Source organism: Seriola dumerili, unplaced genomic scaffold, assembly GCF_002260705.1.
Source record: "Seriola dumerili isolate Sdu_G_001 unplaced genomic scaffold, Sdu_1.0 BDQW01000550.1, whole genome shotgun sequence".
NCBI lineage: Eukaryota > Metazoa > Chordata > Actinopteri > Carangiformes > Carangidae > Seriola > Seriola dumerili.
Genome location: NW_019174805.1, coordinates 1,263,519 through 1,376,206, shown reverse-complemented (window position 1 = coordinate 1,376,206; position 112,688 = coordinate 1,263,519). Strand labels below are relative to the sequence as shown.

The 112,688-nt window shown below is 42.4% G+C and overlaps 7 protein-coding genes across 9 annotated transcripts in view; all 7 read right to left on the bottom strand.

The window, feature by feature from the left end:
- Positions 1–3,242: 3,242 nt before the first annotated feature.
- Positions 3,243–36,433, bottom strand: glg1 (golgi glycoprotein 1). 2 transcript variants are annotated; one of them, XM_022764556.1, is made up of 27 exons: positions 36,071–36,433; positions 24,361–24,390; positions 23,337–23,423; positions 22,815–23,030; positions 20,733–20,936; positions 20,546–20,617; positions 19,764–19,950; positions 18,647–18,861; positions 18,137–18,258; positions 17,750–17,851; positions 17,318–17,471; positions 14,555–14,779; positions 13,705–13,767; positions 12,986–13,099; positions 12,739–12,827; positions 11,402–11,519; positions 10,834–10,926; positions 10,141–10,278; positions 9,890–10,013; positions 9,651–9,793; positions 9,439–9,540; positions 8,716–8,823; positions 8,321–8,441; positions 7,928–8,034; positions 6,898–7,061; positions 5,114–5,257; positions 3,243–3,698 (listed from the first exon to the last, which is right to left on the bottom strand). In XM_022764556.1, the coding sequence occupies exons 1-26, from the start codon at positions 36,401–36,403 to the stop codon at positions 5,134–5,136; spliced, it is 3,555 nt and encodes a 1,184-aa protein (XP_022620277.1). In that variant the 5' UTR covers positions 36,404–36,433; the 3' UTR covers positions 3,243–3,698; positions 5,114–5,133. The 2 variants fall into 2 exon arrangements, with proteins under 2 accessions (XP_022620277.1, XP_022620278.1); XM_022764557.1 differs by having other exon boundaries at positions 3,243–3,532.
- A 3,604-nt stretch (positions 36,434–40,037) lies between these two features.
- Positions 40,038–48,357, bottom strand: rfwd3 (ring finger and WD repeat domain 3). The gene is made up of 13 exons (XM_022764585.1): positions 48,173–48,357; positions 46,413–46,708; positions 45,109–45,383; positions 44,937–44,992; positions 44,468–44,665; positions 44,297–44,388; positions 43,827–43,941; positions 43,006–43,261; positions 42,070–42,220; positions 41,787–41,963; positions 41,460–41,674; positions 41,157–41,371; positions 40,038–40,303 (listed from the first exon to the last, which is right to left on the bottom strand). The coding sequence occupies exons 2-13, from the start codon at positions 46,706–46,708 to the stop codon at positions 40,160–40,162; spliced, it is 2,190 nt and encodes a 729-aa protein (XP_022620306.1). The 5' UTR covers positions 48,173–48,357; the 3' UTR covers positions 40,038–40,159.
- A 1,341-nt stretch (positions 48,358–49,698) lies between these two features.
- On the bottom strand, positions 49,699–57,416 carry mlkl (mixed lineage kinase domain like pseudokinase). The gene is made up of 11 exons (XM_022764568.1): positions 57,295–57,416; positions 54,668–55,121; positions 54,474–54,551; positions 54,022–54,190; positions 53,767–53,867; positions 53,537–53,672; positions 53,106–53,190; positions 52,851–52,990; positions 51,915–51,964; positions 50,808–50,957; positions 49,699–50,645 (listed from the first exon to the last, which is right to left on the bottom strand). Exons 2-11 carry the CDS (start codon positions 55,113–55,115, stop codon positions 50,596–50,598), a joined length of 1,407 nt encoding a protein of 468 aa, XP_022620289.1. The 5' UTR covers positions 55,116–55,121; positions 57,295–57,416; the 3' UTR covers positions 49,699–50,595.
- An 8,729-nt stretch (positions 57,417–66,145) lies between these two features.
- LOC111235986 (transmembrane emp24 domain-containing protein 6-like) lies at positions 66,146–68,477 on the bottom strand. The gene is made up of 4 exons (XM_022764565.1): positions 68,220–68,477; positions 67,080–67,206; positions 66,846–67,000; positions 66,146–66,367 (listed from the first exon to the last, which is right to left on the bottom strand). The coding sequence occupies exons 1-4, from the start codon at positions 68,421–68,423 to the stop codon at positions 66,146–66,148; spliced, it is 708 nt and encodes a 235-aa protein (XP_022620286.1). The 5' UTR covers positions 68,424–68,477.
- A 5,000-nt stretch (positions 68,478–73,477) lies between these two features.
- Positions 73,478–76,444, bottom strand: LOC111235985 (transmembrane emp24 domain-containing protein 6-like). The gene is made up of 4 exons (XM_022764564.1): positions 76,211–76,444; positions 75,291–75,417; positions 74,613–74,788; positions 73,478–73,949 (listed from the first exon to the last, which is right to left on the bottom strand). The coding sequence occupies exons 1-4, from the start codon at positions 76,421–76,423 to the stop codon at positions 73,716–73,718; spliced, it is 750 nt and encodes a 249-aa protein (XP_022620285.1). The 5' UTR covers positions 76,424–76,444; the 3' UTR covers positions 73,478–73,715.
- A 2,501-nt stretch (positions 76,445–78,945) lies between these two features.
- On the bottom strand, positions 78,946–106,705 carry ankrd27 (ankyrin repeat domain 27). 2 transcript variants are annotated; one of them, XM_022764512.1, is made up of 28 exons: positions 106,624–106,705; positions 98,919–99,041; positions 96,005–96,115; positions 94,149–94,457; positions 93,677–93,736; positions 92,937–92,990; positions 92,352–92,417; positions 91,339–91,415; positions 90,636–90,757; positions 89,594–89,672; positions 88,391–88,523; positions 88,199–88,291; positions 87,987–88,108; positions 87,075–87,157; positions 86,853–86,968; positions 85,667–85,759; positions 85,178–85,375; positions 84,796–84,855; positions 84,460–84,576; positions 84,224–84,268; positions 84,015–84,131; positions 83,311–83,505; positions 81,666–81,785; positions 81,404–81,577; positions 81,168–81,261; positions 80,996–81,074; positions 80,832–80,895; positions 78,946–80,295 (listed from the first exon to the last, which is right to left on the bottom strand). In XM_022764512.1, exons 2-28 carry the CDS (start codon positions 99,018–99,020, stop codon positions 79,702–79,704), a joined length of 3,477 nt encoding a protein of 1,158 aa, XP_022620233.1. In that variant the 5' UTR covers positions 99,021–99,041; positions 106,624–106,705; the 3' UTR covers positions 78,946–79,701. The 2 variants fall into 2 exon arrangements, with proteins under 2 accessions (XP_022620233.1, XP_022620234.1); XM_022764513.1 differs by lacking the exon at positions 106,624–106,705 and adding an exon at positions 105,345–105,385.
- A 3,544-nt stretch (positions 106,706–110,249) lies between these two features.
- Positions 110,250–112,688, bottom strand: part of LOC111235941 (zinc finger protein RFP-like) — an 8,730-nt gene continuing 6,291 nt past the window's right edge. The window contains exon 2 of the mRNA XM_022764517.1: positions 110,250–111,848. Coding sequence (XP_022620238.1) covers positions 110,250–111,839 — 1,590 coding nt within the window. The 5' untranslated portion in view covers positions 111,840–111,848. The remainder of the gene's footprint in view (positions 111,849–112,688) is intronic.

Sequence of the window (112,688 nt, the reverse complement as noted above, 5' to 3'; positions counted from 1 at the left end):
GAGGTGACAGAAGAGTTTTACACTTTCTTTTTTTTTTATTAAATCGTTGACGTATTTCAGTCTGGACCAAAGTGGTGAACTGACCGACACGCACTTCTAACACGGCTGACACGTTAGCTGTGTCCTAATCCAGGGGCTGCATCCTTCGGGAAAGACCGAACTGAACTGAGACGGTCTGGCCTTTGGGGGGATTTGCAGTTTGCGTCCCCAGCTGTGCCGCCTTTACTGTTGCATCACAAAGCGCCGCTTCTGTCGCCTAGCAACAACATTGACAACATGTTTTTTTTTTGTTCGTTTTTTTACAAAAACATGAGGTTTTAAGGCCCTTGTTTGTTTGTTTGTTTGTTTGTTTGTTTTTAAGCTGAGTTCCCTCGGCTTCTTTCATCATGAAATCTTTCACTATCGTACAGAAATCCACTGCAATCACCTAAGAAAAAAAATTGATGTATTTCCTCATAACTTCAACTTCAGTAACTTGTAATTGCTAAAATCATGTTCATTTTCTTTCTTTGGAGAATCTCAGTGAAGCGACTCTTCTTGTTTTTAAGTGCATGTCATGGACGCTGGAACTTCAGCACTATTTTCTGCAGAGGTCACAGTGCACAGACTTTTCTGCTGACTACAAACATTTTTGAAACCTTAAAAGATTCAAAAGAGATGTATTCTGGGTGGAAGATAAATCAGGGTGTGGGTTTGTTCTTGCATTATCTTCACATTTGTGTCTCGGAGCGAAGCATTTTTCATTTGCTCAAATCAAGCAAAAGATCACCTCAAAACAACTGCCTTGCTTTTTTCTTTTTTTACCTATATTTGTTTACATTCTCAGCACCATTAAAAGAAGTTGACTTCTCTATTAGCAGCTCCTGATTGCAGTGTGTCATGGATGTCATTGATGATTCTGAATGAAGTTCTAACGAGTGTCTTTTTTAAAATCACGTTGAATCTAAAGAAAAACAAATGTTTAAGTGATCTGAACGTAAACATAATGTGGCACAAACTGGGACTGTGTACGAGTCAGTGTATTTTTATTTTATTTCCAGGTGAACTGAATCTGTTTCTGTACTTTGTCCTTTCTCTGATTCTACATGTAAAAATGACTCAATTCAACATAGAATAAACATGTTTACCCCGACGCTGTGTCTCCTGCGGGTTTAATGTCTGTTCTGAGTCGTGTTACAGGCTGTAAATCATCCTGGAAGATTTTGTTTTTTTATGTTTTTGAGACGTTTAACTTGTAAACTGTTGTGTTCAGTAGCAGCTGCGAGGTCGACATGTTTTGGTCTGAAGAATTTAACACGGGTCTGTCAGACGACCTGAAGCCTCCACGGACCAGACAGAGCACACACATGAAAACAGACAACACACACGCAGACATACTGTCGTATGTATGTTAACACTGTATGTCTATAGACAGACAGACAGACAGACAGGCAGACAGACACACACACACGGCTGCATAAAGACCACACACTGGTGTCAGAGGATTTATAAATTATAGATAAATCAGAAATGTTAGCATACAGCGTTAGCGTCCATATCACATAAGAATGAATGAGCACCTAAGGGTGCAGAGCCAGATAGCAAACTGAAACCTCTGGCCCAACATATACCTGAGTCCTTGGCCCAAGTCTGGCCAGTGTACTTCCACATCTGGGCAGATCTGTTATTGACTGACAGCCTGGAATTGGTCCAGATGTGGAAGTAGCATCTTTCACTCATGCTGTATATGGGCCAGATTTGGGCCGTGGAACTGGGCGTTCACTGGGCCAGAAGAAAACAAGCATGTGATTCAACTATAGGCTGGATTTAATTTGCCATCTAATTACCTTTAGAGGCGAGAATATCACATAATGAACCAAAAAAAAAGAAGACTAATTAAAAAACAATAACTGTTGTGGGCTGAAATGTAAAATACTTGAATGTAAATTATAGTTTAACTTGTCCTTTAATTTATTCAGAGGAAACATTTCACTGTCACAATGAAACTTGACTGATTCATGTTTCCATGGTTATAGTTATCATCATATTTCAGTTCAGTGTAGTTTCTGTTCAATTCAAGACAAGAAACTTTGTTCGTCCACAGGGAGCAATTTAAAGTTTCTATAATGTATGTGCAGATAAAGATGAACCTACAACAGTATTATTGTAATTGTCTGTATGTTTTACTGCTGCTGACAAGTTTTCACTTGAGACTAAAACAAACAATAGTTCAGGCTGAATGCCATCTTGTTTTTTAGGATTTGGTTTTCGTGTCTTTAAATACTCCTGCACAATAACACGTCGCAAAAGCACATTTTAATTAAATCCCCAGTCCCTTAAAGGAGCTAAATGTAAGTTTTGCCACTGCTACATACCTAACGTTAGCATTAGCGGCTATTTACTTACCAGTCTAGAAGAAACATTGTGAGTTCAGCATCAAACTTCATTCCTTTACTCACCAACAGCTGTAAAGAAAAAGGAAGCTGGAAAGAAACATGTCGACTTGAATGTTAACTCGTTTTTCCTCTATTTCTATCACTTTCTTCTACTGAAGTTAGCATGCTAATCAGCTAGCCTGTCTCACTGTTTAAATTTAACGGCACACATGGAGAATTATGGTTTATTACGACAACAGGAGTTTTTATGTTTTCGTGTTTTCCATGTTCATACGGTCAAGGTCAGTGTTCCCTCGCAAAACACTTTTCAGCCTTAATTCAAGACTTTGCACAGCAGTTTCACACAAACGGTTATTTTTATTTTTATTTATGATTCTGGATAAACTGGGATGTAACCGGAAAGTAGTCTGAGTGGCGGAGGGATACAACCATGAAGCTGTTTTTCTAGTTCCTATCATTTTGGCTATTGTTCTGTTCATAGTCGGTTTCTCATAATGCCAATGTATTTAATAGATGTTGAGATCCAGACCGTCTCATTTCGCTTTGGTCCTCTCGGTCTACGAAGGGCCACGCCACCGTCCTCCGACGGACGCGTCCCTTGAATACGGACACAGCATCACCCTTTGTTTAAAAGGAAAAAGGCTCAGTTAACAGCTGGTCACTGTAGCTTTTAAAATCAAACAAGAGGAAATTGTTGGAGCCTATTTTCAGCAGTGGATTGATCCACACTTGGCACTCTGGTGATTATTGCTGGCAACACACACACACACACACACACACACACACACACACACACACATATAAATGGAATATCACCAGGCTTGTGCTTTAATGATGGTTGTGAAATAAGCAGAGCTAACAGTGGAGTAGAAACCTTGCAGACTTTATTATTATTAACAAACTGTCCAATTTTCATCTGTACAGAACAACAAAAAGAAACCGAAAGGAAAAGTGGACAGAGAAAAAAAAAAAAAAAAAAATCTGATGATCACAAACTCCATGGATTCAGACACAAAACATTGTTTACAAAAAGATCTTTTATCATCACAAACTTAAAATCAAAAAAACGTTCTAGTCGTCATCGCGTCGGACAACGAGAACTGCGAGGAACCGACCGGAGATCACACAGCGTCCTGCAGACGCTCACGGTGCGAAATCTGTGGGCAACACACACAAACAGACACGTCATCCATCACACTCTCAACACACACTCTCTCAAACACACACACACACACACACGCGCTCCTCTGCTGGGTGCTGCAGGAGGGGATTCTGGGATGTTCTGTACAGCGGTATCCCTCGGCGGGACGGTGAGTAGGCACGCTTTGATAAAAACCGACGTCAGGTAGGAGGGAGAAAAAGAAAGAAAGAAAGAAAGAAGCAAAAGGCAGTTCAACAAATCAGAACGTCTCATTTTTCAAGCAGGGAGGGCAGCGCTCACCACACCAAGCTTCAACAATTAGAAAAGAGAAACAAACAGTACAGGCTAACTGCATGGTACATAAGTTTACAGCATGTCATCACTCGGTATATTACACAGCATGTACACGTGTTCGGCTCGAGCCGGGAGAGGAGGGATTCTCCGTCAGTGTTTTTCCACAGTCGGCGAAGTCGCTCAGCCGCACGAAGGGCCAAACGGCTCGGCGACACCGTGACTCTGACGTGCGATAAAAAACCCAAACCTCGACCGCCATCTTCCTCTGGCACTTCCTGTTTCGCCGTCCTGCCTGCGAGGGACGTGAGGGACGTAAGGGACGAGCGTTTTAGTAAAAAGGTACGGTGCCCCCCCCCCCCCCCCGAGAGCTCGACGCACCGCAACTCAAACAAAACATTCAGTCCTACAACAAAGTGTTTCCAGCGGACACAAGCGTGGGGGAGTAACATGAAGGTGCAACCCCAACCACAGCGGCGCGGGTTCGAGTCCCACCTGTGGCCGTTTGCTCCCCATCATCCTCCCTCTCTCTCTCTCTCCCTCCCTCTCTCTCTTTAACGGAATTAAGGCAAAAAATAACTTAAAAAGAAGTCGTGATGAACCTGCTGGGACACACTCGCATGGATGTAATATAATTAATGCAGGTGCTTATTGTTCAACGCTTTTAACTTCAAAAGTCACACTCAGGCACTGAACACGTCCCAGCCTGGTCCATCACTTTTTGGTGTCCCCTGGAAACACTTCCTGTGTCGTGTGTTGTCAAACTGATGAAGATTTTGTTTTTGTTTTTTCTGAGTTTTGACTTTGCGGTGCGTTTGTGTTTTCTTCGGTTGCGGTGCGTTGAGCTCTCAGGGCCACCGTAGAAATGTCCTCCATTCATGTTCATGTATTTCCTTCTGGCTGGATGACTATGAAAAAAAAACTTGTGCTTCAGCGAGGGATATGAAACGAAATATTTGACCGCTGCTCCTGGACTTTGTAAACACTCGAGGGTTTGGGCACTTTAATAAAATGCATATTAGACCGTGGTTGTGGTTCATCTGCTTCGCTTTTTCAGGCGGTCTCAGTCCGGTCCTTCAGTCCACATCAGAGTCCACCTGAAAACCTTCACAGCGGCCCCGAGACAGAGAGAGGCGTGAAAACACTCACAACACGACGATATGTTTGTTACAGCTGAATGAAAGTGTGTCCTGAACTTCCTGTTTGTTCCTCACATCCACATCACCGCTCAGCTTTCATCAACATGAAATCACCACAGTTCCATCATTAATCAACAGTCGTTAATGATTCTGGACGCTCTGCCTACCAAAAGAGGCGTTCACTGCCCTACATGAGAAAATCAGCCGGCCGCTGGTGCAGGTAGATCCCCGGAGGACTCTGAGCCTTCGCCGCCTGCTTCCTCCCCCCTCCCTCCCTCCTCCCCCCTGCAGGAAGGAGGGGCGCTCGCTCGCTGGAGAAAAGGCAACCAGAGAACATTCAAATCATAACAAAAAAAAAAAAAAAAAAAAAAAAAAAAAAAAACTTGTCCCATTAGTAAACAAATAAATAAGGCTATGACAAAACAATATATATATATTTATAGATATAAAAAAAGAAAGAAAAATGTGCAATGATTCCAGTATCATCTTTACACAAAAATGTTCACATCTCTATAATAATCTAAACTCTTTTTTTAATTTCTTTATTCTGTTTTTTTTTCCTGCATCGCTCTCAGCTTTACCGTACCAACCAGCGTGATACCGACAGCCACTCTGCAAGTTCATGACGGGGGGAGGAAGAAGAAGAAGAAGAAGAAGAAGAAACAAAAAAGAAAAAGAGATATTAAAGCCAGTTTGCCCAGTTAGTCTGCTCCACCCAGTTCAGGTTGAGACTGGGATCAATACTGATCGTGTGGCATTGATGGTGCGACGTCAAGCTAACGTTTCAAAATTGGCTAAACTGGGAGCAGCAGGTGGACGTGGTGCGTTTATGGCACGAGATAGGCTGGGGGGAAAAAAAAGAAAAAAAAAAAGAAGAAGAATAGTTTAAAAAAATAAATAAAAAAACGAAAGGAGAGTTGAGGTTGCCAGGTCTGCCGACTCAAATATAAAAAGTAAAACTAACCACAAATAATTCCCGTCGCAGGAAAAGCTCTGAGCGAACCAGCTGGGAGTGTTTGTGTCCCCCTCCCCTCCTCCTTTCTTTCATCACCTGTGGCTCGGTGGAGAGCTGGCTGGTTGGCACCGCCCGCCTGGCAGTCCCATGGCGATATAATCTAACTAACACACATCAGGCCCCCCCCCCCCAAAAAAGAAGAAGATATATCCACAGCCAAAAATCCCCCAAAAACCCTTTAAGCAGGAGGACAAACTAGAAGAATATGGTGGTAGAAAGACAGTTTCTCTCTCTCTCTCACACACACACACGCACGCACACACGCACACACACGCACGCACACACACACACACACGCACGCACACACGCGCGCACACACACACACACGCACTGTAGTCATTAAAATACTGGAGTCATTAAGCTGCTCTATACATGAGCATTTCCCCATCCCACTTTCTACACATTTACACTTTCATTTCATTCACCTCCCTCACCTCTAAATGACCTTTGACCCCTGTATCCTTACAAACCCCACTACCCCCCCCCACCCAACTGACCCCCAACCACAGCAAAGGGGGGAGGAAATAAAAAAAGCGCAAGAGTAATACTGCATCTACATCGGAGGAGCCGGCGCTCTGCATCGAGGGAAGAGAAGAAGAATCAGAAGGAAAATAATCAAAAGAAGCAACGGCGGTGGTGGGCGGGGCCTCCTGGAGAGTGGGCGGGGCTCATGTAGAAGCAGCACAGGTGAGTCACTGATCACGCCCACTGTCACTTGCGGGACTGAGAGTACTGTCCCTCCACCGACGTAGGAAGCGGCGAGGAGTGATTACAAATGAAACGCAGCGAGAAGAGTTGAAGCGGCAGGTGGAGTTTTTGTGGCTGTCAGGAGGGTGGGGGTAGATAATAAGGTGGTGGTGGTGGGGGGCAGGTCTCTTTCAATGGTGGTTGTTTCTCCTGTGGGCGTGTCCTGCCCCCGGAGTGGGTGTGGTCTACCTGTCTTTCAGCTCCTGAGTGACGCGTTTGGTGAATCGGCCGCAGAGGAGCCCCAGCATGAAGAGCAGCGCCACGCCTGCACCAATCACAGTCAGGATGTAGTTCTTGGACGGTGACGTCATCACCTGCATGGCCAGGTCCGAGAAACCCTCGGCGGGAGCCACCTGACAGGAAGTACGAAGAGGACAGTGTGAATGAAGCTGTGAAAAAAACTCCAAAATAAACTGATTACCTTCAGATTCTCATTATAAATATTCTCAGGTAAAAATCACCTGAAATAATGTTTTTATATAAAATCCAGTTGTTTCCTCCTGTCAACAGAACTCTACACTTCCTGATGTTTTTCACATTAAAAGCCTGACAGCGAGACTTTTAATTTGTATTAACTGCGGAAAAGGGCAAAGTAAGTTTCTCTGACTTTCAAAATAAAAAACTTTTAACCTAATTTTAACCAGATTGTTGCAGCTCTGAAACTATTTCAAAATAATGCCCATTCTAAGCAGATGTAATGTAGCTCATCAAATCAATTCAAAAAGCCAATTTAATTAAAAAAATAAAATAAAATTCAAAATAAAAGCTTCTTGTAACAAGCAGTTTGTTCAAATTTCAAATTAAATGCCAATTTAAAAACAGATTTTGCAGCTTCTTCTGTCTATTCAACCAATTTCAAAATAAAAGACCCTCAAAAATAGCAAGTAATCAATTTTAGAAATTCAGCCACTTTAACAGATTTTATACAAATGAAAGACCAATTTAAAACTGACACATTACATCATTATTACATCATCTTTTAAACCGGCAGCTCTTCTGTTAATGAATGGCTCGACTTGTTTCTCATGGTTAACAGTAGTTCTGTGAGAGCAGCGAGGTCACACTCAGTTCTCTCCACAGACACAGAAACTGAACAGCGAGCTGCTGTTTGTGTTGTTTCTGTGGCGTGAGGAGCTCAGTGCGTCTCCCGCCGTCCGTCACATCGCCACCAGCTGCGTTTTCACAGTGCGAGGAGGGTTTTCTCCGACAGCTCGTGTACCTTGGCGGCGTAGCTCCACATGTCGATGCGATCCTGAAGCCTCTTCTTGCACTCAGGCTGCAGACGAACGCGTTTGTCCTGCAGCGCCTCCATGAGACACGACATCTCTGAGGACACGGACACAACATCACACACGTTAACCTGTTATCTTGTGTTGATTCGTAGCTGCTTTGTTTCAGCTCAGATGATTTATTGAATCTTTAATACAGACGCTGAAAGCTGCTTTAACCACGTCCTGTTTACTACTTTAAATCTTTTGACAGATATGACCAGTATTTAACGTCACAGCAGCGTCACAACAAACAACCGCACAGAGGGAACAGAAACAAGCACTTTTGATGCTCATGTGTAAAGTTACAGCCGAGGTGTGTGTGCGTTTGTTTGTGGACTCACGGCGCCCCCTGCCGGGTGGGATGGCTGCACAGTGGTGTTTGATGTCCAGGGCGCAGGCTGTGTGAAGGACAGGGTCGACGAAGATGTCCGCCTTGCTCTCCTTCAGCATGTTCAACACCTCCTGCAGGAGGAGGAAGGGAGGAGGAAAAACGAAAGAGAAGAAGAAGAAGAAGAAGAAGATGTGGAGGAGCAGAATAAAGGCAAAAGAGAAAAAAAAAAAAGGTTTGTGATTGAAAATAAAACTCCAGTCATGAACAACATTGTGTAAAATGTGTTTTTACATAAACTGTTTCGTTTTCATGTCAGCAAAAGGAATCGTGCTTTTAAATCAGCGCCTGTGCGTCGGGTTTACGTCACCCTCAGCGGTCAGTGAAGGCAGCACTGAGTGTGTTTACCTTCTTACATCCTTCCTGTTTGATCTTCAGCAGGTTGACCTTCAAACACTCCTCCACCTGCCCCGTCTGCTCCTGAGCTGCTGCCTCCTCCGGACACAGCCTGGAGATCTACACACACACACACACACACACACACACACACACACACACACACACACACACACAGTGTAAACAGGGCTGACAATATCATCGTTTCTGTGGATCGTTGCTTTCATTATCTCCCACTGACACTTTGTTAAATATCAAACTTCTCAGCAGTTACTAAGATTTCTTCTCTAAATCTCTAAAATGGACAGAGACCTTTAGACTATGAGACCTTTAAATATTTTGATTTATGCATCCATCGAGTGACACACACACACAGACTTTTTCTACTTTAAAATAAGATTTCGAGACTATTTGCAACCATTCACAGGACTGTCGATGACCTCAAAGGTGAAGAAATTAAAGATTTGTAGGAAGTTCACACATCAACATTTATTCCCCTAAATTTAGCCAAAAGATTTGAGCCAATCTCAAGCAGCAGGATTCACATAAACAATTCATAACATAAGTGCAGTGGTTTCTTCTCTTCAGCCAAATCACGTGGGCAGTTAGTAAAGACGAATTTAATGTCATTTAATGTGTAGTACTAAATGAAAACTTCTTTTTCTTTAAAACTTATGATCCACAGTTTGTTTTCAGTGTGTGTGTGTGTGTGTAAGAAAGCAGAAGTGTGTGAACCTCCTGTGTGCAGTGGATCTGCAGCTGAGGGTCCAGCCTGTAGTCCAGCGCCGACTCCTGCAGGATGACCCGGATCTGATCCTCGCAGTCTGAGGACAAACGCTGCCACGACACACAAACACACGCATGAGTATTTCTATGTTCTAAACAATGACGTGAAGAACCAACTGCACGTCAGTGTGACTCGTTCATTTCACAGTCGAGACTCTGACCTGGTCGGCGTATTTGAGTTTGAGGCAGGAGATGACCTGACCCTCCAGCTCGCTGTCCGCCGTCGCCTTGTTCAGGATGGGCTGACAGAACTTTGGGATGTCGGCTTTACAGGCTTTCCTCAGCACCGGGTTCAGCCTGTAGTCTGGAGACACACACACACACACACACACACAGTCAGTCAGCAGTCGTACTCGTGGTCCTGACGATGTTAGGAGACCAGGAGTGTGCGGTTGTGTACCGGTGTTCTGAGTGATCTGTCTCTTCGTGATCATCTGTTTGCACTTGGGATCCATCAGCTCGCTGTTCTTGTTCTGCTTCAGACACTGAAGCGTGTTCTTCCCCTCCGACTCCGTGCAGAACCGCTGGAAACAGAAACAGCTGTCACACACAGGTCCTTCATAAAAACAAACATACACTCATGTGCATGTAGTGAACTGGAAACTGAACGTTCTGCACTTTCCCCAAACGCCTCCTGATCATGTGACCTACCCTGATCATGTGCTTGCAGACTCTCATCAGCTGGTAGTCCAGCTCAGGATCAACCATCTCCACCTCCTGCAGCTTGAAGATCCGCTGGTGGCAGCGTGAAGTCAGCTGACGCTTGTTCTCCTTCAGACACTCGATGACCTGCGGAGAGGCAGACGGACAGATGTGGTCGCTGGTGAATCACTTGAAATCTACGTGACACGAAACTAAAATCTGTCAAAAGAGGAAGAAGTGAAGACGTTCTCGCAGAGTTTGACAAACCTGTGTGTTGTGGTATTATACAGCTGTGCCTCGTTCCACCTCGGGGGGAGGTATCTCAAAAACTAATGTTTTTCCCTCTACTACTACTGGTCATTAGAGGAACTGCAGCTTTTGGTACTTGTCATTTTTCAGCCTTGGAGGTTGATGCTTGGCTTAAAAAAAAAAAAAAAAAACCTGCCACCTGCTGGACGTTGTGTCCTCCACCGTTTCAGGTCTTCACTGCAACAACTTGAGTTTCTTGAACTGACTGGAAAATGTTTCTGAGCATTTAAATCTGTTGAACTGAGAACAATTCATCTACAGCTAATTCTTAAAATGCAATTATCAAACTTTATTTTAGACATAATCTGCAGTTTCTCCTGTGCTGAGGTCTGAACTCGCATAAAAGAGTGTGTGTGTGTGTGTGTGTGTGTGTCTGCAGGTGTAGCCGCTGACCTGTGCGTTGCCGTAGGCGACGTTCTGACACAGTCTGGTGATGTCCTGCTTACAGGAGTCGTACAGCTCCGGCTCCAGACGGATGTCCTCCGACTGCAGAGGATTCAGAGAGGATTTAGTGGATTTACAGAAAACACAAGACACAAAGAAAACAGAGAAACTTTTAATCTGTGCAGGCGAGAGAAAAGAAAGTCAGAGCGGCTTAAGGAAACATCTGAGCATCTCCAGAGATGAGCAGCCGGATAAAGACGGTCAGAACAAGAGCTCAGAAACTCACTCCAAGATCTCTACTGAGGTTTTTTTTTTTTTTTTTACAAAATGTTTAACTGGGAAAGTTAAATCCACTAAACTTCTCCAAATCTGCCTGATGTAAGAATATACAACACAACCCCAGCTGTGTATCTGGTCATATGGTTTGTTGTGTTTGTGAAAGTGTCTGTCAGAGCGTTTGAACAGCCGTGGGTTGTCGAGTCCAGTGTCGTCTGACGTTTACTGTGGTTGGACTTCCTGTCTCTGTGCTGCTCTGTGGAAACCTCGCATCAGGTGAAAACCGTGCCGGTGAACGTACCATCTCCACCTCCTCCACCCGCAGCTGTTTACGACATTTGACGGACACTCGCTGCTCCTTGGCCTCCTGCAGCGTGTCGTTCCTCACCGTGGTGCTGAGGCAGATCACCACGTCCACCCTGAGCGACAGGAAGACACGAGGTCATTCAGCCGGTCTGAAATACGTCTTCAACAACGTGTCAACGCTGCTTTTAATCAGTTGTGACTTTGACAGATTAGAATAACAACACTTACATTCATACAGGTTTTAAACTGATCACAGATCGATGTGTTTTCTCACATTCAACAAGCCAGATTTTATTTTATTTTTTTCAAACTTTAAAACGTTCTCTTCCACACATTGTAATTTTCCTCAGCGTTTTTCTTTCCCACTGGATGGAAAAAGGCTGTTGGCAGCAAACATTATAATTCAGCCACCACTCTTCCTCTGACACGCTGAGATCTGAAAACCTCAGGAGGAGAAGTTCTGGAAAACAGATCTGACCAAAAACACCTGAAAGTTTATTTTTGACCTTTGGGGAAAAAAAAAAGAAAAGAATCTAGATTCACTCAGCAGCTGTTTGGATAAAGGTCAGTTTGAGCTCGGCTTGTTTTGTTCCACTGGTGATTTTTAGGGTTCTAACTCCCACTGTTTCTGCTCCGGTTCATTATTATTAATTATTATTATTATTATTAGTCTTGTGCTGCGGCTTAAATTGCCGTGAGCTGCCCAAGAAGTATGAGCCCAATCGGCCACATGGTGGCAGTGTAATCAAGGCTCCAAAATGCCTCTCACACCATTAGTGACTCCAAATGTGACACTTTTCCAGCTGAAAAAGCCTCTTTAACATTAAAAGTCAGTGTAAATTTTTTTTTCTTTTCTTTGCATGATACAAAAACAGTAAAATGAATAGAACTTCTTGAATTTTTGACCAAGATTGGTGAAAAAACATGGCCGCCATCAACCACAATATCTTCACAGAAGGCGGGGCTTAGCCAATATTGAGCAATAACTCATCAACCATTCGTTCAATCATCATAAAACTTGGCAGATATCTTCAGGTCGTGATAGGGAAAGCATTTTGAGCCTGACGCACAGGGGGCGCCACAAATACCAAAAATGTGTGCCTCCAAATCCGGTTGACAGAAATTCACCAAATCTGCACTATAATTAAGAGTGAAAAAGTTCGACAGCCCGTCTCCGCCACACTGCGAGTCCCAATGACTTTACATTTAACTCACCTAAAAGGCGATTTACTTTACTAAAGTTTCTGTGAAGAGGTTAGAACCTGCGAACTGGTGGTTGCAGCTTTAATTATCTGGTATTTGTGTTTGTATCTGCGACGTTGTGCGTCTTACTTCTTCTTGATGTTGGGACACAGTTTGAGGACGTCTTCCTTGCAGGCCGTCTTGAACTTGTAGGAGAAACGGAAATCTTTGATCTGAATCTGCGCACAGACAGACAAACAGACTGTTAGATTTGTTTGTGTCAACAGCGATAAGCAGCAGAAGATGTTTTCTGTTGCAACTGAAGCCCGACACAAATGTTTTCTTCTCCTGTCGAACTAAAACAAACACAGCAACACATTTTCTTCGGGCTGCTCACCAGCTGGAAGTGCGTCACTCCCACCGCACACTTCTCGTTCATCTCCTTCTGGTGTTTGTTCTGGACCAAACACTCCATCAGATCACCGGTGTCGATCTGATTATCAGCCACCTCCTGACAGAGAGAGAGACAAACAACAGGCTGGATTTAAACGTTCTGAATCCCTTTCTCAGTTTCACAAACCAAACATGAATGTCTGAATTAACTAATGTAATAAAGCTGATCTGCTCACTGATTCGTAACATTGAGCTCAGACGTCTGTTACAGCCAGAGATGATAATTTAACAGCCACCACAGTATAAACAATATTATGAGACACTGTGTCCAACAGTTGTGTTTATGTAAGTAACAAATATGTTAATGTACAATGTGATTCTGATTGGTTGACTTTTTTTCTAAGTGATCCAATAAAAATAAAGCAGATTTCAGGTAAAAACACTCAGAGAAACCAAATCCTGCAAGGTTTGGATGGTGGGTCCAGGTGGGCGGGGCTTGGTGACTGCTTTGTTGTGACATCACAAAGTTCCAGAAGTCCTGACGGCTGGTTTTAAGGCTCAGTTTCTGAATACAGGCTGTGTGCATTTCTCTGTGGACTGAGGCTTTGATACTTTCACAGTATTAATATAGAAGCTAGACCTGATCTATAATCACACTACACATGGACACAGACCTTTACACTGGATGGAGCTTTAAGTGGTTCAGGTTCAGCGCAGACTTACGTGGCAGTGGGTCTGGATGACGGGTTCACAGGCTCTCATCAGCAGCGCCTCGATCTGAATATCCTGAGGACAGAACGAACGAGTGACGGAGCCGTTAACACGGAGCACACAGTGAGATCATCAGCTGTGGTTAATGAAGTCACAGAAGTCAGATTCAGTTAGAGCAGGTTCCCAACATGAGGGACGGCACCTTTAAGTGGTCCCCAGATAAATCTGAAGGGTCACAACACCATTAGAGAGATAATAGAATCTCATTTCTTTCTCCTTTAAATGAATCAAAGTGAAAAGCCAGTTCACAAGTCAACAATGTTATGAACCGCTGAGTTTATTCTGGTTATTTTACACTTTTGACATCTTGATGCTTCTATAAAGAAACATGCTGATCTGAACTGATCAATGAATTCCACAAAAGACAATCCTCCAATCTCTAAATGATTCTCTGAGACGATCTCATCCAAAACAAGTCGTGGTGAGTCTTTACCCGTTTAGTGAGCTGTAAACATTATGTACTATATTTACAGTACACTGTTTTTTGCAGTTAGTTTACATGCAATCAACAAACTTAACTGTTTTTTACCAACAGAAAATGATGAAATATTTCTGCCATGAGATGTCAGTCAAAGTGGGGCTTTAAAATGTGTCTGATGATGTCACTTTTCCCTCCATCAACACACTCAACAATCAGGTGCTTCTCAGGTTTAACACTGTAAACATCACACTCCACACACAAACCTGCTCAGATTTAAAGTGTGGTGTGAGTTTGAGACCCGACAGGACTGTTGTGTTATTGTTTCTTTAGCTGATGAACCAGAGTATTATGGGATGCAGCAGCAGCAGCTGCAGTCGTTACCTCTGACTCCAGTTCGGTCAGGTTTCCCACCACGTCCCTGCAGTCCGACACCAGATCCTCCAGGTGGTCCTGCAGACACTCCAGCTCCTGTCCGGCCTCCGTCTTCTCGCTGCACCACTTCCCCAGGTCGGTCATGCAGCGTCTCTGCAGCTCGGGGTCCAGCTTCACGTCCAGCGCCCTCTGGTGGAGGATCCTCTGCACTTCCACCTTACAGTCCCTGGAGAGCTGCAGGAGGACAGTCACGATGTCCAGTTACAGAAAGACCTTTTACCGTCCACAGAGGCCTTAAACTGACACTCCACTCTATGGTTTTAGCATCTGCGTCCTTTGTAACTTTATTTAGACGGTCGCAAAGTCACATTGTGTCCAGAGGAGCTCCAACATGACAGAGGCCGGGCCACAGCAGAGAGGAACTGATCCTAACATCTGTGCTACATCTGTCGTCATAGAAACTTGGTGAAGTTGTGACTACTCGCAGGGTTAGCTTGTGAACTGCTGTAGCTGGCAAGCTAACATGCCAGCTAACTAGGAACATGCTAGCACTAGTCAATACTGCACACCACTTCAGTTAAGGTCATTGAAGTTAGCAAGTTAGTTAGCACTAGTTATTTTCATTATTGATCCATCAGCAGATTCAGTTCTTGATTAATAACTTTGTCTTTGAAATTTGCAAAAATAGAAAGTGTCTGCTGTAATTTCCCAAAGCTGAAGATGATGATACAGATGATTTATACAACCATCACATGACTGAGAGGATTAGTCGATTATCAAAATAAGTGATTCATTTTCTGTTGAACGACTTATTGATTAATCAACTAATTGTTAAAGGCCTAGTTAAGACAAGTAAAGTAGGTAAACAGTTAATTGAAAAGACTTCAGGTGAAGTGATTAGTCGATTAGTTGATCAATGGAAAATCAATCAGCAACTATTTCGGCAACTGTCATTTTTTAAGCAAAAAAGCCAAAAATGACAGATTCAAGTTTCTCATGTGTGAAAATATTTTTTTTGTCTTCTTTGATCATAAATTGCATCATTTCTTTTTTACAGGATAAACGATTATTTGAGAAAATAATCAGCAGATGAATTGATAATGAAAACAGTGCTCTGCTGCAGCCCTTGAATAATAAACTAAATAAACGCAGATAGCTCGTTGTCTGGCTCCACGCTCCCTCCGCTCCGTTCAGACAGTTTGATCAGTAGCATGATTTCATGTGTCAAAGTTAAAGTTAAAGAAGATTTGCTCAGATTTAAAACTGATCTCACTGGTTTAGTTGATTCGGTTAAACAAAAAAAAAAAATCAGCTGATTTCACTGCGTTTTAAACTCCGCTGTGACGAGGCCTCGACACAGAAGCTGGACGACAAAGAAGGATCACACTGTTCCTCTAATCAACACTGATCTAATTCATTTCAACCAACAGGAAGTCGAGCTGACTGCTGTTCCTCATGAAGGAGGAAACTACGACCTTCGGATGGAGAGTGATTGATACTAAAACATTACATTTGGGTGGAGGATCAGTCTAAGGACGTGCTAGCACGTGGAACACTGCTGATTATTGAGAGTGTAATTTGCTGCAGTTGATTAATCAGCGTAACCACAAAGATTCTCCAGAACTGGAGCTTTGAGTTGATTCTTCACTTCACTTCACTTCCTCATGCAGCAGATACCAGATAAAAAAAATTAACACAATCACTTCCCCCTACAAAACCACCAGTCACCCTGACAGGCGAGTTTCCTGTGATTATCATCGGTTCAGCGACACGACGTACTCACAGTGGCGCCGGGGTTTTCTGCCTCAGACGCTCCAGCGTGGAGCTATGAAAATATTCTCGGGTCAGTGAGAAAGTTCACACAAACCTCCTGTGTATTTACCATTTGTTTTTTATTTTCCTCTGCTGTAATAAATGTGTATTTATATTTTTAAAAAACAAACTTCCAGGGAGTGCAAAAGCTCAAAAAGCCTCAACTTTAGTTCAAAAACAAACAGCAGCGAGATGAAAGTTCAAATTCCAGGCCTCATTTTTCACTCACTCCTACTGGTATCTGATTTTTTTTGTGTTCAGTTATGTTTTATTTATCTCCGTAGCTGACATCAGTGGTGATTCAATGGCCTTTTGTTTATTGTGCTCACAGTATTAAAAGGTCCCATATTTTACACTTCTCCTGTTTTATTTTGAAGGGTTGATCCGTAAGATATATTTGTGGTTTTAAGAACCAAACACCATCTCAGTGTAGTTTTACATCTCCTCTCTCAGGCTTCTCTCTGGAGCTCTAGTAACAACAGGTCAGTGAGCCAATCAGAAGAGAGGAGGCTCTGAGCCTCTCTTCTGATTGGCTCACTGTTTTCTGAGTGATCCAATAAAAATAAAGCAGATTTCAGGTAAAAACACTCAGAGAAACCAAATCCTGCAAGGTTTGGATGGTGGGTCCAGGTGGGCGGGGCTTGTTGACTGCTTTGTTGTGACATCACAAAGTTCCAGAAGTCCTGACGGCTGGTTTTAAGGCTCAGTTTCTGAATACAGGCTGTGTGCATTTCTCTGTGGACTGAGGCTTTGATACTTTCACAGTATTAATATAGAAGCTAGACCTGATCTATAATCACACTACACATGGACAGAGACCTTTACACTGGAGGAGCTTTAAATACATTTACAGGTGAAGAATTCAACAGATTTTCAGACCAACATCTACATTTGGTGGAGAATGGTTCAGGATGACTGTTACGGCAGCAGATATCACAACTTTAATCTGCAGAGACTCACCCTGCGTCCCTGCTCCACAGAGCGGTATGCGTGGCGGTACAGGCAGGAGAAAATGGCGCCGGGCGGCATCATCTCGTTGGTCTCGTTCCAGCCGTGAGTGTGACAGAGCCGGGCTGCATCACCCTGACATTTCTTATACAGGATGGGATCCAACCTGGGCAGCGACACAGGGGACGATGGACTGATTAACAGGCTGGATGGTTCACGTCCAGAACATCGTGCATCAGTCATCACAGTCATGGTGTTTTATATCAATAACTAAACTGACCACACTTAATAATACATCTGCAGTACGGGCTATGCCTTCCCTCCATGAATTAAATACAGTAAAAACAAATAAAAGCATCATGAAGAAACTGAAAACGGATTCAGAAAGTTTAGTTTAACTTGACTGTGAATCAGTCTGTGTGTTGACGGGTGAACACGACTCACTTCCAGTCCCTGGCGATGAAGTACTGCAGCTCCAGCAGCCTGTGCTCACAGTCCTCCACCATCTTCTCGGTGTACAGATGCTCCATCAGACACGACAGGATCCTGCAGGAAGCAGCAACACAAACACACTCACGTCTAACAGACGCTACGCAGCAAATTCACAGGAGAACGCGTTTTATTCTCTCTGTCCAAACGTCTCTGTCAACGCAACAACATGAACACGTCACAAAAACAGACTTTAACTCTGGACCTTATTTATAATTACAGGAACTTCTTCCGAGCCGGTTTATCATGTTGTCCAGAGTCGAATTCCAGATTTAGTAAAAATAAAGAGTATTAGAATAAAACAGACGATGAAAAGTCTCTGAGGACGTGGCGAGGACTCACATGGGGTCTCCGTTCCGGATGTGTTTGCAGGCGGTCTGGATGACGGACTCGCACGCCTCGTTCAGCGCGCGGTCGATGCGGTAGTCGGCTCCGGGGTCAGCTTCCTGGATCAGAGTCTGGAGCTGAGGACAGAAGAAGAACAAATACATCAAAAAATAGAAAAAAAAATCTCTAGGGGTTGCTGAAAGGCATTGTGGGAAATGTAGGAAGGTATTTAGTGTGGGAGAATTTGAAGAGGCAGGTTATCACATCTGAGCGTCAAGAACCAGGAAGTGGTTTTGGAATTTATAACATTTGGAAACTTGTTCAGTAAAATGTTTTTCTACTTCCTGAAAACAACTTTTCAGTAAAGGAGACTCGACTTGCTCAACTTAACGCACCAGCAGTTTCTCCTGAGCTTGAAAAACAAATAAAAGCAGAAGTGAATCAGCAGAATCTCACCACCGCTGATGACACTAAATAACGGCCCCCTCCACCTCCAGGTTAGAGTTAACATTAACGCCGACTCACCGCCCTCTGACAGTTGGGATCGATTGATCCCATGTCCCCTCGGCCCACCCTCATCAGGCAGTGCAGCGTCCGTCCTTTGCGGTGCAGCCCGGAGCAGTGACCCTCGATCTCGCTGCGGCAGTGCAGCACGATCTCAGGACTCAGAGAAAAATCCTCCATCAGCATCCGCCTGTAGTCCATCATCTCACCCTGACACTCGCCGCTGACCACACGACCTGAAGACACGTACAAGCGTGCTCAACAAACAGTATTTTATCTAATATAGATTATAGAAGTTGACAGAGTTAATCATGGTTTTTAGATATAATATCAAAGGTTTTTATTGAGTAATTAAAAAAATTTAAAGCTGAGCAGGAAGTTCTGGCCTCATTCAAAAATGATGCATAAGGAATTGTTTGGTGCAAATGAGGGTTTATAGTATTTATTCATAATATCAAATTAAAAACTTTATTTTTTATATTCTTAAAAACGCTTCATATGAAGATATATTGCTTCCAAAATCTCTATTAAAAAAGGTCCCACATAGTATAAACGTAGATAAAAACCAGCCGTCAGGACTTCTGGAACTTTGTGATGTCACAACAAAGCAGTCACCAAGCCCCGCCCACCTGGATCCAAACCTTGCAGGATTTGGTTTCTACCTGAAATCTGCTACATTTTTATTGGATCACTCAGAAAACAGTCAGCCAATCAGAAGAGAGGCTCAGAGCCTCCTCTCTTCTGATTGGCTCACCGACCTGTTGTTACTAGAGCTGCAGAGAGAAGCCTGAGAGAGGAGATGTGAAACTACACTGAGATGATTTTTGCTTCTTAAAACCACAAATACATCTTCTTATGGATCAACACAATATAAAACACTGGAGAAGAGCAAATATGGAGCTTTGAATGGTTTAATTTTCTCTCTTTTCTGTCATGACACAGGAACATTACTGCTGTAACCTCATTTCCTCTTCTCACTTAGACTAGAGTCAGAGTGACAGACAGTCGATGAATCAGGAGTGAAAACAGACCGGTGACTGATGGGTAATTCAGTTTAACATCGGCCTCGGACTGTCAGACAAACAGCTGAGGACTGAATTAGCGGTCGGGCCTGAGAGTGACGGACGGGCTCGCTCACCTCGATGCACAGCAGACTCCAGACACAGCAGCAGGTAGGACAGGCGAGCTTCTCGGGCTCGGGGCATGTTGGTGTCCACGCTGCAGCGGTACTTCCTCAGGTCGGACTTGCAGGCTTTGGCCAGCGAGTAGCTCACCTTGTAGTCCTGAGCGATCAGCTTCTGCCTGGTGGTCAGCGCCTCGCGGCACTGAGGACACACAGCGTCACCACGGAGTTAGAGACCGTCAGATTCTATTGTTCACTGTGAGGCGTCGGGCCGCAGAACAAATTTAACCTTAAACTTTTACAAGTTACAGTAAATATGGTCACAATCTCCTCTTCCTGAGTTACAGCACTGAGGTGAAACTGACCTTTGACGTTTTAGATATAAAATGTCATCACTTAATTTTATCCTTATAGACAGTCGAGTGAAACTGTGTCATAATTAGTGAATGAATTTGTGAGTTATGGCCAAAAGGGTTAGCCTTGACCTTCGACCTTTGACCACCAAATTCTAATCAGTTCATCCTTGAGTCCAGGTGAATGTTTGTGCCAAACGTGAAGAAAATCCCTCAAAGCGTTACTGAGATATTGTGTCCATGAGAATGGGACGACCTGCAAACAATATGGCTCTGACTGTCGCCGGCACCGAGGCATAAAAACTACTAATACCACAACTTATAGAAACTATTTATATAAAAACTATTTGTATCAGGACAATAAGTTTTCAAAACCTTTCATCTGGAGATGCAATTCTCCAAACACACTTGAGAAGAAGTGATTCGTCTTTAAACAGCACTCACCCTCTCTGACATCGCCTCCTCAAACTTGTGATTGAAGAGACATTTGTAAACTCGTCCCTCCCCGGCCAGAGTCTGAAAAATCAGAACACACTTCTGTTACCAACATTTCATTTGCTGAATTACTTCAGATCAAACCATCACTATCAGACTTCTCTTGGTGGATACGAGCACGAAACCAGATCCTCACATTCTCACAGAAGCGCTCGCGGTCCTCGCGGCAGGCGAAGTAGAGGTAGCGGTCCAGGTGGAAGTCGTCAGAGGAGAGCTCGGCGACCCTCATGATGGCCTTCTTGCAGTCGTCCTTGATGGCGTGCGCCCCCGGCTGCTCCTCGGCCTCCCGCACCAAACCTTTCTCCAGACAGGCGATGACCTCGCCCTGAGAGTGGACGTCCTGCGCAGAGGACCACAGGTACAGGTGAGTCTCGAACAGCGAGTGAGGGGCAGGATTTATTTTAGGACTACAGCTTCTTCTGTTCATGTAACCCAGTTTATTTCTGACTCATTTTCCATTTCACAAAAACGGGACAGTTCATCAGTGGCAGACGGGTCGAGATCGGACATGCTTCAACAGTTTGCATGGACGCACAAAAGTGACATCTTTTCATTTAACATCCAAAACACTGATCAAAAAAAAAAATCTTTAAAAACACAGACGTTAAACATTAAATCGACAGTTATTTTGATAATCATCTTTCAAGAGAAAAAGTCCAAACAGTTCAAGGCTCCAGCTTCGTAAACGTAAAGACTTGCTGCTGTACTTTGTCTCATGTGACTGAACTAAATGTCTCACTCGTCTCGCAAACGGTGATTAGCTGCAGACCGAACAAACGCAAACTCCTCACCGCTCTCCAAATGTACTGACTGTGTAGATTAAAGTCTCACTAATGCCAGTAATAGTGAAATTACCCTCGCTCTGTGTTGTGTTGTGTCTGTCAGTGGGAGGAGGCGGCAGGTCGGAGCCTGTGTTGACTCTATATATGAACTCAGTCGGTCTAATCTCCGGCACACAGAAATGAGCCGCCGTGACAAATTCCTGATAATGAAACCAACTCCGCCCCTCCCCCGCCTGACGAATAAATAATTTGCTCTGAGTTCTAATTGTGCCGTCGTGATACCCCATAATAACCGCGTGTCTAACGGGCTTATGAGGTTCAGCCCGGCTCAGCACACGGGAGGGAGGATATGGATTCGCTCTCCTCGCCGACAACCCGCCGTCAAAAACTTCTCCCCTCTCACTCGAGCCGAGTCGAACTTCGAAAGCAGCGATCGAGGTTCAGGCGATGAAAATATCGCGACCACATTCGAGCAGCAGACGACGTCTCGACCAACGGATCTGCATCCTGATAGCGTCCTACTAGACTCCCACATCTGCATCCACAACTGTCAACGCACATGTATCATTGTTTACAACACGACAGATTAGAGCAGGAGCACCTGATGAAGGGAGGACACTGCAGGAGGTGCACTTCCAGGAGTCACTTCCTGTATCGGCGTCATGTGCCACGCCCCTTTAGGAGACCAGCGGCAGGTCTGAGTCTGTTCACTCCGACGGGGTGAACAGGGGTGTTTTTTTTTTTTTTATAAACGATGACGGAAAAATTTGGCGGCCGTCCGTCATTTTGACAGATACAGGTGAATGACTGAAGCTATGCAGGTGAAGCCGCGGCCTTGCTACAGAACAGCAGCTGTTAATGCTGTTTTAAAACTGAGCGTTTCTTTGCTTAATAACACAATTATTGATAATATTATTATGACTGTTTTTGGAGGGAAGCCGAGGATATTCCTGAACTGATATGATCTTGTGCTGGGTCGATCAGATATCAAGCTGGCAGGTAAAAACAAGAGGGGGAAAAAAAAAAACATCAACCACAAATGTATATCTACTGTATCTGGTGTTGTGAGACAGGAAGTGTAGCTACACCCTTTCATACCGCAGGCGCCGCCTGTGGTGACTCATCTTTGTTATAGAGCATCTTTGGTCTGACATCATGACGCATTTCCTGCAGCTTTTTTCACGTCTCCAGAAAATCATGAACCACTCAACACTTCACCCGCTCATCGCAAAAATATTATGGTGATAATTCTTTATTTCACCAAATAAAAACTCTCGAAAAGATCACATGATCTATTAGAAACTATTTTTTTCTCACTCAAATATTGGAAATGAATCATAAGCAGGATTCAGTAGGAGCTATAATAGATTTAACAGGATGTAATTAAACCTCACGGCACTCCACCGTTATTAATGAGTGTGAATGCGACGACTCACCTTCTCTCCCGTGCTGATGCTGCCGCAGCGCAGGGTGTTGATGTCGTCGCGGCACTTGTCCATGAAGCCGCAGATCAGCCGGTAGTCGCTGAAGACGATGGTGGTCATCTTGGTGATGTACTGGTTGCACTGGTAGTCGCTGATGTTGCTGCGGTGATCCACCAGGCAGGACACCAGGTAGCCCTTCCCCAGCTCCTCCGCCGCACATTCTTTAATCTGCGCGAGGAGCGAAGGCAGCGTCACGACTCGATACGACAGAGGTTTCATTTCAATCGTTTTTTTGTTTGTTTGTTTTGTTTTCTAGGAAAGATTTCATTTCTAAATCTTGTTTTGTGCTGAGAGGAATCCAATCATTCCTACTGCAGCAGCTGTAGCGACAACAGATCAGGAAAACACGGACGATTCTTTGACTCAAATCCAAACACTAACAAACCAGTCTGAAAACACTCTGAGCAGCTGGTTTCATGTTTCTTTTTCACTTCCTGGAAGCTGAAATGAAAAGATCTGGGGTCAGTAACCGACCTCGGAGATGGTCGTCTTGCAGACCTCCACGGCTACGGACTCAAACTTCGGGTCGGTGGTCAGGTTCAGCTTGTAGTTCCACAGCAGCTGGAGGAGAGGATACATGAAACATCTGGATTACACAGATTTACTCCCAACTATCTGATAACTGTAATAACCTCAGTCCTGATGCTACGAGTGTCTCTCTGCGTTAGTGAGACTGAGATCAGGAAGATTTCATACCGTCAAAGATCCTAAATTATTTTAGTTTCCTATTTCTACTGTGGACCTCTTCTTCTTCTTCAGTTGATTAAAATAAAAAACCCTTATTACATATTCTCTGATTCAATATGATAAAAGAATAAAACATGACAAGATCCCAGGGCAGTGAAAACCTTTATAAAAACTGTACAACTTTTGTAAATCTATTTTCATACTTCTTCTATTCGCCCTTATTTTTATTGTACTAGTTCATTTTTTTTATTCTAAAGCACGTTGAGCATCTCGTCCAGTTTCTGGAAAATCATCCGTTCCTTCAGTTCACTTCTGCACAAACTGACTAAAGGTGAAAACTGAGCTACATTTGGTTGAAAAGCGGAGGTTTATATTTATATTCTTTTATACATCTTGGTTCCATAACTACCATCTCTACAGCATTTCAATGACACTGACACAAAGTTGTTTAAATGGTGTTAAAACAACAGCAGCATCTAAAACTTTTGCTCTTTTCAGCCGAATTTAATCTTGAGATACAGAGAGCTCAGGAGAAAGATCAGCTGGGATTGTTTTGCCAAACTACTCTGAAAACTGAAATTGATACGGATGAAATCATGCCTTGTGGCTGAAAGCTCGAGAAAAAAGCTAGTAAGTGGACCTTGAATTGGAATCGTTTTACGATAAAAACGATTTAACCTGCAGTTCATCAAGTGGCTAATCCTCAGGAACCACACTGAACATACACCACATGGATTTATATATTATAGGATGACATGATGCATGCTGGGAAGTTGTGTTTCTGGGTGTGACACCAGGTGGAAATACTTACGTGGTTGCATTCGGCGGCAATCTCAGTTTCCTGAAAGAGAAAGAAAGGAAAGGAGCAGTTAGAGATCTCTTGTGGTTTCCAGAGCTCCGTGTCTTCGAGGTTCGGCAACATGAGGTTGAATATGGCCACACGGCCCACAATCCATTGCGAGCTTGTCTGCGGTGTGATGGTGCGTTCAGGTGGTGGTCGTCGAGTTTTTAAACCTCCCTCTACCATGTCATGTGAGGAGGGGGTGCGGCCCGCTGGAGGACGCACCTTCACCAATGCAGCTTCTGGAGTTATTCTGATGCAGCCTCACGCTGACCTGAGGTGACCTGAGGTGACCTGTCTGACGTTCTGCCCCCCCCCTCCCTCCTCTAACCAGAGAAACACCCAAATCACTGCTGTACTCCCGGTGGAGGACGGACTGTGTGTCTTTGAAATAACAGCTCTGCAGATGGCTCAGGAGTTTCTGACCGTTCACCACATGGCAGCCACAGCATGAGCCGGGAATAGGCTCTGTGTGTGTTTGACTAAGTGTGTGTGTGTGTGTGTGTGTGTGTATGTGTGTGTGTGTGTGTGTGTGTGTGTGTGTGTCCTATTTACAGTTTATTTTACGCACAAGTGTCACAGTGCTCCTCACACAGACAGTAAACGCAGCGTGATGAGGCGCTGGTCGTACTGAGGAAGAGGAGGGAACAGACAGATGTTATAAACAGCACTGAGCTGACTCAGTGGTGAACGGGGTGAAAGATAAATAAATACATGTGACCCGGACTGACCCGTGACAGCTGACCCACCCACCACCCGAGCAGCAGAGCAGCCTCTATGCTACTTCACTGGCTGACTCCTGCTTTTTGCTTCCTACAGTTTGGTTTAGAAACACTCGACTTTACTATTTGAATTTATAAGAAACAGAACAAGACAGAGTCCAGCTCAGGTGTCACATTTTACCTGCAAGAATCACAGTTTCCAACATCATCATCATCTCCTTCACAGATTTTAACAAAGAACAGCTCAAGTCCTCATCATGGTTTACCCATAAAATCCAAAATAAAAAATCCTGACCGCGACCTCAGCCAGAGTCCGGTCCGATCCAGGACCGTTTCAGCCGACTGCACCAGAGCTCAGAGTAACACACGCCACGGCCGGTGAAAGTCTGATGCTTTCAAGTTCAATTTCACGTCTTCTAACTCTAATTGAGATTCATCTTTTTTTTAAGATTTAAAACAGACTTTATTTCTATATTCTCAATTAGTTCCAGGATATTCTGAGCGGTTTCACTATGACGGGGCTTAATTAACTATAAAACTCATTTGTAAAATTAGCTCACAATCAGTGCCTCCCCTTTTAAAATAAAGCCTCTGATGGCCGTTAGTATAATGGGCGATGTGGCTAAAGTCATTGGTCACACTATCGATGTAGATGCACATGTTCTATCATTTTATTGGAGGAAACTTTTACAGATAAAACACATTTGTACAGCAGTTTTTGACTAATACAGTAAATAAATGACTGAAAAATAAATCAATATTAATGTATGTGTGGCGTTTAGGGGACATTTTTAATTGGGAGTGTCTACTGATATTCTGCACGAGAGGCGTTTAGGGGACATTCGTAAATAGTGGTACCTAAATACCTAAAGTCTGCATGTGAGGCATTCAGGGAATAGCTATAAAATGTAGCATCTACCCATTGCCAACATGTGAGGCGTTTAGGGGACATCTGCAAATTGTAGCGTCTGCCAATCGTCACTAGCTTTTCTAACATGTAAAACGAAGCTGATTCTATATTTAGGTTTGTGCCACTGGGAGTTTTTGTTTGTTTGTTTCCATATTTACTGCCTCGATGTTTGTGCAGGCTCACGTCTGTAAAGTCAACATCACAGTCGGTGAGTCAGTGTCAGCAACGAGTGTGGAAGGAAGGAAAAATAAAGAGGAGACAATTTTCTTTTATTCTTTTGTGTTTCTGGAGCGACCCCCCCCCCCCAGGGAAAACCCCACCTCTGCACATGCTCAGTCCACCTCTGGACTGAACGGCCAAACATCACATCACACTGTTTGCAGACCACAAATGTGACTCATGTGGGCGTTTATCCAGCTCAGCCAGGGGATCTGAAGGTTTCAGAGAAGCCACAACTTCTCATCTATTCAATGCTACCTTTATTTTAAAAACCAGAATGATGTAACGACGATGACATGAGCCTGTTTCTGACCACACAGCTCAACGCAAAATACAAAATGCAACGTTATCCGGGGTCAATCAAGTCAAAGTCCGTCTCACTGACCAGCTGTTACGGCTGTAATCTAACACAACGGGAGGAAATAAGACCAACACAGCTGACACACCCATTCACATACTGCAGTCAGACTGAAATACTCAGCCTCCTTTTGTTTGCAGGAGTTCCAGCTCCACAGAGTCAACGTGGAAAAAAGAAAAAAAAATCTCTCAAAATCTCTCTCTCTCATTTAATAGCTGCAGCTATATTAAACTTAATCAGCTCTCCTCAGTTCGTCTTGGGAAAAGCAGCGTGAGGCCGAGATGTGATAGGAAGCGAGTGAGAGAGAAAGTGACACATGAGGAAACAGAGAGAGGAGAGAGAGAGTCCAGAGGGAAGACAGCCATTTCCAACACCTCTGAGTCCCGGAGCAGAGAGCGAGGTGTTAAGATTTAAAACAGCCTTCATCTTCATCAGTGCGTGTTGACAGAAATAATCAAGTCACCGAGTCCAAAGCTGTAGGAAACCTCCAGAAGTAAATGTTATTTGACATGAAATTATTTGGAGGAGCTGATACGTTTTAAGAAGTGATTTAAAAAGATGTGGAGCCTCAGATCCTCGGGCTGGGAGCTCCAGAGCTGAGGGGCCTCATCTTTAGGCTCGAGCCGGGACTGGGGGGGTTAAAGAAACCGACCTTCGTTTGAATAATCCGATATCGATTAATAAAATCCTGAGTTTGTTACTCCTGTCTGTTACAGTCTTTTCTCTGGTCACGTGACGTCAGAGACAAAAACGCGGCTCCATTGAAGTCAGACGTACGGATGCATTTTGGATTTAAAAATATGAAGACAGTGAAGAGCTCGTCAAAAGCAAATTCACGTGTGCGATGTGCAAGAAGAAGCCGAGAAGAAGAAGAAGAAGAAATAGCTGTGTACGGTAGCCGGTGCACCAGGTTTGTGTTACTTATCCGTCATTTCCTACCTATTGTTCTTATAGAGAAAGTGCTTTTTAATAAAGCACCAGGTTAGAGGAACAATGCACAGCCTTAGCATCTGAGAATCTCATTCATATCCAAGATAAGATGGAAGTGAATCAATTTGGAATCGAATCAGGACCTTGTGAATCGGAATTGAACCGATTCGTCGAACACCCGACCCTATAGGGAAGCATTTCTAAAACTGTCCGGTAACCAGTGAGGAGAGGCTGAAACAGGCGACGGGACAAGAAGAAAACGGAAACATGGATGACCTTCTCGATATCAGGCCGAGATATTTACCCTTGGGTAACGGGCGCGCTGCTCGGTGCGTAGCGAGCCAGACACATGCCGTTTTACAGAGATAATAACCAGCACTGCTGTCATCCTCCCTCGCCATGACTCCCTTCTCCTTTTCAGGAGCTATGCTGCGTGAGTTTTACGACATTGTTTCTTGAATAACGATAAGCTCAGGGTCGCACAATCCAATGCAACAAGTTCTCATCATTCCCATCATGCCTCACAGATGAGCAGCTCCAGCAGCAGCAGAGAGCAGAGACACGGACAGTCAGCAGATCGTCTCCTGCTGCCAAAGCACTCCGATCAACACTGAGGGTTACAGCGAGCGAGACACGCCACATTTTCAATCAGCCACTTATTGATTGATCACGGGCGACTGGAGGCAGCACCATCAGCAAACACAAACCGTTTCACCTCTTTCTTTGATTCGGGTGCGTCAGCTGACTCTCTACACACGCCGTCCACCCAGAAAACTGCTTTGTGTGCTTTTTTTTTTTTCTTCTCTCCTTCCTACCAAACAGCCGGATAGGGCAGCGTTCAGGTCAGGTGTGCGACAGATGTGCACGCTTTCCCCGCCACCGACGACACACAGGAAAGACCGAGAGGAGCTTGTGACGCCAACGTTTCATCAAACTGTGAAATCAAACAGAAGGAGCAGAAGAAAGCTTCAAAACAGGAAACACCAAATTAGCTGCTCACACACACACACACACACACACACACACACACACACACACACACACACACACACACACACACACACACACACACACACACACACACACAAGCCTCTTAATAAGATTACGGGTGTGTTTTTCTCAGGTTACCCACATGTACCTGTGATAACGTGATAAGCTGACCACGCTCTGTGGATTCATGGGGAGTGGCTTGTTAGACCTCAAACAAATCAACCTCTGTTCGGCATCAGCGCACAAAACAACAAAACAACAAAAGATCACGACCTTTCACGTGATTGTGGCTTCACTGTCACAGACAAATTTCCACCGTAGGAAAAAATAACATCATGTGAGTTTTGCTGAAGTTGCGGCGCACTCCCGTCATCTCGATCGTTTGGTGAACGGTGGGCGTCCCAGCTTCTTAAGTCAGTTTCAATAAAAATCAAACATGTTTAATTTTATCGAAAGTTTTGAATCTTGGCTCAGGCAGATAGTCACGTTCAATGGAGCTTTCTCCAGCACCAAACAGGAAGTAGCAAACCGAGCTGACAGTGAGCGAGGACGCGCAAGAATGTGAGTCGTTTGGTGTGAGGCCGATAATAAAGAGGGGGGGGGGCGAGGGTAACTGGACACAAGGGAAATCATTTCAAAATAAAAACAGGAAATCATAAATAAAGTCCACACAGCCTAGTAGAGTGTTGAGTTACTAACTTTAATATTATTATTAATAATAATGAGTCACGTTTTTCTTCCTGTAAATTTCCACCAGGTGCATGATGGGAAATAATCTCATATGAATCTATTCTTGCAGATAGTGACCCTGTAAGATCCCTGGTCTTATCCCCTGGTACAGGATGACAGGAGCTGCAATCATATTCTCCAGACATAAGGCATGATGTTTGTTTGGTACAAGACCAGCAAAAATCACATCATCATCATCATTTCTAAATTGTTTTCAGTGAAAATAAAATGCAAAAACATTCATTCCAACTTATACAACAATAAAAAATGGTAATACTGCCAAAATAATCACATCGTGCAGCCGTAGTGAAAACTAAAAACTCTGACTCTTTAGATGTGAGAGGGTGTCAGACTCCAGTCTTTAAAAAGTCTCCTCTCCTAGTGTGTGGTCGACATTCGTCACACTGGACTGAAGAAACTCATATTTGTGACTCTCTTGAGAAACAGCTGAGCCCTCCGCCAATGACGGCGGTGTTAAAACATTCAGCGCCATAGCGGAGCTGCAGTTGGACGAGCACTTGAACAGGTTCGGATGAATGTCAACAATAACCCCGAATGAACTGTCACGCAAACACTGGATGCTCGGAGGGCACAAAAGGATGTTGCCCGGCAACCAGGGACTATTTTTCCTCTTCTTTTTGGCGCAGGACCAAAATAAATGTATCAAAACGAACTAAAAGCTTCCGTCTTTGTTCAGGATAATGCAAGACAAGCCTATAAAAGCAGCACTACACTCGTGGTGATTCAGCACCAAGAGATGCTGAAATGTCTCTATGGTTGCTTCACTATAAACACAGTGAATCTGAAAATAGTTTTTTCCGTTCCCTCCATCAGGACACAGCGATTCTGAGAGTGAAAACCTGCTCGGACACGCTCTTAAAAATCAGGTGGTTTTCCTTTAATTGCTGGTGGAAGAAGAACTCAGATCCTGCTCTCACTCTATTTCAGTGAAATTAACAGAAGTAAAATGCACTTGGTGGCCTCCACACTGTTTATCATTAGTGAAACCGGGTCATTGATGATGTGTGTTGTTTATGTGGACGCCGCTGACAACATGAGTTTATGTACTTTTGGTCTGCAGCTGTTTTTCCTGTGAGTGAACGCTGCTGTTGCAACGAAGAAGACTCTGAAGGCGACAGCAGTGACGTTTTAGACAATAGTGTTCAAGGTCCTTTCCTGTTTCAAGCTGACGACGTCCCCGTGTGCAAAGCCACGGCCTCCGAGTTGCACCGGGGTTGAACCGGGGTTGGGCTAGTTTCACAAAGACAGACTGTGGCTGCGGCTTAGATACCACAAACAATCAGACTTCAGTTAGACCGAGTCTAAATTCATCTGCTGCACAAAACAGTTTAGTTCTTGACTTTCTTAAGCCAGACTGTGGTACAATGAATTCTGGGTAAACTAAGACTTTTTTCAGTACCAAACCACAAATTATGTTTCTTTGTTGTCATTGACTCTGTGACACTCTGGGCCTTCAGTGCTGGTAAAAACAGGACTAAACAATCCCAATTGGTCACGGGATGTAACAAGCTCTCTGATTGGTTGGAGAGCTAACCAATGTCACACCAGTGACACGGACCGCCTAAATGGAAAGGCTAAATGACTAAGCTCATCGATTAGCTAACAGGAAAAGGAGAAGCAGCTGGAAATTGAAGACTGAATCCAGGAATGTATTCCCAAATGCCTTTTCAAATAGTTTTTCACAATCTATTATTTATTCATGAATTAATTAATGTATTTATAAATGGTTTATTTAATGAGAATTTTACACTGTTTTTGTAAATGCATTTTTAAAATCGTATTTATTGATGGATTAATCTTTCTTTTAAAAATTCTTTTCCCAATTCCTTTTTAATGCCTATTCAAATACGAAATTAAGGAAATGCTTTATTACTTTTCCTCCGTACATTCACATCAATGCAAACAGAAGACTGCAGGACTGTTGTATTAGACTGCTTTAGTTTTAGCTAGGTGTTCCTAATAAACTGCCAGCTGACTGTATAGTGTATGTCTGACTACCATCATTATAGAACAACAATGCATCAGATAAAGACAGTGGCGTAAACAGAACGATCTTTATATTTATTTGTAGTCAAAGTAGAAAGTCCCCAAAGATAGAGAAAAACTGTCATTTTCAACTGTATTGAAGTTCAGTAAATTAAGTTTTTAGATTTGTATCTTTGGCAGTAAAACACGACTCCTGGGTGCCAGAGAAACAGTGAGGACCAAAGCTCAGAGAGAGAGAGAGAGAGAGAGAGTGGATTTGGCCAAGAAGTACCACTGCCGCTCCCTGTGTTGCTCAACAGGTACAACAAAGCAGCTGAATATACAGCAACATGTCTATTTTTGAAAGACAATGTCCTGCAGCCTTAATGTGCTAATTGGCAATTATTTAAACTGTGTACAACAGGGAGGGCGAGGCACAAGCAGACACATGGAGGCTTCACTTATCCAAACCGGCCGGAGCCAAGTCTTCAATCTCCAGAGCCTCCTCCCTCCGGACCCTGAGGCTCTGCACCACGTACACAAAACCACAGCCACCAGCAGGACTGACGGCGGGCAGGCGGGCGGGCGGGCAGGCCGGAGACACACAAAAATGCTACGAGTCTAAAAGCAGCTACTAATCTCACCCTCGAACCAGAGAACAGAAGCAGCAGCAGCAGCAGCAGCAGCAGAGTGCCAGCTGGGCGGCTCGGGGGCCTCCACGCTGGAGGCGGTCGAGCTCCACAGCAGAGCCGCTGGTGGGCGTCACACCCAAGATCTGCCTCCACTGAGCTTCAACTGGAGTTTCATCCACTAACTACTATTGTCAACTAATAACAGCGTAGACCAACCAGTGAGCGCCGTTTTATCCATACGCTTCAAATATCAGCCAGGAAACAGCTGTTTGTGGCTGTTTGCATTAAAATGTGACATCCAGTATTTTGTCTAGAGCTACAACTAAGTATTATTTTCATTATTAATCAATCTATTGATTGTATTACCATGGTTTAGTCTATAAAATATCAGAGGATGGTGAAGGTGGCGACCACAATCCCCAGATTAGGGCTGAAAGTAACAATTATTTTCAATATTATATAATTACCAACACCTCCTTTATAATTCTCACAGTAGAATCAAGTTCCTGGTTTTGTCTGACCAACAGTCCAAAACCCAAAGACATTCATTTCACTATTTTAAGTTATTTTCATTACCCTTACTTGGTCAATTGTATTCACAATTAATGGTTAATCATTTGGTTTATAAAAAATAAGTAAAATTCAATCATTCAACAATCTCCTCAAGCACATATTCATGTTGTTACACGTTTTTTGGGGCACAAAAGCCAAAAATACTGAGTTCCCTTTAATATAAAGAGGAAGAACAGCAGCGAAGTGTCACATTCAAACCATTGAAAATTTTACCTATTGCAGCTCGATGTATATTACAAAGACAAGCAGCAAACCCTCACATGTGAAAAGTTAGAACGAGCAAATGTTCTGGCTGCTTAAAAAATAACTGAAAACAATTAACCCCTTATCAAAACAGCTGCCAGTTTTCTGTCGATTGACTAAGCAAGTAATCAGGTCATTTCTGCTCCACGTCAGATACTAGTTTCATCCAAAACTCCACAATATTCCATTTACAACAATATAAAAACTGAGAAAAGCAGCAAATCCTCACTAGAAAATTAACTAACCCTAACAATAAAACAATTAATCTATTAGCAGAATTTGTTGCTGGTTCATGTCCATGTGTAGTGTGATTATAGATCAGGTCTAGCTTCTATATTAATACTGTGAAAGTATCAAAGCCTCAGTCCACAGAGAAATGCACACAGCCTGTATTCAGAAACTGAGCCTTAAAACCAGCCGTCAGGACTTCTGGAACTTTGTGATGTCACAACAAAGCAGTCACCAAGCCCCGCCCACCTGGACCCACCATCCAAACCTTGCAGGATTTGGTTTCTCTGAGTGTTTTTACCTGAAATCTGCTATATTTTTATTGGATCACTCAGAAAACAGTCAGCCAATCAGAAGAGAGGCTCAGAGCCTCCTCTCTTCTGATTGGCTCACCGACCTGTTGTTACTAGAGCTCCAGAGAGAAGCCTGAGAGAGGAGATGTAAAACTACACTGAGATGGTTTTTGGTTCTTTAAAACCACAAATATATCTTCTTATGGATCAACACTTAAAACACAAAAAAAATAAGGAGCTTTAAACTATCAGGAGTCATTTTTTAATCATCAAGCTGTTTGTGAATTGAGTTTTTACAGACTCATTTCATAAACTGCTTCTTCTTTAAAATAAATCTTTTCTTTAGCAGCTGTTGTCCTGCATTTTCTATACAAGGACACTGACACACACACTCAGTGTTTCAGGACGACTTTCACCACCAGAGAGGACGCTGTCTTGTGATTTTGAGTAAGCAGATAATGGGCACAAACCGAGGCTTGTCTTAGCTGCTGTAAGCTCCTGTTGTAGCGTATAGAGAGCTCTCAGTCTGCTGTAGTTCTGCTGCTGACAAGCAGCTAATGAGCTTAAAGAAGCGAGTGAGCGGTCAGCTGCCACAGTCCCGGGTTGATCTCTCAGGACGCACTTGAACGGGCCTAAAAGGTCACAGAAAGCAACCAGAAGACCCGAAAATCACAAGCTCACAACACCAGCAAGTCTCTCTTTGTGAGGCTGAGTATGTGAAAGTGAGTGATGAGGAATCCCCGTCCGTTTCTTACACTATTACCTTTGGACCGAGTTGGATCAAATCACACACAAATCAAGCAGCTGCTGGGAAGCTACTCGTTGCACATCAGGAAGAAAGTTCACAGTTGCCTCCCTGATTATTGTGCGTGCGTGTGTGAACACCTCCTTCCTACACCAAACTGCCACAGCTCTTCAATTTCAGCCGGGTTAAATTTAGTTAAGAAATGAGTGGCGCAGGTGCTAAACTACTGCTAAAGTAAACTGGCATTAATCAATTAGTTGATCAAAAGCATTGTGTGCAAAAATGTCAAACATTTTTCGAATTTCCATTGTGACAATTTGCCACTTTATCCAGTCTGACATGTAGTAACCTGAATGTATTTGGGTTTTTTGGTTTATTATGTTCATTTTTCAATGTTTTACAGAGCAAATAACTAATCAATGATCCTGAAAAATAATCAGCAGATTAATCGATGATGAAAATAATTGTTAGTTGAGACCCTATGTTTCATAGTAGCTAATTTACAAAAACAAAATTGCCACATCCTGCTGGTTACGACTTGATTTGCTGCTTTTCTTTGTTTTATTTCGTTGAAATATCTTGATTATCCTCAGCTTTTAGACAGCTGGTCAGACAAAATGAGACATTTGAAGACATCACATCACGCTCTCTGAAACTGTGGACATTTCTCATTTTTTGTGACAATAAATTGACTAAATTATTAGTTGGTAAGTGAAAGTAATTGTTAGTTGCAGCCTTACACTGACTGCTGCTTCTGCAACCAAATAACACCTGAATTTAATCACTGTTTCATTAACTGCATCTTCATTAATTTAAGTTGTTTACATCTTTGTAATTCAAGTAAGGCTTAGGCAGTCAGCATATTGATTTACACAAGGTTTGGTATTGGAAAAAATCCAGACACATTACTGGCACTGGTGCCAACAAAAGGGAGGAGTTGTATCTTTATCTTTTTCTGGCAATATGTTGCCTAAACATGTCAGGGCAACATTCACTAACCCACAACCACAGGTACTACTACACTCACTGCACTACCAGACCTGGTGCTGCCTCGGGCCACTGACATTATTCCCATGGGAAAAAAAAGGAGACTCTGCAGACAAAATGGGTTTAAACTGCTGTCTGCCTCATGTTAACGTTAGCTACACAACAACTTCTACACCAGCCACAACCCACCAGCCATCAGTAACTAGTTCTGTTAACTAGCTATAATCAGTGACAAGTCATTGCAGTTTATTCCTGTGTAACGTTATGTTATCATCTTAAATGAAACGGTGTAATTACTGGGATTACACACAAAGCCAAGCATCAACCAGCAAAGGGCTCGGTAACGGTTATCTGGGCTAACATCTCGGTCAGGCTAAGATTGCTAGCCGAGTAACGGCTAATAGTTAGCTGCCTTCAGGTTAACTAGCCTGGTTAACAGAGTTAACCGGTTACTTGTATGTCTAAAACGTCTTCTGTTGAATCGTTGCACTGGTCTGTCACGCCTGCAGGTTGGCGATTTGTGTGGCCAGTTTTACATTTAGCCGCTAGCTTGTCCAGATGCGCGTCGCTTTATGAGCGTCTGCGAACTGCCCTGTTCATTTACCACTTTCTTGCGTTATAACGCACAGTGAAAAAACTGACAACAACCCGAGCAAAATTTAGAGTTAATCTACAACAGCTATGTATTCTGGTGAATTCGGCTTACAAGTGTTTTGTAGGGAAGGCTTTATTTCAGTGTGAGCCAGTTGTTTTTCTGTTGATCAATGCTACGCTGCTTCAAATCGCTGCACTTAAGCGAGACGTTAAAGACAAGAAATATGAGGCGACGCGATTCAAAAACTTACAAGTCGTAAAGAAGGAAAGCGCCATTTGTAGCATTAGATTATGCCGAACTGAAGAGTGGACCCTGGCAACTCTTGAGTATGTGTTCAGTGTTGTTCTCCAACTAATGCCATATTGACTATGATATCATAAGTCATAAATTGCCAACTTTTTGACCGACATTTGGCGTGACGTTCTCTCAATACCAGGGCTAGCGACTGGCTAACGCTGGCAGCTAACGTTAGCGGATTCGTTCAGCAGTCACACCCTGCTTCTTTCTCTGCAACAACAAGAGCCCGTCCCTCCAACTTACCTCTTTCTTGTCCTGGAGACACTCCAACACCGCCAAGTTATTGTTCCAGGAATGTTTGGGGCAAAGCCGGGTCAGGTCCTCCCTGCACACCGCCTCCTCTGCCAACTTCCAGCCGGCAGAGCGCCTCCGAGGAAGCGAGGCCCCAGCGCCCAGGTTCCTCTCAGCGGCTCCCGGGTTCACCGCTGCCGGCCCCGGACCTCCGGCTGGGTTCGGCAGGTTATCGGCATTACCAGCAAGTCTGGCGACGGCATTGTTATCTCCTCGAAGTGGATGCACAGACGACAAGATGCACATCAAAAGCAGGGGCAGAGGAACACGTATACAGTCCGCCATCTTCACAGAGCCAGTCAGCCTGCTGCTGCATTCAGGAGCTGTCGGAAATATGGGAACTAGGAGTAAAGTTGCAGAAGGACCCCCCCCCCCCCCCCCCCCCTTTCTTTCTAGATGGCAGTGAACAGCTCATGAATAATTCACGAGTGCGTATGGGTTCATGCTCTGAGTCATCCAATCACACAACCACCATGGAAACGTGTTCTCCCGGCATTTCTTATTATTCTAAAAGCAAACAAATACATAAAAAAATACATTAACTAGTTTTTGGAAACAATGGAACTCCATGGCTCAGAGGAATAAAGTATATCAGACTCTGGATATTCATAAATTATTGATAGCAGTGTCAGATGCAAATGATGATTATTTTTATTATCAAGTATTCTGCAGATTAGGTTCTGAATTAATGTTTTACTGTATAAAATGTAAAAAAAAAAAGCTCAGAGCTCAACAAAAAACCAGAGAATATTTTGCCTTTTTGCTTGAAAAATGACTGAAACGACTCACGTCACTGATCAAAACTGTTTTGTCTAACCAACAGTACAAAAATCCTGATAGTTCAGTTTAAAATGATATAAAACAGAGAAAAGCAGAAAATCCTCACATGTGAGAAGCTAGAGTCAATGAATGTTTGACATGTACATAAGAAAATAAAAATTATTGATTTATTTTATGTTGATTAATCACTAAAGAAAAGCTCATACTATATTTATACCAGCGGTGGGGAAATGGTAGAACAAGGAAATGGTTATTTTGTTGTGGTAAAATACTTCAATGTTAACATGTGACATCCCACTGGTTTGCAGCAAAAATACATAATAAATAAACTTTTTCTATTTTAAATTGTGCTGCAAAACGTTTCCTTAAACTCATACATTTGAACAGTCAGTTTTATTTTATAGATGTGCTTCTGACCATAAATATCTGCCACTACTGGGAAAAAAAAGGTAGGAATTGACGAGCTTACCTTGAAAGCAGCATCCAGTTGGTTTGTGCATTTGATAGAAATATGTTTCTAGATTGAACCATCCCATGACGACTGATCTGTACTGAGTGTAATCAAATATCTGCTCATACACTCATTAACATTTACTTGAAAACAGAACTCATCTAAAAACAGGTCAGTTTATACAAATCCATGAGTAAAGAAGTCGTAGCACCATAGAGATTAACCATAAAATATTTATTTTTGTACACACACCAATAAAATGGAAGTGTTATTTATTCTTCTAGATGACCTTTGTTTTTTTATTTTGAATGTTTTATTGTACAAATGTATGATATACTTTTACAGTGTTTAATGATACTCAATTTAGAATTCAACTTTTTTTAAACAATTCTTATAGTTACTTTAAAATGTAAGAAAAAACTATGTATATATATGTAAATATAAAAAAGATAAAATAAAACTTTACAAAATTTCCTTATTGCCTTTAAATTAATTTCAAAATAATCTATTTATAAATGAACTATTTTTAACAACTATTATAGCTACATTAAAATGTAATACATCTCCAAGTATATGCAAAAAACTTAAAATGTTAAGAAATGTCAGTTAATGATGCTATTTCTTATATACAGTATCTTTAAATGATGAAATAATTAATTTAAAATTTATTGCATTGAAAGTTGTATGAAAGACTTTTACAGTATTTAATGATAATCAATTTAGAAACTATCTGACATTTTATAATGATTAATAATGATTAATCTGCAGACAATTTTTCTCCATTAATCAGTAATGAAAATAATTGTGAGCTGCAGCTTTGATGCTAAATTCACAAGATCTCTCACAAAAACAGTAAAAATGCGAAGGGGGTTCAAGTATCAGTCCACTCTGACAACTTTGATTAAAAATAACTAATAATTTTTATTAACTTTGACGTCGTACTCAAACAGTTGGTAGCAAATATACATATATACACAAGTTACAACAGGAAAAGTAAAAAGTTCAACAACAGCAGAGTCCTTTGGCACTTAATGTTCCGCTTCAGAGGGAGTGGAAATAAAACAAGACTGAAATCAGACAAGATGATAGAAATGAAACGAGTGTGGAGCCTCCTTCTGTTTGAGAGACGTGACCTTTTAAATCTAAACAAAATCCAACAAGCTCAGAAGGGTGGGGGGGGTGAAGTCCTGCTCGACTGTGACTCAGCTGGGATCATGTTGAAATCCGACCTCGCAAAGTCGCCTTAACTGATTTTTAAAACCAGTTCTCGAGGATCTGGAGGCGACGGATCGGTTCAGATCACAACAGGAAAACCTGAACGTCACATGACTGTTTTGAACACGAGCGATTGGTGCGAGCTTCTGGTGTTTTCAGTCAGACAGAATTTTTTTTTCCCCAAATCATAGCATCAGTTTTTATTTTCAAACCTCAGAGAATCTTAATGTTTCTCATTAACTTCCTGCTTTTTCATCTGCAAGTTTAGTTTTCATGCAAATGAACTCACACCACTGGCTGCCTGGAGAGAGAGAAATCAATTCAAAAGCTGATAGTATGAAGAGGAAAATGATCAGTGGTGATGGTCTCTTTGCTCCGTCACTTTACCTGAAGGTTTACCTGAATGGTTTTGCCTGATTTTAACCCTTTAACGAACTTGTTCTCACATCAGGACTGAACTGCTGCTCTGTAGAAATCCTGATGTTTTTTCTTTCTGTATGATATAAACATTTAATACCAGACTCTTGACACTTGCTTGATTTGTGTTTTCCATCTCAGTGAAACGTCGCAGTTTCATTACAGCTGTGAAAACAGACCAACAACCAATAACTGGATTTTCTGATACAGATCTCTTAAACCTGATCATCCAGTTGACGTTATGTGGCGAGTGGAACATTTGAGAGTGTAACGCTGAACGTCAGAGCTCTCTGGTGGACGAACTATGTAATGGAGACACTGTTTCTGATGCAGCAGTTAGAAAGATCTGTGTGGACTTGATTAAAGACAAAACATTTTGTCAAATATTTGCTGCTTCCAGCTCCTGAAATGTGACAATCTGCTCATGTTTTGTCGTTTATGATCATGAGTTAGAGACGTAAATCAGCTGAGTAACTTATAATGAAAGGAGCAGCCGGTTGCAGCCTCGACTTGATGGATTAGTCAAACAAGTTCCACGAGTCTGTTGATTCATTTCCAAACTGTACCGACGTGAAGGGACCAGCAGCTGTGGACGTGAGGAAAAAAAAACTGTACAGCCTGAAAACGACCAGCAACAAAGTGAAGTCGACATGATGTGAAGTTAAAGAGCCACGATGTGCAAACACGCACACGGGCATCTCGGTCCTTTCACTGCAGGACTGACAGTTTTCCTCCAGGAAGTTTTCACTTTAATCTAGACTGAAAACACCTGCTCTCGCCCGACAGGAAATCACCGTCTCCACCTTCGTCACTTCAGCAGGACGTCAGCCGACTGAGCGAATCAGAACCTGGTAATAATTTGACCTCAGACTCGTGTAAACCATCTCATCCTACACCTGACAGAGGCTTCGTTTTGCTTTCTGTGCAGGTCAAAGGTCACCAGTTGCGGTAATGTGGATGTTTGGTTTAAAAAAAAAAAAAAAAAAGAAGAAGAAGAAGAAACTAAAAGCTATAATGAAGGATTTGAAATGTTTCCACAGGTTGATCCCTCTGGTTTGTTTTTTTGTGTGTAAACGTACAGATAAAAGTTTAGCAGCATTTGATTTCCAGCGCAGTCGGATCCTCTCCTTGTGCTCCGACCGTGTCTGTTTTCTTCTTCTCTGGATCAAACCAGAGGCTCACTCCCACCTGTAGAGCTTCAGCATCTTCTCCGTCAGCGACGCCAGGAAGTGCTCGCCGTTCACCGAGAACGGACTGATGTCCAACACCGGCAGGTCGGCCGGGAGCTTCTGGAGCAGAGAGCCGCTGCCGGCGTCCCACACCTGAGGAAGAGGAGGAAGACAGACAAAGACAGGACAAGGAGGGAGAGAAAGAGGAGTAGAAGATGATGATGAGGAAGAGGAGACAGAGGTGGAGGAAGAGGATGTTTAGAATGTTCTTAAAATGAAAAACAGTAAAACAAACAAATAAACAAACAAAAATTAAGTAAATATAAAAAAGATTTCGGCAGCTTTGGGGAATTTAAAATGGCATAAATAAATAAACTAAAATAATCTAATTTAAATTTCATTTTTAGGAACTTTATGCTCTTTAAAATGACGATAAACAAACAGCAACAGACGACGTTGTTCATCCAAAAATGAAAAAAAAACAAAACAAAAAAAACTTCTGGTTCTTTGAATAATAAAAAATATAATATAGATATATAGATATATAAAATAAATAGAAATAAAAAAACAAATAAAAGTGAAAATAAAATAGTTTGGCATCTTTTTAAGAGCAAAATAAAACATTAAATAAAATAATTTAAATAATGATTAGGCAATTTAAAATGACAAGAAACACACAATATAAACTAAAAAAATAAAATAAAAATAAATATAAATAAAAAATAAAATAAAAGGCAACTTTATTCTCTTCAAAACACAATAAATAAACCATAAAATAAGATATAAAGGAAAGTTCTTAAAAAATGACATAATAAAATTAAATAATTTAATTTTAAGACAGTTCTGAAGCAACATTAGGTTGTTTGAATTAATCTAATTAATTTGATCTAATTCAGACACACACAGACAAACACACAGACACAAACACACAGACACAGACACACAGAGACAGACACACACACACACACACACACACACACACACACACACACACACACACACTGACCATGGTGGAGTTGGACGCCTCGTCCCCGGCACAGACCAGCGTCCCCGCTCCGTCTGGACTCCTGAAGACGGCGTTCTTGGTGAGCAGTTTGCAGGACGAGCCGGCGTTGAACGTCTGCACCGGAGCGCAGGAGCAGCTGGGCAGCTGGGCGGAGTCCTGCTGTGGCGCCCGGGTCAGAGACATCAGGACGCAGCGCAGAGACGGGTTGGAGCGACCTGCGGGGAAGAGAAGAGGACGCTTCAGACCAGCTGACCTTGTACTCGGGTGTGTGGGTCTGAGCAGCTCGGAGGGTCTGGATCTTACCCGGCCTGTACGTGACCAGACAGTGGCGGCTCTCCGTCTCCACCTGGATGTCGGTGCAGCCGGCCGTCTCCAGCGGCAGGACGTGCGGCCTGTAGTTGTCCTCGCTGACCTGCTCCCAGAAACACCCGCCCTCCAGAGACCCTGCGATCAGCCCGCCGCAGGGGAACGAGCTGGACGCCGCCCTCGGGACGTAACACAGAGACGCCACCGGACACCTGGAGACATCAGGGAGTTTCCAAAAAAGTCAATACACCTGAAAACACTGGCCTGATGTTGTAGAGTACAGGTGTGTGTGTGTGTGTGTGCGCGTGTGCGTGCATGGTGTACCTGGAGCGAAGCGGCTGCAGCTCCTGGACGTGCGTGCTGGTGTCTCTGGTGTCGTAGACGAGCACCGAGCCGTTGCTCAGGCCGGCGTAGACGTAGTTGCTGTTGTCCAAACACCAGCAGCAGCTCCACACGGGTTTACCTGCATTATAGGTCTGAACCACTGTGTTGGTCAGCAGACTGTAACACACACACACACACACACACACACACAGTCAGTCCTCCTCACTCATTCCCATCACCTGATGACAGACAGGTGTGTCACCGGCGGCTGCGGCGTGCGTACCTGGTCAGTTTGATGGTGTTGTCCAGAGCGGCGGACAGCAGCAGACTGTCGTTCTGTCTGTTGAAGGACAGACCTCGGATCTGTTTGCTGTGGATGGGGACGTAATGACTCGCCTTCATGTTCACCACACTCACCTTCTTCACCCCACAACCTGAACACAGACAGACACCTGAGTCAGAACAGAGGAGGGAAGTCTCTCTACAGGATGAGTCCAGCCGTTGTATTTTATTTCATTTGCCTTTTGAAATCTGACTGGATGCTGGAAAGAAGCCGTGAGACTAAAAATGTGGGAAAAGGTGAAATGTACGGTGGCCCTGAGAGCTCAACTCACTGCAGCTTCACAAAACACAAATTCAGAAAACATCTCCATCAGTTTGAGGTGTGATCTGTGCAGACGTCTGGCTCTGCGTCTGCAGGGTTTAGATTTATGATTAAAAAGAAATGCTTTTGGAAGGTGAAATTTGATCCGAGTTGAAATAAAATATTTGTTGCTGCTCGTTAGTTTGAGAAAATGAAGCTAAAAACAACGTCTGGCACAACAATGCACAGGCTCCCAGCCTGGTCCGTCACTTTTTGTTGTCCCCCTGGAAACACTTCTGTTGTGTTGTGAGTATCTGTGAACTGATGAAGATGTTTCCTGAATGTGTGTTTTGTCTGTTTACATGTGGTTTTATTTAAGCTGCAGCGAGTTGAGCTCTCAGGGCCACCGTAGGAAATGTCTCTCTGAGCTACCTGGATGTTTTTCAGCGCATGTTGAATTGAAACAATCGACTCGCTCAAATCGTTCTCCTGAACCCTCAGAAGCTGCTGCCTCTGGAGAAGGGACTTTTCTCTTCAGGCTCCAGCTTTCAGAAGTGGCTCTAAATACACGTTTTGGCCTGAAGGTGGTGCTAAAGGAAAACTTATGCTAATGAAGCGGAGTGAAAGAAGACTCACCGGGGACCAGTGTGGGCTGAGGGGAAGGCTGTGAGGCCAGCAGACAGCTGAGAGGCTCGCAGTACGATAACACCCTGCAGCCTCCGGCCTGAGACACCAACACCGCCTTGGCGAAGCTGTACTGAGCCGTCCTGGAGCCGTCGGCCCTCTGAGACAAACCGAGGAGGGAGGCGGACCCCGAGAAAGAGGAGGAGGACGAGGAGGAGGAGGAGGGAGCCGAGCCTCTACGAGCCTGAGCCATCAGAGCCCTCAGCTCCTGCACAACCAGGGAGAGAAGAGGAGGATTTTAAGCTCAGGACGTCCTTAAAGCTACGGAGTCCAGAACGTGTCAGGTGTTCAGCAGTTCGTTCCAATCAGTTGATTAATTAATGCATTTCAAAATAAATCCCCCGAGATGGAACATGACAAGAAGAAATGATGGTAAACTCAACGGCAGAAAGTTTTCTGCTAGTTCTTTTAAAAAGGCAATAATTTGTTCAGAATGAATAAATATTTTTAATATATTCATTATGTGTAATTGTAATCTTTTTTTTTTTAACCCTCAGTTATTGTATTTTAAATGCACGAAGTGATTACAATGTGCTTTGACAAACGAATCAGAAGCAACGATAGACGACATCACATGAAAGAAAGCTCGTAAAAATGAGTTTTAAGAGGTGATTTAAAGGAAGTCTTATAAAACATCTAAATATGTAAGAGAAAAGAGAATATTGTTCAAATCAAAATTTGAACTAATGATTTGAATAACAACTAGAAACTGAAAATAATCCAAACTCGAATCCCTGTTAAACCTCATCACAGTTAAAGGAAACCGTCGATACCTGCAGCTCTTGTTCCACTTGTCCACATTTGTTGGCGACGACCTGCAGCTTGAGTTTGTACTGAGCTGATTCCAGTTCAGCCTTCCTCCTCAGAGACTGCTCCTGCTCCAGAGACCTACACACACACACACACACACACACACACACACACACACACACACACACACACACACACACACACACACACACAGCAGGTATAAGCAGGGTATTTAAACGCGGGTAAACCTGCTGAGAAAGGCGATTGGCTCCTGAGAGGACACACTCAAGTGCAGGCACCAGCAGCGTCATCACATGCACACAGACACGGGGGAGAAAGAGTGAGCTGCTCGCCGCCGTGCTGACTGGTCAAACTGATCTGTAGCGTCTCCTCTGACTTTTCTTTCAACAGCGATAATTCCTTGTCATCTTATTCCATCACAGCAGTCGGACCTCTCCAGATCTGATGAGTTGGCAGAGGAAGCATCACTCACCTCTTTAAGCTCTCCTGCTCAGAGTTGTCCAGCGCTCTCAGCTTTGGCGCGTACAGCAGCACGATGTCTGAGCGCTTCGCTTTCTTGTTACACTAAAAGAGAAATAATGAAAACCATCAGGCTGGTACAGGGCTGATACCGCTGCCTGCTACATACAGTGACCTCACTGACCTGTGGACATTTAGCGGCCGGGCCCTGAGCTTTCAGCCAGCGCTGGATGCAGGTGAAGCCGAAGAGGTGTCCGCAGCGCAGGGCGGACAGTCTGTGTTCGCCGGCTGTCGTCCACGACTCGAAGCAGATGGTGCAGGTGTCGCCTTCGCCCTCCTCACTCTGAGACGGCTGGGTGGAGGCCGAGGCTGCCGGGACCAACTGCGGACGGAGATGACGGCGGTTAAATCCACACTGATGCTCAACGACTCAGAGCACATGCAACTACTGAAACTACAGGTTCAACATGAGGACACCTACAACTCAACAGTGAAGCAAGAGTAGAAACAAGTTCAACTGCCCTGCAACATGTTCCAGAGTTTTACCTTTACCTCATTATTAGTTCTCCACACAATTAAAAAGAGACTATTTTCCATTTAAAGCAATGAATGGAGCTGGAGCGTGGAGTGAAGTTTGAAGGTTTGAATGTTACCTGGACGCTCTGATGTTGAGCTTCTGTCCTCTCGTTGTCTGCAGCTGCACCAGAGTCTGAAGAGAGAAAACACCACAGTACAACATGAAATACACACGAGCTCAGCTGCAGCTTCATTATAAAACCTGTATTAGACGATGCCAGCAGCATTGTAAAGATCGAGTTTACTCACTGGCTGAACCGGCATCCTGTGGTTGTGTGTGATGGGTGGAGGCATTGAGGTGAGGACTGGCGGGCGGGGCGGGGTCGATGGGCAGCACAGCGGCAGATGTGCCTCCTTCGTTCCCTTCGTCCTCTGCCTCGTCTTCCTCGTCGGACTCGCTGACCTCCGTGGTGCTGCCGGACTCCGGCTCCACCACGCTCGCAGCCGGCGCTCGGAGCAGGAAGTCTGGGAAGCCTCTGGAAGGCGCAGCAGTCTGGCTGGGGTAGTGCACCCTGAGGCCCTGCCTGAAGCACCGCACACACACACACACACACACGACAAATATTATTATCATATTATAATATTATAACCATATATTACATATATTTAGCACTGACTTCATCATATCACATGTCATCACATTTCAAGTCAGCAAACAGCTGCTTGGATCAGTCTAGTGTTCCCTCTCTCTTAGCTCTGTGTTTGGTCTCCACCAGCTCCTGAGGGAAACATCTGGCTCTTTAGCTGCTAAATGCTGCAGCGTGTTCAGCAGCTGCTCTCTGACTGAGTGCGTCTGCTGTTTGCTGCTGAGCAGGTAGAGGACAGAGGCTTGTTACAGCTGTTTCTCTGAAAACAGCAGGTCAGAGTGAGGAGGAGATCGATCGTCTTGGGGAACGTGAAGTCTTTGGGAAATAAGACACCAAGCGGGAAGAAGAAAGGTGGAGAGGGATGGAAGTTTCTGTGAATGAAGGATGGTGCAATCCCAGACATGTAACTGTGGAGGAGCCTCTGCTGCCTGGACATTGCACTTAAAACCACTGCTATGCCTCCACAACGGGACTTCTCCTCCACCATATTGATCAGTATTTAATTCCACCATCAGCTGATGAGGCAGCGACATGTGACTGCAATACGATACACACCACTGTTGCTAAGCTACAGTCTCAACTTCCCGCCCCCTTTGTGACCGTCACTCTGGATTTTAACCATGTTGATCTGGACTCTACTCTCCCCACTTTGCACCAGTCTGTTAACTGCACCACACGGGAAAATAGAGCACATGACCATTTGTATGCAAATGCTAAAGATGCATTAAGTGCCACTGCCCCGCCCCCACAGTGATCTCCAACTGTACCTTCCCACACTTGACCAGTCTTCACACCTTTTGAGATACCAAAACATCCCCTGACCCCCCCTGTGGACTGTGACCACCAGCCGTTACCCAGCTCTCTGTTATCCTGCAGTCACTCTTCAAGTCTGAGGCAGGACAGGATGCCAGTACTGTGGAGAACTTCCTGCAAAACAAGCCTTCTTTGTGGATTAATTCCGGGTACCTGAGTCTCCTCCGTATGGGCGCCCCTTGAGCTGCTGATGGCGTAGCTGCAGTCCTGCCCACCGCCCTCTGACTAAATGCCCAGGTTGCGGGGAGCCTGGGAGGGGTCCGAGCCGCCGCCTGTCCTCCTTCATTGTCGCCGTCATCATCGTCCTCGTCCACCTCGGTGCTGCTGGCGGAATCTGAGATGACGAGTGGTGCGCCGGCGTCCCCGGCCCGACCTGCAGCAGCAGACTCGGGCTGCCCGCTGCCTCCTCCTCGGATCTCCATAGGGGAGTCTACCTCCATGGCCTCCATCTGTACAGTGGGAAACAACAGAGGTTAGATTGTTAGTCTCTGCTCTGACAGCACATCACATCAGCAAGGCTGTTGGTTAAATTCCCATCTTGTTCTGTAAAGGCGTGAATGGCTTTAGCCTTGCACCATCCTTCATTAGTGGCCCCTCTACCACAATATGTTCCCATTCATAACTTGAGATCCTCAGAAGCGGCTTTGCCTGCTTCCTTCCTCAAAACTTGTTATCTGAGGTGACCACACATTTGGAGGCAGGGCTTTGGATGATAAACACATTTCAGCTAGTTCTGTAACTGCCTTTAAAAACTTTATTTTTATATATGAACAAATAAATAATAATAAATAAATATTTTTTTGTGTGTTTTCATGGAGGTATTTGATTTGGCATTACTGTTTGTATGCTGCAATATTTATTCAACACCTTTATTTGCAGTATTATTAAACGTTTCTTGACATGGTGACCTGTGGCCTGTGAAATGTGGTATGTAAGTAAAGATTATTATTACAGTTTTTAACCACTGCTTGGTTGATCCTGATCTGCACAATCTGCACCACAACCAGACAGGGGGCAGACCAAAAGTCTGCTTTTGGGTTCAATGAGGTCACTATCAAATAATTCAGGTAGCACTTTAAGGTATTATGATCTATGATCACCTGAAGCTCCAGGATCCTCCACTGCAAAGCAGAGCTGGGACTAATTTAGCCCGGGTTAACTCTGTTCACTAGACAGTGAGGATGCACTTACATATACAAAGATAATTCCCAAATCCTCAACAGATAACCAGCTTGTCGCCTGCTCACAGCGCTGTTGAGTAGTATACCTTCACAGGTGTTCTCACAGTGGAGACACCCACCTGGCTGCACAAAGTTAACAGTTACACAACCGGCAAGTTATGCTAACCAGTTAGCTAATGTTGCCACGATCTGACTGAAGCGTCCAACATGTAACCTTTAAAATATATTGATCTACCTCTTATCTGTGATGCTAAATATCTCCCGGTGTGTCCCCCGGGGCCAGGTGGTGCGTTCTCCGGCTAAACACCGAACTACAGCCCGAGGTCACCGAGGCCTCCGGGCAATAAAAGCTAACAGTAGCTCTTTTTACTCAGTTCAAACTTTAGTCCTATTAATTTTTTGATATAGCTCATCAACATATACGCATTGTTACAGAAAGACATAAGGAAATAATTATATTTTTATCCTCTGCTTTTATCTCCTAGTAACCATGGGCGGTTGAGCTAAAATTAGCATTAGCATTTGAGAGGTTGTGACAGACGATTATTAGCTTATATTGAGATATCATTGAGGTGAGCACATTCATATCCGCTGCTCTTACAAACTGTCGTGTTGTTACTACAAATAAGCTTTAGAAATGAGTCAGCTCGGCTAGCTCGTTAGCGAACCGACGTGGCTGCGCTCTGCTCGGGGTGCACAGTAGCAGCAGCGCGGTCAGGAGCAAACACCGACCTGTATGGAAGGTTTAACAGTCGCTGATCCCGCTCTGAAACACCGCAGCAGGTAACAACATGGCTCCGCGGCAAAGTGACAGATCAAACCGGTCGTGCTGTGGGGGTTTTAGGGGTTACTTCCAGTTCACACGGCGGTGTTATTTAACTCGAGACCGCGGTCAGGGCTCGAATCTCCCGGCGCCAGTGCACTCTGCCCGCCCCATCCTGCAGTGACGCCACAGCCAAAGATCGTATGTTGCGAAGATGAACGACACTCTCATTGTTTCATAAACACTGCTACTACGAATACTAGGCTTCTTCTTCTTCTGATGTGATGTGATGTGATGTTTCCCCCCCCCCAAATGTTTTATTATTCAAATCATTTTCCATTTCATCTTATTACAAAATTAAACATTGAAAATGGAGGAAACAATCATAACTTCTGAAATAAGATACAAAGTAAAATATGAACAATACATGCAAATAAAATAAATACATTAGAAGGAAATAAGGATGATGAAACAAAAATAGTTAAAAAAAAAATAATTTCATAAGGACAAAAGGAGAAAACCAATCTATATACATAAGGATACCATGAAACAAAACAAAGATATTAAAGGAAAAATATTTAAGGCTTTACAGGTTTCTACAGTTTGTATTGTATTGAATCAATAGTGTCCAATTCTTATTTTGAATTGTAGTATTTGTTGTAGTATTTTCCATATAAAATAAAGAGATTCACAATAAATCGTTTTTGCCGATGTGATGTGCTGTATGTGATGCTTAATTTTTCATCACATAGTTGGCAGTTTATTAGGAACACCTAACTAAAACTAATGTAATCTAATACAACAATCCTACAATAAATCCTCCTCCATGAAGGTTATAATGTTCAGTTTATATTGAGATTCTTTTTAGAGACGTATTGATTTAGCTGTATGATCACTTTGGAGGCTGCAGTTTGTGGTGCTGTTGAATTATGCAGTGTTGCATTATACAGAGAAGTGTTTCTGTTAATTAGCCTCTCTCATTGATAATAAATGGGGTGGACAAAATAATAGAAGCAACCGTTAGAAGTATTAGGGCCGCATTGAGGAAAAAAAGAAATCGGAAATTTCTAGAATAAAGTGATGATATGATGAGAAAAAAGTCGTGATTTTGCGATAAAAGTAATATTATGTATACAGGTTAACCCTTCTGCTCCTCTGATATTTCCCCTCTAAAACACCTAACCTAAAATTACCACTTTATTCCCATAATATTATGACTTTTTTCAGGAAATTCAGGTTGTTTATTTCCTCAATGTGGTCCTAGTACTCTCTCGTAATAATAAATCATCTGCCAAAGAACAAAACCTAGCCTGCATACTCACACTAGAATTAAAAAAAATGGAAGATGTGGAAAAGGAAAACTACAGATCATGAAAAGTGATGAGATAAGTAACATCATGAGCAAAATGACCTTCATTTTCAGGGTGTAGTGAGAGGAGAAGGAGGCTGGGAACAGAAACTGGAAGAAATAAAAAGATCCACAATTCATGGCAACTTGGGTTAAAATACGAAATTTTATTGAAAATAAGAATACAACTCCCCCTCTGTGGTTTCTCTTTTCATCAGTTTGAGTGAAGAAGACTGAATTCTTATTGAAACCAGTCATGCTGCATGAAACACTGCTTTTGTTCACAGACTCAATGGTCAAAGCTAAAGGCTAAATTACATGAAACACAAGGATGGAATTTTGTAACAGCATGAAAACGTAACGTTTGTCACCACTAGGTGGAGACATTTTCAGTTTGATGCGATGGAGTTACAGCAGTCTCCAGAGCTGGTGTTAAAATCTCCTGAGAAACAGTTTGGTGCATGTGTGAGATTTATATACGGCTCATTTACAAAGACAGGATTTATAAGGTAGTGAAGGCCTGCTGTCCTGTGGTTGATAAATGCTATAAAATACAGCTGCTCTGTTGAAATCACAGCATTTTCTTGGTATATATGGCTTCTCCAAAGTTCCCTGAAATTACTACCAGCTCCAAAGGAATCCAAGTTCTAACAGGTTAAAATACATTCACTTAAAAAAACATTTTCAGTTACAGCTGTTGAAACAACACACCACAACTGTAAAAAGATGCAGGAGAAGGAATCCAGCAGCTTACACCAGAGTCACATTAAGTCTTTTAGTGCCTTGTAAACCTTTTTTTGGTGATTTATACAAAGTGATATATTGAACTATTAAACTATGAATGTTTATTAACTATTATTACCACTACTAACTATCTATATATCTATATATCTATCTATCTATCTATCTATCTATCTATCTATCTATCTATCTATCTATCTATCTATCTATCTATAGATTGGTTTTATGACTTAACAATTTTGTTTCCTCTCAACCTTCAGAAATCCTGAATACTTGTGATGAACTGGCAGAGGTTGAAGACTTTTATTGCTTCTTTAACTGTGCCACCAGGACCTGCAGTTCATCCACCAGCACTGTAGAAGAGAAAGATCACCATGATGTTAGTAGGCTATTATTATTTTAGATGATTTCTAACAGTTTTTAGAATTGGGGGTTTTACATTATGCTACTTTCAGGTCAATCAGTGAGTGAAACCTGCTGATGTGTAAATGTAAAGACAGCAGTGACTGCTTTACCTCCAGCAGAGGGTCTGTGGAAGCCGTCGTACTCCCGGCAGTCGTCGATCAGCTTGCGCAGTGCTTCAGGACAGTCAAGACAGTCGTCAGGAAACGGTTCGCAAGATCTCTCTTTGCACACTTTCTGTTCGATTTGTTCAATTGAACAAACTGGAGAAAGAGACAAGGAAACATCATCAACGCATTTAAGTGAAATGTTCTATATTAATGTTTTATTCTGCAGGATAATCCTGGGACCTTTAATGGTCGATTAGCTATAGTCAAGTTAACGTGTTAAACTGTCCTTGACTCAGCTTCTACTGTTCTGAGATCAGTTATGATAGCGCACACATTACACGCATGCGTAGACGTATGCGGAAACTAAACTTGCGCATTAAGCGTCAAGAGGAAAAATTAGCAAGTAAACGAGCAAATGACTTCAGCAATATCACGCAGCCGTGCTGATATTCAGTACGTCACAATCTCCAGTGTGATTTTGCTTTTATACAACAGTTCTACGGGCGCCATATTTAACAGTAATAAGCAACAGATTATGATTTGTTTGTTTATTTCATAATTTTTTGGCTACGCCAACAATAGTTCTGCAACTGGACTGGCACTGAACTGTTGCTAAGCAACGCTTTCCCGACCTGCACAGTGCACACTAGCTTGCTGCCTTGGCTACACATTACCTCAGGTGTGCACTTAAGCAAAGATCCTCTTAAGCATTCAGGCTTCTTTCCTTCTCTCCATCCTCTTCTGACGAGCATACATCATTTAATTCAAATGTTATTTCTGGGAATATTTTCATTTTTACAAAGTTTGTTACAATCTATGATGGATAACGACCGTTAATGTAACGCTAATTAACGGTTAATAGAGCCTTGCCTCTGCCTTGTGACTGGACAGTGTCCTTGTCAGTTAATGGTAAATATTTTTTAATAGATTGATTTTTAGATATTTTTTCCTCCATACTGCTTGTTTGATATGTTTGCTGTCAGCACATGAGAGTAATCCTGATGCTTCTTCGGACAGGAAGGAGAAAGGTGAAGATGTCCAGGCAGAGAGCGGCAGGATGGAGGAGAGAGACTTTGGCTTTATTTTGACGGCTGTTGTGCAGATACTCACATTGAAAAGGGATCTTACGAGTTACAATTTCCCACAAGACGATACCAAAGCTGAAAGACAACATTTGTAGGTGAGGTTGGTTTCTTTGCTTAATTATAAAATTCATTATTGAAGCTCTATGAATTCAACTGTCATGCAGTGGCTACACTGAGCAGCTGTCTGTATTAACACATTTACTTATAAGTCAACAATTATAAAGTGTTCTATTCATGGTTTATAAATCATGTACTAAGACATTATATAAACCATAAATAAGAATAGATTTTTTAGCTCCTTTATTCATCAGAAACCAGATACCTTCTGGAAAACAGCTGCAGAGCATCAGGACCAAAACTGATTTAGCAGCAGCAACTTATTAGTATGTGATGCAGACTTTGACCTAATTGACTTCTTAGCATTTATAACCCTTGGGAGGAAGTTATGTCCCTCTATTGATGATTTATTAACACACAGAACTGCCAACCTGATGAGTTTTTACAAAGTGAACAAAAACGATGAGCATTTATTAATATAAATTTCTTATTATCAAATAGAAATTATAAACACCAGCCAAAGGGATTTCTCACCGCAAAGCATATTGCACTGTGACATCCGGCAACTGTTAACTGTCATGGCCTTAATTGCAGAAAAATGGCAACAGCAACATTTTAAATGTGGTGATTCTCATGTTTCCTGCTTATTTTTACAGTTTAGATATTTGACATAAATGTAAGTAAAGTAAACGTTGCCTCACTTTTTCATGTGGTAAAATGTCAATAAAATGTACAATTAAAAAATAGAAACAAATCCCATCCCTAAGACTGCCGCTTAGAGAACCACTGTTATATTTTGTTATATTTAGTGTTTCATTTATACTATATAATTCACATCATTTTAAAAATCATATTCTGTAGGTGTTGTGCAGCCGTATAGATTGATCCCTGGGTGGTATCTGACCTGTATATCTCACACTTGTCGCTGTACTCGTAGTTGATGTCGTTGAGCTTCTGAGGAGATTCGTAGCACGAGGACCTGCTCTCGACAATTTTCGACCTTTTCAATGACGTCTCTGTTTTGGCCAGCTCAAAACCTCCAAGCTGTCAAATACAAACAAAAATAACACCGTATAAGACTTAATACATTGTCCTCAACCCCCTGAATACCACCATTCAATTGGCTGGAGGCAATCCCAGCATGCACTGACTTCAGTACCTTGACCCTGAAGTTCTCAGCCACCAGGAACTTGCTGCTGGTGATGCATCCATGAACCCTACTTCTTTCTCCAGTGTGATGTAGTCTGAGACAAAACAGAGATACTCATTAGTGAATAAATTATAGGCTTCATCTGTAGTTCTGGATATCATAGTAACTCTGCCATCTAGTGGCAAAAACGATTAAGTTACAGTTTATACTGATCCATCTTAAAGGTCCATATAATATATACAGGTCTAGGTTCTATATTAATACTGTGAAAGTGTTAAAGAGTTCAGTCCACAGAGAAATGCATGTCCGTTTTATTTGGCCATTGTTAGCGAGCTTTTTTAATCTCAGCTGCACCAATAAGACTTTCACTCCCTCCTCTCTGTGCTATATCATTCCTTGCACATTTAAATTTGACATATCGTTAATTAGTATAGACTGACTGGTAGAGTCCTAGTGCTGCGTCCAGACACATTTGAGCTTTCCTGGCCCAGGACAGTTCAACGTTAGAGTCCAGAACCTGTCGGAGACTTCCCAGCTCACAGTACTCCGTGACAACGAGGAACTGAGGGTTGGGTCCTACAGGCAATCACAAGGACACATTGCATTATTTATTATTGTAGCGGTGCTACGTGGCTGATATTCTGTGATTCACATCCTCACTACTACTCACCGTCTTCATCCCGGACAGAGATGCCATACATTCGCAGGATGTTGGGCGACTGAAACTGTTTCATGGTTTTAACCTCCCTCTCGAAAAAAGCACGTATCTCCCTGAAAACAGAGACATGTGACGTGTCAGTTTGAGCCTAAAGCTTCGAAAATCAGATAAAAAATCAAAACTTTATACAGGTACGACACTGGTGTTATTCTCTAATCAGGTTTTCCTGTATTTTGCTTCGTTATCGTCCTGCAGTGTCGCACAGACCTTGGGCTTTTGTTCACAGGCTCCGTGTATCTCTTGATGGCCACTTCGAATCCATGATACTTTCCCTTGTAGACCTCTGAGGTTGCTGTCTTCATGATGGGCTTTCTCTCGTACTGCAGATCGCTTTGTTTGATCATTCGGTTGTCTTCAGCCTTGCGGGGCGTATTCACTGTGAAAATACACAATTTATTGTTCAGGTGGAAAAGACAACTCCTGAATTATCTACGGACAAACTTTGTCATTGTGCAATAATTTTATCAGTTTTATATGAGTTTCCCTCAACTCAGAGTTAACTAAGGGCGTTTTCAAAACCTATATAAATACATTTATCTAAAAATACCAGTGGATTAAATGTCATTGTGATTAGTTATTGTCCTATTAGCATGCCAGCTACAACTGCTGCAGCTTGTAGTGCAATATTGATGCAGAAGCTTGTGTTTTGGTGCACTCACTTATCTCTATGAGCTTCTCCACGTCGCTTTTGATGGCGTCCAGTTTCTCTTGCTGTTCCCTCATGTTCTCCAGGAGCACTGAGGAACAGACAAAAACAACTGATGACACAAAGAGAAACAGACTCTGAATCCTAGTTGTATTTCTTCCGCTCTATGTGTGCAAATCAAAACGAGTCTAAATCGGTTTTGCTCACAGTCCTTCAGCTCTGCGTCGTCCTCTGTCCCGGCATCCTCATCGTCCTTCTTTTTGGAGACCTCTACATACACCATGTACAGCGCATTCCCATGCTCCAATTGCAGAGCTCCAGACAGCAGCTGGAAGGTCTCATTGAGGCGCTCATTGACAATGACGAACTCCTCTTTGTGGCTGCTGGATTTCAGGATGAGCTTCACCCAGTTAGAGGAGGCGTACTTATCTATGATTGTTTGTGCTGATTTCAGAACGCTGTTGAGTTCCTTGAGGGCTTTTTCTACGTCATCAGAGACTTGGACTGTCCCTCTCTGTTGGATGGACCTCACCAGCTGCTCCAGGGATTTGACTCGGCCAAAAACACGTTGGCAGCTCTTCTTATTGGCCTTCACAGTCTCAATCAGTGTGTAGATCTCTGAGACAATGGTCAGGATGGGCTCCACGTAGTCCATGATCAGCTGGAAAGACAGAGAAGAAATGAACTTAAAGCAGTGAAATGAAATAAGTCAGAGCTGATTGCAAAATAACTCCAGCGAAGGACAGTTATCTGAGCTGAAATAACCTGAATTATACTGAGCAAGTCTGACTCACCTAAGGAAGCTGAGGCTGGCTGTGGTTACTAAACTAAAGCACCAAATGTGGATTAATCCAGGCCTGAAAATAGTCCCAGACAAATAGCACTATTTCTCCCAGTTTGAGTACCTGTTTAAGTAAACTACGGAGCATTTAAAAAAGAAAAAGAAAACCATATATTTGTGATCATTTACATCTTCAGTAGGAACCAGGCTTGGAGCTGAGAGTCACCAACAGAGGAGGGAAATCAGAAATCATGGAGAGACAAATTAACACTTCGTTCCACAAAGTTAACCACGTTAACACCCGCACCGGACAGGATGAATATGTTTTAAGAAAAGGGAGGTTGGTTTCAGAGTTAAAGCATAAAATCGGTGAATATGATAAATTATTTGGAATTATGTGAGTGCACAAAAACATAGCTACAAGTGAGTTGGCAAATACACATTAATATCCTGAATGCGACACACACGCCTGGGCATGAATTTAAGTGATTTTTATTTGCACTCAGATGAACTGAGCTGATGTTATTTAAAGTTATGTGCAGAGATAATTTCCCGCGGGAGTGTTGCTCCAAATTCAATCGGGGAGGTCTGTAATGCTGAGCTAAGCCTTCAGGTCAGCAAACAGATTCATGTTTACAGCAAAACTCACAGTCCATCACCCCGAAGCTGGGAGTGTCACAGAGAGACAGGTCTCTCTGGTTCCTTAAGAACAAAACGTAAGAAAGAAAATTCACTGTTCAGCAGTTATTGAAAGTTTTCTGACGCGACAGTTTTACTGATTTACAGCAAGGAGGAATTGAGAGGTTCAGTGTTACCGTGTGCTCCCTGGTAAACACTCTGTCAGGTCTGTGGACAAATCTGGATTTGTTACTTGCCTCGCCTCTTAAAGCCTGAAGATGAAAAGCTTCTCAAGAGCTGAATTCTAATATGTGGCCTTCTGCAAATCTGCACTTTGCAGATTTGTGCCTTCGACACATGGACATCTACCTTTAGACTATACGGGACCTTTAAAACTATAGTTACTAACTACTTTTCAGAGTAAGTTGTGCACAAAATAGATGATATATGAAACTGATCTCTTATAAAATACAACACAATGTTAAAGATTAAATCAGTCTTTCCTCTTACAAAAAAGAGACAGACAGAGCCAGAGACACTTTCTTCCTATTCAGTTGTTTTTAAAAGATAAGAGGAAGTTTTTCTTCTTCCTTCCTCCATCATCCCATCATCTCTGTCAGAAACAACTTGACTAAACCAGCTCCACTGTAAAAAAAAAAATGTATTATTCACACGCATCATTTCCCTGCATAACCAGCACTTTCACTGTCACGTTAGTACATTTTTCTGATAATACTCCTGCACTTTAACCTGAGTAGGATTTTGAATGCAGGACTTTTACTCATCATTTTCATATGAATGAATGGATTAGTATTTTTAAAAAGGAGAACTTCTTCCACTGCTTGTTTTATTACAAATCCTTTGGCTTTAAAGTTGTTACAGACCAACAAGTGAATCACTGTGTTCTGAGGTGAAACAAGCTGCTCAGCGAAAGCGTGCTTGGAATACAAAGTGGTGTTCTGTAAAAACCCCGATCTATAACTCTTACACATTTCCATTTAAAGCTACACTACGTAAAGTGTGAATTGAGTTCTTGTTTGTCTGCAGATCCTGAACTTGACAGAGACTGTACAGATTTGTTCCAAAGGAAAATACTTGTACTTTTGGTCATGTGAGTGGATGAACTCCTCCCAAAACCCAGAGCTGAAGGATCTTCTCCTCAGCAGTGAAATTCATTTTGGAAACTACTTTCCTCCGTGTCGCTTTCACCAGGATTCACCCAGTGAAACTCAGACCTGAGGGGGGGACGCTGTGTGAAATGTTCCTCTCTGCTATATGAGTAGCGAACTATACGATATAACTTTGCTGTAAAGCATCAGCTGTAGAGAAATGACTTGCCGTGCTCCTAATCTAAATGCTGAATCTGCAGCGGACCAACCAGAGGACTCATGAAGAGCTATCAGCAGAGTTAATCATAAACAAAATGATAATTTACCTGTAAGTGGAAGTCAGTAAGAGCTGCCGGTCTCGACGGACGTGTATTCTGTGTGAGTGCTGAGCGAAGAAGAGAAAAAGCAGTGTAGCTGTGTAGACTTCAGCTCCTCCCTCCGCTGCTCAGACTTCCTGTTTCTGCTAGGAACTTATATTCCATCCCCCCTCTGGGTTGTTATTGCTCCTCTGTGCTGACACACCCAAGATTTATTTTACTTTTCCTTTCCACAGAAGTGTTGTAACTTACTGCACGGTGACCGGGGGTGGGGGGGTGGGGGGGCTCTAGAGGCGTCCTGACTCGCTCTTTTATTGATGATCTGTCAGGCTCGCTGGTTTCATGTGAAACTCCCAGGGTCAAGGGTGCAGTAGTGAGGGTGATAGGAAAATTGTCAAACAAACTCAGGAACACTGTCTGAAATTCACAAGAGTAGGATATTTATTCTTGCAGCAAGGGAACAAGTTACACACAAAGAGCTTGCAGTGCAAATGTTCAAAGAGTACAAGGTTCACACAGGATTTATGTACAGAGCATATGGGGGGGTGAACTCACATCGTAACTGATGTGAGTTATGCACCCGGCAGAGATAGATACATGTTTATCATAAGAAACATGTGGGCATAGCAGCTTGGAGGAACTCTGTTCCTCTCTGATATTTCCCATATGGTTTCATGTTCACTTCAGGACACATACAGTTCATTTTAGCATAACAATGTTTATCTAGTTATAAAGTATCATCATTTTTCCAACAGAGGGCAAGGCAAATTTATTTGTACAGCGGATTATCATACACAGAGATCATTCTATGTGACACAGCATATGCACAGGGACCAAACTTTCCCTGCTGTACACAACTCACTGGAAAGAAGTAACTTTGGTAACAAGATGTGAAGCCAAACAGGTAACGCTTTAGATTACAGGCTGCAGCATACATAGATTCAGTGATTCAATATTAATATTGAAGTCTAGCAACAATTTACTTTCACCTTTATGTTTCATATTTGTTTTTTTGTTTTTTTTTCCAGCAGGGCGACAAGACAGCTGTGAACAAAATCTGCTTCGTCTCAGCTGGGAAGACACTCACCTGACCTCAGTGAATTATGTGACTTTATTGAAGTGTAATTTGATAAATGGTTACAATAAACCAATAAAGATATAAACAAACTGTATTTTGTTCCAATGATCAGTAACAGTTAGATTATCTAACTGTGTAGCTGTGTAACCACAGGTCAACCTTCAGAGTTCCTGTAGGTCTACAGAGACCTGCAGACAGAGACCTGCAGACAGAGACCTGCAGACAGAGACCTGCAGGCAGAGACCTGCAGACAGAGACCTGCAGACAGAGACCTGCAGGCAGAGACCTGCAGACAGAGACCTGCAGACAGAGACCTGCAGAGACCTGCAGACAGAGACCTGCAGACAGAGACCTGCAGACAGAGACCTGCAGGCAGAGACCTGCAGGCAGAGACCTGCAGACAGAGACCTGCAGACAGAGACCTGCAGACAGAGACCTGCAGACAGAGACCTGCAGACAGAGACCTGCAGAGACCTGCAGACAGAGACCTGCAGGCAGAGACCTGCAGGCAGAGACCTGCAGACAGAGACCTGCAGAGACCTGTGAGGGTCTCTGGAGCCTAAATGAGGTTGACCCTGTTCGTGTCCGATGGGTGTGGACGTAAGGAGTCTAATTATCTTGGGTCTAAATCTGTAATGTGTCTGACCAGAGAACACGAGTGACGCCACAGCAGAGAGGGATGATAACCTATCAGCTGACCTACATTGGAGGATATAAATGAAAGTTTAGCTTTCTCCCACGTATACCTGGATTACTACTTGTACTTATTACTGCTTGCATGGTATCCACTTTACGGTAAGTTACCATTTCCTCTTGATAAATTATTTAACCTTTTAATTAGAATGAGGCTCAATGTTACGACCAATAGCAGCTTCTACCTGTCGTCTATGATTGGCAGCCAGGGAAATCTGCTAAATCCATTTCTACAGTGACATTTTTGTGCCGTTTACAGTTTGCTGTTCTTACATATTTATTGATACCTCGCAGTTTAAGAATCCCATAATGTCATATTGACTGATACTAATATCTAGCAGCTACCTGCCTCGAGAATTGTGACCAAGCTGCATATTAAAGACATTTTACCATTTTACAGTTTAAAATCAACTTCTATAGTGCCAAATCATAAACGTTATCTCAAGGCACTTTACACGGTAAGGTCAAGACCTTACGATGTTATAGAGAGAACCCCAATAGTTCCCACAATGAGCAAGCGCTTGACGTCAATGGAGGATCTGGATCCTGCTGCTCCAGAAAAGAGAGAGCGAAGAGAAGAGAAGCACGGACGAGGGGAGAGGGAAAATACAAAGTTAATGATATGAAGTATAATATAAATGCAGAGAGCGAGAGAGAGCTCAATGCATCATGGTCTAGTGGACAAACTGTGTCAAACTATGTATTAAAGACACTGTTTCTAAATTTGTCAGGGTCAAGTTCTAGTAGCTCGTACCACTGGAGAAACTGGGAAAAACCCCTAAACCTTATTTTGCCTGCATCTGGACTGGTGCACTGAAAACAAACCTTTCAGTCTGTCTGGAAAGTTGCACCAGAAGGAAGTTCACATTGCCTCATAAATTGAAAGGTTTTATCTTCAGCATGGTGGCTAGCTGTTAATCCAGTCATATTTGTAGTTTTTATTATTCCTGGCTTTATGTTGTCGCTCTTAAGTCTTCTACTCACTGCAACTTAAGAAAACACACACAAATAGACAAAATACAAACAAATTCAGAAAATATCTTCATGGATTTGACAACACACGTGCTGCAAATACTGACAACACAAAGGAAGTGTTTCCAGGGGAAACTAAAGAGTGATGCATCAGGCTGGGACGCACTTGTTCAATGCTTTGTGACTTTTTGAAGTTAAAAGCATTGAACAGCAAGTATTAACATACACTTCCTGTCGTGTTGTGAGTATTTGCAGCATGTGTGTTGAATGTGTTTTCTTAAGTGTATATTTATTAATTGAAAACAACATTATATTAGAAAAGATTTCAAAGAAGCAGAATATTAGATTTGTCTTTCCTGTTGTAGCTCTTACAGTTCGGTATGGTTCACTTAAAGCCTCAAACTCAGTTTACACGATGAGTCCAGGGGACCTTATCTCAGCTCAACACGATGCTCCGATCATATTCACCAGAACAATCAATGTAACTTGCCTCAGCCAGAATCGTAGTTGCCATTCATGCCTGATCAATATCAGTACATTTTTCGTTCTAAGCTAACCGACTTCCTGTCTCGCCAGCTGACCATGGAGGTCTTCAAATCCTTCACGGTCGTCTACAACCTGTTTGACAGGATGAAGAACAATGATCAGCAATGTCCCCACATCCTGCAGAGACTGAGAGCCCTGGAGAAACTACTGGTTTTCATCCAACATAAAATGCCGGAGCGACTCTCTGACGACATGAAGGATGCTCTGGAGAAACTCGACCAGGCCGTGTTATCGGCCACCGAGCTGATCAGAAAATTCATGGATGCACACAAGCTGCATCACGCCATGAAAGCAGGCGACTACAAACTAGAGTTCGAGAACCTGAACAAAAGTCTGACCGACACCTTTGTGACTCTGTCCGTGGCTCTGCACATCCAGCAGGAGCAGAGGATGGATGAGCAGGAGAAGAAGCTGGACGAGCAGGAGTTAAAGCTGGTGAGGCAGGAGAGGAGGATGGCTGAGCAGGAGAACAAAATGGCCGAGCAGGAAGACATACTGCAAAGAGTGGAGTCAAAAATCGCCTATGAAAGTAGAGCTTACTACTGTGTTCTGCAATGAAGACGAGCTTAGTAAATGTTTAACATCAGTCCAGACATGCCTCATTGTTTACTCATAATATGTATGTAAACATCCAAATAATACTTTTATAATAATATCCTAAAATCATCACTTGTTATGTTTCATGTGTACGTCTCAGCATATTTTACTTTTCTGGCTCTTGATAACGAGGTATGACTACTTCATAAATACTGTAATCTGCTTTACTGTTCATAATAAATTAATAAATGTTGATGTTGGTTTAATTAATAATTCTGTCAACAAAATGATTCAAAATAATCAGCTGCAATAAATATATTAATAAACGTGATTTCATAACTTTGGATTATCCAGTAAAATTTGGTCTGATATGTAAAATTGCCACTTTAAAATATGATGATTTGAATCTGAATTTTAAAGATCTATATAGTGTAAAGGTCTGTGTCCATGTGTAGTGTGATTATAGATCAGCTCTAGCTTCTATATTAATACTGTGAAAGTATCAAAGCCTCAGTCCACAGAGAAATGCACACAGCCTGTATTCAGAAACTGAGCCTTAAAACCAGCCGTCAGGACTTCTGGAACTTTGTGATGTCACAACAAAGCAGTCACCAAGCCCCGCCCACCTGGACCCACCATCCAAACCTTGCAGGATTTGGTTTCTGTGTTTGTGTTTTTAACTGAAATCTGCTATATTTTTATTGGATCACTCAGAAAACAGTCAGCCAATCAGAAGAGAGGATCAGAGCCTCCTCTCTTCTGATTGGCTCACAGACCTGTTGTTACTACAGCTGCAGAGAGAAGCCTGAGAGAGGAGATGTAAAACTACACTGAGATGGTTTTTGGTTCTTAAAACAACAAATATATCTTATGGATCAACACTTCAAATAAAACACAGAAGAAGAAGAACATATGGAGCTTTAATTTAATTCATTCCTTTTTCACACACTGGTTAGTTCATTAATGAAAACATGATGTCATCACTAGTTAACGGGTTAACAGGCGTGTCTCCTGAGAAACAACAACACAACACTAGAGAAAGTCCCGGTCCCACCTTCCTTCCGTCTTTATCCTCACACGTCACAGAAATACTTTCAAAACACTTAGTTTAGAGCCAGTTTCTCTTGTTTTAACGTAAAAACGAACTGATAAAACCTCCTACAGATGCATTTTGTTGTGAAACAGTCATGAGGCGAACAGGGGTGATGAGCTGCATGGGGGCCGTGGTGGGGGAGGTAGGGACGGAGTACATTGTAGCGGGGACATGCTGGGAGACAACGGCGGTGGAGAGAGGGAGCTGGGTCACGGCTGTAGTCGTGGTCATGGGGTTGTACATTTGCACGGGGGACATGATGGAGCGCACAGGCATGGCAGCTGCACGGACAAATACTGCAGGGTGATACACTGGTGTCGGGTGACACATAGGAGGCGTGGGGTTAGACATAGGCATGGTGAGTGGCAACGGGGCTGTAGGCGTCGGGGGATACATCGGGGCTGTAGGCGTGGGGGAATACATCGGGGCTGTAGGCGTGGGGGGAGGCATCTGGGCTGTAGGCGTCAGGGGAGGCATCTGGGCTGCAGGCGTTGGGGGATACATCTGGGCTGTAGGCGTTGGGGGATACATCTGGGCTGTAGGCGTGGGGGGAGGCATCTGGGCTGTAGGCGTGGGGGGATACATCGGGGCTGTAGGCGTGGGGGGATACATCGGGGCTGTAGGTGTGGGGGGAGGCATCGAGGCTGTGGGGCTGGTAAGAGGTCGCTCTTCATCCGGTCTCGCCACACATTCGTAGACTTTCTGCAGCATGTTCCCCTGCTCGACCTGCAGCGCTCCGAACAGGGCCTGGAAGTTATCGTTGAGTCTGTCGTTCACCCTGCTGAACTTGTCCTCGTGGTTGCTGGCCTTCAGGAAGCTCTTAAAACTCGTAGTTTGGGAGAATGTCATTATCAGCTCTTGGGCACTATGCAGAGTGACAATAAGTTCCTTCAGAGCCTGGTGCACAGGGGCCGAGATTTGGCCCGGCCCCCTTTGTTTGATGGTCAGGACCAGTGCCTCCAGGTCTTTGACCCTCTTGCCGACTCGCTGGCAGCGCTCCTTGTTGGACTTTATGTTCTCAACCCTCTTGTAGATTGCGTGGCAAAGAGTCAAGATCCATTCCACGTTGTCCATGATGAACTGTGGAGACGGAGAGGCAGTTAGCGAGGACTGAAACGTAATGAACTGAGCTGAACTTCAAAGCCGACTTAAACAGATTTAACTGATCTGAACTGAAGGGTACGGAAGCCAAGAAAGGCCGCAAACATTTCTCTTATATTTACAGGAAGATCTGAGCCGATCAGGACCCATTCAGGCAAATTTAAATGGATCGGTATCTGCTCAAATAAAGTATGTCTGAGCAGAACTTCAGTCGGGTTTTGGTCATACTCTAGACTTTTAACAGTTCTCTCCTGCTGCTGAATCGCAGCTCTGAAACAGTCGGTTTTCACAATCAAGGCTGGAACTGTATGAATCTGTGCAGCAGTTGAGTTTGTCTCTGTGTTTACGCCACGCCAAGACAAACAGCATCCAAATAAAACACCTGCGTGAAGGTTAGTGGGCGGGGCTTCTGTGAAATCTTACAGTAAACCAAACCCACACTCATGAAAACGTTCCGCATGTTTCTGATAGAGAGTCAGCGCAGGTAATTTATTCCACTGCAGTTTCATTAACCCTTTATAAACTGTTTCACTTTTACATTTCTGTCTTCCCCTAAATACGTTTATACTAATCAGAGCACATCATACTCACATCATACAACTTGTGCTGACTTCTACCAACATCGGCCTGGAACCGCTGGCTGAAATTTCTGTTAAGATTGCAGAGTCTATAGCATGAATCACGGCTGTCCACTGAAACACATGTGTTTTTAAATTTTCAGACAAGCTAAGGAATGAAAAGATGTTTCTCTCCCTCCACTTCATCTCAACGAGTAAACGCTGTCCGTGACAATTTGGTACGAAGAAGACGGAGACTTTAACGAGACCCTGTTGATTTCAGCCTGCTGAAACTTCACGTTAGCTTCACTGTTGTCGTGGGCACTGGACTGTTGTGTCAAGACAGACTTGACAAACTTTGAATCTGCCCTTTAACTATTCATTTATGATTTCAGAAAATCTTTCTCTTCTTAAGCAAAATACATTTTTGATTATCTGAAAAATGATTTTAAGATTTCATATCGGAGTTATAAAGGAGTTTGGTTGGAGATGATTTTAAAAAAGATTTACCTGTGGATGTTGACAGTCTGTGAATCCAGGAGCAGCGAGTGAGAAAAGTGACAAAAATGAAAATAAATAAGTCTTTCAGCACCAGCGTCTCTTCCCTGCTCATGCCAGGTGCTTTAATGTGAAACATCTGTGGCATGTATGATGCTTTGGCACAGACACAGCAACAGATACTCATTCACACGATGAACCTGATTTTCATGTTGAGGGCCTGTATGAGAGCTGGAGTACCCACAGGTGCCAGGTAATGTGAAGAAACCACGTGAGTCACGTGACTCAAAAGGTCATCCACTCAGGATACAGACCGAAGTGGGTCAGATGTGCCTGGACTGTGATGGAGGGTGAGGTCAAAGTCAATCTGGATATAAAAGACTTTCAGGCTCCATCAAGTGCTGCTGCTGTGGACTGAGAACCAGGTCTACACTCCACGAAACAAACACCCATGGACGGATTACGAGACATGTAAAGACCACCACCCTACACAGACTGAAAGAGACTCGAAATGAGTCTTTGTGGTTGTTTTGTGTCTCTTTGTTGTTGTTTTGTGTCTCTGTGGTTGTTTTGTGTCTCTTTGTAGTTGTTTTGTCTTCTTGTGGTTGTTTTGTGTCTCTTTGTTGTTGTTGTTTTGTGTCTTAATGTGATCGTTTTGTGTCTCTTTGTTGTAGTTTTGTCTCTTTGTTGTAGTTTTGTGTCTCTTTGTATTTGTTTTGTCTTCTTGTGGTTGTTTTGTGTCTCTATTTTGTTTTTGTTTTGTCTCTTTATAGTTGTTTTGCAGCAGCAGAAGCTCTGGACCTGGACGTTCCTGTGTTAAAAGGTGTGACAGTCAGATGCCAGAGGAAGGAGGTGTCCAATCCAGTCCTCACGCTCTCTTTCCTTAAAGGAGCTTTTTGTTCTGTTATGGCTGCGTAGCCAACACTGGCATTAAGAGCTGTTCATCACCAGTCCAATAGAAACGTTGTAAGTTCAGCATCAAACCTCATTCATTTACTCGCCAACAGCTTTTTCCACTGTTGACTCTCGAGCTGCTCAGAGGGCGTATCATAACCTCTTGGCTAAAGCTAGTGGAAAGTAAACAGCTGCTAAAGCTAACACTGGACAAGCAGCTCCTTTGAGCTGCAAAATCTCATCGTCGCTTTAATTAAACCAACTCATCTTTTATCATTAAATCAAGTTTTAAAACTTATTAAAATGAGTTCAGGTCTGGTAACTTAACCGTACCGTAAAGATAGATTGTTAGCTAATTAATATACCTCACAGTATGCAGTGTTGAAGGTGCCCTGTCCTATGGTTCTGTTTATATCCAGTGTTGAGTGTCCTCTCCATTATGAGGTCTAACAAATTTCTTACTTACATAAAGAATTTGTCTGAATTCAGTTTACATCTATTTGCAGTCTTCTTCTTCACTGCCTTTGTTGGCACATTGCTCTGTTTCTGGTGGGTCCAGGTGGGCGGGGCTTGGTGACTGCTTTGTTGTGACATCACAAAGTTCCAGAAGTCCTGACGGCTGGTTTTAAGGCTCAGTTTCTGAATACAGGCTGTGTGCATTTCTCTGTGGACTGAGGCTTTGATACTTTCACAGTATTAATATAGAAGCTGGACCTGATCTATAATCACACTACACATGGACACAGACCTTTACACTGGAGGAGACCTTTATTAAAATATTGCAGATAATGTGCAAGATCTTTTTTCTTTTCCAAATTTCTTTTCAATAAATATCCAATTAGAGAAAATAGTAAATCATGATGGAGGTCCAGACGTGTGCAGGTTCTGCTCTCAGCATCTCGGCCGACTGGCGTCCGTGTGGAAGAGTCTCTTGAGGACGCGGAGCTGCAGGTATCCTGACAGGAGGATGACGAGGCTTTGGGTCGCCGACCACCAGTTGACGTAGTTGAAGTTGGACAGGAGGAGGTGGTGATCCTTCCCTTTACTCATGCGGGCGAAGTTGTAGTGACGCCACATGTGGAAGATCTGATTCTGGAGCTTCTGTACGCTCTCCTAAACCAAACACAGCACATCGACTAGTTTAATGTTTTTTAAGGTTTAAGCGGTTACTCAAGGTTTTTGAAGAGTTTAGTTTAGTTGTTGTTTGCATCGTCACCGAACTTTTGTAAAACTGTGAAAACTTCAACCATACAGTTGGATTATAAATATTTTATCTTTATTTCTGACATGCTGCCGTAATCTAACCGTTATTTAACTTGGTTTTATATATCAGTCACAGAGGACATTTTACTGCGGGAGAACTTTTATTTTTGATATCTTAAGTAGATTTTATGCTTCTGTACTTTTACTTAAGTGAAGGATTTGTGTACTTCTTCCACCTCAGGATCTCTGAACCATTTCTGCTTTGAGGCATTTCATACAGTTAAAATGGCGACATCTGCTGGACGACTCTTGGTACTTGCTCTTTAATGGCTGTAGAGACTGTGTATGTCTTTAAATCTATATTTATTTTATTTGGAAAGACAAATACCTCAATACCAGTCAAGGTGCTGTTGAGGACTGTCTCCCCCTCCTCCGTCTCCCCCTCCGACTCCTCCAATCCTTCGTAGATGACCCCAAAGTTCAGAAAGACCCTGATTCCTCCAAACTGGTTCTTGTGGTTCCCGAGACACATCCGGTAGAAACCTGAGAGGAGGAAGCTGCAGTTACAGTGTGAACACAGTGGGACGGACGGCGGAGCCCGAAGCGTTTCTGATGATCCCACCTGTCTCCTCGGTCTGGAAATTCATTTGACCGACGGCTTCAGTGACGGACGCCATGAGGGCGCCGTTTGGTGAACTGACCGTCACAAACAGCCGGCGATTGTTGGCCATCCCCGTCACCCACTGCACCTGTGATCACAGACACACGTTAAATATAAGACGATTAAAAACACACTCACATGACAAAGTTGGTGATAATCTGTATCTGTTTCTTACTGTGGACAAAACTAAAACCAACAATGAACGTCTCCTACGTATTTTTCCGACATAGATCGACCCAGAAGTTCCCATCACCCTGGTTCCCGCCACAACAAGCTGTGAAAGTCTGAAAAGTCTAAGTCTGAACATTATTGAAAAGGACAGAAGATCAACTTAAAAACGCTACGTCATGATCGAACTGTAACTGTGGAGCTGTGTTTCTGCACTTCAAATTATCAACGATCAAATCAGGTTTAATCCATATAATGAAAACAAGGACCGGTTGCACAAAACACCTTAACTTTTCTACTTAAGTCTGACACTTAAAGTTTAATTTCTCCTTAGCTGAGGGAGCTAGTTAAGGGTGTTGCACAGAATCTCTAAAAAAGGTTCCCATAGTAATTTACAGAGGTGAAAGAGATTTTACAGCAGTAAAACGTTACTGTTTCCACGGAGACCATCGATTTACTGTGATAGGCCAACCTGTTATCACTTCTGGGAGTCGGGTCACATTAAAGAAAAGCCGTCGTGTTGACGGGAACTTCACCACGGTGAACTTTCCTGGTCGCTAAGGGCGTCTGTGACTTTAAGTTATTCTTGAAGTTTAAGTGTGAGATAAGGAGAAACCCTTAAATACTATAGTGAACATTTTAAGGAAACTTAGGAGAAAACTGTTTTGTGCAACTGTTTTTATTTTAAGGAAACTGTAACTCAGACTTAAAGGACAATCTTAACTTCAGGTGTTTTGTGCAGGTCTGATTTTTTAATTGATAACACACATTTATAAACTCCTATCTGGTAACCCAGGGAAACGCTCACATGAGTAGAAGTCAAACTGGTTCACCTTGAAAGTCAGTGAAGACGAAACACACGACTGCACAGACTCCAGCTGTGCGTTCATCTTGCATGATCACAAAACACACTTATCTTTTATCTATTCTCACCATGAACGTCAGGTAGAAGCTTCCGCTCTGGTGAGCAAAGTGCCAGAAACACTCCATCCCTGCGGCGGGAACCTCCACGGCGAAGTCATACTTGTCCGACCCCCTGAACAAACCGGCGTCGCCCTCGCCCAGGGAGGGTTCAGACTTTCTGGCCCAGACGCTCCGAGAGCTCAGAGCTACGACCAGCAGAGCGTTCAGCAGCATGAGTCCAGTCCTGGAGCCGAGGAGCTGCCGCTTCCTCCCGCTCGCTCTCAGATATCAGCCGGAGGAGAATGATTAACCACCACGACCGACTCTCCGTGACATTTGATAACATATCAGTGTAATGGGACCAAAATCATGCTTTGTATTTGGATACTGGAATTCCCGTCTCGAGGTCGTATCCCTCCGCCACTCGGACTAGTTCCAGGTCACATCCCTGTTTATCCAGAAAAATATAAAATATGAACCACGTGTGTGAAATTGTGTGAAATCTTGAGTAATGGCTAAAGGTATTTTGTGAGGTCACACTGACCTCGACCTTTGACCTTTGACCACCAAAATCTAATCAGTTCATCCCTGAGTCCAAGTGAACGCGTGTGCGTAATATGAAGAGGTTCCTTCAAGGCGTTATTGAGATATCGTGTCCACGAGAACGTGACGGACAGACAGACAACCTGGAAGCAAAATGGCCGCCGCTCTGACTGTCGGTGGCGCATATATTTGTGAGATGTTTTTAAAGATTTACATCTTCAGTAGGAACCAATGAGCTGAGCGACAGAGGAGGGAGGACAGGAAGTGCTGAGACACAGACAGATTTATTAACAAAAAGAAAATATTGTTTGATATATCCATTGTTTACATATTCTATGTATATATATATATCACCTTTCTAAATTGTTTCTTCCAGCGAATGAAAAACAGCATTTATAAGCAGAATATAAACAAGCAATTACAACTTCTCCTATGAAGAATTATATGATAATATTTCAGCTGTTTTACTATATTATCATTTATTATCTGCTTATACAGCAGACTCCAGTTCCAGCTGTTAAGGAGATTTAAGGCGGGATTTCAGGTCAGCAGGTGACAAAAGAAATGTTGTTTTACAGTATAAACCCAATTTATTGATAGAATTTCTTATGAAATAAGTGTAAGTATAAGATTACGAAAAAGCTACGTGTGAAACTACATTCGGGTTCATCACCATTAGCAACAGAAACATGAAGGTTTAAAGCCACAAAAAGAGTGAAACAGAGTCACGTAAATCAGGTCGAGATCGGCTGTATGTTTTTTCAAATACAGGTGGATACAGATGTTGCCCAGGTGTGATCTGTGGGCACAAGACCCTCACTTTTTTCATCCAGCATCATCATGACACTGTGTCGCCATGTCGGTCTCTATATTAGCTTGAAAACCTCATGTTATGGTCATTTCTCCTTTAGAGAATCAAGCTGTGTACGTCACCCGCAAAAGAAAAGAATAAAAGTTACGTGATGAAGGTTCTTGTTCACCGCACGCTCTTCTTCCATCAGTGGTACGATACCGAAGTTTATCAATCTTCTCTGCAAGAGAGTTGGTAAGCGCGTTTTCCAAATGTAAGTGGATCAAATTAGCTTTGGAGGAGGAATATGACCAGACGACGAAGGTCCAACACACGGTACCTGCTCAAATCACTGAGTGAAAAAGAAACCCTCCGAGTAATACATGTTGTCGAAAACAGCGGCGGTGGGCTGAGGCATGGGGGCCGCTGCTGGAGCCACAAAAAGTGGGGGTGGTTGAAGTAAGGTTGAAGGGCCGGCCGCCGCAGCAGAATAAGGGACAGAGGCCATGGCGCTGACCCCCTGCAGGACGTGGTAGGTGTCAATCAGACCTTCAATCGCACTGTTGAACTCACTCATGCACTTCAACTGGTTCACAATTTTGCTCGTGACGCATTTCTTGACCAGCTCGTGGGCCGCGGTCAGAGTCACGTGGAGTTTCCAGAGCGCATCGTTCACGTTTTGGGGGATCTGGCCCGGCCCTGTTTGTTTGATTCGCTGAACCAGCTCTTCCAGGGCTTTGACCCTCTCTGCGAGGCGGCGACAGCGTTTCTTATTGACCTTCGCCTCAGAAGCCATCCAGAAGATGCCCCTGCATAAGCCCAAGATGCTTCCAATGTGATCCATGACGAGCTGAGAAGGAAAACAGAGAGGAAGTTGACTTAAAGGGGCTGTTAACCTGCAGTACGGCTGCAGTGAAGAGTTGGAACAGCATATACATATAGTGCTGTGTCCAGGATATCTTGTCTGTCAAGGCCAGAGCTGATAATGAAACTACATTCAGCTGTTATATCAAACAGCCATTTAAAGCACTTTCCTAGCGGTACAGAAGTGGGCGGGGTTTCCTCAACACTTCCCAACACTGACTATCAGACGGCGCCATTTACATTCCACAGAAAAGGGCCAAGTGAGGTGAGGTGTGGTTTCTCAGAGACATTCTTTCTTTCTACCGTCCGTCTTTACTGTAAAGTTTATTATTGTCCTTTTAAAACTTATTCAAACTTCACTGCACTTTTTTTTTGAGTAAAAGAAACTATATTTTTGTGTGAGGACTTTATTAATGAAAACTAAAATTAAAAATTAAAATTATGCATCAATGCATTAACACACTGATGACATTGAAGTATAAAATTAGGTTTTATAAAGGAAGACGATGATGTATCTCCCATAACCCTTCACCCTCGAGTCCACACACGGAAGTTTTTAAACCTTTGAACAATAAACACTATTGTTCAAAGCAAAAAGCAGGATTCAAGACAAACAAGACGACACGTTCAGACGGACAGCAGCTTGGTGACAGTGCAGCGAGGCGCCGGCACACAGCACGGACACACGGAAACATGAAACAAACTCAATAAAAACAAACTATAAAGTTTGAGTCAACAGGCATCAAACTGAAAAAAACCTTAAAAGTTAAAATAATTCAACCCTCAAAAATATAATCAAGAATATTCCAGCAATATATTTGGCAAGAACAACATAAATGCTTCTAATTCTATTCCTGCTCTTCTTTAGAGAGACAGTCTTAATTCTACTACAATACCATGATAATACATGACATGATTACACAGTGTTTCTCTAAATGGTCTGAAGGTTTACCTGAAGGAGGGGGGGGATGTCGGTGTCCTGTCGGATGCAGCTGCACAGGCTGAAGAAAGAGAATCCGCTGCTGTGCTGCTTTTAGACGCCTCCACCTGTTTCCCTCCCACCTGTGGCATCTTTAATGCACCGTCACCGTCACAGCGCCTCCATCCGTTTTCAATACCTGTTTCAGCAGATCGTAGATTACTTTGGGATGTCTGGTCTTTATGAGCCTGTATGTGACAGACTGTGGTGTATGAGTAGAGTTTAAGCTCCTCCAGTGTAAAGGTCTGTGTCCATGTGTAGTGTGATTATAGATCAGCTCTAGCTTCTATATTAATACTGTGAAAGTATCAAAGAAATGATCTGAAATGATTGTTGTGGTCCATATAACCTAAAGGCGAATGCTGATCAATCGAACACTTGATTGACCGAACATTATTGGCAATAATTTGATTATTGATTCTTCTCAAATGTGAATATTTGCTGGTTCTCAACATTTTGGGGTTGTTGACTGTTTCTCAGATAAAACAAGACATTTGAATATGTTGGTCTTCAGGGAATTGTGATGGGCATTTTATACTATTAACAATCAATCAGTCAGATGTATTGACAGTGAAAATAATAATAATCTCCTCTGATTGAATAATACAACTGTTCTTGAGTGTTAATTACTTGATACATAGAAAATAAATGTGAGTAATTAAACAAAACACAACTTGAACATTTTAAGAGACTAAACTCAAGTATTGGTAATTTTCAAAACTAAAGTTAAAACTAATGAAACCCAAAAATTATACATATATAAACCCAAACTAAATAAAAGTTATAAAACAATAAAACATGGAAAAACCAGACGATTAATACTTTTATATGACGTCAAACTTCTCTTCTGTGATGGGAAAAGTACGAGAAACGTTGCAGAAACCAAAGGTTGCATTCTGCTGTCACTGCTTGGTGTTGTTGACTCTCGGAGTCACACGTGACACATCGCTGCAGATACGCAGTCGAACAAAACTATTCACTGTGCTCCAGTTTGGTCACAGATATACAGGAAAACAGATATCAGACAAACCAGTCAGGTACGTCACAGTCAGGCAGGTGTGAACGACAGACTGTAAAACATGGAGACACATTACAAGAGAACCACAGTGTTACTCCAGAGCACGTCCAATAAGTCAAAAGAAAAACAATCTTAGGGAAGTATTTCTTTACTTCTCCACTATATTGCATGTTTTAAATTGCAAATTAAGTTATATAACAACTTAATAATTAATTATTATTTTACATACAAAGCATTTGACAAGCTTTTAAAATATAATGCTTTGTTGTAGATTAAACTGTCCAATAATATATACTATTAAAGCTGATATGATTCCTTGATGATTTAAAAATTATAACGTATAATTAAATAATTTTTCATGTAAATATTTCCCAGTTCCAGCACCTTAAATGTAAGGATTTGCTGCATTTTCCTTGTAATTATTTTGATAATCTTAGTTTATTATTTCTGCTTTTGTTTGTCCAACCTACAGGAGAAGATGGTGAACATGATAAACATCAGCATTTACTTTAGGACTGCTGCTAAGAGTCGCAAACAAACTATGGACCTCAACTTTAAAACATCTTACAGTTTGTTTTTCTTTACAAAGAGCGTTGCAGTCTCACTCTGTGGAAGGACAACAGGAATATTAATAAAATATTTCGTATGGAGAGGCCAAATAAAGTGAAGCTAAAGGATGAAGCAAATCTAAGCATGGAAACAGAAATGACAATGGGAAAGGAAATAGCTTTTTAAATATCTGATGAAAGTCTGATGTCTCAATTCTATTTGTGAATTTAGTTTTAATTTGAAATATTTATCAATATTTCATTTGTAAATTATTTTTATAATTCCTGTTTTTATTGACCATTAAAACATGAAATAATTAAATACTTTATAATTTAATCTATTTATTTATAGATTAATAAATTATTTTGTAAACAAATTTATTAATGCCTATTTTTATTGTACAATAACTTATTAATTGATGAAATGCTTTATTACTATTGATATTACACAGCAAAAGCCATTGACTTCCACTATATTGTGACAATAATAATCAACATTAACTTGCTTCAGTGGTCTGAGGAAAACATCACAAACTGTTCACATGATCGTCTAATAGCAAAGTTTAATTATATCGTGTGAAGAAGTAAGAGGACACAAATACAATACCAGAAAGAAAAATGGCCACCACAGCATCACAGTGTCGTTTGAGGCTCCAGGGCCACCGTACACACACACAGATGACAGAATGATGTTTTTGGGGGGATTTAGCCGTTTGGCCGTCGGCTTCGTTCTGGTCTGTTTCTGCTGGACTAAACATCCGGACTCTGACCCGCCCTGAGTCCGTCAGCACCGAGGCCTCTCGTCCTCGGTGCCGGTCTTACTGACGAAGAGTCTTTTGAGGAAGAAGAGCTGCAGATACCCGGAGGTGACGATGAGGAGGCTGAGGGCCGTCGACCACCACGTGACGTACTGCGAGTTGGACTGAAGCAGGAAGTAGTCGGCGCTCCTCCTCATGCGGCCGAAGTTGTAGTAGCGGAACATGTGGAACACGTAGTTCTCCACTTTGTGAGTCGCGTCCTGCAGCATGGAGGACGAAGAATGACATACGTATAAATAAATAAATGAATAAATAATGTAGAAATACAAAAGAATACATAAATAAATTTGAAATGCATAAATAAATAAATAAAAATAATAATAAATGAATAAATAAATAAATTTAGAAACACATAAATAAATAAATGAAGAAATACCAATAAATATATACATTTTGAAATGCATGAATAAATAAATAATAATGATAAACGAATAAATAAATAAATGAAGAAATACAAATAAATACATAAATAAATATTTAAATGCATAAATAATACATGAATAAATAAATAAATAAATGTAAAAATAAAGAAGATTTCAAGGGTAATACTTGAAGGGAGGTGTATAATGAAATACATAAACTTAAAGCACATCATATTGTAAACACTTCTGGAAAGCTTTTAAATTCAGAAAATCTTCATTTTCACAGTTTTTATGTTTTTTGTGAATGTTTCTCCCTTTTTTCTAATAAATAAGAGTAAAAAATTAAATAATAAAATGTTTTTTAATGGAGTTTTTCCTCAGCTGAATCTAAAGGTTTGTATGTTATTGCAGATATATCTGACTAATAAATAACAAAACGTTTCATTACAGAAACAGAAAATATTAGGATTCATTGAGAAACTCTACAAGTTTATCTTTTACCTCTATGATGTTCAGTGTGTTGTTCAGGTCTTTGCTCACTTCCTCTTTCTTCTTCTTCTGCTCATCTTTGCTGGTGGCGGGGTCTTGGTAGCCGTCGTAGTAAACGCCAAAGCTGAGGGAGACCTGCATGGTGCCGAAGTGGTTGTGGAAGTTGCTGAAACACATCTGGTAGAAACCTGGAGGGACACGCGTGTGAGAGTGAGAATATACTGAGATGACACTCACTGCTGACCCCTGTGGTGAAACTGGGTCACTGCGGCAACAAATTATTATGGGGTGTGAAAAAAAAAAACAGTATTTATTGATTAAAAAAACGTAATAGAGATATTAAAGGGTAATATCACCACACAACAGGAAGTGTTTCCAGGGGACATTAAAAAGTGACGAACCTGGCAGTGCACATGGGTGTAGGCTATTATAAAACATCCACCACGTCAGGTTCATCACTTTTTTGTGTCCCCTGGAAACACTTCCTTTGTTTGCACGTGTTTTCTTAAGTTATTTTTAAAAAAGTCAAGTACAAGTGAAAGTCAAATATATAATCGGACATATTGTTAAGTCTGAAAGTTTTTTACGTCATTAAGCTCCTTTTAAATCAACAGTTTTTAGCTTTTATCTTTTTGTTTGTAAGGTTTTATTGTGACAGACAGACAGACAGACAGACAGACAGACAGACACCTGTTTCCTCAGCCTCAAAGTTGATCTGACCCGTCGCGTCGTCGACAGTCGACACCAACAGACTGCTGGGAGCGTTGACGGTGACAGACAGGTGTCTGTCATGGCCGACTCCCGTCACCCACTGCACCTACAGACAGAAAACACAACACACATGTAGAGCAGAGAGAGAGAGTTAAATACACTTTCATGTACTGGAGACTTTTAAAATGTCCAGTTTGTACGTCCGCAGCAAGGTACAGTATCTGATAGAGAAAACAGTCGGCCAATCAGAAGAGAGGAAGCTCTGAGCCTCTCTTCTGATTGGCTGACTGTTTTCTGAGTGATCCAATAAAAATAAAGCAGATTTCAGGTAAAAACACTCAGAGAAACCAAATCCTGCAAGGTTTGGATGGTGGGTCCAGGTGGGCGGGGCTTGGTGACTGCTTTGTTGTGACATCACAAAGTTCCAGAAGTCCTGACGGCTGGTTTTAAGGCTCAGTTTCTGAATACAGGCTGTGTGCATTTCTCTGTGGACTGAGGCTTTGATACTTTCACAGTATTAATATAGAAGCTAGAGCTGATCTATAATCACACTACACATGGACAGAGACCTTTAAACATGAATAATAACTTACCACATGTTAATATATATAATGTATTACATATAAAAACTGCTGAAAAAATAACTTATATGTGAAGGTAAGGGGCCTGAAAACTTATTTTCTATACGAACATGAATTTTGTCTGAACAGTTTGAATTATTTCTTATGAGAGATTTTCTGAGTGAAAGTGAGAAACACTTTGTAATGGATATTTACTGTTAAGAGTGTGATACTTTTTCTAAACGACGTTTTCAGGGGCTTTGAAATGAACAGTAAACATAGAGAAGTCTGCTGGCGCTGTAGAGAGAAACGTGTGGCGGCCTCAGCGCTTCATCTTACCATGAAGCTCAGGTAGAACCTCTCTCCGCGGTGAGCAAAGTGCCAGAAACACTCCAACCCAGAAGCAGGAAGCACCACAGAGAAGTCGTACTGGTCGGCGCCCCAGAACAGCTGCTGGTCCGTGATGCTGGGGTGGGGGTTCGTCAGGGGCCCGCCATGAACCGGACCCCAAAAAACAAGAGCAAGAAACAAGCAGAGAATCCTGGACGACATGTCTGATGAGAATGAAAGGTGTGAGGAGTGTGTGTGAGTGTGTGTGTGGAGAGATCAGAAATGATTAACTGGGAGCTGTCAGTGGGAAAACTGGGCGGCCTTCACAGGTGGAGTCAGCGCTGATAGAGAGGAATACCTGTCCACGCTTCAGAGGGACTGAAGACAGACATTACTGTGGTACTTTTTGTGTCTGTGGATCTTTAATGTGATATTTTCCTGTGCTCCTTATGTGGCACTAGACTTGTGTAGTATTTTGTAACATTTACTGCAAGATTAAAGAGCAGGAACACAGATTCTGTGGTGTATATACGTCCCCTAAACGCCTCACGGAAAGACTATCGGTAGATGCTATAATTCACAGATGTCTCCTTAACGCCTCACATGCAGACTAATGGAAGACACTACAATTTTAATGTCCCTTAAACGCCTCACATATTATCTGTAGACGCTACAGCTTACAGGTGTCCCCTGAACGCCTCACATGCAGACTTTCAGTAGTCACTATCAGTGATTTAACTTGTTACCAGAGGAATATCGTCTGATCAAATCAATGTAATTTTCTTTTAAATGCCACTGATAAAAAAGATAATTAGCCTAAATCATAATTAAAATCACAGGTTTATTGTGGGTTATTTGGGTGTGAATTAAATAAGGCACATTCACATCATCTTTTAAACATCCAAACAGGAAATAAAAACAGGTACAAAAATAATTAAAACTTGACTTCTGAGCGGGTTTGACATCGTTTCTTGAATGAGCCACAAAGACGCAGCAGACAGGAGGAGGGAGACATTAATGTGAACAGTAACACTGATGGTGACGGTTATACAGTACTGCATTCTCACTTCATTATGGTGCATTATACTCGTCTTAATAAAGTTATAGATCTACTGATGTTAAAGGACCAATCCGCTGCTTTTACATGTTTTATTTCACTCATTAACATGTTTTCAGATACATGTGTTTATAGATTAATGTACCTACATCCGTGACTGGTGTTATAGTATGTTAACTGTTTAATAACAGTCTGTTGAGGTTAATCGTGTTTGTGCGGCATTAACATGACGTTACTATCACGGCACATTTCCGCATCAAACTGGTAAAAAATTATGATATTAAATTATCACGTTCGTTTTTTTAATCTCATTTAAAGGCATAAAACCTTCAATCAGACCCTTTTAAAGGTTCATATAGTGTAAAGGTAGATGTCCATGTGTTATAAACCAGGTCTAGGTTCTATATTAATACTGTGAAAGTCAGTAGCAATGTAAAATAATTTTGAATAAATGAATTAAAAACATGCAGAACCAGCTGTTTGGTCTTTTAACTTGAACCATGTCTGAAGAAAACACATTCTAACGTTCAGGAGAAGCTGAATCTCTCTGAACACACAACACTCAACCATCAACAAGGGTCATAAATAAAATAAAATCGTCCTATTAAAACAGTAAGAGGAGTAAAATGATGTTAAACGGCAAACCAGTCAAACTGTAAATCCACTTTAAACTGTGAAATCAAGCTAACGTCGAGTTTTCAAGTCAAAACTAAACAAAACGTGTTCTTCAAATGAAGTCTGGTGCTCGGAGCTGAGCTACAGTCTAGTGGCGTAAAGTAAAACATTCGAACAGCATGTAACTAAAATCAGGTCGGTCTGCATCCCTTTTTCTTTTTGTGAGGGCTAGAAGAAGAAAGTGCTTCAAACTCAGGGGGGAGGGGGAGGAAGAGGAGGAGCTGCTGAGAAATCCTGACGTCTGTGAACGTCACCACCGACATGTGAGCTGCCAAAGTCACAATGAAACTCTAATTCAGCAGAATGTGTTAAATCAGTACGCTGAGGAAACGATCGTTAAACCCGATTCGTTTGGAAGATTTCCGGCCTGTTTGTTTTCAGATGATCCGGACAGAGTTTTCTCTCTGTGTCTCAAGTGTTTTTACATTTGTTTTGTACTAAAAGAAACAACGTGTTGTTTTTTTTTTTTACAGGAAGTAAACAAAATGAGAAAATGGGAGAAAACGACATCTGAAGATTTCCCTCTGAACTCTCAGCTGATTTGTGGGGGCTGCAACACACAGTGTGACTTTAAAGAGTCAATTCACCCAAGTTACAAACATATCTGAGGACTTTCCCCTTCCAGGTGGAGACAGTGGATGTGGTTGGAGTCTCCGTCACCTCGGTGCAGGTGGATGGACTTTACTTTGTGCTGGTTGCTGGATAACGCCAGTGATGAAAGCAAACAACAGCGACAGAGAGCCTGAGGGTCACACTGTTTAATGTAAGTATTGTGTTTCAGCTCCGCTCAACAGCTGACGGTACAACTGTTAAAACAACGGGCTTTTTGTAAAACTAGAATCGTCTCCTCGCGGTCGTATCCCTCCGCCACTCAGACTAGTTCCAGGTCACATCCCTGTTTGTCCCGAGTCATTTAAATATGAACCATTTGTGTCAAATTTTGTAATAATTTGCTGTGAAATTTTGAGTAATGGCTGAAAGTGTTTTGTGAGGTCACTGTGACCTTTGACCTTTAACCTTTGATCATGTAAATCTAATTAGAACATACAAAGGTTCACTAGGACTCGATGATGAACTGATTAGATTTTGAAATTGGAAGAAATTCCCTTGACGAGTTCCCGAGATATCGCGTTCACATGACCAAAATCATAAGTCTTTGTGACCTTGACCTTTGACCTTTGACCACTAAAATATAATCAGTTCATCCTTGAGTCCAAGTGAATGTTTGTGCCAAGTTTGAAGAAGTTCTGTCACGGCGTTACTAAGATATCGTGTCCACGAGGATGGGACGTCGCTCCGTCCATCCGTATGTCCGTACGGACGGACGATTGCCACGTCTTCATAGACCGCGTCCTCTGAAGGACACGGAACAACGGCGGCGACAACGACAACAACAACAACAACAACACAGCACAGCACAGCACAGCACAGCACCTCGTGAAGGTTTCATGAAGCTGTTTTTGGTCCGAATGAATCTAAAGAAGAGACTGAATCTAGAGAAAAGAAAAGTTAGTGTTGGATCTTTTTCTCTCCAAACCAGGACAAATAAAACCCGTCTGCGCTGAAGAGGTGGAAGAGGAAATATGTTGCTGTGACATGAGCGAACCGACTCTGACGTGCGTCTAATTAAAACAGTGGAGGGTTTTTAGCTCCGTCCAGCAGCTCGATGAATCAGTTGGACTTCAGTGTTTTTCTACAGTCTGAGTCATGTGCTCTTTCTTCCTCTTGAGAAACATTAAGTTTCGTCTTCTTCTTCCTGTTCACTGACTCATGGCGTTTGTGTCGTTGCTCTGCAGGACTCCTCAACGACGTCTCCGTTGCCCCGCCTCCGCTCTGCACTCGTCTCCGGTGTTTGGTCGGTGTCTGTTGGATCACCCCCGCCTGTCTGGACGAGGGGGGGGAGGTCAGCGGGGCGGGTGGGATTGGAGTTTCCGTCCTTGCCGTCCGACTGCGAGGACTCGGCGTCGTCGGCGTGATTCTGCTGGTCACACGGCCCGTTCACAGGCAGGTCAGTCTCGTGCGAAGCAGAGTGGTTGGTGAGGACGTGTGTGGGCGGGGCTTCGAATGAATTATCCGCCTGTGGCGACGCGCTCGACGGCGGGGGGGAGGGTGAGGTCTTGCTGCCGCTGCTGCAGCTGGAGTCGTCGGCGGAGTGAGTTTCGTTGACGTCAGGCTGCGCGTCGTCGCTCGTGTCCGGAGCGTGTCTCGACTGCAGACGCTCCGGAGCGCGTTCTCCGGAGTCCAGGGTGTGACAGCGACCCAGGGGCCGCTCTCTCAGCCGGGGCCCGGACTCCAGGCTCCCCGAGGGGCTGCTGACCTCCACCGTCTCCCCTCGCCTCAGCCGCCTCCTGTCTGGATTCACCTGCAGAGAAAAAGCTGGATCAGGACGTAGAGCTCAGACTGCTGTTTCAACCTGTGAGGTAACATCAACTCCTCCTTTAGGCGTTTTCCTTACTTTGGTTGCTAAGGTACTTCTTCACGTTTTATTGTAAATATTTTTATCTTATTGTTAATTTATAATTAAGATATCTGACCTGAACTACTTGTTTCATCTTTATTTACATTTCTATTTTTCCTGCTGTGTTTATTGATATGTCTTAGTCTTGGTCTTGGTCTTAGTCTTAGTCTTGGTCTTAGTCTTGGCCTTGGTCTTGGTCTTGGTCTTAGTCTTGGCCTTGGCCTTGGTCGGGCTCAGCTGCGCTCTGAGTTTAAACACATTAAAATGGCGAGATAACAAGTGTGAAAATACTAATGTCAGATTCTATGTGAGTCACTCGATGAAAGTCATTAGGCTTCATCGTCAGCTGTTGAGACAGCATAAGAAAGCACAAAAAGCATAACATGGTTAAAAACACGATGTCATCAGAGACTCCAGCAGCGTGAACGGTCACAGGTTACCTGGTTGAGGGTCGGTGAACACCTGGGGGAGGGACCTGAGGAACCTTTCTTCATCTGCTGAATCCTGAATTAAAGCACATTAAAAAAAAAGGAAAAATGAAACAAGCTTCCAGCCATTCAACACGGACACACCTCCTCCATGTCTTTGTTCTGGTGACGTCTACCTGCTGATGGACTGAGCCAGTTTCTGCTTCCTGCCGTTGGAGTGATCCTGCAGCCGCAGGCGCTGCACGAACGAATGAGCTGCAGGTGACATCGTGATTAATGGCCGACACAACACTGGAGTGATTTCTGACATTATTTGACCTCAGACGAAAACAAAAGTTCTAACATTACCCAGAGCTCCTTTGGGCACAGAGAGGAGTTTGATCGGCTCGGCGTCGGGGGAAAGTCCGGACGCTTTCTGCAGAGCTCTCAGGATCTCAGTGTTCTGCAGGAGGAAACAGAGATTAGTCTGATGCTGGTATTATTGATGATCCTGTTTCCAACCAAACCAGAAAATATATAAGTATAAAATTATATTTACATCTAATTTATATAAATGCCCCCCCCCCCACTCCCCCCAGGACCACCTTGCCGCCCAGCTCGTAGGCGCAGTCCAGCGGCGTCCTCTGCCTCTTGTTCCTGAGGCCCGGCGAGGCTCCGCCCCTCAGCAGCAGCTCCACCAGCGCCTGGTGTCCCCCCCGCACCGCCTCGTGGAGCGCCGTGTTCCCCTGAAGGTTCGCAATGTTCACCAGCGCGTTGCTCTGCACGGACGGAGGTCATGTTTGAAACCGCACCTCCTTCTCTGTGACACTTACAGAAGTGTGTGTGTGTGTGTGTGTGTGTGTTTACCTGTAGCAGGGTGTTGACCGTCTCCAGGTTTCCACAGAGACAGGCGTGTATCAGAGGTGTGTTGCCATAGTGATCCTTCTTATTCAGTTTGGCGTTGCACTCCAGCAGAAACCTCACCACCTACACACAGCAGGGAGAAAACACACTGTTTCCCACTAAAGACACAAAACAAAGATTTAAATCTTCAATTGAAAGTGTTTGTAAGTATTTAAGTAAATGAGGCGGTAACATGTTGACGGGTTAGTGTTGTCCCTGATCAAACGCAGCCGTTGTCATTCACCGGAAATGACGACCGCAACACCTGCCGGTTGTTCTGCTAACTTAACGTCAAAAATCAACGTTTTATTTTCCTGCATGTGTCCCGTGTATCATGTCCGACGTGTAAGTTAGTCCGCCATCGTCACAGACAACGCCTCCTTTGAAAATACATTGGCGCTCCCCTCCCCTTCCGCTACGCAGCCAAGATGGCGACCGTTGAGGTTGAGAAGCGTTGATCGTTCCGTTATGTTCCTTCTTTTGCGCCGTATTTTGTATTTCTAATGTGACTAATTAAAAAAAAATTAAAAAGCAAAAAATATAAGTGTGCATCGTTTCACACTCCATCTTTGGACCGTTGCACCATCCGGGCGCTTCAGGGTGCACTGCATGTCGCACTTGTCAATGTGAACGCACTGATGTTCTCAAAATTGCACGAGTTGTGTTGTTGTGTGGAAGTTTCGCTCAATGAACAAACGTCTTTGAAACATTTTTCAAACTGAACTTTACGCTGCAGTTTAAACAAACGTCTCGACTGAACTAGCGACAAAAAGTCAAACGGCTACTTCCTTGCACTTCAAAACAAAAGCACTTCCTGTCACCACTGTAATACTAAATTGTTACCATTAGCAGGTTGGTCATTTTTTACATTGACTCATTCAAACAGAGAAACATGAACCACATTAATTAATCACTTTGAACCAAACAACTCACAAGAAATTGAGACCCAGTGAAGAGTATCACCGCACTTAATATTTTCCCTGCACTGCCGACTTTTGGCCACACGGTGGTGCCAGTGAGCCAGGCTTCCTTACAGCAGACAGACCTGAGTGTTGTGGCAGAACCACTTCTACACATCAAGCCACAGTAAAAAGTTGTATTTTATCACAATGGTGTAACACAGCACTGTGACCTCCACCAGGAAACCTGCTGACTCTGCCTCCATCACGGTTCGTTTCCATAACGATTTAATGATACTGTAACAGCATCAGCTGATTTTAGCAAGGTGAGGAGAAATCAGAGAGACAGTCAGGTAAAAGATTTCTTGGATGGACTCAAAAGTAAAACAACGTGAGGATAAACACTGTGAGACAAGATATATTTATCTACTGGCAGCTTTCCCCGTAACACCTGTGGCTGTAGGAGGCCAGTGTGGGCAGTGCAGCAAACCAGGGAGCAGAACTTCTTTGTAGACATTTTTACTTTTGCATCCATGTGATAAAGTAACCTTCATTTGCAACGGACTAAATTTGCTGGATAATCTAAAAACACACTTTCCTTTTTAGTTATTTTTAGTTCTTCAATTAGATCAAATCCAACAAACTATTCAACAAAAGCGGTTTCCAAAATGACTCTCTAATCCCAATCTCTGCTCCTGTTTTGCTCCTACCTGGACGTGGCTGTTCTGGCTCGCTAGGTGAAGCGGCGTGGCGCTTTGGTTGGTGCGGGAGTTGACATTGGCTCCGTGGCGGATCAGCAGGGCGGCCAGCCCTGAGTGGCCATGCAGGGCGGCGACGTGGAGCGGCGTGAAGCCGTCGACGTTACAGCTGTTGACGCCGAGAGCTCCGGCCTGGAGAACAGACAACTGGAAGACACAAAGAGGACAGAGGATCAGATGGAGATGTAAACACTTCTTACAGCTACATTACAGTGTTTTATTAACCCTTTATTAAAGGTCCCATCGAGTGTAAAGGTCTGTGTCCATGTGTAGTGTGATTATAGATCAGGTCTAGGTTCTATATTAATACTGTGAAAGTATCAAAGCCTCAGTCCACAGAGAAATGCACACAGCCTGTATTCAGAAACTGAGCCTTAAAACCAGCCGTCAGGACTTCTGGAACTTTGTGATGTCACAACAAAGCAGTCACCAAGCCCCGCCCACCTGGACCCACCATCCAAACCTTGCAGGATTTGGTTTCTCTGAGTGTTTTTACCTGAAATCTGCTATATTTTTATTGGATCACTCAGAAAACAGTCAGCCAATCAGAAGAGAGGCTCAGAGCCTCCTCTCTTCTGATTGGCTGACTGACCTGTTGTTACTAGAGCTGCAGAGAGAAGCCTGAGAGAGGAGATGTAAAACTACATTGGTCAGACCTTCTGGGTGGGAGCGCAGTTCGGACACTGGCACAGCGGGTGGCAGAGCAGAGCCTCAGACCGAATCTCTCCTTCATCTTCCTCTTCCTCATCCATCCACTCCAACAGGTAACGCACCTGAAACACACACACACAGGTGAAAACAGTTCTTACAGCGCAGGATGTTCAGATGGAAACGTGCCGTGACTCTGTGCTGTTTAACCTCTCACCATCTCCACATCACCGTCTGCCACGGCGCGCAGCAGCTTCTCCACCTGTCAATCACACAAACACACACAGCGTCGGTCGCCATGGAAACAGAAGCAGCGTGCCGCCCGTAGAGCTTCTTCTTCTTCTGTAGTATAAAGAACTGCCTCTGCTTTATTACTGAAGAAGAAGAATGGAAGAGGCCTCTCAGGGACGTCAATATAACATGTGACTCTCTCTGTGTGCCGCTCTCGGTTACCTCTCTGTGTCGGACCCGTTCTCCCTCTGGTTTGGCCTCGGAGCCCAGAGAGGAGCTGCTGGAGATGGAGGAGCGACGGCTGCTGCAGTCTGAGGCCAGAGGGGAGCGACTGGGAGACTGGGAATGCAAAACCTGGTTATTTTCCATATTGAGAATAAAGATCTGAACTAAAGTCAGTTGGGTTCACACAAGGTGCAGAAAGCAAATGGAGTAAAAAAAACGGTTGGAAATTTATCAACTGAAATGTTTATCTGGAGCCTGTTGGTCACATTAATATCTGTTTGGATTCTGTGACCTTTGACCCTTCGAGTTCACAGGCTGGAGACTCAGACTCACATCAACTCTGCTGCCGCTGCGCTGACGGCTGCTCTGAGACGACTGCAACAACATGAGGATCTACAGGAGAATACACACACACACACACACACACACACACACACACACACACACACACAGAAGAGAAACATGTGTCAGCATCTGTACTGATTAGTTTGGCTGATCTGAGGTCAGGCTCGGAGCACACAGACTGAAGTTGACTCTGCAGGACGGATCCTGTGTAAGAGGATCAGTGGGCTCTGTTCCCACGACCCGGCCGCTCTAACACCTTCTGTTCCTGGAAACAACAGCAGCTGATCAGATTAGCTGAGCTACAGGACTCTGAGACATGAGCACAGCGTCAGACCAGCTGGAGCGAGCTGGGTGTTGATTTCTTACTGACCTTGGAGTTGAGCGCACACTGCAGCGGCGACTCTTTGCTCTTGTTGGGGATGTCGGTGACGGCTCCGTTCTCCAGCAGCACCTGGATGATTCCCTCGTAGCCCCATCGAGCCGCCATGTGCAGCGCCGTGTCGCCTTTGTCGTTCTGCAGGTCCAGACGGCACGTTTGGACGTCGTAGTACACCAAGGCCTTCACACACTGACGCACAACACACACACACACACACACACACACCGTCATCACCAGGAATCATCTGAGGAGTGACTCTGATTAATTGATTACTTGCTTCGTCTATAAAAGCAAAGAATGAGAGACCACCACAAGTTACAAAACCAGTTACAAAATGAAAAACAATTAAAAATCCAAATCTAAGGATGTGAAAAACAGAAAAGCAGGAAATTGTCACATTTCAGAAGCTGCAAACAGCAAATATTTGGTCATTTAAATAATCAATGTGTTCAGAAAATTGAGAGTCAGAGTCTGACTTACGTCCTCGTGCCCGTACATGCAGGCGAGGTGCAGCGGCGTGTTGCCGTTGTTGTCCTGAGCGTCTGTGTTGGCCTTGTAGTGCAGCAGCAGCAGCTGGTGGACAGGAAGCACATCATCAGTAATCTTAATTCACCTGAATGTAACTTTATTCATCTTTATTCACACACTGATGCAGCAGAAGCAAGAGATATAGTTTTATTACACACAACTTGGCGCCTACATTACCCACAATGCAACCTATGATAAATGGGGTGTGTGACATCACACTGCTTCACACTTCAGGCTTCGTGCTACTGTTTTCACACGTGTAGTAATACTCACCAACACGTGTAAATACTGTGATTTGGGACTTTTATTATTATTATTATTATTATATTGATTTATACACTCTCACTGTAAAATATATCACCCTATATATTTCTGTATCAATCACTTTAACTGCTGATGTCACTTTAGCTCCTGTGCTACATACAGTATCTGTTATAATGTCACTTTTTATATCATTTTTTATCAATTATTTACCAACATTTATTACTGTATAATCTACTTTATTTATTATTATAAACTGCACTTATGATATGATAATTAATAATAATAATAACTTTATCATATCACTCCACTGTGTTACTTTTATCAGTGATAAGAGGAACTGCACTACGCTGGGAGTCAAGTTACTGCACATTAAACACACTTATGTATGGAAGAAATACTGTATACAACTTTATAATTAATAAATATATAAATAATAAATCAAATTTGATTTATGTTTTTGGTTTTCCAGCTTCTCATTTTTAGATTTTGTTATTGCTGTGCTTGTTCTGTCCTTCTGTATCTACTGTGGCCTGTTTTATTATCTTTTCTTATCTTATTTATTCCCGTGTCACACTGCTCTGTAGCGGCACCGCCATTTTTATTCCCCTGTTTAATCTTACTCTTATTTTATTCCATTTATTGTGTTTAAATCTTGTAATTTTTCATTGTCTCATTTCTTTTATATCTCGTCTTATTTTATGTCTCAGCTTCCCCTTTATAAGTCTCATTTTTACATTGTTGTGTCATATAGAAAAACATGTTGTTATAACCTCTGCTTTGTCTTGTGACTCTTTTCTTTCATGTAGACACACACACAGGCAAACACTGTGCTGTAGGAGTGTGTGTGAGAGTGTGTGCGAGTGTGTGTGTTCACCGTGACTCCCTGGTATCCTCGTTGGCAGGCCAGGTGCAGCGGTGTGAGGGCGTGGTAGTCCGTGGCGTTGACCGGCGCTCCTTTACACACCAGCAGGTCTATCAGCTGGGCCTGACCTGTCACACACACACACACACACAAAGTAGTTCATCAGTTTCACAGGTGAATTAGGGCTCATATTGTTCTCATTCTTTATCCCTCTGCACGGCAGCAGCCGCTCACCACAGATAGCAGCGACGTGCAGTGGAGTGTAACCTCGATCGTCTCTGGAGAACGGCGTGACGATGGACGGGTCGTTCAGCCGCCTGCAGCAGAAACAGCAGAACATAACGTCCCGACAGACCGTTTAGAAAAAGCACTGAAACTGACAGGTAGTCTCATTTTACATCAATGTTTTTATCTTCATTTTCGTGCGACTTTGTGCTACATTTCTTATATGAAAGGTGCTATACATATTAAGTTTATTATAATTATAATTATAATTGTTTCTGACGACAGCATCAGATAGAAACTGTGTCAAACGCTCTTTAAATTCATAACCATGCTGGAAAGTCACACACTGTTCACACTTTTGTCAATGTGATGTCAAGTATTTATCTAAATGCAAATCACGTCCCCTGCGGATGATTCTTCACAGTTTACAGCCACGAGAAATATGTAGAAACACACACACACACACAAACACACACACACACACATATATCTATATATATCCATATATATATACAGTATGTGGCATTACACAGTTACACAGTTAAAGGAAGCAAGTGTTTTGAGTGTCTGGGTTGAAGTGGGAAGTGAAATCAGCACTGAGTTTTTGTTTCCTGATTCTGATGTAACAAAAATGGAGAAAAGGGGGAAATGAATCTTGAGTAGAAATACGAGTAGAAAAGAAAACAGAAGCAGGTGCTCGCCCTGGTGTCTGCTGAGCTCCAGGTTCAGTTTTAAACCACTGTAGTGAAGGCACATCTGCCTGGTTTAGGGTTAAGCCTGGGGTTTAAATTTAGGTTCAGGTTTAGGTTTAAGTTTAAAGTTTAGGTTTAGTTTTAAGTTAAAGTTTTGGTTTCAGTTCAGTTTTAGGTTTAAGTTTAAGTTTAGGCTTAAGTTTAGTCTTAGGTGTGTGTAGATGCTGACCCGGACAGCTGGAGGTCACAGAGGTCACAGGAGCAGAGGGGGTGACACATCCTGACGTCCTCATCCATCTCTCCTTCGCTCAGCAGCCGTTCAACCTCGGCCTCGCTTCCATTCGCTATGTGCTACATCACACGCAGACACAAGAAATTACTACGATATCCAATTATAAACTAATAACTCTGTGGTGGGCCTTCACGTTCCCTGCAGCTCACCTCAAACAGACAGTTGATGGGCGTGGCGGCGCTCTGAGACAACGACCTCATCCTCTCTTTGAACAGCGCCTTGTCGTTCAGCTCACCTGAGCCCTGAGGAGAAACGACAAACCATCGGTTAGTTTTAAATACTGCTGCGATACAACACTGTGTGTGTGTGTGTGTGTGTGTGTGTGTGTGTGTGTTTCTCACAGAGTGTGTGTCCTGCAGCTTCCCCAGGTTGATGTACTCCACTGCGGCCTCGAAGGTGCTCAGACAGTAGCTGAGTTCATCTTTACTGGAGTGGCTGAAGCAGAAGTTCCTGATGTAGCTCAGATTGGCCATCCTGAACACAAACAAAAAGATTTAGTGACACTGATGGATGTTTAACAATATTTAACAGGATGTTTAATGGTAAACGTCATGTGGATGAAACCAAGAACCATGAGATTTTGTCTTTTTATGTTTTACCTTTAGTAGCATCATTTCTCTACAGCTGTACAAACTGAGACTGAAACTAAAGAAGAAGAGTAAAGAAAATTAAAGCTCCATATTTTCTTCTTCTGTGTTTTATTGTAAGTGTTGATCCATAAGAAGATATATTTGTGGTTTTAAGAACCAAAAACCATCTCAGTGTAGTTTTACATCTCCTCTCTCAGGCTTCTCTCTGCAGCTCTAGTAACAACAGGTCAGTGAGCCAATCAGAAGAGAGGAGGCTCTGAGCCTCTCTTCTGATTGGCTGACTGTTTTCTGAGTGATCCAATAAAAATATAGCAGATTTCAGGTAAAAACACTCAGAGAAACCAAATCCTGCAAGGTTCGGATGGTGGGTCCAGGTGGGCGGGGCTTGGTGACTGCTTTGTTGTGACATCACAAAGTTCCAGAAGTCCTGACGGCTGGTTTTAAGGCTCAGTTTCTGAATACAGGCTGTGTGCATTTCTCTGTGGACTGAGGCTTTGATACTTTCACAGTATTAATATAGAAGCTAGACCTGATCTATAATCACACTACACATGGACACAGACCTTTACACTGGATGCAGCTTTGATTTAACAAAAGTGACCCGAATCCTGAGAAAAACATCTTTTTTTAATTGGAGCCTGCTGTTTGATATAAAGATTATTTGTTTGGAAAATGTTCAGCCTGATAAATGTTGATTATTTTGTGTGTTTCTGTTCTTTGGGTTCATTTTAGTCAAACTGTTGACGCACAAACATGTGGTGCGATTAACTGACAGGAAAAACTCTTTGATAGAGTCTCGTCTCCATGACAGCCGAGTAAACGGCAACAGACTCTCGCTTTCATATTTTATATTTCAGTTTCCCCGCCACATGACAAGACTGATGACTGACTCCACAACAACCTCTCAACAAGCCACAAGGTCAAAGGTCACAGTGGCTCGCCCTCACAGCTCACCAGTTGGGGATTTCCGTCTTCACCAGCAGGTAGAGGATGACGGAGAGCAGGTCGTCCGCGCTCACGGCCTCGATGCTGACTGCAGAGGAAGACGCACAACACAAGAACAACGCGGTCATTTTGCTGCGTCACCCTGAGGCTGTCGGCCTGACAGCGTCTCCCTCTGTGCAAACCAAATGACTCAATTGGCCACTTCACAAACATTAATTAGGAGCGGATCGTACCACTCTGCAGACTGACAGCGGGGGTTGTTGTGGTTCCAATAAGCTCGGATTTCCAAAGCAAACTGGACAAACACATTGGAGGCTGACAGAGCGGGTTTTGTTCTGGGAGCTGATCTGATTACAGACAATGAGAGGACGCTCGGAGATCATGCGGAGTTCAGTCCGCCCGGCCAGAAAAAGGTGACCGACTTACACACTGACGGTCCAAAACATTAGTCTTTGATGAGGTACATCCGAGGAAGAATCATTATTCATAAACAGAAGTTTTTGAAATGGAAACAGAGACAGAAAAGTCTCACTTTCAGGCTCAGGACATAAAAAGGACTAAATTTAAAGATGATAAAGATTCAAAAATGTCCATTTTTTTCCCTGATGGTTTCAGGTTGTTCTGAGGAAGTTTATCTCAGCTGATGTCAGTTGAACTCAGAGCTGCACAATCTGTAATACATTAACTGTGATTCCATGTTTGTTTTCCACAATGAATTAAACTTCATCAGATACTGATGTTTTTGTTTAGAGTTCATGGTCTGATGCTTCAAATCAGCTGCTCCCCAGGCAAAGTCTCTCTAGTTTAGTTTTTGTTCTGATCTCCTGTTTTCTAGAACCGGGAATTGTTAAATGTTGATACAATATTTGAGTTTTGGTAACGACTATGCCTACGGTCAAATCCTGATTTGCATAACCACGACGTCGTCTGAGAAAATCACCAAACAGATTACTTTAAAGACAAAGACCTCATGAAGATTATTCTCGTCCTAAAGATGGAGATTAGAAAACTGAAGAACTCAAACACACACGTATAGAAACACAGTGCGTACCGGTGCGTCTGGGGGTCTGCGTGGCCGTCACGGTGACTCTGCGCAGGCAGAGCAGTTTGAGGAGCGGGGAGGTTTTCTGGTTGAGCTGACTCAGCTCTCTCTTTGCCCGGGACAAGTTTATACTGGAGGAAGAACAAGAGCAGCACAGGTCAAAGCTGGGTGAGAGATAACAGCTTCAAACACAAGTCAGCACCTACAACATGTCTATTTAAAGATGTTGCAGGGGGTTTCAGAAAGCCACATGTGGGTTGTTTAAGACCTTGATGTTTTATCTGACAGAAAATTTAAACAAACACAGTCGTCTTCAGCTTCTGTAGAAGGTTTCAGGATGACAAACTGCTCATCTGTTTTACACCTTTAAGATCCTTTATCAGCTGTTTCTGGATGTTTTAATATATACACACTGAACTATTTTCCAAATAAACAACAGTTCTCAGGTCGGTTTCCTTCCTTCCATCCAGGCAGCTGTTGGTTTAGTTCTTTTTCGAGGAAAATCAACTTGCGGAGACTCGACTTTGTCTTTATCTTTTCGTCAGTGTCTCGTGAAATCTCACACAGGTCAATCTGAAACCTGAGATTAGAGAGAAACCTGCACAAATAACATGTTTGCTTGTCGTTCGTCCTCTATTCGTCTTCTCCAAACGGCTGACACATGGTTGATATCCAAAATCTGAGATCTGAAAAGACTCCAGGCGTGACTGACCTGAACTCAGGTTTCACTCCGAGGTCTTTCTGCTGCAGCTCCTGCAGACTCCTGGTGGTTTTGTTGAAGGCAGCGTCCTGTTGACAAGCAGCAGAAGAGACATGAGAGCAGCTCGTCACACCGAGTCTGAACCTTTGATCGATTTCATTCACAGCGACAGAAGCAGCGACTCCACGAAGGCGCCGCGCTCTGATCTCCTTTAACTCTCAGATTCGTCATTGTCTGAGATGTTTCATGCATTTCTGGATTTATTTTATGCTTCAGTGCTTTGATATTCTGTGATTTATGTCTGCATGTAACTTGCTGCATTCATTCACTAATGGTCTGCGTTTCCTCTTCACTGATGGTGGAGCGGCCATTTGTCTTCAAACTAAGTCCAACATAAAACTCAGAAGGCCACTGATGATCATCGACAACACGGGCAAAGGAATACACTGTCTGAACAAAGCCACTGCATTTTTCAAACTGTATTTAAACCAAAGAACTGTTTCCTGCTTTGGTAAAAAACCGTAGGCCCACCCAGGTGCATGCTGGTCCTACTCACCTAAAGAACCTAATGTGCCCATGGCCCCAACAAAATACTAGTTAACCCAAACTAACTATGCTAAATAAGCAAATAATTTATGACAAACAAATTAAGAAAAGTAATACAAACTCAAAACAGATGAATAAATAATAGAAAAACCAACAAACAAACTAGTAAACAGCTCCTACAGATGGAGTTCTCCCTGTACGAGGGCTCTGTAAAGACACCCTCACCCTTTGATCTTGACACCAAAACCTGACATTAACAGTTTAATTAAGATTCACTTCACTGAAACACTTGTCGCTGAATGTTTTAAAATGCTTTCAAACCCCTTTGTCATCCGCACTTCTGCCAGTTTTCCACAGGACGTAGAGTAAGTGCAATAAATCCAACAAAACACCCAACAATTACAACAATTCAAAGTCTGTTCTTTCGTTAGTAGATCACGTGTTTTCATCACTGACTGTCAGCGAGAGCTCAGACTCACCTGGCTGGCTTCAAGCGTTCCCACAAAGTTAAAGATTAAATCATGGATACCATGATGAACATACATCTGAGGAGAAGAAGGAGAAGAAGGAGGAGAACAAGAAGAAGAAGAAGAACGACAAAGATCGTTTTAGTTTCCGTCACAGTTCTAAGAAAGCGAAGCCACAGTGGTGTCAGACACAGTCCAGCAGAAACATCAAACATTTAAACTAACTAACTAACTAACTAACTAACTAACTAACTAACTAACTAACTAACTAACTAACTAACTAACATTTGATTTGGTGACGTTGAGTTTTGGTCACAGTGACAACAACTGAATTACTCTTTCAAAGCAGGAAAGGAGGTTTTAGTTTTCCTGAGGTATTGTGATGCTTATGTGAATCATGCTGTGGTAGTGAAAGGGTTAAACACTGCACTAACAGTGTATAAGTTTTTTGGGATCACTCAGGTTGTCATTCAGATATGGAGGCTGCTAACCTACAGATGTATACTCATTTAAAATAATAATTAATAAAAAAAGCTAAGACTTTTATTTTGAAAGCGTGTGCACATGGAAACATTAATGTGATCTGAGTGAACTGACCTCCACCGCCTGTTTGAGTAGAGTCATCTGAAGCTCCTGCTTGGCCAGGAGTTTCTGCAGAAAGAACAAACAGCCTCCGTCAGAGCAGTGAAGGCGGAGAAATGACATTAGTCACCACAGGATGTGATGCAACTCCTCGCATCACTGCGATTAGGCAGAAAATCGACCAGAGAAGAAGAAGGTGGGGCTCGGTGAAGACGGCAATGTCGCAGATAATCTCGTTAAGACTCGTGTCCCAGTTCAGGAGGCGGATCGTTCAGGAGGCGCCAGCCACCGCCAGTTACAAGCTAACAATCAACACAAATGCTAACTACGCTAACCGTTCTGATCCGTCTGCTAGTCTCTGGTTCTGGTCTCAACAGACTCCTCCTCTGAGTCTGGGTCTGACTGAGTCTCTTTGATGTTTCCTCCTCTGACCATCTTGATGCGCTCTGCTCTTTCACCTGTCCACCTGGAGCCAGCAGGTGGTGGTGGGCGGGGCTCAAGGCCTGATCAAGGTTTATCAATCAGGAAGTAAGTGCAGTTTGTTTTGTTTTTTTCACTTTTAGTAGCAGGGGATTTTTACAAAGTTTATAACATGTCTGTAGAGGATCTTTAAAGCAAGGGTTAGGGATCCTGCACCTGAACTTGGGACACAAATCTGCTTCTCAAATTCCCGACCCAACCCCTCCCACTGTGTCTCCATCACCCTCCACTGCACCAGACTAACAGCTGATCCGACAGGACGGTCGGCTACTCACCAGGCGAGAGTCTCTCAGCAGACACTGAAGACACTTAGTGTAGAGACCGTTCACCGAGTCCTGAGCGGAGGGAGGAGAGAGAGCTGTCAGAGCTGGAGTGTCTATCTATTCATCGGAAAAATTAAACCTTTATATGGTTTAGTTCATTTTAATAAAACACAAGAAAGTCTGTGTAAAACAAGTTAGACTCAATATAAAAGTTAAATGTCTGTATGATTTGCTTTATTGTTTTTGTGAAGCTTTTTATAACCTCTGCTGACTAAAAGTACCGAATCAATAAAAAACAGAACATGAACAACATGAAGAGAGAGGAGGACGCTGCAGGAAGTTGAGTGATTCAAAAGAAATGGAAAGAGAAAAGATGAAGTGGTAAAGGAAAGACGAAAGATGACAGGAGGACAGAAAAAGAAAAAGAGGATGTTGGCAGAAGGAATGAAGAAAGAGGAGAAGAAGACTTCAGAGTTCATCCTACGATGTGGTGTCGCAGTCCCTTCCTCTCCTGCTCCTTGAAGGCCTGACAGAAGCCGTGGACGAACTTGTCCAGTTTCTGGGCGTGGCTGCCCAGGAACTCCCTGACGTCCTCCACGCTCTTCAGGCAGTAAGGGGGCGGCGGGTTGTTCTCGGCGGGGCTGGGTTCCACCTCGACGGGCCGGGAGATGCACAGGATGCTGTAGCTCTGCTCCTGGTCGTTGTAGAAGGTTTCCTCGAACAGGATCGGGACCGACGCCGGAGCCGGGAAGCCGGATCCCAGCAGGACCTGCCTGTCCTGGATCCTGACCTCCTGAAACACAACAAGTCCGAGAGGTGCAGCAAAGAGTTTTTATACTGTTATATTAACAGCTAAATGAAGGTGAGGTTGGGAAATGTTTATGTGATCATTATTTCTGTGTCCAGGAACTAAACCTATTCACAGATTCTGGACTTTAAACTGAAGGAGACGGAGCAGGTGTTGTTTTACTGCACTTCTTTGTTATCTCTAATCCTATTTTTCCATTTTATTTCTATCATATTTCTTGATTTTACTTCTCAAAAACAAATTCCCTGAACACACAGGGAACATGGTCTGATTTGGAGGACTTTGATTCAGACGTTTGAGGAACCAGTGTCTTGATTTTAAGTTATAACCTGTAACTTCTCCACATTAAAATGTCTAAAAACATCTAGACCTGTGTTCTATGTTTTGTTGTGTTGTGTTCTTACATTTCCCCAAATGTTTCCATCAATTCTCAAACTTAGAGAAATCTGTGATTTTAATCATGGTAATGTTTGATTGGTCGCCTGTCAGTGACATCACATCCTCTATGATCATGTGTCAGTTGTGTTTGTCTGACAGAAGCTCAACATCGACCTTTATCCAGTTTTAAGTCACATTTTTTAAGATTGACTTTTTACACCTCGGTGGTTTTAAATTTTACATTTGAACCAGATGAAGGATTTTAGTCGTCGGGCGTCTGGATCTGAAGTTATCAGAGAAACTTCGAGGAAATGTTCGACAGCTCAGCTCAGAGACGTCCTGTGTCCGCTGAACTGTGTCAGCGAATCTCTGATTTTTAAAGTGAGACTGATTTATTCAGTGTTTCTGCTGGTTTTAATCCCCTGGTGTGTTTGCTGTGGAGAGGAGGAAACCTCTGAGGATAATTCAGCTGCTGGTAAAAACCTCCTGAACCACCGACACCGAAGGAATCCAAACCAGGAGAAGCCGACGGCGACAACTCCCATGATCCCACGCTGCTTCACTACCTCACCAAATGCCATCTTTTATTACTGTTTTAATTGAGAGACAGCTAGAGGCAGACGTTGCATCCTGTGGGTTTAAAATTAGATTTTTGGAAAAGCCAATTGGAGTCTCCTTAAATCTTGATTTTGTCGCAGCCAATAGGAAACTCCTGTTTTTAATTTAGGCTTTAAAACTGCCAAGACTCAAAAATAAACTTTATTTATTTATGGTACTTTTTAAAAACACTCTTGTGTGATGATAGAAATAAAAAGGACACACAGACAGGTAAAACTAAATGAAAACAACACAAATATAAGTGTCTCTTTGGCGCCGGCTGTTTTGATCTCATACTGCTGCTGTGTGTTGGCTCAGTGACATTAATCAATAATGTCATTAGTTCCATCTGTGCTTCTTCTGCTGTGACAAGTCAAAATGTGAAACAGGGCTTTGTTCGTAATCCGGACTTTGGGAGCGGCTGATACAGTTTTGATAGACGGCATCATGTGTTTCAGAGCGTATCATAACATCTCAGTCAACACGGTTAATTCCTGCATATTATTTTTTTGGGGCTCGGTGCTTTCAAGCGACTCTGATGGAGACGGGAGACAAACCTTTCCGTCCGCAGTCTGGTATCCGTCCTCCACCGGCTGCAGGACATAGCTGTCGAACTGAGAGTCTGTGAAGCTGCTGACGCTCAAACTTCCACAGCAGGGAACGAGGACCTGCAGGTTTTTGGTAACACGGGACAAAAATAATGTTACCGAGTTGTTTTTAAATCATCCATCAACTTGCGGTGAACTTGATTTCAAAGATAATCAAAAAACTAAATCCAATCTCTCAAATTTTTTCCTGATTTGTTTCCTCATAATTCACTTTTCTGAGCTGCTGAGACGTGAAAGAAGAGCGAATTCTCCCTGTGACCAGAAACTCTGATTGTGAACATCAGGTCAATGAGATATACAAAGACATTGAGTATCATCTAGAACATTGCGTTACTAATTAGGGCTGCACAATTAATTGAAATATAATCGAAATCACAGTTTGGCCAAGTGCAATATCCAAACTGAAGGAGTTGCAATTTTTCTTATAAAAAGGTAGAAATGTTGTGATGCGACAGAGACGCTCTGGTCTATAAATCATATTTTCCAGACGTAAAGGAACATGTTTGTCTGGTACAAGACCCAAAACACAAATCACATCATCATCATTTTTGTGACTCATATCACAATATTTTTTTTTTCCAGCTAGCCTCTGCCCAGTCGGACTGTCTCGTCACTTTCCGATACCGAGTCAGTGTAGCGTCCAGTCCAAAGAAGCAGCTGATCAGAGGATGTATTGCCAAGACTGGTAAGTAAAAACCTGTCAATGCTAACACTGGCTACGTAGCATTAGCGAAACTTACAAATAAATCCTTTAAGGTTTGAAATTTAACATTTCTGCTCACACCATCCAGTCTTTCCCCGACACTCTGACGACTAGAAGACAATCATTCTTACGTTCACGTGACAAATCAACAACACTTTAATTACTGGGTCAGGAGAATTTAAAGGATCTAAAAACAAACATGGTCACGAGCCAGAAAAATTGTGAAATCCTGATGTGTGGTCGAGTGTGTGGTGAACTGTGTTGTATAACTGATCTTCCAGGTCAGCCGTCTGCTGTGAAATGGGTTTTACGAGCTGTAATCTAGTTACAGATGAATCCTCCTGCGTGCTGATATTTTTACGACGTTCAGATCATCTGAGTTTCCAGAGGAGTCCTGGTGAGTCAGAGCTGCTGCTGCTGCCGGCCTGCACTCAAGACATCCGACTCTTATCTGCGTCTTGACAAGCCACAGCAAGTTTTACAAACCGATTTTCCAGTTGTTATTTGATATTTATCAATTTTCAACGCGGTTGCATTTTCTGTCTCTTTCTTTTTTTTTTTTTTAAAGTTGAATGTGACTGAGAAAACTCATTTATCAATCATGTTATCAAACCCAGCCTCACACCTTAAATATAACCTGAGAGATGCAGTGAACGCACAGAGCTCGCTGGGCTGAGAGGAGGAGGTGTCTGAGGGAGTGAGTGCTAAAACCACAACAAAAAAACCCCTCTGGTGAAATGACACCTCGATGTGCTGTTAAGACAGGAAGAGGTCTGACACATAAAACATTTAGAGTTATTTCAAAATGAGACTGAGGAAGTTTCTTTTGTCTCCTGATCTAAAACATTTGAACACTGGAAATGATGCTGATCCAGGCTGAAGGGTGAAAACCGACTGTGGGAAATCTGTCAAAGACACTGGCAGAGGAGGAAGTGGCCGGTGAAAGCTGGTGTTAAAGGAAACTGTGGTCTGCTCGCACCTGCCACATTACTGGTTCTATTGTACTGTTGTGTTTTCTCTCTGCATTCAGTCTCTGTTGCTCCACAGTCTGGTTTTCTTCCAGTTGGTGCTTCTCATTTCAGCAATGAAGCTTTTGCTTTTCGTCTTGTTCCCTTCTCTGGTTTGTCAAGACCTGAACTGCTGCTGAGATCTGATCTCACCAGGAAATATTTTCTGCCTTTTCCCGGCATCTCCTGTCCATACTTCAGTACTTGTTAAACAGAAACGCAGCAGTGCTCAAACTACGATTGAAACACTGAACCGCCATGAGCAAGACGACCTGCCCATCAGTTTGTCAGCAGTTCCTGACTCCTGAGAAATCAAGTTTCACAAGTGAAGTCTGGGTCTTCAACATCTGGAGCCTTGACGAACGAGAGGTTAAACTGAAAAATACACGGATGTTTTTTAGGCTTGACATCACGCTGGGTGACAGGCAGGCATGGAAACAGACTTGGTGAAAAGATGATGAGACGTCACTCGTCACTAAAGTTTTTTGCTATAACTAGATAGCTTACGTTAGCATTAGCAGCTGTGTTTACTTACCAGTCTAGAATAAAAGTTGCCAATTCAATGTTATCTGTTGTTTTGCTTCTATTTGTCACTTCTTTTCTTCTACTGACGTTAGCATGCTAACCAGCTAGCACCGTTCAATACGGGTCACCTTAGCGCCCAGGCGGCCCTCAAGAAGTAGCTGCTCAGAGGCCGTATTATCATTTTTTGTTTTGTAAATGCCACAGTAGCCGAAGTTCTTGCCAAGACTGGTAAGTAAACAGCTGCTAATGCTAACGTTAGCTATGTCGCAATAGCAAAACTTTCAAGTAGCTCTTTTAACACATGAAACAAACAGAAATGTCAGATTTCAATCATGTTTTCCATCGTTTGACCTTTGACTGGAGCTCTTTTAATCACCTCATCTTCTTCTGTGGTGGTTTTAATGGCACCAACTGGAGAATCAGCTCCACCAGTTGTTTATCTCAACGAACCAACTCCTAATGTTTGCATGACGGTAGTGGATGGAAATTCTTTTTGTCAGTTTTCCCTGTTAAAATTTGCACTACATTCGGACATTCCTACTATAACGTTTTCAGCCAACTTGCCTTCAGCAGAGCGATGGTGGTAAAATCAAACAAACTAAAAAGGAGACAACGCGGCGTGACTCACGATGCCGTGGAGCTCTGCCACTCGGCTGCAGAGGTCCGGTCTCTGCTTCTCCAGCGCCAAGTAGAAAGTATTCTTCAGGATGTTCTCATCATATACAGCCATAAGGAGCTGGAAGTCTGGATCCTGGAGGAGGAGGAGAGGATCATGATTAAACAGGTCCTGACACTTGGTATCAGATTGGATACAGTGTTCTGTTTGTATTTGTATTGTATTTGTACACTGAAAATACTTATTAAATAGACCTCGATCAAAAAAGTTCTAAATTACTCGACCACCTCTAAAGACGTTCTACGGAACAAAGAAAGATTCTCCTTCGCACATTTCGGTGAAACTTTTGAAGCCAAAGTACGAACAGGAAATTCTCCTGATAAAACAAAACCAAAGATTTGCATTTTAAAATGTTGCTACAGAGGCATTATCGAGAAAAATTTTAAAATGTTGCTTGCTTTGGGATCAGACCTGGCTGCTGGGTAAAGTTTAGCGAATTTTTGTTCTTGGGAAAAAAAGTTTGAGTCATAAGAAAGAAAGAGACCTTTTTGCCTTAAGCTATAAATACCTATTACATAGATGGTAATGGATAAATGATGACAGTGACTAGCATGTGGAAATCCTGGACATTTGTCAAGAACTGAGTTATAGCTGATCACTGATGTTTGAGAAGAGAAAAACAAAGCTCCAGAAGCGATCTTGTGATTCGAACATGTCTCTAAATTTATCTCTGAAAGAAAAAAAACAGAATATTCTTAATTAACCGCTCTGTTGGAATCGGCAGACGAGACGGAGGCCACCAGAACAAAAAGTCCCTTTCAGGCTGATTTGAATAATTGTTTTGACAAATTTTATTTTTTCCGGGATTTTCTGATTCTTTCAAAGCTGCAGCTCCCGTCACGGCCGACTCTCCTGCAGACAAACAGACCCTCCTGTCGTGAGGGGAAAGGTCCAGCTAAGGACTGCATGTAACCCTGTGGAGTCGCCGTCTTCTCACCAAATAATCATGTTGATGAAAATGATTTGTGTGAATCCTTGAGGTCTAACAAACACGTTGAATCCGTTTCCTTCCTCATAAAACATCTGCACAGATATTTGGAACCTGTGTTGTTCACAATCCATGTTTGATCGCTTGCAGCCTGCGCTTTATCAATCAGTCGAATAGTGTGAAACCATTGGTGAAACCAAACGTGTCAACACTGTCGTCTGCAGACAATATTTCAATCCCAATTTGCTCTTCATGAGGTCAAAACTTTACCCTAAAGTTTTCATTAACAGACCGTCTGGCCTCCAGAACAGTCGGAAACAATTTGCCAGCTAACTGACTGGTCAATCAACAGAGAATTAAATTAATTAGCAGCTATTTTGAGGATAGATTAATCATTCGAGTCTTCTCCAGGCTGCTGATGTGAAGATGTCATTTGTGCCATTTCAGACATTTCATAGACCAAACAATTAATCCTGAAAATACCGTGCAGGTTAATCAATATGGAAATAACTGTTAGCTGTGGTTGGAAAGAACCTCAGGATGTAAATCATAGTGCGATTTCTCTTGTGAGTCAAGAAATGAAACGTGTGATCTGTCAGATGTCTCTGGCCTCAGGCCGAGCTGCAAAAACTCACACAGAGAGAAAATGAAAAAGCAAATGCTGGATGAAATCACACACACACACACACACACACACAGACACACACACACACACACACACACACACACACACTTATTGTGTTTTACTTTAAAAAGTACCCACAGAAAAAGCTAATATCAGTTTAAGTGTGCGCTTTATTTTGAATATTTTCTCCACTTATATCTTGCTGTCAAACANCACACACACACACACACACACACACACAGAGTAATTCATTATGCACTTCCCAGTCACTTAGATAAATACACTAATGCAATCCAGTACAGTACTGGTGGAGTTGTACAGAACTGTATTACAGTAAATACATAAATGACATATCTATCTATCTTTCTGTGTTTCTAATACCCCCCCCCCTCATGTTTGTAAATGGGGAGACTAAACATTAGACACTGAATATGATCATTATTGTCTTTATGAATGAGCTGTTGTAGCAGATTAACCAGATTTTTACAGGTGTGTTTGATAGAGTGAGCAGTGAGTGATGTTGTTAAAGTGATAGTTCAGGTTATTGTGTTTTACTTTAAAAAGTACCCACAGAAAAAGCTAATATCAGTTTAAGTGTGCACTTTATTTTGAATATTTTCTCCACTTATATCTTGCTGTCAAACAGCCCTTTCCTTTGGAACTACATTTTGTCAACCGTTTAACTACTGTATTCCTACGCAAAAGCATTTTTTAAATGTGCTAAAACAGATTTTTTGCGGATGAGCCCGTCCACAGCAGCTCATCGCTCTGAGAGCTGATCTGAACCTACTGCAGGTAATACACTGACTGAAGATAACACCCTTCCAGACAAGATTTATTTTCACTATATTTCCATCCATAAATAACACAATGACAGAACGTATGAATATTTTGGTCGTGGGTTTCAAACACTTTCTGTAATAAAACATCTAAAAGCTAAAATCTTAAAGTTTGTGTCAGTTTAGGGACCTTGACATGAACTTAAAGAATCACTGGGCTTAACGACAGAAATACCTCTTTGTATAAAATACCTGTGCTTCTATGTAACGCATGCTGCAAACTCAAAAGGAATAAATATAAAAATAGAAACAAAACATGAATGTTATACATTACATCATCTGCTATCTGCAATAATCTAGAGGCTGCTCAGATCTGATTTCATAGATAATGATATAAAACCTTCACAATCTGATTTACAGAGAGTTCACAGTCACGCCAGCAGCTGAGTCTGTAATCGATCATTCGTTTCACTCCTAATAATCTTCAACATCTTAGCGTGTTAGCATGCTAACACTTGCTAAGTAGCCCTAAGAGTTTTGCAGGTTTTGTTTTTTTAGCTAAAGTACCAGATAAATAATGTCGACCTCATGGTGGCGCTACAGGGGAAATTTAACAAAATATATTAAATACTCTGATGCACCAAATTTATTTAACAAAATACCTAATTCATCCATCAGGGAGCAGTTAAGCAAATCAGTCGGTAAACAAAACTACAAAATAAAAGTCCTACATAAACATGTATATCTATCAGTAACATAAAAATAATTCCTTTTGCATTTACAGCTTCTGGAATAGACGTAAGTTTCGTACATTTGTTTTGGGGCTTCGTTGATCTAAAACATATCTGTCCTGCCATTCTCCCAGTGATCAAACAGCTTTAACAGCCACTGAACTTTCTCCTGTCGATCGATCAGTTCAACCGTCTGCTCCTCACCAGAGAAATCATAAACCGCACTGACTGTCTGCAACACTCAGCTCACCTCATCCCTCCGCTCAGAGGTCAGCTTCATCCTCCCTCAGCTGCAGCGCAGACAAACTGGGAACCAGTTTAGCAGAGCAGAGACAGACTCCCCACCCACCCGAGCGGTCCCATGTCAGGCGGCTCAGCTGGGATGAAACTGAGGAATGAGTCACGTGACCCTCGAGGTCCTCGTGACCTCTCGGGCTCGAAGCTACCGGCGTAATCAATGGCGCAGAGGAATGTCCATCCCCTCAGGCCCGACACACACGTTACACTACACACTCAGATCTCAGTTATTCAGCTGATGTCTGAGCCTCAGGGTTTATAATGTGTGTGAACGGCAGGAGAATTACTGCAGCAGCAACAGAAAACAACCAGCAGTAATGAGATTAAAGTTCAACCGAGCTGAAACCATTCAGACGCTGTTGATTTTTAAATTACCAATCAAAACTTCCAGAGCAACACTACACTTCTCTTTAGTGCTGAGGCGATTCATCAGCCCGCAACATCAAACATTTCCTGGTTCCAGCAGCTCAAACGTGAGGATTTACAGCCTTTCTCTGTTTTATATTATTGCAAATTTCACAAAATTTGCTTGGAGTCGAAGAAATGTGACGTTTACACATGTGACACAAAAAATGACAAAATATTGTCACCAGGTTGTCACCGAGCTGAACTGTGACTTTCGGCCAATATTCAATATTATAAGAAATAGATTGCATTTTGCACAGTCTGCCTCGCTGCGGAGTCCGACTCTTGTTTCTCTGTTTTTGAACCTCAGCATGTGACAAATAAAACTGAGCATCGCTTATACCTGAAACATAAAGGTAAGATAATCCTTCATTCGTCCCACAGTGGGGAAAAACTTGCAAATAATTTCAGTTTTGTAGTGATCCCCGTTCCCCTTTACACCACACAACCACTGGGGGTGCTGTTTTATTAGCATAACAAAACATAATCATATAATTACAGTATATATTTAAAAAAAAAAAAACACACACAACTGAAACATAAAATACAACAATATAAATATATTAAATTGAGTTGAAGGAGAGAAAACGGAGAAACGAAGTGTGATACTGCACTGACGTTCAGCTGAGCAGAAACCTGCATGAAGACCCCGAGGCGGCCGTCACACTGACACAGTTAAGTGAAAACTGTCACGCTGAAATGCTCCAGATAAACAAACTGACAGTCATGATGCACAAACTCCAAATTCAATCAGCTTAACTTGTTATAATCCTGAGGTCAAAGCTGTGTTTGTGTGTGTGGAGAAAGGTAGACCTTCTGTGCTTTACCTGAGGGAAGATGATAAATATGAGAAAACCTCCCTTAAATCACTTAAGAGCAAATGTTCTCGCACGAGACTCGTTAATTAACAATGACAATAATTATCAGTCACAGCCCAGTTGACTTCACGGCAGCAAATCAGTGCAACAAAGGAGGCTGTTCACACTGTACACATACTGTACATAACCACATACTGTATGTATATGAGATAAGATAAGATGAACCTTTATTGATCCCTATAGAGGAAATTCTAATTTGACACAGCAGCAGAAGGGGAAAATAATATATTAGTATATAAGTAATAAGAAATAAAATAAGAGCAGAAACAGAATCTAAAATAAAAAGGACAAAATATAAAATACTATAGACAATAAGAATATATTATGCAATGTAGGCGATTCTGTACATGTGCAACATAAAAATAAATAATTAAGTGGTTGTGCAGTTTGTGCCAATTCTATTGTAACATACAATATATGTACATAGCAGTCTTTATTGCGATTAACGGATATACTATATATATATATGGATGGATATAAAGTAACTTACACAACCTAATTAATATGAATGTCACCTGTTTCCTTCTGGTTGTCTCATATACAGATATCGCATGTTGTGTCTATTGTTGTATATAACAGCCTCATGTTGATGTTTATTTCTCTCTGCTCGGCTCTGTTGTCCTTTGTTTTCGCTGTATGTCCTTGAGCCTCTCCCCGGACACTGTGTCCGGTGATGTGTGCTGTGTGTGGATACACTGAGAGCCGCTGTAAACCGGAGTCAATTTCCTTGGATGAACAAACTAACTTAAGTCAATAAAGCTGAATCTGATAACACCCTATGAATAAAAGGTTTTTTATTCCTGCATAACAAATACTTCTATTTTTTTTTTATCTTCTCTTCAAACCTCACTTTCCCGTCGCCACTTGTATGATGAAGGATAATGTCAGTGAAAAGAGTTACGCCGCCAAACTGACTCCAAACCACAAATGTGATTAAATGGGCGACAGTGAGGACCCAAAGATCCACTACTAAGTTATTTATCCTTTATATGGCCTATTATACTCCTGCTGTTAACTTATTACAGAAACAAATGTCCAGCCTTTCACATCAAAGCAAAGCAGTGTCAGACTGAAAACATGTGTTTATCCCAGGTCACTGCTTCAGTCTGTGAAAAGTATAACAAATGGCCATTTTTATTCCTCCACGCAGGCGACAGTCAGAGCAGCAGCCATATTGTTTTTTTGAGTTGTCTGCCCTGTCTGTCCCAGTCTCATGGACACGATATCTCAGAAACACCTTGAGGGAATTTCTTCAAATTTGGTAAAAACGTTCACCTGGACTCAAGGACGAACTGATTAGATTTCGGTGGTCAAAGGTCACAGTGACCTCACAAAATTTCAGATAAATGTTTGATATTTTATACGACTCTGGATAAACAGGGATGTAACCTGAACCTAGTCTGATGGAGGTCATATAAGGCAAGACAAAAAACTGAGATTAAAGCTGTGACATGTTTCAGTCTATTGATTATTATTATACTATAGTCCTATAACCACAGATCAATTAAGTAAGAAAGATGTATTAGAAAATAACTGAGAGACAGACAGACAAACACTTCTTTCAAATACTAAAGAGGACAGATGGCAGGGGAGATCAGATGGACTGGGTGAAGTGAAAGAAGACACCACTCCTGCCTCCTGGTTTCAACGGATCAATAAAAATCTTTCAGAAGCTGAACGCTAAAACCACCGCTAAGAGGATCCACAGCTCGATAGTGACCATCACATCACATACCTCTCCTCAGGGCCGCACACATGACGCAGCCTCAGCGTACAGACCACGACCACCTTTGACCTATAAATAACTTCACCTTATCAGGCTCTGATCTCTGAATCAGACAGTCAGGTGTGAAGGCCTTTAACACAAAGCACAATGCAGGACTTCAATCAGAAAACTAAAGTCAACTGACCTTTAACACAAAACAAGGATGTGTCAATGAGCCACAGCTAAGGGCGAGGTTTCCTGGGAGCATTTTCAAAATAAAATCTTTATCGATAAACAATCTGGAACATACTCTGGTGCAATAACTTACCACTGTAACTAAAATAGATTTAAAAAATAAACTTTAGTTATAATAAAACAGACCATCCAAAGTGCAGCATATAATAATGCCATTAAGATTTAAGGTTGAATCTTCTGCTTTATTTATATTTGGCTCAAAGGCAGCTGCTTCCTTTTGTGTGTAGAAACATCAAACCAAACTCTGTTTTAAAATGTGACACTTAAATGTTTGTTTGCTTATTAAAACTGCTGCTAAGCACAATAAATATAAATTGTCGATTGATACAATATTTTGGGTGTAAAGATGCATTCGGGGTGTAAATTGTCCTTCTCCTTTACTTTTAATCTAATAAAATCTCGGTTGTTTTGAAACTTTTCTATCCCTCCACCTACGGTGTCAGTAAATAGAAGTGGAGGCGAAACAATAATCTATGCTCATTGTTTCTTTAATTTAAAAAAATACCTTAAGGTTTTGAAGGTTTAGAAGTCTTTAACAGTGTTTTCAAGTGCACAACTATAGAAGGCAGCGTTGACTTTAAAGTTTCTCAACATTAAATTTAACTTGTCATTTTTATGAATGGAGTCTGGCGTCGCGTTTTCGTTACCTCGGGGCTTGGTTTAAGGATTAGCTGTAATCGATTATAGCAACAACAACAAAAAAGCTCTTAAATGCGATTTCCGTTGCGTACATTACAGGTGGCAAGATATAATTTTTGGTTTGTATACAACTAAACTGATTGCTTACCAACATTAGCCGTTTGTGAATTAAAGTATGAGATATTTTGGGGCTTTAACGTGACTAAGCCTCAGAACCGAGGAATGGAAGTTTTAAAAAATTAGCCCGCTAGCTACAAACAACAAGAATATAAACCGTAGATTAGCGGTTAGCATTAGCTCTGCGGGCAACAGCGATCTGTATTAGGATAAATAATGTTAGCTTATTTACATGCTAGCATCTCGTAGCGTGACAATCGGCCAACAGGAGCGGTAATTAGTGAGGTAAATGCTTTACCTGTTATCCGTGGGTCCGTCAGATCATCCAGGCGTTAGCATGGCAGTGTAAACACCTACAGCCGCTTGTCATGAGCTGTTTACTGGGAGTCAGCAGGCTAAAACAGCTGCAGCCAGTACCTTAGCCTTTGGCCGCCGGGTTGCCAGATTTTATAGAGGAAACACGTAAAATAAGCCGTTAAAAAGTGGAGCGCATGTTGAATCAAATCCTGCACATTTGCCAGTCCTCACTAATCGATAAAGGAAACAGTTAGTGATCCGAACACGTAGTAACACGTTGGGCCCTAGTTACTGGGTAACTTTAAGTAACCAAGACAGATGCATCTAAAAAAAAACAAAATGGTGCACACTGCCCTCTACAGCCCCGCGCTGTGTATCCAACAAACCAGTTCTTTATAGGGAAACTCCAACAACACATAAAATTCATGTGGAGTATTACTCAGCCTGTGAAATAAACTGTTCATTTTATTCAGTTTTGTTGTATTATAACTTTTATTTAGCCAGGTAAATCTGGTCAGGATGGCAGCATCATAAGTTTAAGACAGGACAACATCTGGCACACAAATAAAACAAAACTAAAAACCAAGTGACAGTGTGTGAAAGTTAAAATAAACTAAGGACAGAAACAGTAACGGGATCATGAGTTATAACACCCTTGAATTCAGAGTTCCTTAATTTAATTTCCCCTCTGCAAACTGTTCTGCGGCTGGAGCTGGAAACATGAAGGCTTTCTTTTCCATCTCCATCCCTACACTAGGAGACAGACTACAGATATGTGTCTGATCTAAGATTTTAATTTGAGGATGGTGCATGAAGCACAGTTCTTCTGCAGTTGTTCACATTGTATAATGAAAAATGTCAGTTTAGGGGGTATTGCCTAATTTCATTGTCCTATTTGTGCTAAATGCAATTGTATGTTGACGTTTGTGAGCTCGTTCTTCATTAGCTGATGATGCCTGTAAACGCTGTAAACACTTTGCGTGTGTTATTGTCCCACTGAAAGAAGAATTGCAATTCAATTCAGCTCAGGAATGAATTTAAATTTTCATGAACACTGGAATTATTACAGAGTCTTGCGATTCATACATTTTTCATTAACTTCTTAATTTGATTAAGGTTACTTAATCTGTTAGTTTTTTTTTACTTAAATAATAACATACTTTTGGAAGTGGGGTCACATGACTGCTGGACTGAAGAGCAGCAGCAGGACAGGTGTGCTAACTGGGCAGCTCATACAGGTGCCTTGAATGTTCGTTTGTTCTGTGTCCTGAGCTCATTCTCTGTTTTACCCTTCAGTTCAGCTGCTTCCCTCTGTCATGTCAGCTTTGTTCCTGAGAGCGTTGAGTGAGTTCATTTCATTATATTTTCTAAAGTCATGTTTATTTTGTTGTTAAGTAGTGCATCTATTCTCCTTGGTGCATCTATTCTCCTTGGTTTGTTCTCACACATATATTTAAAGTGAGAATGTATTGATGCACTGATTTTTGATTTAGAATTGTTCATAGTTGTTATTGTGGCACTTTTATTTGTAGAAATATAACGACTCACATTTGACTGACTGCAAGCAAAAAATTAAATTCTTTGAAATGGAACCTGTTGACTGCTTCTCCTGCTTTGCTCATTTCATCAAGTCAAGTCCAGAGTAATCCTAGAACACATACATGTAGAAAATTACATTTTCATTTTTAGGTTTACATGATCATTTGAATAAGATCCCCTATAGGCTTCTATAATGACTTGAATATGTATAATTTTAGCCAGTTATTTTTTTTTGGGGGGTGGGTGGGTTATGAATGGACATTTCTTATTCCTGTGCCCCAGAACAAACTGGTGAATATTAATGAACATGCTGCACTCTCCTCTAAAGTTAGAAACAAAAGGAAGAACCTTAAAATGTGCAATGTCATCCCGGTTTGCTCTATAACAATGAACGGGGCTCTGATGCTGTGAGGCCTTTAAATGTTTGTCTAATTTCACATCCAGGACATATGGAGCACACGGAGGTGCCACCTCGGCTGCATTCAGGACCCACCAGGTGTGCAGCTGTACACAGAGACTGGTAAGCTGTCAAAGGGCAGAGTCAGCCTTCCGGTTTCCAACAGTTCATCACAGGTGCATGTGCGTGTCTCATAGCTTGTGATTAAGTATATTGTGTTTTATAATTTCATGCAAATATCAAAATTTCAAAGTGGCTAACATTAGACTTTAAGTCATATTTGTCATTCATTTTAATTATAGATTCATGATATCTCAATTTATATCAGCAGCATTTTATAATCAGCTGAGCATCAATGAATCATGACACATTCAAAACATTAATCATCAAAATACATAGGAGGTCAAAAGAAATACAGGACAAAAAGTTTCATCATTGAACTGTCAAGTATTTAGACTGTCAGTCCTTAACATCTGTATAGATTTTCATTGAATCTTCCATTGGTTCATTTATTTAAATACATTAGTCCACAACATGAAATAAAAGAACTTCACAAAATTCTGTTGGATTTATGATGATTGTCATTAGTTTGAGTGAACACTTTTCATACATACAACAATAAACAGTTTGAATTTACTACTCAGACATGTAATGGTTTCTGTAAAACCTTCTGTTTTTCGCCACATTTTTGTGATGTTTTAATAGTTTTCTGTAGATACCATATAATGCCACATTATATGAAGCTGAACTTTTTTGGTGGGACCGCAACAGTGGAGCAAGTACCTCAAAATTGTACTTAAGTACAGATTAAATGTACTTAGTTGTTTTCCACCACTGCTAATACAATAAAACAGCCTTCAGCACACATGGGTTTTAACATTGTTCAATAACACAACCATGCAAAACTACTCAATTCCTGAGGGAAAACAAAGGAGTTTCTATTATAAAACCTAATATCAAAAATAAACTCTATATTGACGTCAAAACGTATCTCTACAAAAAATAATCATCCATTGTCTCACTGCTCATGATTGAGCACCAGTGTTTGCTAAAATTACATAATATATGACATTTTATATTGGTAATGAAATGCAAATCCAACACTGGAAATGAAAGGGCGCACTATCAGCTAGCTAACATTAGTTAGCTAAACTGTAACTTAAGGCAAAAATATGAAACCAGCTAACATGAGCATACAGCCATAGATACTTGACACAATCTTATTCAGAAGGTAAAACAATAAAGTGTATTAAACAAGCTAGATAGTTAGCTACTGCTACTAATAGGAGTGAGATGAGCAGGTGACACCTAACGAGAACTAACATCAAAGTTAAGAAATGGTTAGGGTCTGAAATCGTATTTCAAGATTCTTCCGGGCATGGCATTGGGAAATATACTGTAATATTTAAAATTACTGGTAAGGAGGATATGTAGATTTTACAATCCTCCAGAACTGTTTGTTTTTACCTGTTCTGGTAGAACATGAAAAGAAAATGGCTGAAAGGCCAAAACCAACTGGCATTAGGCTGAATGCAAATACGACACAATAATATCTGTTTTTTTTTTTGTTTTTTTTTCAGCAGTTCTACAACGGGTTTCAACTACACCCGAAATTACATTGACTATACGAAGTCAAGCCATATACTAGGTTTTGACCTAGTCTTGTTTCAAATTAAATCTAATGTTTCTACTCATTGTAAAGTACAAACCTTATCATCAATGGTGTGGATTTTAATACCGTCATTATTACAGGGACTGAAGAATGGGTAGACTTTGTCAGTAAAGGAGCATCCAGTAAAGGAGTACATAAGAGCTGCAGTATCAACATCGTAAAAGTAGACCAGGCCTTCCTCGTAATCCACAAACACCCCCACCTTCTGAGGCTTTGACTTCAGAAAGAGACAGACTGATGGGTCAGCAGTTGCAAAATACTTCTGCTTCAAACATACAGTCCAGAAACCATTGTTGGGGCTCAGTGTGATTTGTCTCTTCATGTTGGACTTTCTGGCTACTCCTAAAGTCCATATACCCCAACTTCTAACCTCAACCTCAAAGTAAAATCTTCCTGAAGTGAAACCCTGCTCTGATAAGACACATCTACAGTTATCACCCTCCTTTACTTCCTGTTTAGCACTAGACTGGGTGGGTGTGGGATGGACTATATCAGGATCCAGTATCACATCCACTGCATACTGCTGGACCCTCATCAGCTCAGCCTCAAAAAACTTCTTCATCTGTTTACTGAGCGTCTCCTCAAACTGATTCACAGCTCTCGCCACAGTCCCCTCATATGATGGAGGAAAGAAGCTGACCTCTGTCAGGTCCTTGGTGGGTGGAGCAGTGTTCAGGGATGAGAAGCTTTGGATCAGGTGGAGGTGATCTTCAGAGAGTGAGAGCTGCTCCACCTCACTGCTTCTCTTCTTCAGCTCAGAGATTTCCTGCTCCAGCTCGTTGATGAAGTCTTCAGCCTGTTTCTCTCTTGTTCTCTGCTTCTCTTTGATCGTCCTGATGAATTCAGCCTGGCCTCTCTCAACAGACTCCTTCAGAGCAGTGAAGACCTGAACACCTTCTGCTGTTTCTCTGTCTGCTCGTTCTTTACTGAGCTCCACTGAGCGTTTGATCTCATGAAGCTTCAGTCGTCTCTTCTGGATCATCTGCTGAATTTCAGCCTCTGTCTCCTTCAGCTCAGCCTTCTTTCCTTCATATTCTTTTTTCAGAGGAACAACATCATGAGACTTGTGGTCTGAATAGGTGCAGAGCATGCAGACACACATCTGGTCGGTCTTACAGAACAGCTCCAGCAGTTTATCGTGATTCATACACACTCTGTCTTCCAGGTTCTCCACAGGGTCGATCAGCTCATGTCTTTTCAGGCCTGACATGGTCAGATGAGGCTCCAGGTGAGTCTCACAGAAGGAGGCCCGACAAACCAGGCAGGACTTCAGGGCGTTTAGTTTGGTTCCAGTGCAGACGTCACAGGGAACTTCTTCTGGTTTGGCAGCTTGTTGCTCTGAGCTGCTGCTGCTGGTTTCCTGTTGAACTGACTGTCTGAACTGAGCAGTCATCTCAGAGATGAAAGTGTTCACATCCAGCTCAAGTCTTGTGTTGTAAAGTCTTTTACAGGTGGGACACTGGCACTGGACATTAACATCCCAGTGTTCAGTGATGCATTTGTTACAGAAGTTGTGTCCACATGGTGTGGTGACTGGATCAGTGAACACATCCAGACAGATGGAGCACAGAAACTGATCCTCAGTCAGCAGACAGCTGGCAGCAGACATGTCGACACACTGTGAACAAAATGTGAACAAAAGAAAAATAAAGTTGTAATCTCAGATCTTTAGATAATTTGATTAATTATATCAAACTGTGATTAGTGGAAGCAGCTTTATCCTGAATTCTGTGTTCACACAACTGAGAACTAAATTTACTGAGAAAACGACACAATGCAAACACAAAGGGCACATGTCAATGAAATTACGACACAATCTGTGCTTACACAGATTGGTAGTGTACCTTTACTGCTAGAGATGCATTTTACGTCAACCAGCAATGAAAATAAGAGCAACCATTGCAACAGAGAGGAAGTAGTCTACAGCAAGGAGGAGTATGACTGAAAACAGGAAGCGTCCAAGGAAAGTTCCTGATGGTGAAACTCTACGTTCAGAGGAAGGATTACAGTCTGAAAAAGAAAGAGGTCGACAGCAATGACAAACACGGGTTACCATTGGTGTGGCTTTTCCTCAGTGGAGAGCACTGAAAGAAGAGAAGGGACTGAGGACAGACATGAATATCCCCTCCATGCTATTGGCATTTGTAAAAGATTTTGAGCAGGTTATGTACTTATATCACCTACTCTAAATAATGGAGGGGGAGACAAGCGCCTGGTTGGATGCTTAGACGCATTTGAGATCTGATCACTCAGACCACATTCGGAGGAGGTCTGGGCCACATGTGTCACATGCTTTTAGCAGTGTGGACACAAATGCATCCTGGGCCACATTAAAGGACCGCCCACTCTACTGACGTCCTCTGCCACAGTCTCATTAGTCCCGCCACAGTTTCTGTCATGGTTTGTCCTGCATACATACCTGCCTTCAGTTGTTTTCCACTCACCACTCCCTTGCTCA

Coding starts and splice junctions, on each gene's coding strand:
- glg1 (XM_022764556.1), bottom strand. CDS start 36,403: ATGGCGGACTGTATACGTGTTCCTCTGCCCCTGCTTTTGATGTGCATC. Junction 23,031..23,336: donor GCAAGACGACCATCTCCGAG/GTCGGTTACTGA, acceptor CTCCTCGCGCAG/ATTAAAGAATGTGCGGCGGA. Junction 13,100..13,704: donor TCATCCAGACCCACTGCCAC/GTAAGTCTGCGC, acceptor TCTCTCTGTCAG/GAGGTGGCTGATAATCAGAT.
- rfwd3 (XM_022764585.1), bottom strand. CDS start 46,708: ATGGAGGCCATGGAGGTAGACTCCCCTATGGAGATCCGAGGAGGAGGC. Junction 41,675..41,786: donor CTGCAGCCGCTTCGCTCCAG/GTACACCATGCA, acceptor TGATGTCTCCAG/GTGTCCGGTGGCGTCTCTGT. Junction 41,372..41,459: donor TCTGGTCACGTACAGGCCGG/GTAAGATCCAGA, acceptor TCTTCCCCGCAG/GTCGCTCCAACCCGTCTCTG.
- mlkl (XM_022764568.1), bottom strand. CDS start 55,115: ATGGACTACGTGGAGCCCATCCTGACCATTGTCTCAGAGATCTACACA. Junction 54,552..54,667: donor CGACGCAGAGCTGAAGGACT/GTGAGCAAAACC, acceptor TCTGTTCCTCAG/TGCTCCTGGAGAACATGAGG. Junction 53,191..53,536: donor GCAGCACTAGGACTCTACCA/GTCAGTCTATAC, acceptor GTTTTGTCTCAG/ACTACATCACACTGGAGAAA.
- LOC111235986 (XM_022764565.1), bottom strand. CDS start 68,423: ATGCTGCTGAACGCTCTGCTGGTCGTAGCTCTGAGCTCTCGGAGCGTC. Junction 67,207..68,219: donor GCTTCTACCTGACGTTCATG/GTGAGAATAGAT, acceptor CTGTGATCACAG/GTGCAGTGGGTGACGGGGAT. Junction 66,368..66,845: donor GCACCTTGACTGGTATTGAG/GTATTTGTCTTT, acceptor TGTTTGGTTTAG/GAGAGCGTACAGAAGCTCCA.
- LOC111235985 (XM_022764564.1), bottom strand. CDS start 76,423: ATGTCGTCCAGGATTCTCTGCTTGTTTCTTGCTCTTGTTTTTTGGGGT. Junction 75,418..76,210: donor GGTTCTACCTGAGCTTCATG/GTAAGATGAAGC, acceptor TTCTGTCTGTAG/GTGCAGTGGGTGACGGGAGT. Junction 73,950..74,612: donor ACACACTGAACATCATAGAG/GTAAAAGATAAA, acceptor TCCATGCTGCAG/GACGCGACTCACAAAGTGGA.
- ankrd27 (XM_022764512.1), bottom strand. CDS start 99,020: ATGGCTGTATATGATGAGAACATCCTGAAGAATACTTTCTACTTGGCG. Junction 84,269..84,459: donor AACGGGTCCGACACAGAGAG/GTAACCGAGAGC, acceptor TGTGATTGACAG/GTGGAGAAGCTGCTGCGCGC. Junction 83,506..84,014: donor ACTGCGCTCCCACCCAGAAG/GTCTGACCAATG, acceptor TGTGTCTTCCAG/TTGTCTGTTCTCCAGGCCGG.